Raw genomic sequence first — 144179 nt, forward strand, 5'->3', positions numbered from 1 at the left:
TATGTTCTTATGAACAAATAGTTCACAACTTTTATTTGGGTTAGAAAAGATGTCACCCCCACCATCTCAAAGAGACAAACACTAAAAATCAAGATATTTGGTATAAAAATCATGAATTGCTATCTTCTTGCAAAAAAAAATGCAATATAGTTTTACAGTTGATTTATAAACCAGTCATATGAAGCTACACCTAGTTCTATAGTTTACCTTTGGTCATAAAAGCAGAACCAGAGTGAACAGAGTGCTCAAATATCCTTTAAAGGCAATTACAGAGAGGTGTAAGAATTATAGAGTAGTTATAATGGGATACTTTGATTATCCGAATATAGACTGGGATAAGTCATAGTGCAAAGGGCAGAGAGAGACAAGAGACCCTAGAGTGTGTTCAGGAAAATTTTCTACAGTCATCAGTTTCCACTCCAATAAGACAGGAGGCACTGCTGGACTTGGTCCTTGAGAATCAGTTGGACCAAGTGGACCAAAGTGTCAGTAAGGGAAAATTTAGGAGACAATGATCATTGCATCATAAAGTTTGGAAACGATGAACAATCCAAAGTAAGAAAATTAACTAGGGAAAAGCCAACTTCAATGAGGGTGCAAATAGACCTGGCCCAGATCAATTAGAATCAAAGACTGGCAGGCAAAACGGTATCTAAGAGAAGAGAGAGTTCAGCACAGAACAGGTATATTCCCACGAAATGGAAAGGCAGGGGAGAAAAAAAAAGAGGTCGCTATTTGATGATAAAAGAGATAGAGATTCAGATGAAAAAGAGTGTGCTTATGACAGATGTCATGTGGACAATATAATTGACGACCAGGCTGAAAATAGAAAACAAAAATAAGAAGAGCTAAGAGAGTATGAAAAGGCATTAGCAGCTAACATAAAAGAGAATCCAAAAGTCATCAATAGGCATATAAGTATGGAAGGAGTATGATTAGGGCATGAAGGCAGGGGGCATTGAGGTACTAAAGAATATTTAACATCTGTCATCACCAAAGAGCAAGATGCTACCCAGAGACCATCGTGAAAGAGGAGGTATTTCAGACACTTAAGGGTTTGAAATTGGTAAGGAGGTATTAGATAGGCTATGTTTAAAGTTGACAAGGCACCAAGACCAGATGCAATACATCCAAGGATGCTGAGGGAAGTGAGATAAGTTGCAGAGGCACTGACCATAATTCTGAAATCTTCCTTAGACTCTGGGATGGTGCCAGAGGACTAGAGAATTGCAACCGTTACAAAGGGTGTTAAGATATGCCCAGCAACTACAGGCCAGTCAGTTTAACTTTGGTGGAGAAGCTTCTAGAAATGATAATTCAGAACAAAAGTTAATAGTTACTTGGGTTAATTAAGAAAAGCCAGCAAAAATTTGTTAAGGGAACATTATGTTTAACTAATCTGCTGGAGATTATTGATGATGTGGACTTCCAGAAGGCATTATATACAATAGACTTGTGGGCAAAGTTATAGCTCATAGAATAAAAACGACAATAGCAACATGGATACAAAATTGGCTGAATGACAGGAAACTGAAAGTAACGGTTAATGGATGCTTTCCAAACTGGAGAAAGGTCAGTGTCTCAATCCTTGTTTTTCCTGATATATATTGATGACCTAGACCTTGGTGTACTGGGCACAATTTCAAAATGTGTGAATGACATGAAACTTGGAAGTATTGTGAACTGAGGAGGATAGTGTGGAACTTCAAAAGGACTTTGACAGATTGGTGGAATGGGCAGACAGATGGCAGATGAAATTTAATGCAGAGATGATAAGTGATTCATTTTGGAAAAAAAATGGCAACAAGACAATGTAAAATGAAGAATATAATTCTAACGGGGGTGCATAAATAAAGGGTGTTGGTGTACATGTGCATTAATTATTGAAGGTGGTAGGACAGGTTGAGAGTAATTAATACAGCATACGGTAACCCAGGGTTTATTAATAGGATGATAAGTGATTCATTTTGGAAGAAAAAAATGGCAACAAGACAATGTAAAATAAAGAATATAATCCTAATGGGGGTGCATAAATAAAGGGTGTTGGTGTACATGTGCATTAATTATTGAAGGTGGTAGGACAGGTTGAGAGTGTAATTAATATAGCATACGGTAACCCAGGGTTTATTAATAGGGTAGAGTATAAAAGCAATGAGGTTAAACTCATATAGAGCATTGCTTCAGCCTCAACTGGAGTCCGGTTCTGGAAACCACACTTTAGGAAGGATGTGAAGGCATTAGAATGCAGAAAAGATTCACAAGAATGGTCCCAGGGATGATGAACTTCAGTTATATAGATTGGAGATGTTGAGACTCTTTTCCCTGGAGAAGAGAAGATCAATGTAGCCACAGGAAGCCAAGGTACAGATGTCACTATTATGAGAACTGCAAAAACGCCAAATATACAGGCACGTTTAGTTGCAGGTGGAGATCTGATTGACAGCATCAAGAATCAGGTCAAACTAAATCTCCAGTTCTATTGGATCTCCAGATTATGGCTCACTCATTTGAAATTGCCATCAATGGTGCTCCAGCTCCATGTTACACAATGTTCAGCTCCCCTAGCCAAGCTGTTCCAGTACAGCTACAACACTGGCATCCACCCGGCTATGTGGAAAATTGCCCCGGTATGACCTATACACAAAAAACAGGACAAATCCAACCTAGCCAATTACTGCCCATCAGTCTACTCTCGATCATCAGTAAAGTAATGGAAGGGGTCATCAACAGTGCTATCAAATGGCACTTGCTTAGCAATAACCTGCTCACTGATGCCCAGTTCGGGTTTCTCCAGGGCCACTCAGCTCCTGACCTCATCACAGCCTTGATTCAAACATGGACGAAAGAGCTGAACTCCCGAGGTGAGAGTGACTGCTCTTGACTTCAAGGCCACATTTGACCAAGTGTGGCATCAAGGTGTCCTAGCAAAACTGAAGTCACTGGGAATCGGGGGAAAACTCTCCATTGGTTGGAGTCATACCCAGCACAAAGAAAGATGATTGTGATTGTTGGAGATCAGTCATCTCAGCTCCGGGACATCACTGCAGGAGTTCCTCAAGGTAGTGTCCTCGACCCAACCACCTTCAGCTGCTTCATAAATCACCTTCCTTGCATCATAAAGTCAGAACTGGGGATGTTCGCTGATGATTGCACAATGTTCAGCACCATTCGTGACTCCTTAGATACTGAAGCAGTTCATGTCTAAATGCAGCAAGACCTGGACAATATCCAGGCTTGGGCGACAAGCGGCAAGTAACATTTCTTGCCACACAAGTGCCAGGCAATGACCATCTCCAACAAGAGAGAATCTAATCATCGCCCCTTGACGCTCAATAGTATTACCATCACTGAATTCCCCCACTATCAACATCCTGGAGGTTACCGTTGACCAGAAGCTGAACTGGACTAGCCATATAAATACTGTGACTACAAGAGCAGGTCAGAGGCTAGGAATCATGCGACGGGTAACTCATCTCTTAACTCCCCAAAGATTGCCCAAAGCAAGGCGCAAGTCAGGAGTGTGATGGAATATTCCCCACTTGCCTGGATGAGTGCAGCTCCCACAACACTCAACCATCCTGGACAAAGAGCCGCTTGACTGGCACCCCATCCACAAACATTCATTCCTCCGTCACCGACGCAGAGTGACAGTGTGTACTATCTGCAAGATGCATTGCAGGAATTCACCAAGGCTCCTTAGACAACCCATGAGCACTACCATCTAGGAGGACATGTGCAGCAGATGCATGGGAACACTACCACCTTGAAGTTACCCTCCAAGCCACTCACCAACCTGACTTGGAAATATATCGCTGTTCCTTCACTGTCGCTAGGTCAAAATCCTGGAACTCCCTCCCTAACAACACTGTGGGTGTACCTACACCACATGGACTACATTGGTTCAAGAAGGCAGTTCACCACCTCCACCTCAAGGGCAACTAAGAATGGGTAATAAATGCTGGCCCACATCCCATGAATTAATTTTTAAAATTCTAATGAAAGGCAAATAAGCAGATAGAAATAAAACTGGCACAACCATGCTCCATCAGTTAGTCATCCAGGCACAAATATTATTTTCCTTGTGTTTAGATTAATATTTTGATAGAAAAATCATATTCAATATTTTACCATTTTAAATGATAGAAGTGGAAATTAAATGAATTTCATCATAAATGATTATAAATCAGTCTAGCATAAAATTTGGTATACAATATATGCTTTCACTTAATGTGAATGTAACATGTGCTGTCATATTAGACATATTTTATGCAAAAGGGTGTAGGAATGCTGCAATTGTGTATACAATTAATGTGTCATGTGCCTTTAATATAGCAGTATACCTCTTCAAAAGTGATGTTATTATAGGAACCGGTCAAGCTGAGCGTAATATCAAAAATAGCCAGTGGCAGCTTTGGAGCTTCGAGCAGTTGCTCTGTGTAACCAAGTTGCTGATCAATAGACAGAGGGTCAGCAACCAAGTCCGACCAGCACCCCAAGCAAATGTCAGCAGCTATCAAAAGGAAAATGCTGGAAAATGTGGAGTGAGTCATTCTGGCTTGTTAGCATTTCAATTATTACCCAGAGTAAAGGTGCAGAGATCGCACTGGAGTCAGTGGATCTGCGAACATGTCCTGGGCCAACTATGCCTTGGACAGTATGTGCAAGACAGTCCCAGCCTGTGCTTGGGCCTCTGGCAGCCACTCATCCTACTACAGGTTACATTGAAACTCCAGCATCCGCAGTTTTTTTGTTTTTTACACTGAAACTCTGGCTGTCAGTAACAATGGGAGCCTGCACTAAACACCTGTAGCTGAGGCTTGGGCTAATACATCAAGTCTATATTTGCAAGCTTTGCATCCTGCGGTCACCTAACAATGGGAATTCAACGCCACAATCCACAAGGAATAGGAAATAGCAACTGACAAAAGATTCATTTGGAATGCCTGTGAAGGTCCCAATATTTCTGAGCCTTCTTGCAAGATCATGAGCAAGACTTACTTTTACTGAGAAATCGTACCTCCTGCAATAAAATTGGCATGTCTACAAATAATACTTTTTACCATGGGTACATTACACAAATGACATGTAACCAATTTCATAGTGTTTTGAATTCAGATGCCATTTTGGACCTAGAAATCTTCTAATCTAAAGCATTTGACAACATAAAATACCAGGAATGAACACATAAATGCTAGATTCCCAGGGCCTGAATTTAATATATAAAAACAAAATGAAAACCCTGAATAATTTAGCAATCAATTAACTATAGCAATGGGGGAAGTGGGAGTGCTCTTTCTGGTTGAATTGATTTAAAATGGTCAAATATCTTTTTAACGATATAAAAAGCTACGAATGTGGTGTAACTTGATTTACATCATCAAGGCTGTGTGCTGCTTGGCAAACAAATGAAAAAAAGTTTTTCACAAAAACACTTTAATTGGAACAAAGTGTTTTTCCTTAAGACAATGTGGAGATACCCTAAGGCCATCAAATGTCTCAGGTGCCAATGATCCCAATCTCCTGTGCTAATTGATGATTAAACAATTTCAATAGAGTGAGCAGACAGTACACACAATGAGCTACCTGATGTATTTTATTTAGGCAATAATGCAATCAGTATTCAAAAGAAATTAGATTTCCTGTGTCTGATAGAGACGATGGTTGATGAGAAGAAACCAGCTCCCAAGAAGGGAGGCAAGAAAGCCTTAAAGAAACCGGTAGCAAAGGGCAGCAAGAAGAGGCGAAAGTCGAGGAAGGAGAGTTACACCATCTACATATACGAAGTGATGAAGCAGGTTCACCCCGACACCGGCATCTCCTCCAAGACCATGAGCATCATGAACTCATTCGTGAGCGATATTTTCGAGCGCATCGCTGGTGAGGCTTCCCGCCTGGCCCATTACAACAAGCGCAGCACCATCAGCTCCCAGGAGATCCAGACCGCCGTGCGCCTGCTGCTGCCCGGGGAACTGGCCAAGCACGCCGTGTCGGAAGGGACAAAGGCAGTGACCAAGCACACCAGCTCCAAAAAAAACCCCCGAACTGACTGAAAAACACATTCAAAAGAAATTAGGCATCTCTGAAACAAAAAAGACCGCAGCCAAAATGTGAACCTTTCACTTGCACAGTAGCTAACTGACATGTTGAGTGCTCTCAGGTTTCTCTTTTTCTTAGTTCCAGCATTTGCAATTTTTTTTCTGCTTTTTATTAGTATCTTTGAAGTTAGGGTTGCCAAATGTAATTAAATGTATTCCTTAAGGTTTCATCATATGACTTGTCCCCACACTCACTATAAGTCATCTATTCTCATGATGCACTGTCTTCCTACGCCAGTTGGAAATCAAAGACTCATTATCCCATTGGATAGTGCTTGACCATCAGCCAAACAGGTTTTTTTTTCCAAAACAAAAATAAAAATACCTGGAAAAACACAGCAGGTCTGACAGCATCTGCAGAGAGGAATACTGTTAACGTTTTGAGTCCGTATGACTCTTCAACAGAACTTAGGAAAAATAGAGAGGTGAAATATAAGCTGGTTTAAGAGGGAGTGGGACAGGTACAGCTGGATAGAGGGCCAGTGATAGGTGGAGATTGCCAAAATATATCATGGACAAAAGGACAAAGAGATGTTGATGGTGGTGGTATTAACTAAGAAATGTGCTAATAGGTGACATTAAGGGTAGAAAGCAGGACGAGCAAGGTACAGATAGCCCTAGTAGGGATAGGGGGAAGGGATCGAAATAGGCTAAAAGGTGGAGATAAAACAATGGATGGAAATTCATTTAAAAATAATGGAAATAGCTGGGAAAAGAAAAATATGCATAAGTTATTGGAAGAAAGGGGGTTGAGATGGAGGAGAGAGTTCATGACATAAAATTGTTGAACTCAATATTCAGTCCAGAAGGCTGTAAAGTGCCTAGTCGGAAGATGAGGTATTCCTCCAGTTTGGGTTGAGCTTCACTGGAACATTGCAGCAGTCCAAGGACAGACATGTGGGCATGAGAGCAGTGTGTTGAGATGGCAAGCAACAGGGAGTTCTGGGTCATGCTTGTGGACAGACCAAAGGTGTTCCGCAAAGCGGGTTACCCAGTCTGCGTTTGGTCTCTCCAATATAGGGGAAACCACATTGAGAGCAGCAAATGCAGTAGACTAAGTTGAGGGAAGTGTAAGTGAAATGCTGCTTCACCTGAAAGGAGTGTTTGGGCCCTTGGATGGTGAGGGAGGAAGTAAAGGGGCAGGTGTTGCACCTTCTGCGGTTGCATGGGAAGGTGCCGTGGGAGGGGGTTGAGGTGTAGAGGGATGGAGGAGTGGACCAGGGTGTCCCAGAGGGAACGATCCCTGCGGAATGCCGCCCATGGCGGGTGAAGGGAAGATGTGTTTGGTGGTGGCATCATGTTGGATTTGGCGGAAATGGCGGAGGATGATCCTTTGAATGCGGAGGCTGGTGGGGTGATAAGTGAGGACAAGGGGGACCCTATCATGGTTCTGAGAGGGAGAGGAAGGTGTGAGGGCAGATGCATGGGAGATGGGCCAGACACGGTTGAGGTCCCTGTCAACCACCATGGGTGGAAAACCTTGGTTAAGGAAAAAGGAAGACATGTCAGAGGAACTGTTTTTGAAAGTGGCATCATCAGAACAGATGAGACGGAGGCGAAAGAACTGAAAGAGTGGGATGGAGTCCTTACAGGAAGCGGGGTGTGAGGAGCTGTAGTCAAGGTAGCTGTGGGAGTCAGTAGGCTTGTAATGGATATTGGTGGACAGTCTATCACTCGAAATTGAGACAGAGAGGTCAAGAAAGGGAAGGGGAAGTGTCAGAGATGGACCATGTGAAAATGATGGAGGGGTGGAAATTGGAAGCAAAATTAATAAATTTTTCCAGGTCCAGACGAGAGCATGAAGCAGCACCGAAGCAGTCATCGATGTACCGGAGAAAGAGTTGTGGGAGGGGGCCGGAGTAGGACTGGGAGAAGGAATGCTCCGCATACCCCATAAAGAGACAGGCATAACTGGGCCCATGCAGGTACCTATAGCCACACCTTTTATTTGGAGGAAGTGAGAGGAGTTTAAGGAGAAATTGTTCAGTAAGAGATGAAGTTCAGCCAGACAGAGGAGAGTAGTGATGGATGGGGATTGCTCGGGCCTCTGTTCGAGGAAGAAGCGGAGAGCCCTCAGACCATTCCGGTGGGGGATGGAGGTGTAGAGGGATTGGACGTCCAGGGTGAAGACGAGGCGATTGGGGCCAGGGAACTGGAAGTTGTTGATATGATGTAGAGTGTCAGAGGAATCACTGATGTAGGTGGGAAGGGACTGGACAAGGGGAGGGAGAATGCCTTTTTTTTCCATTTTCAATGTTTTTATATATAGTAAAGAGAAATGTTCAAAGAAATTGACCAAAAAAACCAATCTTTTTTAATAACTGATGATTTTTCTGATTGCACAGTCTCCTGGAGATTGGCCTTAAATTCCTGAAGATTCCAGGCCAATCCTGGAGGGTTGGCAACCCTAAACTGCATATGTGTTGGTGGCAATATCACTACAGGTTACTGCACTGTCACCACAGGCACTCACAAGCTTAGTAGTGGTGCCATATTGTAAATCGGGCAGCTGCAAATATCACCTGAAGGTGTTTTTTACCTTGACATTATCCCAGTTGCCAACCCTCCCTGATTGTCAGTCTATTGGGATGAGTCATGAATCTCCAGGACACTGTTGCTCCCCAAAGAATTTTGTTCTTTAAATTTTTACCACAGCAGATGTCCCTGCACTAAGTATCTCCTGGACTTTATTATGGGTAATTAGTGAAAGATTGCATCAACTGGTAAACAACTGAGAAACAAGGCAACAGAGCTAGAGAATTCTCACTGGAAGAAAAAAGGTTTTATTCTATGAAAGTGACTAGACCATGAGATGTTTCTATTGTGGCTATTGAAGCATAAACTCAAACATCATTTAAAAGGGAATGAAAAAGTGTAAAAAAAAGATGGTCTAAGGGAATGGGGTTACAGTGGAGGGCATCCTCCTGTGATGTAATTTCTATCATTCTATGAAAACCTTACTTTACTAAGTCTGAGTTCAGGGAATGATTTAGAAATGTTGGTGCTGAGCTGATACGTACTGTGAGAAGTGTCCTAAATACCAAGCCTGTTGACTTTTGTGCCATTGCTCGGTTTGGTTCAGGTCAGATGATGCTGCTGGGTTTCGATTTGTGAAATCCTAGTACAGATCAGCTCTGACTGAGGTTCACAGTTCAGAGTTGTTAACTGTATCCAGAGTCCCAGGAGATAGGAAGATCCATCCAGTCACTTAAAAGTGGTATTGACAGGGGAGTCAAATGTGTACGGTTGCTAAATTTGTTGATGACAAAGATAGGAGGAAATAGTCATTTGGTATTACAGAACTTGAGGATTGCTGAAAAATAGAGACATGTCTAAGCTTTTTATCTTGCACTCATCAGGGCACTTGCAAGAATACCAATATAAGGGAGAAAACAACAATTTATACTGTATGTGAAAAGAGTGCTAATTGGTTGGCAAGTGGCATTGCCATGGAGAATGCCACCACTGATGGCGATTGACAGTTAACTGCCAAGCATTGTTTGAAATTTAAACTAGGCTGCTTGACCCTGATTGGTCAAGGCATTGCCCTGAGGAATGAGTCAACAAGTGGCTGTCACTTATTTTGTTTATCCAAAGGAAGTGTGTATCCTGGTACATGAATCACAAAAAAAAGTTAGCCTGCAGGTACAGCAAGTGATTAGGAAGGCAGAAGGAAAGCTTGGACATGCCTCTTTTTTCAGTAATACATAGGTACGAAAATAAGTTGTGAAGAGGACATAATGAGCCTGCAAAGGGATATAGACAGGTTAAGTGAATGGACAAAAATTTGGCAGATGGAGTATAACGTGGGAAAATGAGAACTTGTCTACTTTGGCAGGATGAATAGAAAAGCAGCATATTATTTAAATGGAGAGAGATTGCAGGTCTCTGAGGTACCAAAGGTTTTGTGTGTCCTGGTACAAGAATCACAAAAAAGTTAGCCTTCAGGTACAGCAAGTGATTAGGAAGGCAAATGGAAAGTTGTTGTTTATCACAAGGGTAATGGAATATAAAAGTACATAAGTTTTACTGCAGCTGTACAAGGCATTGGTGAGCCCAAGCTGAAGGTCTATGTACAGTTTTTGTCTCCTTATTTAAGAAAGCAATGCAGAGAAGATTCACTTGATTGGTACCTGACATGTGGGGTGGGGGTTGGGTTATTTCATGAAGAAAGATTGGACAGGCTGCTTGTATCCATTGGAGTTTAGAAGAACGAGAGGTGATCTTATTAAAACATTTGGTAAGGGGCTGAAGTTCATATGGTCCTGGTTCATATGGTAAACCATACCATGTGCACTGCAAGGGGTTTCTGGCTATGGTCAGAGGGTGACCATCGTAGGTTATTGGATTACAAGTTAAAAGTATTATTTTCAATATATATAGACTCTCAGAGAGTTATTTTATTACTATTGGTTATGAAGGGAATACGAGTGTTAGCAGTACTACAACAGGTCGAATATCCTTTATCCATACATCAGAAACCCAAACACCCAAAAACCAGACTTTTTTTGACAGTTACTTTGTCTGGTAATAAAGCAATGTAGTATTATATTACAGGTGTAATAAGTATTAACAGTTAAGAATGAGGGTGTGTGAGGGTTGGCAAATGGAAAAAAAACAAAGTATTTGTAGACTATATCTAGCCTAGAATTAGGCTATTGTAATGTGGTTAGGGCTAGGCCTACTGTTTACATGGTAGATCCGAAAACCGAAAAAATCTGAATACCGAAACCGAATCGGCCCCAAGAGTTTTGGAATAAAGTGCCTTGGAATGTTTCACTAAGCTAAAAGTACTATATAAATGTCAGTATTTGTTGTTGTTGAATGAAGGGAGACCCGCCTGAGGGGAATACAAAGTTCAAGGGATGGATTTGTAGGGCTGGAGGGAGTTATAGGGATTGGGAAGGATGAGGCCATGAAAGGATTTAAACATGGAATGAGGATTTTAAATTGAAACTGTAGGTCAAAGGACAAGGTTGATGGGGGAGCAGGATTTGATGTAGGCAGCAGAGTTTTGGATGAGCTCAAGTTTACAGACCTTTCAGGATGGAAGGTTATCCAACAGAATGATAAGTAGGTGAGACTGGAGATGACATGTGTGGATAAGAATTTCAATGGCCTATGGGCTGAGATGTAGTGAGAGCAGGAATTCTTTGTGATGAAGAGGATATGGGGTCAGAAGCTCAGCTCAGGGTCAAATAGGCCAATTACATTTGTCAGCCATGTGTCGGTCTGAGACAATGGGTGGGTGAGGAGATCGAATCAGTGGCAAAGTTAAGGAGAATTGTGGTGGTGGCCAAAGATAATAATTTTTGTCTTCCCAATGCTTAAATGAAAGAATTTGCAAAAATATATATTTGACAAGTCTGACAGCACAGAGGCTAGAGATTGGTCACGGAAGGAGATGGAACAGAGTATTGTCAACACACATGTAGAAACTGACCCCATACCTTTGGGTGATGTCACCAAAGGGCAACACATATGAGGAAAAGGATAGGGAAAGGCTAAATTCTGAGGAACACCAGTGGTGAAAATGTGGGCACAGAAGAGAAGCTAATTCTTGGGTTGCCTTGACTACAATTTGATAGGTAAAAATGAAACTGAGCAAGGATAGTCCCACTGAGTTGGATAGTGATGAGAGTCATTGAAGGAGAATAGTGTGTCCCACTGCGTCAAAGACAAAAAGATTGAGGAGGGAAAATGGACCATGGTCACAGTCATAGAGCATGCCATTTGTGACTTTGATTAGAGCTATTTTCAGTGCTGTGATGAACAGAACTTAGATTTGAAGATTCAAGTATGGAGATGTGGAAAAGACAGGCATGGATGTGGGAGGAAAGAGCATGTTCATGGACTTTGGAGAGGAAAGGAAGATTGGAATAGACACAATAATTTGCAACAACAGTAGGCTCAAGAGTGGATATTTTCTTTAAAGAGAGCATGATGATGGAAGTTTTGATAGTAACAGAAGACAGTGAATCGTACGCAATATCTGTTCGCATTGGAGCCAGGAAGCAAAGTTAGGTACTGGAATGGGGTCAGGTGAACAGGAGGTGGGTCTCTTGGACAAGATCAGCTCAGGAAGAATATGAGGGAAGATGAGAAAGAAATTAGAGAAAGATACAGGATTAGGGCAAGGAGCAGTTTCATGAGAGGTTTGACCTTGTGGTCAAGAGGGAAAAGCAACAGAGGAAACTGAATGGATTGTCTTGATTTTAATGGTAAAGAAATACATCAGCTCTTTGCATTTGCTGGTAAGGGTAGAAGGGGCAAAGAAGAGTGATATTGGAGAAAATGGAGTTATGGTTACTCTTCATGATGATCCTTGGGTAGTGAATGATTTTGGCAGAGGTGAGTGGAACCCAATAATGCATGCTTATCTTACAGCCAGATATAGCACTGGTGATGAATGGATCAACAAGTTGTATGTCATCATTCCTTTTATTTTCTGCCTGAGCGTTATTTTCATTAAAGTTGATGGGGAAAAAAATCAGGATATACAACAGGCTACTGATACACGCTCACCTGTTTTACAATTTTTTAAATTCATTCATAGGATGTAGGCATAGCTGTCAAAACAAATATTTAATGCCCATTCCTAATTGAAAAAGTGGTGATGATGAACTGCCTTCGTGAATGTTGCAATCCGTGTAAAGCTGGTACATCCACAGGGAGTTCCAGGATTTTGACCCAGCGACATAGAGTGGGCAATATATTTCCAAGGCAAGATGGTGAGTGATGTGGAGGGGAACTTGGAGGTGGTGGTATTCCCATATATGCCTGCTGCCCTCGTTCTTTCAGGTGCTGAAAGTTGTGGGTTTGGAAGGTACTGTCGAAGAAAGCTTGGTGAGTTGCTGCATTGCATCTTGTAGGTGGTGCACGCTGCTGTGGCGGTGTGTTGGTAGTGGGGGTAGTGAATGTTAAGGTGGTGGATGAGGTGCCAATCAAGCAGCTGCACTGCCTTGGATAGTATCGAGCTTCTTGAGTATTGTTGGAGCTGCACTAATCAGGCAAGTGGAGAGTATGCCAACATACTCTGACTTGTGCCTTGTAGGTGTTGGACAGGCTTTAGGGAGCTGGGAAGTAAGTTACTTTCCGCAGAATACCCAGCATCTGACCTATGCTACAGCACAAAATAGAAGTTATAATATTTTTGAAATATAACATACATTGATATATACAGTTTATAATATAAATATAACATACAGTTAAATTTTGTTTGATAGCACTCCTATGAAGTGCCTTGTGATGTGTTACTATATTAAAGGCATAATATAAATTCAGGTTATGGGTTCAGGTTCCACTTCAGGGCTTGAGAGCACAAAATTCAAGGTAGACAACCAGTGCAGTATGAAGCAGTATGAAGCGAGTGCTGCACCATCAGAGGTGCAATCTTTCAGATGAGATGTTAAACCAAGGTGCCCTCTCAGGTGGACATTAAAGATCCCATAACACTATTTCAAAGAAAAGCAAGGAAGTTATTCCTGGTGTCCTGGCCAATATTTCTCTCTCAATCAACATCACAAAAACAGATTATCTGGTTATTATCACATTGCTGTTTGTGGGAGCTTTGTGTGCAAATTGGCTGCCACATTTCCTACATTACAATGGTGACTACAGTTCTCCATTAGCTGTAAAGTGCTTTGGATGTCCTGTATAACTAACTCAAGTCTTTCTGTCCAATTAATCCCACATCCCTGCAATTTCCCTATAGCCCCATAATTTTTTTCCCATCAAATATTTATCCAATACCCTTTGAAAGTTACAATTGAATCTGGTTTCCATCACCCTTACAGGCATTACATTCCAGATCACAACAACTCATTGTGTAAATTTACTTTTCCTCATGTCACCTCTGGTTTTTTTTGTCAATAACCTTAAATTTGTTTCTTCTGGTAACTGACCCTTCTGCCACTGGAAACAGTTTCTTGTAATAAGAACATAAGAACTAGGAGCAGGAGTAAGCAATTCAGCCCCTCGAGCCTGTCCTACCATTCATTACGATCATGGCTAATCTCATTTCGGCCTCAACTTCAATTTCCTGCCCTCTCCCCATAACCTTTCAACCCATTACTAATTAAAAATCTGTCTATCTCCTCCTTAAATTTATTCAGCGTCCTGGCATCCACTGCACCCTGAGGTAGTGAATTCCACAGATTCACGACCCTTTGAGAAAAGTAACTCCTCCCTATCTCTGATTTAAATCTACCACCCCTTAGCCTAAAACTATGGCCTGTCGTTCTAGAATGCCCCACAAGGGGAAACATCTGCTCCACATCTACTTTAGCTATCCCCTTTCGCATCTTATATACCTCAATTAGATCTCCTCTCATCCTTCTGAACTTGAGCGAGTATAGGCCTAAACTACTCAATCTCTCCTCATAAGACAAGCCACACATCTCTGGAATCGATCTAGTGAACGTCCTCTGAACCGCCTCCAAGGGCACCAAAACTGCACAGTACTCCAGGTGCGGTCTCACCAATGCCTTGTACAGTTGCAACAACACTTCCCTATTTTTATACTCTATTCCTTTGGCAATAAATGCCAAAATTCCATTTGCCTTCCTTATTATTGCTGTACCTGCATTCTAGCTTTCAGCAATTCATGCACTGAAGCATTTTGAAGTTTCTCTCCATTTAAATAATAAGTCGCCTTTTTGATCTTCCGACCAAAATGGATAACCTCACACTTATCCACATTAAACAACATCTGCCAAATTTTGGCCCATTCACCTAACCTGTCCGTATCCATTTGTAAATTTCTTATTTCTTCATTGCAACTTACTTTCCTACCTATTGTGGTGTCATTAGCTAAATTTAGCTATAGGATCTTCTATCCCTGAATCCAAGTCATTAATACAGATTGTAAATAGTTGGAGCCCAAGGACCGAACCCTGTGGCACCCCACTAGTTACACCTCGCCATCCAGAAAAAGACCCATTTAACACGACTCTCTGCTTTCTGTTGTTAGCCAATCCCCTATCCAAGCTAATATATTACCCCTAAGTCTGTGTGATCTTATCTTGTGTATTAATCTTTTGTGCAGCACTTTATCAAAAGCCTTCTGGAAGTCCAGATATACAACATCTACAGGATCCCCATTATCCATTTTGCTTGTCACATTTTCAAAGAACTCTAGCAAATTAGTCTTCATACTCAAATTTACTCTTCATAAAACCATGCTGATCTGATGGATTGCATTTTGACTTTCCAAATGCCCCATTACTATTTCCTTAATAATGGATTCCAAAAATTTCCCAACAACAGACTTTAAATTAACTGGTCTATAGTTTCCTACTTTCTGCCTCCCCCACTTTTTGAATAAGGGCATTATATTAGCATTTTCCCAATCCACTGGACTTTCCAAAGTCCAGGAAATTTTGGAATATTATAGCTAATGCATCCACTATCTCTGCTGCCAGTTGCTTTAAGCTCCTGGGATGTAGAACATCAGGTCCTGGGGACTTGTCACCCTTTAATCCCAATAGTTTGCTCAGTACTTTTTCTCTAGTGATGGTGATTGTTCTAAGTTCCTCCTTCTCTATACCCTCTGCACTACCTGTTACTATTGGGGTGGTACTAGGGTCCTCCATCGTGAAAACTGAGGCAAAATATTGATTAAGCATCCCTGCCATTTCTGCGTTCCCCACTATTAACTCCCCAGTCTCATCCTCCAAGGGACTAACATTCACTTTAGCTACTCTCTTTCCTTTTATATACTTGTAGAAGCTTTTGCTATCAGTTTTCACATTTTACGCCAGTTTTCTTTCATAATTTACCTTTGCTCTTTTTATTTTTTTTTTAGTAACCCTTTGTTGATCTTTAAAAGTTTCCCAATCTTCCAGCCGGCCACTGACTTTTGCAATTTGGTGTGCCTTAGATTTTGCCTTTGTTATTTTTAACTTCCTTGCTTGACCATTGATGCTTTTTCCTCCTCTTACCACCTTTCTTGCTCTTTGGAATATATTTTACTTGGGAGGAATTGAATATCTTCTTAAATATCTGCCACTGTTCATCAACTGTCCTACCCTTTAATCTTCCTGCCCGGTCCACTAGGGTCAAATCTGCCCTCACGCCTATGTAGTTACCTTTGTTTAACTTCAGAACACTAGCTTGGGACTCAAGTTTCTCGCTTTCAAACTGAACTTGAAATTCTAGCGTGCTATGATCACTCTTCCCTAGAGGATCCTTTACTATGAGATCATTAATTAATCCCATCTCATTACACAAAACCAAATCCAGAATAGCCTGCTCCCTGGTTGGTTCCATAACATATTGCTCCAAGAAACAATCTCTAATACACACTATGAACTCTCCCTGAAGGCAACCCTCGCCAATTTGATTAGTTCAGCATATTAAAATCACCCATGATTATTGCCGTGCTTTTCTCAAGTGCTCCCAGTATTTTCTGGTTTATACTGTGCCCTACTGCTGAACTACTGTTTGGGGACCTATATAGATTACTCCCACCAGGGACTTCTTTCCCTTGCTATTTCTTAGGCTGACTCTACGTCTTGCTCTCCAGTGCCTACATCATTCCTCACTACAGCACTGATCTCTTCCTTTACTAACAAAGCTACACCACCTCCTTTTCCATCCTGCCTATACTTCCGAAACAGTGAGTACCCTTGGATATTCAACTCCCAAACCTGTTCTCCCTGTAACCACGTCTCAGTAATCGCCACCAAATCATACCTATTTATCTCTATCTGCGCTGTTAACTCATTAGTTTTATTACGAATGCTATGCACGTTCAGATACAAAGCCTTTAAATTTGCCCTATTGTCAATTTTCCCTACTCTTGTATGATTCTTTGGTGCAATATGGTGTTCGTACATTGTCCCTTCCTTTTACTTTTTGGTAACAATCAGCCTTGTCACTAACCTGCACTCTTACCCTCTCCTTAAACTTTGATGTTTTATATTTCCATGCAACGGAACCCTACCCCCCACTATTTAGTTTCAAGCCCTATCTACAACCCTAGTTATGCGATTCGCCAGGACACTGGTCCCAGCATGATTCAAGCGGAGCCTGTCCGAACGGAATAGCTCCATCTTTCCCCAGTACTGGTGCCAATGTCCCATGAATTCAAACCCATTTCTCCCACATCAATCTTTGAGCCATGCGTTTACCTGTTTCATTTTATTGACCCTGTGCCAATTAGCTCATGGCTCAGATAGTAATCCGGAGATTATTACCTTTTTGGTCCTGCTTTTTAATTTAGCCCCGAGCTGCTCATTTTCCCCCAGCAGAACCTCTTTCCTCGTTCTACCTATATCATTGGTACCTACGTGAACCACGACAACTAGAGTTTTCCCCTCCCACTCCAAGTTCCTCTGCAGCCCAGATGAGATATCCTTAACTCTGGCACCAGGTAGGCAACACAGCCTTTGGGACTCTCGATCCTGGCTACAGAGAACAGTATCTATTCCCCTAACTATACTATCCCCAATTACAACTCCTGGCTATGGAGAACAGTATCTATTCCCCTAATTATACTATCCCCAATTACAGCTACATTTCTCTTTTCTCCTCCCACTTGAATGGCTCCCTGTACCACGCTGCTATGGTCAGTTTGCTCATCCTCCCTGCAGTCCCTGCTCTCATCCATACAGGGAGAAAGAATCTCAAACCTGTTAGATAAAGGCAAGGGCTGAGGCTCCTGCAGTGCTACTTCCTTGATCCCTCTACCTGCCTCACTCATAGTCACACCCTCCTGTCCCTGACCACTGGCCGAATTTAAGGTACTTAATCTAAGGGGCGTGACTGTCTCCTGAAACACAGCGTCCAGGTAACTCTCCCCCTCCCTGATGTGTCGCAGTGTCCGAAGCTCAGACTCCAGCTCATCAACTCTGAGCCGGAGTTCTTCGAGCAACCAACATTTGCTACAGATGTGGTCACCAGGAACCACAATGGGGTCCACCAGCTCCGATATCATGCAGCTACAACACATCGCCTGGCCCTGCATCTCTATTTTGTTTAATTAGTTTTTCAATTTGTTTTTAAATTCCCTACTGGTCTTTAGTTTATCAATCTGTAAAATATTTCTCCAATTTACCTTTAATCTGAAAGCAAGTTAGAATAGAGATTCCAAATACACTTTTTAAAATCAATTGGAACTCGCTCTCTCTCCAGAGTTGAAGCTGAAGTGTTAGGCCTCCAATCTTGGGCCCCAGTAGTCACCTTTAATCTGAAATCAACTTAGAATAGGTAGTTCAAACTAGCAGTTACTTACCAGCCAATGAACTTATGGTTTTCCTGTGATGTCACTTTTTTTTTCACTCGGCGACAGTAACTGCAGAGGACACTCTTCCCAAACTCTATTTACTTTCTTTACTCTTTCAAAATCATTTAGGGTTTCACACAGCTCTATCAAATCTCTTGTTAACCTTCTCTGCTATAAGCAGAACAACCTCAGCTTCTACAGTCTCTCTTCTTAACTGAACTGCTTCATCCCCAGTATCCCTCTAGTAAACTCAAGGTGAGGGGTAGGAGGTTTAGGGGGGATGTGAGGAAAAACCTTTTTACCCAGAGGATGGTGACAATCTAGAATGCACTGCCTGGGAAGGTGGTGGAGGTGGGTTGCCTCACATCCTTTAAAAAGTACTTGGATGAGCACTTGGCACGTCATAACATTCAAGGCTATGGGCCAAGTGCTGGTAAATGGGATTAGATAGGTTGGTCAGGTGTTTCTCATGTGTCAGTGCAGACTCTATGGGCTGAAGGACCTCTTCAGCACTGTGATTCTGTGTAAATCTCTTCTCTACTCTCTCTAAGGCCATAACACACCATCCAAAACATGGTGCTCAGAGTTGAACACATTCTAGTTGCAGCCTAACCAGTGATTTGTAAAGGTTTATCATAACTTCCCTGCTTCTGCACTCTTTGGGCTGGGTTTTTCAATGGAGGTGGAGGGGTGTTTGAGAAACGACCCCAACAACATAGGTAGTCGCATGGCGCACACGGATGCACAGAGGTGCTGGTTGCAGGGCAGGAGGGGCCAAAAGGTGATACCCAGAGAATTGTGTGTATCATCAGAAGATCAACTTCCTGAACATGGCAGAGCAGCAATGTTGCTGATGGTTTGACCTATTGAGGCAGATGGTGGTTGAGTTCTGCGCACTCCTGAAGGACAAACTTATGCAACAAGGCGCAGGGGGATACCCTGTGTGTCAAGCTGACAGTGACTGTGAACTTCCTAGTTTCAGGCTCTTTTCTGTGAGATCTTGCCATCAGCAGCCCAAGACTGTTTATCTCAGGTGATGGATACGTTTTCTCTGAGGGCATCTGACCTTTTGCCTTCAGCACAGACCGCCAGTCAGACATAGATGGCCACTGGGTTTGCTTCTATTGCAGGATTCCCTCAGATGTAGGGTGTGATATAACACTGCCATCTTAGTACATGGATCACCATTGAGCCAGCCAAAGGCCTCCTAAGCATGTGGTTCCAGTGCCTTGACTGATGAGCGCGCTCTTCAGTACACTCCCTCAAGGGTTTCCTGTATTATTATGGTCTGCTGCACTCTGCACAACATGGCCATCCAGAGAGGAGTGGAACTAGAGGAAGTCCATGGGGAAGGGTGTATCTCCTCATCAAAGGAAGAGAATCTCAAGAAGCACACAGGGCCAAACAGAGATTGGACTCATGCAACAAAACTGACCAGGATGGTAGGAAAAGTTGGGATATCCTGATCCAGGAACACTTCTCCTGAGTGTGGCAGATCCTGCAATGGAAGAATTTAATCAGAATTGCCAGTTCATCCATAGTGGTACCCAAAATACAAAAACAGATCCATTTCTCATGGGCTTTAGTACTCATGATGCAGCGAGTCTTAAGAACATAAGAAATAGAAGCAGGAACCCCTTGAGCCTGCTGCATCATTCAGTTTCATCATGGCTGATTTTCTACCACAACTCCACTTTCCTGCCTGCTCCCCATATCTCGTGATTCCTTGAAAGATCAAAAATCTAACTATCCCAGCCTTGAATCTATTCAATGATGAAACACCCACAACCCTCTGGGATAGATAATTTCAAAGATTTACAAGCCTCTGTGCGAAATAATTTGTCCTTATCTCATTCCTAAATGACTGACCACTTATCTTGTAGCTGTTCCCTTATGTTCTCAATTCCCCAGCCAGGGAATGCAACCTCTCAGTGTCTACTCTGTCAAGCCTCTTCAAATCTTGTATGTTTCAATGGAATTGCATCTCATTCTTCTTAACTCCAGAGAATTTAGGTCCAATTTACTCAGCTTCTCTTCATAGGACAAGCCTCTCATCCCAGGAAATCTTGTGAACCTTTACAGTGCCACAAGGAAAGACTTCAACTATTTTTCAATCTATATTAATGGCTTATAAGAAGAGATCAAAAAATTGTCTCTAAGTTTGCTGCCAATATAAAGTTGCAAGGAGGACACAAACAGGCTGCAAAGAGACATAGGGTGGAATTTTACGCCCTGTTGTGGCGGGGGCAGGGCCATAAATGCAGCAAACCATTTAAAAGTCCATTGACTTCGGCAGGACTGTAAAATCCTGCCCGTGTAAAGTTCTGCCCTTAGACTGGTTAAGTGAGTGAACAACAAGTATAATATGGAGGAGTGTGAGGATATTCACTTTGGTAGCAAGAATAGAAAAGCAGAATACTTTTTTAAAAAGTGTGAATCCTTTACCTGTTGATGTTCAGAGAGGCTTGGGTATACTCGGACAAGGAACACAGAAAGTTAGCAATAAAAACAGAAAGTGCTGGAAATACTCAGCAAGTCTGTCAGCATCTGTGGAGAGAGAAACAGAGTTAATGTTTCAAGTCAAATATGACTTCTTCAGAACAGAATGTTAGCATGTAGGTACAGCAAGCAATTAGGAAGGCAAATGGTATGGTGCTGTTTATTGCAAGGGGATAGAAGCACAAGAACAAGGAGTTCTAACTACAATGGCATCAGGCTTTGGTGTGATTACATCTGGAGTACTGTGCACAGTCTTGGTCTCCATATCTAAGGAAGGATATACTTGACTTGCCAACTTGAAAATGCCCTATTTATCCCTATGGAGTACTTTCTGTCTGTTAACCTTTTGTGTGGCACTTTTATGAATGAGTTTTGGAAGTATACTGTATCTACTGGTTCCCCATTTATCTAGCCTATTAATTACATTTTAAAAAATTTATCAAACACAATTTCCTTTCTGAGAGCGCATGGGCACTGGCTTTCTTCGACTTCACACACGATAAGACATAGTGACAAAATTGGAGTTTCCTGAAACAAATGGTATGATAAATGTAACTTTTTAACTCATTCTATTCACATTAAAGTACTTGCCTTGAACAACAGATTTATAATATGCACCCAGGTGAAATCCAGTGTGCTGCCTCTTGCGAGAGCTCCTATATGATGCTCTCCCACTGTTACTGGAGTAGATGTGGAAACAGACTGTTCGAGAAGGTGTCCCAGTCACTGAGATGCCCCTGTAACCCTTCCTCAGCATTGTGGTGTGCATGAGGATGCCATGAGAGGCTGCACCTGCATTTGGGCAGGGACAGCCTCTGTCATGATGACATGAAACTTATCGTGTGTCTGAATCATAGGGGATGAGCAGCTGCTTGCGTGCCATCAACATTATCCCTTCCTGCCTTAGCCCTTTCATGACCCAGCTGCACATCCACACTTACCTGGTGCAGGAAACCATTATGCTGGGTGTGCATGCTTCCATACATCATCACTGCAATTGAATGGCATCATACAATCTGGTCATCACTCTCTGGTGCTCCTGCATCCACTCAGTGGACTCCTACACTTGACTGTCCATGAGGGTGGCCACTCTTCCAATGGAGGAGCTGGTTCAGCATGATGGGAGCTGCCCTCTATCCTTCAATGGAGTCTGCCCTCAGCAGCCTCTGCCTCCATCATCTGCTCCTGCTCTCCTGATGTGATACTCATCTTTTGTCACATGTTCTACATGGAGGCTCCATCAAGGTGTGTTTATCTGCCCTAGTGGAGAATGCAATCGATGTGATGGTGGTTTCTCAGAGTACAAGAATGCAAGTCATCTTCAGAGAGAGCCGTGGCCTCCACAATCAGCTGCTGTTGATCCTCTGGCTTCAGCCCTGTGTAAGAGAAATAATAACAGCTACTTGCGCTCCTTTGTCTTAGCAGATACATCACCAGACACCTTTCAGCATATCAAGTGGCATCTACTGGAAATTACTTCACAGAATCAGAAGCTGCTCCAAGGCAAATTTATGGATCATTCAATAAACTTTCATCCTCTCTTTGTCTCACACCAGTCTTGCTGTTGCCGACTGCTGCCATCCTTCCGATGTCAAGTCCCCTGCTCCATGCCGGTCAATATTGCCAGAATAGCCACCCCCTGAATGCTTCCTCTCATGGGCACTGTGTGTTTGTTTCTCCTGCAGTGTGAGGGAGAAGCTCAGCTACAAGTAACCTTTTCATTTGCCCATCATACTGTATAATCAGAAACGAAGATCCTATCATTGCAGTGACCCAGGGCTTACATTGCCATCCTTCCAAGCTTACCTAGCTTTCATCCCTGCTTCCTCAAGTGTGGGTTGGCACTGGGACACATTTCCTCAGCGTACCCATATAATGCCTGCCTTGAGGCCCTCCTGCTCAGAGGTGTTCCATCTCTTTAAGAGATGGCTGACATGGCACACATGGCTGACAACATGGCTTTACTTCACACTAACACAAGAGCGCAGAAGGTCATTGCAGTGCTCCCTGCACTGGACCTAAGTCCTGCTAACCACATTGCAGCTGCTGCCCATTCTGATGACCTCTAGCCATGCATCCTTTGTTTAGGCCTCCTTCTGCTGCTCTCCAGAAACAAAATGTTCCTACTGGCTCGTATCACCAACAGGAATGTATCACTAAACCAAGGGGCTACCTTGCCCTTAACATACTGTTATGTTACTGAAAGCCTGTTCCCTCAGAGCTGACTCTCTTTGGCTGCTTGCACTTTGAATCCGGACAGGCGCCTTTCTAATGGGGCCCAACACTTCCATCTTCCACCTCCAGCTTGCCGCCTGCTCTCTGTAAATGGACAGATATCATGGAAGTCCACCCAGTAATTAGTTGCCTTCTGCAAAATGCTGACATTCAGTGCACTATAGTCCCCAGAGTCGGGATCCAAAATGCTCCTGATGTCAGTGCTGGCGAACTTTGGAAAATCCAGTCCTATACATTTATTTATAAAGTCAAGGATCCCATCTTTTTTTCAAACAGTTTTCTCAACTAGCGCTACCACCTTCAAAGTTTTGTGCATTGCCTTTAAAATTACCAATTAGTTTATGAGTAACATGTCATAGCACAAGGATGCAATCTCAAATGAACTGTCAATAAACATTAGCTCTTGAACTTTGTGTTTCAATCTTGGCATCAACAGTGCTGTTGCCAGTATCAGTAACTTGTTGCTGTGTATGGCTGTTTGATTGTGAAACAAGGTAGATGGCGAGGGGAAGGGATGGTGAAGAAATCCTTGAATCTTAAACTGTTCATGTGCTACTCCATACAGCTTTTAACTCTGCTCATTTGAACTTGAAAATTCTCAGAGTAGAAGAAACCACACAAGTGGCGAACAACAATTTGTTTGTTGATAAACACTGCACTGAGGCCAGATTGCTGTAAAATTTGAAGTGTAACAAACCCAATTAAATTTTCCATCCCTATCTCACTTCACCCTGCCCCAATAAACCGCCTACTCCCAGCCATTGAAACCCTTGTTCAAGTCTTTGTCATCTCTATGCTTTAATATCCCAACGCTTCTTAGTTCCACATAATATAAATTAACAATTTATGCATGCTGCCTATCCTACACATAGTCTCATTCATCTATCACCAGTGTCCTTACAAACTTCTAATTCCACCCCCCATTCCTTGGCGCATCTACTTTAAAATCTTACTCCTTGTCCACAAAACCCTCTATCTTCTTGGTCCACCCTATCTCTGAAACCTTTTCCAGCCTTTATTCCCATTTACACAATTTTAGCAGTTAGAACCATTTCTTCGAATGGAGGGTAGACATGGGCAGGATATTTCCGTGTTGTATTTCTATCAAAGCCTCCACTCATCTCGCCTCACAATCTGGAATTCTCTACCCAATCCCCTGGTTCTTTAAAACTTACCTCTTCAACAATGTTTCAGCTACTTACGTTAATTCCCTTCACACTACTGCTTAATTCTAACCCTGAACCGTGAAGCAACTTGACATATTTTGTCACATTAAACGTTCTCATTCTCTGCATACAATGGGTGTTGCATAATGCCCTTAACATAGCAAAATCTCTCAATGTGACGCACAAATGAGGGACAAAAGTGGAGAAAGGATATTCAACATTACTTCAGTAAACAACAACAACTTGCATTTACAATAGGACCTTTAATGGGACAAACATCTAGGCACTTCATAGGACTGATTGTTAAACAAGAGCCAAAAAGAGATGTTAGGACAGATTACTAAAAACTTGGTCAAAGAGATAGGTTTTAAGGAGCACCTTAAAACTTGGGCCGGGATTTTCCAGCCCCACCATGGCAGGACCCGCTGAGGGGGACGGGGCGGACCAGCCAAATGTCTACTGACTTTCAGCGGGACCAGAAGATCCCAGAGGTGGGTAGAGCTGGAAAATCCCAGCCATCAGAAGAAAGAGGCTTAGGGAGGGAATTCCAGAGCTTAAATGGGTAATTGAAGGCTCAGCCTCCAGTGGGTGGACTAATTAAAATCTGGAATGTATAAAAGGCCATAAATGAAGAATTGCAGAGATCTTGGAGCGTTGTAGAATTGAGGAGATTACGGAGATATGAAGGGGTGAGGCCACAGTCAAGGATTAGAATTTTAAAATGACATGCTTTTAATGCAACTTCTTTAAAAGAACTCTGGGCAAGTTGGACAAAAAGGTCAGCAAGCTCAGAATAAAGACGCATGATCCTAATTAGACTCACAAATTAAAAATGAAATAAAAATTACTTATATAAATCTTAGAGAAAAAAGGAGAAAGATTTACTGCTATGAATATAGAACCATGCAGTAACATGTAAAGGGTGCTCAGAGGTGCAAAGTGAAGCCTTCAAAAAAAAAACCACAGCTACAAATGCAAAACATAATAGTAAGAATTACTTCAATGTTACCATAAGAAAAGGGCTATCAGAGAAGTCAGGTATTAGAAAATGCAAACAGGATTGAAACTGAAGCTGAGCATGAAATTGTAAATATTCTGAATAATCCCTTCCACAAAGGAAGGACACCAACAATATGCCCTCCCCACAAAAAAAGCACCACAGCAAAATGCACAATTTTAACATACGGTAAGTGAAGTAGAAGTTGTAGTTTAGCTAATTCAAGAGTAAAATACTGCTGAAATTCTGAAATTAAAAACAGCAAAATGCTGGAAATACTCAGCAGATCTGGCAGCATCTGTGGAGACAGAAAAAGACTTAACCTTTCAAATCAATGCCCTTTGATGACCTGAAATGCTAGCTGTTTTTCACTCCACAGTTGTCAGACCTGCTGAGTATTCCCATCATAATAGTTAAGCTAAATGGGTTTAAAACCTATCATTTTGATGGGGGAGGGGAACCAGTACTGTATAATTTCCTAACATATTTGTTGAAATGGAAACACTGATTTTTTTTTATTCATTTACAGGATGTGAGTGTCACTGGCTAACCAAGCATTTATTGCCCATCCCTAATTGCCCTTGAGAAGGTGGTGGTGAGCTGCCTTCTTGAACCGTTGCAGTCCATGTGGTATAGGTACACCCACAGTGCTATTAGGGAGGGAGCTCCAGGATTTTGACCCAGCCACAGTGAAGGGGAACAGTGATATATTTCCAAGTCAGGATGGTGATTGGCTTGAGGGGAAACTTCCAGACGGTTGTGTTCACATGTGTCTGCTGCGCTTGTCTTTCTAGATGGTAGTGGTCATGGGTTTAGAAGCTGCTGTCTAAGGAGGTTTGGTGAGTTCCTGCAGTGCAGATCTGTGAGGAAAAGCTATCACGTTCACCTTGCCTCTACTGAGATAGTTCACCTTGACCACGGTGGGACTGGAGTAATTACAATTGGTCTCAACGTCTGCAGTCTAGAGAAGAAAAACAAACAGCTGGAATTCCTCCTTCAGATCATTTTCCAATGTCTCTTTCGGAAAGATGTAGATGTCTGGACAAGCTGAAGAAAGCAATGGATTAAGGTGTGATCTTCCCTATTGTGAGCAGCCTGTCAACACGAGAAGATTGGCCATTTGAGAAATGTACTTCGTGGTGGAAAAACACCCTGACATATATCATTATTTTCAGAAGATCACTCATTTGTTCATTTCTAATTCCCTCAAATATCTTACTTCCCTTCTGTCCAGTGCTGCAACAGATTATCTGACTGAGTTGAGGAACTTGCCCACAAGAAGAATTTTAGGCATATAAATCATCATTAACTAGGATTCAAATTTATATCCCCATATTCAATATGCAGTGCTTTAATGCATTGGGAATTTAACAAAAGCCTTGTTCTTTTTGAAGTTCCCTTTTGTTGAGCTGAAAGGCGCAAGCTGATTTCTAGATGAATATATAATTAACATATATACAATCTAGCTATACAGACCAGGTAGATCCCAAGTTCAATCTATGGTCAGTACAGAATTAGTAAGACTTAGCTGAGATACCAGTAGGGGCAAGAGAATGGTTTTCTGTACTTTGGGGCTTGTGGGGTGGTAAACTGTTATCGGGTGAGTCTGTGGTGTAAATGGGATCAGTTTAAGCTGTGATGATTTCCATAGGTAAATAGTTTGTGAGTCGTCTGCACAAACCCATGAACACTAGCCATATGAGTTTTTGCAGTAACGCCGGAACCTTCAATAAGATTCAGTATCTTCAGGACAGAAACAGAGAAAATTGGGTATGGACAGAGCTAGTAAATAAAACAACATGTTAAATTGAAACATCGCAAATCTAAATAAATTATATATAAAATATCATAAGATAACACTGAACATTGCAGTTTCTCTCCACCAATTTGTACCACATGATGTATCAAGATGTCTCTGAGAAAAAAATAACAACTACACCAGCTCAATTTAAACTGGAGAAAAAAGTGGCAGAATGGGTTAATGAGCATCAGCAAAATGGTCATATTATCATCCACGGAGCCATCGAATTCTATGCCCTCAGAGAAGTGAAGAAAGATGGTATTTCAGAATTCACAGACAGTGACAGGTGATGCACAAGGTTCATGAAAAGACAATTTAGTATTCCATCAGAAAATAAAAATTTCACAACGTCTGCCACCTGAACTTGGCAAAATCATCAAATTCCATTGTTTGGTTATCCGACATTGAGAAAAGAATGAGTATTGACTAGCCTGTGTATTGATAGGAAATAAGAATGAAACACTGATGAACTTTGACATGCCAGCAAGCAAGACCATTACAGGACTGGTGAAAAACCCATCCTTGTAAACACTATGAAAACATAGTTCCATCTTCTATGACAGACGGCACAAAATTAAAGCTGATGGTGATATTCAAGTGCAAAGCCTTCCCCAAAGAAAAACGTCATAAAGGCTTTGTCATTTCTGTTCATGAGAAAGGCCGAAGGCAGTCGCAAGAAATGGATCAAAGCGGTGTAGAATTTGAGACCAGGATGACTAAGCAAAGAAAAATTTTTGTTCATCTGCGACATGTTCAAATCCCATGTTATCAACAATTTGGACTGTGCTGTGAGATACCAAAGCAGTTCAGAGGAGGTTCACCCTACTCATTCCTGGGCTGATAGACTTATTTTATGAAAAAAGGCTGGACAGTTTGGGTCTATACCCATTGGAATTTAGAAGAATGAGAGGTGATCTTATTGAAACTCAGGGGACTTGTTGGGTAGATAACATGAGGATGTTTCCACTGTGGGAGAGACCAGGACCAGGGACACAGTTTAAGAGTAAGAGGTTTACTGTTTAAGATGGGTGATGAGGAGAATTTTTTTCTCTGAGGGTTGTCAGTATGTGAAATGTATGCATTTCATCCAACACAATATGCCGTACCTTCCACTATTTGAATTAACTACAACACTTCACATTGAAACCCTTCAAAATCACTCTGATCACCATCTGAATCACCAAATAATTCTTTAAAAGCCTGGGTGTATATCATCATCATACGGATCTTCCTCATCTTCATCGTCATCATTGGTAGTACTGGTAACTTAAGGAAAGTATGGTATATTGTGTTGGATGAAATGTATATATTTTGTAATGTTAGAAAATAAATAAATGTTAGAGAATTAATATGGATTCTTCAGTGTTGTCAGTTTTTACTTTATTCCATTGCAATAGTCGTTTTTTGGGTCCAAATCAAGTATGCATGTCCATCGCTCTAAAACATGACCTGTGTGAAAGTCAGCGCCTGACATTCAGCCTAAAAATTGGTCTGAAAAATTCAACTTTTACACGGGTATATATGATAATTTAGATTTATTTAGAATATTTAGAATATTGTGAGCAATTTTGGGCCCCATACCTCAGGAAGGATGTTCTGGCCCTGGAGAGGGTCCAGAGGAGGTTCACAAGAATGATCCCAGGAATGAAAGGCTTAACATATGAGGAATGTTTGAGGACTCTGGGTCTATACTCGATGGAGTTTAGAAGGATGAGGGGGGATCTGATTGAAACTTACAGAATACTGAAAGCCCTGGATAGAGTGGACATGGGGAAGAGGTTTCCATTAGTAGGAGAGACTAGGACCTGAGGGCACAGCCTCAGAGTAAAGGGAAGACTTTTTAGAACAGAGATGAGGAGAAACTTCTTTAGCCAGAGAGTGGTGAATCTATGGAATTCATTGCCACAGAAGGCTGTGAAGGCCAGGTCATTGAGTGTATTTAAGACCGAGATAGATAGGTTCTTGATTGGTAAGGGGATCAAAGGTTATGGGGTGAAGGCGGGAGAATGGGGTTGAGAAACTTATCAGCCATGACTGAATGTCGGAGCAGACCCGATGGGCCGAATGGCCTAATTTCTGCTCCTATGTCTTATGGTCTTATGGTCTTATAAATTTTTCTTTACTGTTATCACTGATAGAAACTGATTTTATCTGCCAGTTTAAGAATGAAACAACACAAAATATTGTGTAATGTTACTAAGTTGCTGCTTGTTCAATAGTCCTGTTAAGAAACTCATGAACAGTCTTTTCTTGGCAACATTTACAGTTATTTACTGCTGACTGAATTAGAAAGAAGCATGTGACGTATCAGCTGCAGTGCCAGCTCATATTAAGATCTTAGCCAAAACCATGGCTGAGTTTTTAAAAAAGCCTTTCCTTATCCTTGTTTAAATTTCAATTTCACTGTTTGAATTATAGCAGATACTATTTAGCTAATACAATCTTACATAATTTTCAGCCAATGTTATTTTGTCACAACTCACCATAACTTTGGCCAAAGAACTATATTAACTTTGGAAAAATGGTGTATCCAGGTTTCCATTGAACTTACAGTGGAAGAATAGGAGAATCTCTTTGGAAATTGATGCCCAAAATGCCAATCGTTCATACAAATGTATAGTTAAAAACAAGCACAGCAGACTTTGTTTTTAACTAAACTAAGCTATAAATAAAATTTTAAACATAATAAATGTCTAACTTAACATCTACAAAAGATGTCTTGGATATTACACACACTTTTAATATATCGTTATTTTGTGAGAATAAGACACACATTATTACTTGGTAAACATTACTAAATTGTGTTAGGTATTCTAGATAGTCTACAAGTCAGTTTGATCTCATCAAACCGCCTTTGGATTGTTTCATGTCACCACCTCACAGGATCACATATTTACAGATAAGGAAAGCCATTTGGCCTATCTTAATTCATCCATCCAGAATAACCCAATCTTCCACCGTTGCAACATTGAATGATTCCAGGGTGCTCTGCCTAGACGAACTTCCTAACATCAGATCTAGTTATCTTTGAATCAAGGTCTCCTTGACCTACTCTCACACTGGATTTATCTTTTCCTTATGATTTGCTATCTTATTTATGTACCTTATAAGATGAACACTCAGATGCCCCCTTTCCAGGTTGAATGCTCCTGGTTTCTCCAATCTTTCTTCATTAGACAGGACCCTGACACACAGGGTCAACCTCATGGCCCTTACTTGCACTGGTTCCAGTATTTGAACATCTTTCTTGTTTATCAGTGAATGGAACTGGATGCAGTATTCAAATTATTATCTGATCAAAGCCATCCAGAGTGGGGTGCCCTCCCCACCACCACCCACCAACCACCAACCTCGCCTGCCACCAATGGCTTTTCTGTCCATTCCCACTTCTTTACCTCAAGTTATCCTTGGCCCATTCTACATGCTGCCCCTTGGTGACATCATCTGTAAACACATCACTTTTGACATGTACACTGATGAGAACCCATATCCTCACCATCAACTCTCTTGAACCTTCCACTGTTTCAACCTCCATTTCTCACTGGGTGAAAGAATTATTCCTCAACTCCCCTTGTTCGAACCTAAGTAGGTCCTTCCTATCAACTCTATCTAGGCCCCTCATAACTAAATCTTCCCTCAGTCTCCTGTCTTCCAAAGGAGATTGCTCCAGCCTATCCAATAATTCCTCATAGCTAAAATTCTCCATTCCTGCTAAAGCCTCATAATACTTTTAGATACCCTCTCTAGTATGATCATATCCTTCTGCACTGCAATGACTCGAACTGTATACGGTATTCTAGCTGTTGTCCAACTAATATTTTATATTGTTCTAACATAGCCATCCCGCTCTTATAATCTAGGCCTTGGCCAATAAAGGAAAGTAACCCATATGCTTCCTTGAACACTTTATCTACCGGTCCTGATACCTTCAGCAATCTGCAGACATACATTCCAAGGTCCCACTACACTTCTTAGAATCCTACCATTTATTGTGTATTCCCATGTCTTGTTTTTCCTCCCCCAAATGCATTACCTCACATTTCTCCCAATTGAATTCTACTTGCTACTTTTCAACTAGTCCATTGATATCCTCCTGCAGTCTACAGCTTTCTTTTTCACCAAAAACTATCATGGGCAATTTTCATATCAACTGCAAACTTCTTAATTATACCCTTATAATTAAGTCTAACTCATTGATGTATACCATGAATTTTTTATTCATTTATGGGATGTGGGAGTCACTGGCTAGGCCAGGATTTATTGCCCATCCCTAACTGCCCTCGAGAAGGTGGTGGGGAGCTGTCTTCTTGAACTGCTGCAGTCCCTGTGGTATAGGTACAACCACAATGCTGTTAGGGAGGGAGTTCCAGGATATTGACCCAGCGACAGTGAAGGAATGGCGGTTTATCCCAAGTCAGGATGGTGAGTGGCTTGGAGGGGACCTTTCAAGTGGTGATGCTCCCATGTATCTGCTGCCCTTGTCCTTCTAGATGGTAGTGATTGTGGGTTTGGAAGGTGCTACCTAAGGAGCCTTGGTGGGTTTCTGCAGTGGGTTTAGTGGCCTTAAAAGTGGATAAATCCACAGGCCTGGATGAGATGTATCCCAGACTGTTGAGGGAGGAAAGGGAAGAAATATCAGTGGCCCTGGCAGTAATTCTCTCTGGCCACAGGGGAGGTGCCAGAGGACTGAAGGACTGTTATCATTGTCCCATTATTAAAAACGAGAGGAAGGGATAGACCAGGAAATTACAGGCCAGTCAGTCTAACCTCGGTTGTGGGGAAGTTACTAGAAAGAATTCAGGGACAGAGTATATTTGCACTTGGAGAGACACACAGATTTATCAGGGATAGGCAGCATGGATTTGTTAAGGGAAGGTTGTGTTTGACAAATTTGATCAAATTTTTTGAGGTAACCAGAGTGTTGATAAGGGTGATGCTTTTGATGTGGTCTATATGGACTTCAGCAAGGCTTTTGACAAGGTCTCTCATGGCAGACTGGTCAAAAAAGTAAGAGCCCATGGGATCCAAGGTAAAGTGGCACGTTGGATCCAAAATTCACTGAGAGGCAGGAAGCAGTGGGTGATGTTAGAGGGATGTTTCTGCGACTGGAAGTCTCTTTCCAGTGGGGTTCTACAGGGCTCAGTGCTGGGACCCTTGCTGTTTGCAGTGTACATAAATGATTTGGACTTAAATGTAGGGGATATGATAAAGAAATTCATGGATGACACAAAAATTGTTAGGGTGGTAAATAGTGAGAAGGATAGCTGTAAACTGCAGGAGGATATCGATGAACTGCTCAGGTACACAGAGCAATGGCAAATAGAATTCAACTCAGAAAAGTGTGAGGTAATGCACTTGGGGAGGGCTAATAAGGCAAGGATTACATTATGAATGGTAGGACCCTGGAAAGTACTAAAGGTCAGAGGGACCTTGGTGTGCATATATCCACAGATCCCTAAAGGTAGCAGGGAGATAGATAAGGTGGTTAAGAGGCATATGGTATACTTGCCTTTATTAGCAGAGGCATAGAATACAAGAGCAGGGAGGTTATGCTGGAACTTTCTAAAACACTGGTTAGGCCACAACTGGAGTACAGCGTGCAGTTCTGGTCACCACATTATAGGAAGGATGCGATTGCACTGGAGAGGGTGCAGAGGAGATTTACCAGGATGATGCTTGGGCTGGAGTGTCTGGGCTATGAGGAAGGATTGGATAGGCTGGGGTTGCTTTCCTTGGAGCAGCGAAGGTTGAGGGGGGACCTGATAGAGGTGTATATAGATAGGATGGATAGGAAGGCACAGTTTCCATTAGCAGAGGGGTCAATAACCAGGATTCATAGATTTACGGTAAGAGGTAGCAGGCTAGGAGTGGAGTTGAGGAGAAACTTTTTCACCCAGAGGGTATTGGGAGTCTGGAACTCACTGCTTGAAGGGTGGTTGAGTCAGAAGCTCTCGTAACATTTAAGAAGTAGTTAGATATTCACTTGCATTGTCAAAGTCTCTAGGGCAATGGGCCAAGTGTTGGAAAATGGGATTAGTGTAGTCAGATCTTTGTTGACCGGTACAGACACAATGGGCCAAATGGCCGCCTCCTGCACTGTAAGTGTCTATGAGTCTATGCTACCACTGTTCTTCGGTGGTGGAGGGAATGAATGTTTGTGGATGGGGTGCCAATCAAGCGGGTTGCTTCGTCCTGGATGGTGTCAAGCTTCGTGAGTGTTGTTGGAGGTGCACTCATCCAGGCAAGTGGAGAGTATTCCATCACACTCCTGACTTGTGCCTTGTGGATGGTGGACAGGCTTTGGGGAGTCAGGAGCTGAGTTAGTCACTGCAGGATTCCTAGCCTCTGACCTGCTCTTGTCACCACTGTATTTATATGGCTGGTCCCATTCAGTTTCTGGTCAATGGTAACCCCCAAGATGTTGATAGTGGGGGATTCAGTAATGGTAATGCCATTGAATGTCAAGGGGTGATGGTTAGGTTCTCTTTTGTTGGAGACGGTCATTGCCTGGCACCAGTGTGGCATGAATATTACTTGCTACTTGTCAGCCAAAGCCTGGATATTGTGGCCATGAGAGCAGGGTGGTGTGTTGAAATGGCAAGCAACACGGAGGTCTGGTCATGCTTGCGGACAGACCGTGAAAATGAAAGGTGTGGCTATGGGTACCTGCATGGGTCCCAGTTATGCCTGTCTTTCTTTATGGGGTATGTGGAACATTCCTTGTTCCAGTCCTACGCTGGCCCCCTCCCACCTCTCTTTCTCTGGTACATCAATGACCGTTTTGGTGCTGCTTCATGCTCTCATCTGGACCTGGAAAAATTTATTAATTTTGCTTCCAATTTCCACCCCTCTACCATTTTCACGTGGTCCATCACTGACACTTCCCTTCCCTTCCTTGATCTCTCTCTGTCTCAATTTCTGGTGATAGACTGTCCACCAATATTCATTACAAGCCTACTGACTCCCACAGCTACCTTGACTATAGATCTTCACACCCCACTTCCTGTAAGGGCTCCATCCCATTCTCTCAGTTCCTTTGCCTCCATCGCATCTGTTCTGAAGATGCCAGTTTCAAAAACAGTTCCTCTGACATGTCCTCCTTCTTCCTTAACCGAGGTTTTCCACCCACGGTCGTTGACAGGGCCCTCAACCGTGTCCGGCCCATCTCCCGCGCATCCGCCCTCACACCTTCCTCTCCCTCCCAGAAACATGATAGGGTCCCCCTTGTCCTCACTTATCACCCCATCATCCTCCGCCATTTCCGCCAACTCCAGCATCATGCCACCACCAAACACATCTTCCCTTCACCCCCCCCGGCGGCATTCCGCAGGGATCGTTCCCTCCGGGACACCCTGATCCACTCCTCCATCACCCCCTACACCTCAACCCCCTCCCACGGCACCTTCCCATGCAACCGCAGAAGGTGCAATGCCTGCCCCTTTACTTCCCCCCTCCTCTCCATCCAAGGGCCCAAACACTCCATTCAGATGAAGCAGCATTTCACTTCCACTTCCCTCAATTTAGTCTACTGCATTCGCTGCTCCCAGTGCAGTTTCCTCTCCATTGGAGAGACCAAATGCAGACTGGGTGACCGCTTTGCCGAACACCTTTGGTCTGTCTGCAAGCATGACCCAGAACTCCCTGTTGCTTGCCATTTCAACACTCCACCCTGCTCTCGTGCTCACAAGTCTGTCCTTGGCCTGCTGCAGTGTTCCAGTGAAACTCAACACAAACTGGAGGAACACCACATCTTCCAACTAGGCACTTTACAGCCTTCCGGACTGAATATTGAATTCAACAATTTTAGATCATGAACACTCTCTTCCATCCCCACCCCCTTTCCTCCAATAATTTATATAGATTTTTCTTTTCCTACCTATTTCCATTATTTTTAAATGTATTTCCATCCATTGTTTTATCTCTACCTTTTAGCCTATTTCGATCCCTTCCCCCCACCACATCCCACCCCCACTAGGGCTATCTGTACCTTGCTCGTCCTGCTTTCTACCCTTAATGTCACCTATTAGCACATTTTTTAGCTAACATCACCACCATCAACACCTCTTTTTCCTTTTGTCTATGACATCTTTTGGCAATTCCACCTATCACTGGCCCTCTATCCAGCTCTACCTGTCCCACTCCCTCTTAAACCAGCTTATATTTCACCTCTCTTCTACTTTTCCTTAGTTCTGTTGAAGAGTTATGCGGACTCGAAACGTTAACTGTATTCCCCTCAACAGATGCTGTCAGACCTGCTGAGTTTTTCCAGGTATTTTTGTTTTTGTTTTGGATTTCCAGCATCTGCAGTTTTTTGCTTTTAACAGAGGGGAAAAAAACAGGCTTTCTGTATCTGATTGCTGTCTAGTGAACTGTTGAAGAGTTTACGTGGTAACACAAGGACAGGAAAAAGTGGCTGTTTAAATTTCTCAGCAATGTTATCTGCTTTGCTCACGCATTGAACCACAGGCATGTTGCATGTTCCATACCCCTACATCCTAATCGGTAGGAAAGTGGAAAAAAAAAACAAAAAAGTGCATGGTTAAAACTATCTGAGTTACTAATTAATTGAATCTACGGTTTATGCTTAATCAGCAGACAGGCTTCATTCACACTGTTTCTCCACTTCGGAAGAACATCGCCCTATTAAAATAATCAGATCAGTATTGTCATGTGAACTCTGCGTCTCGTGACTGGGTGTGGTGTCACATGATCGCGTACACCAGCCAATCAGCATTGAAAATGTATCAGTGTGGAGGTGACGTACTCTATAAGAGGAGGGGTGTTCATGAGTAATTTAGAAGGTTGTCTTGGAACAGCGAAAATCTGGTGAGCAGATCGAGTACGAGAGGAAAAGACCCCTTCTTATCCTTAACCTGCTGCTCTACAATTGTCTTTACATTACTGTCTTCAAACGGCTTCCAAAGGAAGGTGAGAAAGTCTTTTTTTTATTGCATTGACATGAAATAGCTATTTATGGATATTTTAAAATCTGTTGTTTTTGAAGAGCTGAAATTGTTGGGCCACTGTTATGATAAAACTGTTGCCAAATAAAACGTTTTGCTAGAAATGTTTCGGTCTGTTCTTGAACGAATTTAATCGAGTGTTTTGCAGCCCCCTCCCTCGAAGTGCCCGTTCAGTAGCTATGGTAACACGCCTTGATTTGGTAATAGTCTGATCGATTGGATTTGGGACTGATTTCCAGCAATCCTAACGCAATGCTGCCGCCTTCAATTTCCTGGAATAGCTTCCATATGACGGGTTCTTGACTCATGGAATGTTTTCTTGTACAGTCCGGGATGAGAAGCCCTACCCGGCAACTAATTTACCTAGTTATAGTGAAAATTTAACCGATTGAATTCCCTGACTACAACGTGGCAGTTTTCTTTATTATCTACTGGATGAATAAATCTTCCCGGATTCTTATCGATCCATTAACCAATTTTAAATGCCTGCCTTTCTTTTTCAGCAGTGTATGGAGCTCGTATATTTTGACATCAAGTGCCATTGTAACGTAATGTGTTTTTAAAGTTCTGTATGGGAGAGGTGAAGGAGAGAAAAATGTAAATCTGTGAACTGATTACATCAGTCTAAATCATGGGTGAATTGAACTTTGTCCCTCATGTTCCATAGGATGAAGATTTTCAGTGTACAGGTAATTTCTTTCTGCCTGGTTGGAGCCTTTGCAGCCCCAGGATTAGATCCTGAATTGGATGAGCCCTGGAAGCAGTGGAAGAATTGGCATCGCAAGAGCTATGAGCAGGTAATGTGGTTATGATAAATTGTTGTCTCATTTCATACTTGTTTCCACCTGTCAGTCACAAATGACATCCTATGAGTGTGACAAAGGTAAACTATCTCTCCTTGTTGTTCTTTCTGTCTGCAGCCTTTGACATGGTTGTCTCCACCCCCCTCCCAGCACCTGTCTGTCTATTGCTGTCCAGTTGGATGGGACTGCTCTCGCCTTGTGCCATTCTTAGCTATCTAATTATAATCAGAGAATCATCTGTAATGATTTCTCTTCCTACTCAATCATTATCCCTGGTATTCCCCAAGGATCTATCCTTGATGGGATCATCAAAAAAACACAGCTAAGCGACTCAACAAATAACAGATCAGATCTAAGCTCTGCAGTCCAGCCACATCCAGTCGTGAAGTAAACAACTCGCTGGAGGACCAGGCTCCACGGATATCTCCATCCTCAGTGACGGAGGAGCCCAGCACATCAGTGCAAAAGATATGGCTGAAGCATTTGCAACACTTCAGCCAGAAGTGCTGAGTGGATTATCCAGCACTGTCTCCTCCAGAGGTCCCCAGCATCACAGATGCCAGTCTTCAGCAATTCGATTCACTCCACGTGATATTGAGAAACTGCTGAAGGCATTGGATACTGACAAGACTCTGGGTCCTGACAATATTCCAGCAATAATACTGAAGACTTGTGTTCCAGTACAGTTACAACACTGGCATTTAATGGCCATGTGGAAAATTGCCCAGATATGTCCTGTACACACAAAGCAGGACAAATCCAACCCAGCCAGTTAGCACTGCATCAATCTGCTTTCTATCATCAGCAAAGTGGTGGGGTCGTCAACAGTGCTATCAAGAGGCATTTGCTTAGCAATAACTTGCTCAGCTTGGATTCCGCCAGGGTCATTCCACTTCTGACCTCATTACAGCCTTGGTTCAAACAGGGACAAAAGAGCTGAACTCCCAAGGTGAGAGTGACTGCCCTTGACATCAAGGCAGCATTTAACGTGAGTGTGGCATCAAGGAGCCCTAGCAAGACTGGAGTCAGTAGAATTAGGGGAAAACTCCCCACTGGTTGGAATCATACCTAGCATAAAGGAAGATGGTTGTGGTTGTTAAAGGTCAATCATATCAGTTCCAGGCCATCACTGTGGTAGTTCTTCAAGGTAGTGTCCTCTGCCCAACCATCTTCAACTGCTTCATCATCAATGACCTTCCTTCCTTCATTAGGTCAAAAGTGGGAATGTTTGCTGATGGTTGTTCACCATTCGCAACTCCTCAGATACTGAAGCAGTCCATGTCCAAATGCAGCAAGATCTGGACAATATCCAGGCTTGGGCTGATAAGTGGCAAGTAACATTTGAGCCACACAAGTACCAAGCAATGACCATCTCCAAGAGAGAATCTAACTGTCACCCCTTGAATCCCTCACTATCAATATCCTCGAGGTTACCATTGACCAGAAACTGAACTTGGGGGCTACTCATATAAATACAGTGACTACAAGAGCAGGTCAGAGGCTAGGAATCCTGTGGTGAGTAATTGATCTTTTGACTTCCCAAAGTCTGTCCACCATCAACAAGGCACAAGTCAGGAGTATGATAGGATAATCTCCACTTGCTTGGATGAGTGCAGCTCCCACAACACTCCTTTGACACCATCCAGGACAAAGCAGCCACTTGATTAGCACCCAGTCTACAAACATTCACTTCCTCCACCACCGACAGTGACAGAAGTGTGTACCATGTACAAGATGCACTGCAGAAACTCACCAAGGTTCCTTAGCACCATCCAAACCCATGACCACTACCTAGAAGGACAAGCACAGGAAATACTTGAACTCCACCAACTAGAAGTTCCCCTCCAAGCCACTCACCATCCTGACTTGGAAATATATTGCTGTTCCTTCACTGTCACTGGGTCAAAATCCTGGAACTCCCTTCCTAACGGCAGTGTACCTACACCACAGAGACAACAGTGCTTCAAGAGGCAGCTCCCCATCACCTTCTCGAGGACAATTAGTGATGGGCAATAAATGCTTGCCTAGCCAGTCAAGCCCACATACTGTAAATGAACAAAAAAAAATCCTTTCCACATGTATGCTAAAGGATACACCATCATATGTTACCAGCAGCTGTCTCAACGTCTCACTGTTCCTATGTTGGCTGACTGCTTGTCCAACATCCAATAATGGATAAGCAGAAAGATCCTCTGATTAACTACTGTATGGGGAAACCTGAAGCCATTGTTTTCAGTCCCTGCTACAATCTCGGTTCCCTAACTGCTGACTCCATCCCTCTGCAACTATCTAAGGTTGAACCAGCCTGTGTTCGCCTCTGTGATCCCAAGATGAGCTTATGACTACGTCTGCACTGTCGCTAAGACTTTCTTCCACCTCTAACATCGGTCAATTCCACCCCTACTTCAGTTCATCTCTATTGTAATCTCATCTGTGCCTTTGTTACTTCTAGGCTTGACATTTTAACATTTGACCAATCTCCCATATTCTACCTTCCATAAATTTGTGATCATCCAAAATTCTGCTGCCTGTGGTCTTACTTGCACCTCCTGTTCTCCTATCCTATCCTACCTGTGTTTGATTATCTACATAGGCTCCTGATCAAGCAATCTTTCAACTCTTGTTTTCAAATCCCTCCATGGACTTGTGCCTCCCTATCTTTTTTAATCTTCCCCGACTCCACAATGCTTATATTTGCACTCATCTAATTCTAACCTCATGAGTGTCCTGATTTTAGTAACTCCATTGGCTGTGCCTTCAACTGCCTTTGTCTTAAGCTCTGGAACTCCCTCCTTGTATCTCTCTGTGCTGCTATCTCGCTTTCCTCCTTTAAGATACTTCTTTAAAACCTACTTTGACCAAAGTTTTGTCCATCTACCCTAATATTTCCTTATGTGACATGGTGTGAAACTTTGCTTTATTCCTGTGAAGCACCTTGTTATGCTTTATGATGATAAAGGCGCTAAATTTTAGTAAGGTTGTTTGTGGAAATTTGTTTTAAAATTGTCTTCCTTCAGAAAGAAGAAGTTTGGAGGCGAATGGTTTGGGAAAAGAACCTTCGAAAAATTGAACTTCACAACTTGGAGCACTCTCTTGGAAAGCACTCATTCAAAATGGGAATGAACCACTTTGGAGACATGGTGGGTAGTTAGATGTTCTGTTAGAAATGTTCACTTATGCATGTGAAAATAAACCGGATGGTTACAGCATAATAAAGCTTTAGCTTTATTAGAATTAACAAATTATTGTTACTTCTAACAGCATTTATTCTGTAACAATCTTTGAACTGGAAGCATTGCTGTGTGAGTTCAATGATTTGTAAAGATTTTAAGTCTTGGATCCATTTTTTTAAGTGGTGTCTCTTTAAAAAGTCTTAAATAAACCCACTTTAGGAACTAATGGTGCATGTGATACTTTTGCAAATAATACTGCTGACTTGTGTTCATGTGAAATTTCTTGAGCTAATTAACACATTTTGTATTTGTAGACAAATGAAGAATTTAGACAAGTTATGAATGGATATAAGTTGAAACGAACTGTGAAGAAAGCTCAAGGTTCTCTCTTTTTGGAGCCCAATTTTCTAGAGGTGCCCAGGAAGGTAGATTGGCGTGAACATGGATATGTCACACCAGTTAAAAACCAGGTACATAATAAGGAATAATGCAGCCAAATACAATTATTTCTACAAACTGAAAGCAATATAATAAATCAATTCTCTATTTTTACAGGGACAATGCGGCTCATGTTGGGCATTTAGTACCACTGGAGCCCTTGAAGGTCAGCACTTTAGAAAGACTGGCAAGCTGGTCTCACTCAGTGAGCAGAATCTTGTAGACTGTTCTAAACCTGAGGGAAATGAAGGATGTAATGGTGGACTGATGGATCAGGCATTCCAGTATGTGCAAGATAATGGCGGAATTGACTCTGAGGAAGCCTACCCTTATCTTGGAACGGTAATTTAAAACTTGCAATTCACCAATTTATCTCCAGATTCTGTTTTTACTATTTGCTGCATTTTTATCTTTGTTCTGCTCCTTGCCCCACTCCCTCATTACTACAACTAACTTGTATTTACAAAGCACCTTTTAACTTAATGAAACATCCCAGGGTCCTTCAAAGGAGCATTATGAACAAAGTATGATGACAAGCCACATCAAATATTGTCAGATACCAGAAGCTTGGTCAAACAGGTATGTTTTAAGGAGCCTTTTTATAGGAGTTAAAGAATAAACTCCCTAAATAGGGTCCTAAGCAAATGGAGGCATGGCCACCAATGGTGGAGCAGTTAAAATTGGGAATGCATTAGAGGCCAGAATTAGAATGCAGATAGTGCAGAAGGATGTGGGGCTGGAGGAGATTAGAGATAAGGAGGAGTGAGGCCCAAGAGGGATTTGAAAATAAGGATGAGGATTTTAAAATTAAGATTTTGCTTAACCTGTAGTCACTGTAGGTCAGGTTGAGATGGATGAGGGAAAGTTTTTAATTTTTGTCATTTTATAGGATGTCATTTTGAGTTTTGGCAGGGCTGGAAACCAGATTTTTGGAGGGGTTCAAACATGGATTGCAGGGGAAGATGGGTACAGATTTGGGAGGTGGCATGACATTTGTTTAACCATTTTGCACACATACAAAATGATTCTTGCCAAGTATGTTTTATTCCTTATCTGTTCTATTTTAATTAAGTAGCTAATGGGGGAATGCAAATTGAATTGCAATTACAGTATGATAAAAAGGATTGCAGTTGTGAATAACTCATTTGTCATATGCTTCCTTACAAAGTAGATGACTGCAGCGCAACAAAACATTTTAATAAGAACTTGATCTTCTCTAAACATGCCTTGCAATGCAGAACAAAAACAGATAATAAGCACCAGCACCCAATGAGGTGATTTCTAAACTAAAGTTCTCACCACATTCACTCCCTAAAAGTACTTTTTAAGTCCTTGAACCTGATAAGGCGACAATGACTCTGAAATATATCTAAAGGAATAAATCCAGACATTTGCAGTTGATTTATCTGTCCCCATGTTGAAACCTATCATTTGAAAAAGGATTTGTGGAAGCTGATTTTTTTTATTATCTTGCCGCTAAGTGTTTTCTTTTATCAGTTATTCATTTTAAGTGTGATCATAGAGTGGCCTCCTGTGTTGTAACCATTCAACCCATTGTCTCTGTGCCAGTTCTCTGCAAGTGTATTTGACTGTATTGAGTCTGTGAATATTGGGATGGTCACTTAACCAGGAAACTCTTTTAGTTTAAATGGTATTTTTTAATGCTCCTATAAAAGTGGAGAGATGTGGTGTTGGCTCTTGCTGAAATTCTTGTATACACCTTATAATAAAGGGTTCTTGTTTTAAAGCACTTGAACTGCTGCGGTATGCAAATCAGTGATTACCAAAAATGTAATCCTATTTTTCTTTCCCATTTCTCAGTGCTGGCACTTCATCATTTGAGAATGAATACAGATGTTGTTGTTTTGTGTTGTGGCTTTTTAATAGGGTACCTGCATAATTTTCAGTTATGGATAAGAGAGTCTATTTGTCACCTTCGTTACAAGATGCAGATTACAATTTCACCTCTATTCTGCAGAATTGGAGCTCAGTAGGCTTACTCCCTGGGAGTGCTTTTATGCCCATTACCAGAATTCATGTTTTGCTATTGTGAGCCCTCCTGATATTTTTTCTGTTGCTTATTCAGCAGGCCTTACTTTATATCTCTGAAGACCAGTTGTGCATCTACTTACTAACAACTTGACCTAGCAAAGTGTTGTAAATCAATGTACTAACTTTTCGGTTTTAGTAACCATGACCTATGGATAATTAGATCCCTACTCTGATTCAGTTGTGGCTGCCGAAGTGAACTTTTTTGGCACAGTTCCTTATCTGTGGTAAGGTATCCCAAGTGAATTCTAAAATCTCTTATTCCTTTCCCTGTTCCTGGTATCAACTCCACTATTGAACTGGTTCAGACCCATGCTCTTCCAGGCAGTACTGGAATGCTTGCTTGACTTCCCCTCTTATTTCTAATCTACAACTGAAGGTGTTGAGGCCTGCTCCCTAGCCAAATGTGGCTGGGGCCAACCCTATATCTTCTACAATTCAGACTAAGGTATGTGACAGCATGATGGCCAAGTAACAGTCCTTTTCTGTAGGAGATGGAGAACTTTTCCAAAGTAAGGGCTGGGTCCAGTGGGGTTTTTCCCCCTCATTGTAAACAATTGTCATTTGAATTACTGAATGATCTGTTTGTTTTTCTATTTCAGGATGATAATCCTTGTCACTATGACCCCATGTACAATTCTGCTAATGATACTGGGTTTGTAGATATCCCCAGTGGTAAAGAGAGAGCCATGATGAAAGCTATTGCTTCTGTTGGACCAGTTTCTGTGGCCATTGATGCTAGTCACCAGTCATTCCAATTCTATGACTCAGGTAAGAATCTATTGAATACTTGTCACTTGTAAATGATATGACTACTAGAAGACATATGCATCCAGGGTTTGTTACCTATCTTTAAAAAAAAACTGCAGATGCTGGAAATCTGAAATAAAAACAAAATGCTGGAAATACACAGGCCTGGCACATATATGGGGAATGCTTGGTCGCTCTTGCGTGTGTACGTGCACACATGGTCTGGCAGCATTTCTCTGTATTTCCAGTATTTTCTGTTTGTCTTTGCTACCAAATAGGCTGCATTTGAAGTTTTTGATCTCTCCCATTCTATGGGGTATAGTGTGAGAGTAAATTTTTTTAACTTTTTGCTGATTATTGTATTTGAACTACTGTTTCTGAAGGGGAATTTGTGATTCTTCTGACCTGGCTCCTGGTCAGTTCCCAAATGGGTAAAGATTGGTCTAGGATGGACACACCGATGGGAGAAGCTTACAAGTGTTTTGTTAGTTTGTCTACCTGTACTTTTGCTACGTATTCTTGATTTGGGGCTGGCATACTGTGGGGAGAAAGCATGCGTACTCTAGCAACAGATATTCTAAACTTTCTTTCCTTGGTTTGACGTGGATTCCAAACAGAAGATGGTGGATTTATGCCCCTGTTTCCCAACTGGCCAAAAAGAAAGTTGTTTATAATGCATGTTTTAGATGTTTGTTGCCTAAAGGTTTTGGGGAAGGAAGTAGATCAAATTCAAAGCTAAAAATAAAGCCCACCGGAGTTGATAAAATACCTTGGGCAGTTTTTGGTTGGGAGGGAGCAGGGCTTTTCTCAATGTGGAAATTATACCTACCTTGGTGACTTTCCAATGAGATGCTAAAAAAATGATTCTTGAATTTTGTTTTAAGACACATTCAGGATTGCAGTGATATGTAAACTTTCTACCCGACATCTTCATTTTTCTCATGTCTCCAATGCCAAATGCAGCTCCTGTGTTGCAACTTTTGGTTAACCACCCAATTGACCATTCTGTGGGACTGATGAATGATTGGGTGTATTGTCGTCAGGCTTGATACTGGGATAGTATCAAGATAAGGCACCTGCCACCTTCCTTGTCGGTCCAGGTGTTGCTGAGGCCACTTCGTGCCTGCAACTGCTGCACTGACAGTTTCTTAATAGACAATTGGGGCAGCTGGATTAACTTGTAAACAAACAGGGTTTTAGGCAAAGTAACCAGTGGGGATAGAAACTGATGCTAAACAAAAGCTGTATATATGGTCTTCCATGATAGTGATCAGTGATAGTTCAAGTCCAAATATTTGTTTTATTGAAAGGTATCTACTATGAAGCCGACTGTAGCTCCACAGATCTGGACCATGGTGTATTAGCAGTAGGATATGGCTTTGAAAAGGAAGATGTAGATGGAAAGAAATATTGGATCGTTAAAAACAGGTACACTTATTCAATAAGCTTCAAGTTTAACTTGTCTGTTGTGGGAATCATTTTTAATAATCCTTTTCCTTTTTCTTAGCTGGAGTGACCAGTGGGGTGATCAAGGATACGTGTTGATGGCCAGAGACAGACACAATAACTGTGGGATTGCCACAGCAGCCAGCTACCCTCTTGTATAAGTATTCAATTGCCTTATTCAAATTATAATTTGAAATGTATACCAAGACACTATGGCCTGCAAGCTGCCTCTGGACATGAAGATAGTGTTACTTCCCCACAGGACTTGAGTTTCTTATATTAGAAGCTGTTCTGGTATTGCTGTTGGGGCTCTGATATTAAATTAGCAAAACCACAATTGAAGTAAGACTGGTTTGAATGGTCAGTAGTTCTAACTAGATAGAGATGTTATTTTGTTCTAATCAACATCATAAATATTGTTAGCTATGAACTAGTATTTTAAACAATACATGTAACAATAGACTTTTTTAAATAAGCTGTTTTATGAAGTACTTGATGCCAATGATTTTTTTCTACAATAATAAATGGTTCCACTTACTGTGGGTTGTGCTTTACTGGTTTTAAACTGTGTAATTGCTGAGCAAAGTGCAATAAAATGTCATGTTCATTTTTTGTTATCACAAATACTTCTAAATCTTCACCTTTTTGAGTATCATTGTATCATTTCATGAATCAAATGTACTGTCCAATATTATGGAGAAATAAATATAACCAGTGGGATTTTTGATCTGCAACAAAACAGTTCCTGTGCATGAACAACTGTCAAAGGTTTGCAAATCTTTTGTTCTCCAAACCAATATTGTTGCTTTGTTGAATCTAGTCCAGGTCTTCTGTCTTGCATCTCGTGTAAATTGAGCTTCCAAACTGGTATAAAGATGGAATTCTGAGAATTGGTTAAGCGTTATTGAGTCCTGTAGATCTGGAAATGGAGCTTCAGGCCTCCCGCCTTGGAAAGGGGAGAAATCAGACAAGGGTACAACCCTTGACAGTTTGATCCCTGCTGGGATTGATGCCATGGAGTAGGCCATTGATCTAATGTGCTTTGTTGGCTCTGGTAGAGCTATCCAACTGATCCCACTCCCCTGCTGTTTTTCTCCATAGCTCTGTATTTTCTTCCCTTCAAGTATTTCTCCAGTTATCTTTTGAATGTTACTATTGAATCTGTTTCCATCTCAACTTTTTTTGAAGAAAAAGTTCATTGTATTTTTTAAATGGCTTCCTTAACTTGACTAGCCACTTGCAAAAAAAAGTTCATGTATTGCCTTATTCGGTCATATCATTTCTCACATTTTGGTAGAAAAATAATCACTTCACATGATGTGCTCCCATGGCCAAAAAGCCTTTCATTTAAGGAGTGTAACTTGAAGTGTTAAATGGGCTGCTGGCACTGTATGCTAATGCTTCTACTCGCTCCTAGCTCTAGAACTACATTGGCAACACAACTACTTTTGTGGAGAATCTTTATCTGGACTTGCACAGATTTATTTCTAATTTGATTTGTTCTAGAATTTCTTAGTTTGCATAGGAAGTTGTCTTCAATTCTTAGTCCTAACTTGCTAAAACTCTCAAGCCTTTTGAAAATCTAAGTGACTTCCATTTAATGTCTTCCATCTACTGCTGCAGTGTCTCTCAGCTTATTGGCCATGCCTGACCTTCCCCAAGGCTATGATTTCCTTCAATGAATTTGAAACCTTTCCATTTGTTCACTTGATCTGCCCCTACTAGTAGATTTTAGTGGTGCATTAATAGCTTTAGAATAGACAAATGTAATCATGAGAGCTCTTTTCTAGGCATGATAGGATACTTGACCAAAGTGACTATGGGAATACTGGCTTGGTAGTTAGCCATATACATAATATATACATTTGTAAACAGTAGCCTATTCATTGTTATACAGAAGATGAGAGGGAATGGAAGACCATACCAAAGGCTAAGGGTTGAGATAACAGGAACATCTGATGGAATAGTGTATGGTTACTTAAATTAATGAGAAACACTATAATGCAAAGTAGGAAGATGAGGACAATAAATATGTGCTGTAAGTCCTGTAGGTGGGAGAAAGGGTCCTTGACTGGCTGAGATGTTCTCTCCCATGCAAGTGCTTGAATCTCAGGTTCGAGAGCGCTCATTTTTTTACCACAACACCTTCCAGAAGGGTGAGTAACCTGAAGACACAGATGTATGATTGGCAAAATAACCAGAGGTGATGTTGGGAAACATTTTTACAAAACAACTTTTGTTCATTCATGGAATGTGGATTTCACTGGCTAGGCCAGCATTTATTGCCCATCCCTAGTTACCTTTGAAAAGGTGGTGGTGAGCTGCTGCCTTGAATTGCTGCAGTCTGTGGTGTAGGTACACCCACAATGCTGTCAGGAAGAGAGTTCCAGGTGTTTGACCCAGTGATAGTGAGGGAACGGTGATAAATTTCCAAGTCAGGATAGTGAGTGGTTTGGAGGGGCATTTCCAGGTGGTGGTGTTCCATTTGTTGCCCTTGTCCTCCTAGATGGCAATGGTCATGAGTTTGGAAGGTGCTGCCTAAGCAGCTTTGAGTACCTGCAGTGCATTTCGTAGATGATACACACTGCTGCCTCTAGTGTGGTGGTGGAGGAGGGAGTGAATGTTTGTGGATGGAGTGCTAATGAAGTGGGCTGCTTTGTGCTGGATGGTGTCAAGCGTCTTGTGTTGGACCTGCACTCATCCAGGCAAGTGGAGAGTATTCTATCAACGCTGCTGACTTGTAGATGATGGACAGGCTTTGGGAAGTTGGGAGGTGTTACTTTCTGCAGGATTCCTAGCCTCTGACCTGCACAGTATTTATGTGGCTAGTCTAATTCTGTTTCTGGTGAATGGTAAACCCCCCCCCCCCCCAGGATGTTGATATTGGGAGATTCAGCGATGGTAATGCCTTTGAATGTCAAGGGGTGATGGCTAAACTCACTTGTTGGAGATGTTCATTGCCTGGTACTTGTGTGGTGCAAATGTTACTTTCTTTTCCTTGGTTTATTTCTTCATCTGATTTGACTCTAAATTACTCTATCTTTAAATCTCATTTGGTTAGAGATACACTGTTGACCCTGTCATTCACCCAGGTTCCTGATGCTCACTGCCCACCACACACTTATCACCTTGCACTTCCAGTGCTTTACTGCACGAAATATTTTCAGCTGAATGATGTGGGAATAAATTTGCCACTTGTGTGGCACCAATGTTACTTCCCACTTGTCAGCCCAAGGTCTTGCTGCATTTGGATGTGGACTGTTTTAGTATCTGAGGAGTTGTGAATGGTGCTGAAGATTGTGCGAACATCCCCACTTCTGACCTTATGATGGAGGGAAGGTCATTGATGAAGCAGCTGAGAAGAGGGTTGTGTGTAGGACACAACCCTGAGGAACTCCTGCAGTGATGGCCCGGGACAGAGATGACTGATCTGCAATAACCACAACCATCTTTGTGTTAGGTATGATTCCAATCAACAGTTTTATTAGGGCTCCTTGCTGCCATATTCGGTCAAATGTGGCCTTGATGTCAAGGGCAGTCTGTCTCTGGAATGAACCATCAGAAAGGATAATAGAAGTTTCAGAAGAGATTTCATTGCTCTAAATTATTTTTCATGTAATCAATGGGGGGAAAAAACAGGTATTTAGGATTCATTGGATAGCTTTTCCAAAGAGCCAGCATAGGCTGAATGGCCTGTGTTGTATGAATCTTTGATTCCAGTATTATGAAATTAATAGAGGAGTAAATTGTCAAAACCAACAGTTCCATTGATGTGCTCTGTGTTTATGGGTTTACCGCAACCTGCACTTCAGTAAGTGGAGTAATGCTGATGTTTCAAGTGAGGTGACAAGTCCTACCTGAAGAAGTAGTTGCAATTGACCATACTAGCTGAATTTTGTTTTACTTGCTAACCCCATCCAAATCAACAATATTGATCATTTCTGATTGGTTTAGCCACTGGGGAATAGACAAATTGTGCTTTTTCAAGTGTCAAATTCTGCCTAATTACAATTAATGTAAAGCACCTTGGGATGTTTTACTACATTGTATAAGCACAAGTACATAAAAATGCAACTTGTTGACTGCCATTTGCTACCTTTCAGTTTGCTCATCTAAACAAACCTCCTCTCGGCCTCTAGCCTTTAACTCTGCCTAAAGGGCCTGAAGCAGCTGAAGTCACATCCGCCAATGGTGGAACAGTAAAAATCATGCATGGATGTCAGTTTTGGAGGAGCATAGAGATTTCAGAAGTTTGTAGAGCTAGAGGAGTTCACCTGGATAGGGAGTGGCAAAGCCTTGGAGAAATTTGAAAACAAGAATGAGAATTATAAAACTGAAGCTTTGTAGGAGCAGGAGTCAATGTAGATTAATGAGCTTAGAGGTGAAAGGGATTTGGTGCAAGTTAGGATGCAGGCAGCAGAGCTTTTGGGGAACTCAAGTTTACAGATGGGAAGCTGGCCTATATTGGAGCATTCAAGACTGGATTGGTAACAAAAACATGAATGAGGGTTTCAGAAGCATAAGAGCTGATGCTGGGGAGGAGATGGGCAATGTTATCAAGATGAAATTAGGTGATCTTGGTGATGAAGATGTTTGATTGGAAGTTCAGGTCACAGTTAATACAATGCCAAGTTTGGAAACAGTCTGGTTCAGCCTGAGAGTGCATGTGGAAAGTCAATGGCTAGGGAACAGAGTTTTATGGCAGGAATTGAAGGTATAATGGTTTTGGTCTTCTCAATGTTTAGCTGGAGAAAACTTCTACTCCTTGACTGGCATGCAGTATTGAATAAGCATGACAAATCCAAGGCAGTGGAGGGGTCAAGAGAGGTGGTTGTGTGGATGTGAATAGCATCAGCACACATACAGAGCTTGATGCTTTGTCGATGCTGCTGCTGACAAGTAGCATGTACGTGAGTAATAGGACAGGGGCCAAGGATAAATCCTTGGGAGACTCCAGAGGTGTAGAATGGTTTAAAAAAAAAAAGGTCATTGACGGTGATTCTCTGGCTATGGATAGATAAATGCACCAAGGTATTACCAAACTGATTCTATTTGCAATGGTTCTGGAACATAAAAGGAGCACAAAGCTTCACAATATTGTTTTGAAACCCTTCAATATTTTAGGTATTTGGAGGTTTGATTATGTGTGGTAAGGAAGGGAAGAAAGGGTTGTAACATCTTTTACAAAAGTCTATAACATCTTGTTTGGCACAAGTTTAGTGCAAGTATCCAACTATGAGACCCACCCAGCACAACAAACTAAACAGCAGAATGAATATACAGTTACGGTTTGATTTTGCTGTCGCGTGGTGGAAGTGTAATGTGGAGCATGCCCCCTAACTGAGCAGCCGACAATATCAGTAGCAAATGGTATAGTGTATTTCATCCAGATCATTACGTGTTCACAGATTAATTTCTTATTTACGTGCTTGCGAAGCATCCCTCCCCTTGGCAGTTCTGTGGGTAAGGTGGCTTGCTGCTTGGAGAAAATAACTGCATTATACAGAGATGTTACAGATCAGAAACAGGCCATGCGGTCCAATCACTTTTTCTTGATGCTTACTTTCTACAAGAACAAAAGGCCTAACCTCATTTACCCATTCTTATTTCCAAATCCCTTTATCCCAATTATTCACCTATCCAGTCTAATCTTCAATGTTGGCATAGATTCTGCCTCAACCTCTAAGCTTGAAAGTGAATTCTACACCCTCATAACAGTCTTAAGAACTTTCCCTTGTTTTCCCTTGTTCTAAGCACCTTAACCACTGGAAGCAACCAGTATCATATCAAACTGCAATCTTTATTCTAAACAAAAAGACCTGGTTTTATAAATTGATAAGTATAATTCTGAAGGTGACATACTAAAACACTGTTTGCTCAGTCAGAAGGCACAGCGTGTACTCTTGTCCGGTTTCGGTTACTGAAACACAAAGGAAAGTTTCAGGTCCTTTCATAGAAGAGACATGAGACTGATTCCTGGAGTCAGATGATTTAATTATGATAAAAGTTTGGAGAAAGCTGGGCCTTTCAACCTTGAAAACCTTAGAGTAATTCTTTGGGACATTCTGAGGGCTTGAAATGGTCAATATTGGACCCCATGAGTTCCTTTCCTACCTATTATCTTTTCATCCTTCCTTCCTTCCCATTCCACAAAAGCTCTGTTTTCAAAGTAGAATAGGGTTCACAAGCTCAAACTCCCTGCTAGTTGCAAAGGCCAAAACCTTAAAGCTGCTTTTAATTTGCTGTGAGGCTTCAGCACCGTAATGCTATAATGATCTCTATGTGCCACTTTCTCCTGTTTATTTTAATCCATTTACCACTGTACTCTGGAGTCAGGCAAGGCTGTCCTCTCTCCTCTGCCTTGTTCATGTGCGGTAACAAACCTTTGGCCAAGTCCATCCAGAAGGATGCGAGCACAAGATGGGTGATGAAACCAGGCAGTAGAGGCACTCAGGGTGTAGTCTCCTTGTCCATGGACAATGCCTCCATCTTCTTCTCTGATCCGCTGTTGTTTCATGGACTGATGAACATCTGTGACCAACTGGCCTTGGGAACCAAAGTAAATAGCAGCAAGAGCAAGGCCATGTTCTTTGGGAACTGAACTGACCTATCCTTTGTCCCTTTCGCAACAGGTCAGAATTACCTGAAGGTGTTGGGGACATGTCAAAAAACTGAAAGGAGCATAAATCCAAGGTCAAAAAGAAACTGAGCATGCCAGACTGACAGACCGTTTCCATTGTGAGTAAGAATCTGTTTATCAAATGCAAGGTGCTCTTGGCATTGCTCCATGTGGTGCAGGTCTGACCCATCCCCTATTCCTGCACCACTGTGGTCACCAAAGCCATCTTCCACTTAACTGGAGATCAAAAATGAACTATGTCCACAGGAGCACCGTGTACAAGTGCAGATAAAGGCAGAAAATGTATTCGATGTTACCCTCATCCTGATGGCTACCTTTGTGTGTGGCAGTATCAAGCTGTGCATGGACTCTGAATACACAAACACTGAGTATCACACCACATGCTGATTATCTATCTGTGCTGTGTTGCAAACAATGGGTCTGGCCACATTGCTGCAGAATGTTCCAGTCAGTTGGAAAGTGCTTTGCCACCTGTCCATCATGGTAAAGTTCATGCAGAAAAAACACCTTTGTTGTAGTCCAAACATAACCTCCTAGTGACCACACAAGGGCAGGAGATGGTGGATCCTGTCAGAGGTTTCCTGATCAGACTCTCAAAGTCTTTTGGATGAATGCCTCATCTCCAGAACTTTTAAACAAGCACCAAGATGTAGCTTAGCTGGTAGTGAGAAGGGCCCTCTCCGTCAGCAAAGGCTGAATGGGGAAGTGCCACAGTCTAATGTCCTTATATTATAGTATACTGAGGAGCTGAAATCCATGTAAAGCCCTCAGGCTATATGAACCAGAGAATATTTGATATAAGAATTTGACTTGTAAAGGTGGTGAGGCACCTCAGAATGTCACCTACTGTATTGAAAGAAAGTACTGCTCTTTAAGTAATGTTAAATTTGAACTGTTATGTGATGTTCCCAAATTTTATGAATAAAGTATGTTTAAAAATACTGTAGACTTACAGATTATTGATTGGAAATATGAAGGTCCAATTTCTGCACATGAACATGGTGTAATGATATAATTATGACATTCTGTTTCAACCTAAGTGTTTTTACTTGGTTAGCTTTATTGGTAGCAATTATGGCAGATACAGCTCTGCATGATCAGTTAGTGAATCTGCGGGCAGTTTATAAAACCCAGGAAAAAGATGGCCTTTTGCTGTCACTCAAAAACAGAACATTTGTATTTATAAGCGCAGCCGGTGGTAGGAAAACCAGATATTTGTCCTTTGGAGAAGCTGTACTGACATAAAGATGCCATAAAAATGGTTGGGTATTGAAGTATGCATTCTAGATGATAAGCTAAGATCAGAATTATGGACTTCCTTGTCCACCTAAGTCTTTTAATCTTGAAGCCAGTTATCAGCATTCTATTGATTTGACTAAATTTAGGTTGGTTACTTGTGAGGGGTTAGGTAGCCTTTGGCTAAGCTCACGATTATGCAAGAAAACTGTACACCGCTGCAGTAGTTTAAACAAAATGTATTGTGAAATTATTTATTTTGTCAACTATTCTAGGGGACAATTTCTTCATGCAATTCACTACATATTTGTATTTTAATGGATTGTGAGGAGAGACTTTTAAACTGCTCTATTAGTTGTAAAGGATTTGCATTTATTTTTCGAAATGGCATAATTCCAGCTTGAATAAGGGTGAAACTGGCGTTTGACAGAAGCACTAAGGAGATGATGGTGAACTGGCAGCTGGCTTTCCATCCTGCCTGATATTCTCCATCCAAATGAAATTGTTTTTGTTCCTTTTGCCTGACTGCTGGAGACCAATTTCAAGCCCCAATTTTTTAAACGCTTGTCACTAGTAAAAACGATATTAATGTAATTCTTAACTCATTTTACTGAAACATGTGTATGAGGAGATAGTGAAATAATCTTAGAAGCAAATACCTGATGATTCTCTAATTTTCTACTTTCATGAGTCACTAGAAAACTGAGAATTAAGGAAACAAAATGCAGAATCGAACCAAACAACAATGAAAATTTAATATGCTTTGCCATCTACTTCAAATGGAGTTTTCATACAGTTTACAACCTTGTGCTGAGCACAGTCTCTTCATTTAAATCCCATACACCTATCTGTTAATATTGTTTCTTGTACAGTCATTAGGTTTGCACATTATAGGGGTTTGAGAGGTCACGCACTAGCTTGATGTTTCTTTACAAGGGAAAGGAACTCATCAACATCATCAGGTGATCCCATAATGAGTGGAACACGCTGATGAATGTATTCTGGCTTCACATCAAGTACTGGCTGGGTTCCTGTAGTGGCTTTTCCACCAGCCTGTTCCATTATGAAGGCCATTGGGTTGCATTCATACAGAAGACGAAGCTGTGGTTAAAAAAAAATATTTTAAATAATTATTAAAATAGTTTCCAGAATAAAGACATCAATACTTGTGATAACTGGCAGCAAGCTGGTGGCACATCATTCAGGTTGACCAGTAGATAATATGAGGCACAGGTTACTCCTGATAAGTAGTAACATAGTCATGCTACCTGGGAACATAGGAACAGGACAGGCCATTCAGTCTATTAAGCCTGCTCTGCCATTCGATTAGAGTAAGTCAGATCTATACATCAATTTCATTTGCTCACCTCAGTTCAATATTCCTTGATACCATACCCAACAAAAGAACTATCTACATTTATACCACAGTACCCAAAATCAACAACAGCCTTGTTTTTCACAGTAGCACAATATTATTAATTCAAGCTTGTAGCTTCAGTAGCACAAACTGCCAGCTTGATGTGATTTTTCTTGCATTGCTTCCTCCACCGAAACCTCAGAAAAGCCACCTTCTCTAGCTGTTTTTGGCTTCCTTATGTAGAGTGCACAGCTCACTTATATTACAGCAGCATTGTCAGAGCTACTATCAGTGGCGGGCTGAACTGGCTCTGTAATAACATCAGCAACAACTGACAACCGACTGTTGCAATCACAATATTTCCTCCATCACTGCTTCCAGAAATAGTTCTCCATTTCTGGGGCAATGGTAGCAGCGGCACTGGTTTATAATATGGATCTGTCAACAAGGTCAGTGATGCAATTGGCGGTTTGGAATAAATTACTGTGTTGAGCAGTATAACAACAGTATAACAAAAGCATTAGCTGCTCCGTGGGTGAATGCACTATCTGGTGTGGTAAGGAACCACACAGACTGGTTCATGGTCTGTGCCGAGTTGGCTGAGGCAGCAGTAGGAATAGGGATTGGCCACAGTATCCTGGTCGTGGAAGGGAAATTTCAGCCAGGATTCCTGCTTCTGATAACTTACTTGACAATGATGATGCCCTGCTTAAGGTCAAATAACTCAGCACAGACCAGTAATTGAAACTATCTTCCTAATTCCTAGGCCTCAGTAACACACTGCATTTATCAATTGGAAGCCCTTCACCACACAAACAAACATGGAGAGGCAGATTTCTTCTTACTTATGATGCAATAACTACTAAGTTTTTACAAGTCAAATAAAGCACAGACATGAGAATGTGCAATTAGAACAGGTGAATACATACCTTTCCTTTTGGACTTTTTTTGTTGGCAGGATACATGAAGATTCCTCCATATTTCAATGTACGATGAACATCTGCCACCATAGATCCTACATATCTTGAACTGTATGGAGCAGAACCATCCTGCACAGAGAACAGATAATGTAGATTAATGCAGCTGGTTAAAAATGAAAAAAAATTAAAAAGTGAAATGCACTGTAAATTCCACTTAAGTAAGTTTCTATCCTGTAAATCCTCCCAATTTTCACCAAAAGGTGATAACTTTTCAGGAACCAATTTTGTAGGTGCTGAATCCTCTTCAGTACCTCATCCAAATTATGAACCTAAACATTGAGATCTGGAATTTCCTCAATGTGATTTATATTGGTCTTTTTAAAAGTGTAGCACCACTAATGGAGAGAGAGAGAGAGACAGAGAAATTTCCTTTGCATACCTATTGATCTAGGTATTGGTGTAAAACTGATGTAAAATCAATGTAAGTAGCTGAAACAGCAGGAAACTTTGCAGTCTCTTAGATGCAATGTTCAGCCTGTGTTGTTCAGTCAAAAACTGGGGGACAAGCAGATAACTCAGAAATAGTCCACTTCTCTCTAAAGTTCTTCACCTTATCAATAGCCTGCATTTTATTACAATTGAACAGAATTATGAGGGCAAAGAAATCTTCAGGTGGATTGAAAAAATATTCCTACACAACAAAAATAGTAAGCAAAACATGCAGACTCCTTGAAGCTCACAAATTTCTCACTTCTGCTTCATCTGTTGACACAGACAACTACTGCACCTCACATATTTGGATTTAACTTAACTGGAGCACAGTGGTGTTGGGGGCGGGTGGGGGTGTAATCTAGGAAACCCATATCTATAGTGCCTTTGTCCTAATGGTACACATATGGACAAATATGCTCTGGAAATTGATTTTTAGAATCATACAGTGTAGAAAGAGAGCATTTGGCCCATCATGCCTGTTCTGGCTTTTTGAAAGAGTTATGCAATCAGTCCAACGTTGTACTATTTCTCCATGGTCCTAGAGATTTTTCCTTTTCAATTATATATCCAAATCCCTTTTGAAATTTAGGTAGTGCATTCCATAATAACTGTATTAGACATCTAAACTGTGGAATGCAAACAACTACTGTTATGGCACAGCAGATGGTAAATGCTGCTCAAATCCCAGAGGGAAACTTGAAACAACTACCACAACTGTTTTTCGATTTGTATTTCGATTTCAGGATATGTGCCTTGAATTCAGTAGTAATGAGTCCACCAACTTAGAGGTCTTTATAAAACTAAATTAAACATTTATTAGTGATAGAAATAATTTTAAGCACATACGTAGGTCGACAAATTACTACTATGATAACTCCTAGCTTCCTTAATTAAACTGACTCCCAGTTACACCTCCGTTAAGGTAATAGTAAAAACAAAATAGATTTTAACAGACCTAGGCAAAGCACACAATACCCTGGACAGGGATAATCAGTTAATTCTCTTAGCTTCGGTTCCTACAGGCAGCAACTTGGTACATAGAGGCTGGAGGCTTTTCATACTTGTTAGATCTTAGAATTCCTTCCTTCCCTACACATAACCTTATCTCCTTTATACATGTTTCTCCCTTTTTAATGTAAATCCTATTGTTTCAATTTGTCTTTGGACTTTACCTTTCTAATACTAAAACTCTTTCATAGTACCAATTTTATCAGTAAGCTTTGGGAAAAATAAACATACTGTTTGTTTGGCTTATTCTGGCTAAGTGTCTCTCTTTGAAATTCATGACTACTCTGGTTTATCTCAAAATGCAAATTTTCCTTTTACACCTCACATTCTAAAACTGCAGCCATGTTTAATTATTTAACATCTCAAACCTAACTTTTCTTCTGGCACATCAAAGCCTTCAGACCAGCTGTTTTTTTTATTCAATTAAGTCCCAAACACACACACAGACACACACACACACTATCCAGACTCCACTATTTTCCAACTTTACAATAAATCCCAATAGCCTTATAAAATGATTAAATTTTCATGACACTACTTCAGCTTTATATGTGAGTGGACGATAATAGACAGGATATGTGACAGGCAACAGATTATCAACACCCTTTTGCAAGTAGCCCAACCACATGAAATACCAGCATTTTGTAATCGAGAGTGGAGAACAGATATTCAGTGAAAATGTTTGGCACTTTCTGTTTCTCTTTTTTATGAAAGCTTGGCAGAACAAATCTCCATTTTATGTCCACTTTCACTAGATTATGGATCATATTGCATAGGGACAATCAAGGATTCACTCATCTTCTGCAGTCTGCTCTTCCACAGATCAAATGGTACCAGCTTAGACTGTCATTTGCTATTATCATGCTGCACTTCCTTCTCAGTCATCACAGTCTCTACTCAATTATCCAGCTACCACCAATCTAACAAAACAAACCAAGCACTGAGCTGTAGGACTGGAACAAGACTTGGAGACATTTGAGAAGGGGTGGCAAGGACAAGACACATATCATAACTAAAGAAAGAAAGAGAAAGAAAAAACTATTATAATACATCCTTGAAATTTCAGAAAACCAGAACTCTGCCCTAAAAGAAGCGTTCAATATCTCTACTGAAACAGATGACAACAATTACAAATACATGAGACAGAATTGCCCTGTATAGTGGCACTGCACACATTAGTTTCAAAGAACAGGTCAACATTTAAAGACTTAGATACACAAGAATAGCCTACAGCAAAAGACCAGTGTCCTTGCGGGCCATTTTGCTAGTTCTGTTGGGGAGTATTTGGGATGGGATCCCAGGAGTAGGATCAGATAGGTCAGATTCAGGTCAGAAAAAGGGAGGTAGAACATTAGCTAGGGATGGTGTGATAGACATGGAGTTACAGGAGAAGCAAAGTTTACCAAGTGTCCAGCAAGGGAAATTGATGGGGTTAAACTGTTTATACTTCAATGCAAGGGGTATTACAAACAAGCAAATTAGTAGAATCAATCCTGAGAGATAGGATTAACTGTCATGTGGAAAGGCATGGACTAGTCAGAGATGATTAGCATGGATTTGTTAAAGGAAGGTCTTGCCTCACAAATTTGATTGAATTCTTTGAGGAAGTGACAAGAAGACAAAATGGATGTTGTGTACGTGGATTTTAGCAAGGCATTTGACAAGGTCCCACATAGCAGATTGGTCAGGAAAGTAATAGCCCATGGGATTCAGGGTAATGTGGCAAACTGGATAAAAGGTTGGCTTTGTAACAGGAAACAAAGGGTAACAGTCGATGGATGACCTTGCAAATGGAAAGTTGTCTCAAGTAGAGTTCCACAGGGCTCGGTGTTGGGACCCTTGCTGTTTGTGTTATATATTAATGATTTGGACGTGAACATGGGGGGCACAATTGGGAAATTTGCAGATGACACAAAGGTTGGCCGAGCAGTGAATAGTGTAGAGGAAAGCCATAATCTCCAAAACATTATAGATGGGTTGGCAGAGTGGGCGGTAAAGTGGCAGATGGATTTTAACATAGAGAAGTGTGCGGTCATACATTTAGGGAGGTCAAACAGTTACAGGGATTACACAATAAATGGGAATATACTAAGAGGGGTAGATGAAGGGAGAGATCTTGGCGTACAAGTACACAGGTCCCTGAAGGCAGCAGTTCAAGTAGACAAGGTTGTAAACAAGGCAGGTGGAATGCTCTACTTCATTGGCAGTGGTATAGAATATAAAAGTAAGGATACAATGTTGGAATTGTAAAATCAATGGTGAGGCCACAACTGGAGTATTGTGTGCAGTTCTGGTCACCACATTACAGGAAGGATGAAATAGCTCTGGAGAGAGTGCAGAGGAGGTTTATAAGAATGTTGCCAGGGTTAGAAAAGTGTAGCTACGAGGAGAGATTGGATAGGTTGGGGTTATTTTCCTGAGAACAAAGAAAGCTGAGAGGTGACTTGATTGAGGTGTACAAATTAATGAGGGGAATAGATAGAGTGGACAGGATAAAATTGTTTCCCTTGGTGGAGAATTTTAGAACCAGGGGACATAGATTCAAGATAAGTGGCAGAAGGTGTAGGGGGGACATGAGGAAGAACTTTTTTATGCAGAGGGCAGTGGGTGTCTGGAATTCGCTGCCTGAGTTGGTGGTAGAGGCAGAAACTCTAAACTCTTTTAAAAAGTACTTGGATCTGCACCTTAAGCATTGTAAGCTGCTGGGCTATGGGCCGGGTGCAGGAAGGTGGGATTAGAAAGGGCACCTGGGTGTCCTCGGGCTGGCATGGAGAAGATGAGCCGAATGGCCTCCTTCTGTGCTGTAACTTTTCTATGATTCTGTGGTTCTAACCACTTGGTACTGCCAATCAAACTGTGAACTTACAAGCCCCCCGCCAAGATGTGTGATGCTAATTACAAATGGAGATTTTTGGCAGTCAACAGAGCCTTTGAGCTTGCTCTGGCAGTGCATGACAATGTTGAGGGGAGCAATGGGATAGGAGTGAGGAAGTACTGAATCTGAAGTCTGCTCTTTATTTGCAACAGCTCATCACCTTGAGGGCTTCATGGTGTCTGAGCATTTTGAGTTCACAAGGGCCAGGACTAGCCATCAGGACACAATGTGTGCCTTAAAGACGAGCCACTTTAATATCTGGCACACATGTGCTTGAACATCGTCATCCTCAGATGTTCACATGCCTAGTAAGGTGAGGAAAAAAGCTTTCTCGCAATATTTTCTGCTCCCGCCCACCTGCCGTGAATGGGAGTGGAATATCCTGGCCACAGTTTTGAAAAAGGACTAACCAGTGGGACATGGTGAGGTGCTAACTAGTGACTGTTGCCATGGAGGGGAGTAGGGAGTAGGTAAGCAATGTGTCTGGCATTGAGTTAGTGTCAAGGCAGCTGCTAAAACAAATTTAGTGAAATATTACTGGTACTGCTATTTGCATATAGAACTGCATTTCAGAAGTTATTAAATGTACACAGGATTTTAATCTAATAAAAAAGATAAATACAAATAAGCTATTTTTAAATTTTGTTTTTAACCACTGTCCCCCAGACTATAGTGGAAAACAGCAAATTAGGTCATGTCAAAATAACTTCTAGATCAACAGTCTTGTAATTGTGTTCAACATTGTGATACTAGACTAAACCATAGGAAAGTGATAAGATCTCATTCTCATACATGAAAGAAGATATGACGAGCGGCAAGCCGTTTTACTTTAAATACACCTTTACTGGAAGCTGTTATCTTTGACTATAATCAACTTGGAGCCAATTTGATGAAATTGAACTGAGTTTTTTTTAGTGGTCCTTGTGATATTAATGGAATGAAGCCTTAAACCATACCATTTTTCTGAGAAACACCCCTTTTTTTTAGCTTGGGAGCAACGCTGAAAGCTGTGACAAAAATATTTTGTCTCTGATTTTTAAAATATTTTTCTATATTATGCTTCTTACTTCCAACAGGTTTCTAGAATGTCACACTGAAGATGGGGACAGCTCTTAGTTTGACAATAGTACTGAAAGCTGTTTTCACCAAAATGTTTTGTCTATCTTTTTTATATTTTTCTTTACTAGGGACTGGATTTTCCAGCTACCCTGGGACAGGCAGACAGGCTTTAAAATTGGGCACCATGACATGGACTCCATTCCCACCATCCCCCTGCTACCCCCACCACACTTTTACCAGCGAAGGGGTAGGCATCAGGGGGCCCCATGCCTTTGGGCCAATTGAGGCCCCTAATGGCCAATTGATGGTCATTTAAGGGCCAACTCCCACTGCCATGGGATTTAACATGTGGAGAGGAGCCATGCCTAGAGTGCAGCCCAGCAGCTTTCACTGCTTGGAGCTGCCTCCCTCTGCCCATTGGAAATCTCAAGTTTCCCCCAAGGTCTTCCCACCTATACATTTTCTCTCCCTTCACTCTGTGCCCTGTCCACACCAGCACTCCACCCCCTCACCGAAGCCTTCCAACAAGCCACCCCGCACCCTCCCCACCCCACTTACCATCATATCTGTCTCCATTGACAATCATAGGATACTGGATGCTGTCCCAGCAGTGGTCACTGCTCCCAATGGCGCTACTGGGCCTAGAGAGCTGCCTAGAGAGCCTTTTGATCAGTCGGCTGCCCAAGGAAGTGTTATTTCCTCCCCAGGTAAGTAAGTCCGACCTCAAATCAATAAAAGTTCCAACAGCAGTTAAATGGTAGTGGGGCGTGTCTGCCAGACTGAGGTGGGCTCGCCCCTGATTTTTATGCCAGGGACCATGCCTGGCCTCTGTTATATCCAGCCTTACATTTCCTAATTTCAAAAGTCTTCTAGCGTGCCTTACTGAAGATGGGGAACAAACATTCATTTTTTTAAAAATCTCATCTTATGCATGTTTAACTCTTATAGAATCATAGAATTATAGAGCACAAAAGAAGGCTATTCAATCTATCATGCCTATGCTGGCTCTTTGCTTTGAAAAATGTATCCAATTAGTCGAATTTCCCCTCGCTTTCTCTTTCCCCATAGCCCTGAAAATTTTTCCACTTCATGTATTTATTCAATTCTGTCTTGAAAGTTATTACTGAATCTGCCTTCACCACCCTTTTAGACAATGCGTTCCTGATCATAGCGTAAATGTTTCCTTATGTCACTTCTATACAGGTTGTATAATCTTCGTTTGCATTCTCTTGAGTTTAGAAGGTTAAGGAGTGATCTCATTTGAGGTGGTTAGAATGATGAATGGATTTGATGATGTCGATACAGATATGCTGTTCCCCTGGTGAGGGAATCCAGAACAAAGGGGAGCAATCTTAAAATTAGAGCTAAGCTCTTCATGCAGTGAGTGGTAAGAATGAGGCACTCGCTACCGCAGGAATTGGTTGAAGCAACTAGTTTAGATACATTTAAAAGGGAAACTAGAGAAAGGTGTGAGGAAAAATGGAATAGATGGCTATGATAGCAGGTTTAGATCAGAAGAGGTGGGAGGAGGCTTGAGTAGAGCATAAACACTGGCATGGGCTGGTTGAGCCATATTTCCTATGTAATTCTTCGTATTTCTTTTGCCAATAAATCTGTGTTGTTGGTTACCACCCAGTCACTGGAAACATTTATCGACTCAATTAAAACCGTTCATGAATCTGAACATCTCTATCACATCTGCCTTAATCTTTCCTGCTCTATAGAGGGAGCCCCCAGTTTCTCTAGCCTGTCCATGTAACTGAAGCTTTTTTATCTCTGATTCCAGCAAACCTCCTTTGCACCCTTTCCAAGACCATGACATCTTACCTCAAGTGACTTGAAGGGAAATTTGCAAATGGTAGTGTTCCCATGCATTTGCTGTCCTTGCCATTCTAGGTGATAGAGGCCACAATTTTGGAAGGTACTGTCAAAGGAGCCTTATTGAGTTGCTGCAGTGCATCTTGTAAATGGACTGCAGAGGATGTGAATGTTAAGTAGGGGTACAAATTGGGTACAAATCAAGGGGGCAGCTTTGTCCTGGATGGTGTCGAGCTTCTTGAGTGTTTTGGGACATGCACTCATCTAGGCAAGTGCGGAGTATTCCATCACACTCCTGACTTGTACCTTGTAGATGATGGACAGGCTTCGGGGAGTCAGGAGGTGAGTTGCTCACCGCAGAATTCCTAACCTCTGACTTGCTCTTGCAGACACTGTATTTACAAGATTAGTCCAGCTCAGTTTCTGGTCAATAGTAACCCCCAGGATGTTGATAATGGGGGATTCAACAATGGTAATGTCATTAGATGTCAAGGGGAGGTGGTTAGATTGTCTCTTGTTAGAGATGGTCATTGCCTGGCACTTGTGTGATGCAAATGTTAATTGTCACTTAGCAGCCCAAGCCTGGATACTGTCCAGGTTTTGTTGTATATGGACGTGGACTACTTCAGTAGCTGAGGAGTCATGAATGGTGCTGAACATTGTGCAATCATCAGCGAACATCCCCACTTCTGACCTTATGATGGAAGGAAGATCATTGATGAAGCATCTGAAGACGGTTGGGCCCAGGATACTTCCCTGAGAAACTCCTGCAGCAATGCCCTGGGACCACAACCATCCTTCTTTGTGCTAGGTATGACTCCAACCAGCGGAGAGTTTTCCTTCTGATTCCCATTGACTCCAGTTTTGCGAGGGGTCCTTGATGTCAGACTCGGCCAAATGCTGCCTTGAGTCAAGGGTAGTCACTCTCACCTCACCTCTGGAGTTCAGCTCTTTTGCCTATGTTTGAACCAAGGCTGTAATGAGGTCAGGAGCTGAGTAACCCAGGCAGAACCCAAACTGAGCATCAGTAAGCAGGTTATTGCTAAGCAGGTGCCTCTGGATAGCACTGTTGATGACACCTTCTATCACTTTGCTGATGATCGAGATTAGAATGATGGGGCAGTAATTGGTTAGGTTGGATTTGTCCTGCTTTTTGTGCACAGGACATATCTGGGCAATTTTCCACATTGCTGGGTAGATATCAGTGTTGCAGTTGTACTGAAACAACTTGGCTAGGGGTGCAGCAAGCACTAGTCTTCAGTATTGTTGCCACAATATTTCATTTGAGGGCCTCACCAGTATTTCATAGAGGTTCAGGCCAGTAATTTCCTCAGAGCTGCTCCAGTTCTGTTACTGACACTTCACCAGAAGTGCGGTGGAAACTGCTTTTAAGTTGGATTTCCATTGTGCTTCAGGCGAACTTATGACGGTGATGTAGGAGCAGCTGTAATGAATTTAATCACCTGACCACAGTGTTCTATTAATGGAATGATTTCAACATTACTACTTGTTTATGACAATAATTCTGTTCATGAATAAACCTGTTCAGTTGTTTGGTCATTATAAATGTGTAAAAATGCTTAGCATTATCCATCTTCTGAAGTGACCTGAGATGTGTTGGAATTTTCATGTAATACCTGAGATTAAAAACCGTGTTATTTCTTTACATGAAATTTTGCCAAATGCTTTAGAACCACAGTACTAAAAAAGCTCTTATCAAAGCCACAAATGGGATCCGACATGACTGTGACAATAATATATCCTTCCTCGCCTTTCTCGATTTGTCTATAGCTTTCGACACAGTTGACTACACCATGCTCCTCCAATATCCCTCCACCAACATCCAGCTCAGTGGAACTGCACTCAGCTGATTCCATTCTTATATCTCTAAAGGCAGCCAGACAACCATTTGCAATGGCTTCCTTTTTCTTTTTCCACTCCTGCACCATTTCCTTTGGTGTCCCTGGTTTTTTTAAATTCACTTACAGGATGTGGGGGTCACTGGCTAAGCCAGCATTTATTGACCATCCCTAATTACTCTAGAGAAGGTAGTAATGAGCTGCCTTCTTGAACCGCTGCAGGCCCTTTGGTGTAGGTACACCCACAGTGCCGTTAGGGAGGGAGCTCCAGGATTTTGATCCAGTGACAGTGAAGGAACGGCAATATATTTCCAAATCAGGATGGTGAGTGGCTTGGAGGGGAACTTCCAGGTGGTGGTGTTCTCATGGTGTGCCCATGCCCTTGTCCTTCTAGATGGTAACAGTCATGGGTTTGGAAGGTGCTGCCTAAGGAGCAATAGATCTATCCTTGGCTCCCTCCTATTTCGCATCCACATCCTGCCACTTGGCAACATCACCTGAAGACAGTATGACAATTTCTACATGTATGCCGACAGCATCCACCAACTCCCTTGAGCTCTCCGCTGTTTCTAAATTATTACTGTTTATCCAACATCCAATGCTGGATGAGCAGAAATTTCCTCCAACCAAATATTGAACTCCATCCCCTAGCCATCGATTTTGTCTCACTCCCCGGCAACTGTCTGTGAGGTTGAATCAGGCTGCTTGCAATCTTGGTGTCATACTTGACCCCAATATGAGCTTCCAACCATATGTCCGTGCCATCTCTAAGACTGCTTTTTCAACTCACGTAACATTCCACCCTTGTCTCAGCTCACCTGCTGCAAAAACTCTTATTCAATGCACTCCTGGGTGGTCTCTCACATTTTGCCCTCAGTAAACCTGAGCTCAACTTTGCTGCCAGTGTCCTAACTCATACCAATCCAGTTCACCTATCACCCCTATGCTTGCTGACTTACATTAGTTCCCAGTTAAGCAAGATTTCAAGTTTTAAATTCTCACCATTGTTTTCAATCCCTCCACGGCCTTCAACATTCCCAATTTTAATTTCTCCAGCATTGGCAGCTGTGCCTTCAGCAGCCAGGCCCTAATCTCTGGAATTCCCTCAGTAAATATTCTCTTTTCTCCTTTCAGACTCCCCTTAAAAACTTACCTCTTTGGCCAATTTTGATCACCTACCCTAATACCTTCTTGTGTGGCTCAGAGTCTAATTTTCTATTATAATACACTCGGGAAGCCCTTTGGCACATTTCACTGTGATAAATGTGGGATATCGATGCAAGTTGCTGTTCCTGTTAATGAGAGTGGGATGAGGAGCGGGTGGCAAATTCACTCGCGGGAAACAAGTTGGTCAATTTAATATTATAATGAGGCTACCTGCTTTCATTTTACAGTCATTCTATTTTTAATTTATTTTGGTCAAGTTTTCCAGGCACTGGGAATTGCAAAAGTCTAAAGGAGGCAAGAACAGCTGAATCTATGTGATAAGTGCCTTTACAGCACTGTTTGTGGGTGAGGAAAAGCAGTGGTGTTTCTTCAGCATTAACAAGCTACCCAGTAACACTCCATCTGTCCCGCCCCCATTATTAGGCCAATCCCCATCAACCATAATTGGACAGCCGCTCCCCAACCAGTGTTCCTTCTAAGCTGGACAGTCGCACAACAGAATGATCCCCTGCAGGCCAAGCACAAGTTGACCCTTTTAAGTTACCACACATGCATGGCCATGCAAAAAAATGAAAGGACTTGTTCACTTAAACAAATTGGCTGTGTACTACAAAAAAAATGAGGGTGCATTGCTCCTGACCACCACCTGCTCCCCACCCTGACATCTTCCATCCCTGACCACTATTGGAAACATCTAATCTGGATCCCTTTTCTACAATTTGGAACACCACTCGATTGGTCCATGGCCTCATGATTGGAGGTCCACTCCTGGGATTGGGGTCCCTCCTTCGATTGGGAATTCCCCTCCACCCCCAATGATCTCTCACTAATTGGCTCTCATAGACTGTGGCCTTGTGAGCTTCTCACCCAAAAGACCACCAACCTGTCAACCAAGTTCCCTGAAAAAAATTTACAAGAACCCACAATGAAAAACTGCACAGCATTTGTACATCCCATTCTTCTGGGTTTCCCAAACCCCACCTCCCCTTGATGTACTCCCCCACATGGAGCTCACTTCCAGGTTAAGTTCCAGGCCTAAGACCCTCTCTTCAATCTGTTATCATTCAAAAATATCGAAGAAGTGATCTGAATCACTGATGCTTTCTCTCCCTCTCCTCGTCCTATATAATGATCTCTGCCTGGCTCTCTTGCATTCCTCATGACAAGGCAGCAGGATGATTTTTGTCACATGTAGGTGCTATGAATGTTGCTGATGAGGAAATATTTCTTATGTGTACTGGCTGGCCCTCCCGTGCAGTACTGAGAATGGGATTGTGTTCTTAGAGCTGTCACCTGCATCATGAGATATTAAATGGAAATACCTGTGCAATGGATGGTCAAGATTTCAGGACATTATAAGAGCAAGGGCAGGGAGATTTTCTAATGTTCTGGCCAATACATCTCCCCAACAAACAACACCAAAAGAAAGCAGATCCTTTATATTTGTGGACATTGTACAGGCAGAATGACTGGATAACAAGAGTTATTACATGTCTAAAGTTACTTACACCTGTAATGTGAAGTTAACACAGAGACCACCTCAGGAATTTCCCCTTGTGGCCAGCACTCAGCAAGTTGTCACCTGCAGCAATCAACAAGTTGTCACCTGCATAGAGCTTTTAATAAGTTTTTAAGGGTTCAGTTGTACATGAATTGACATGCTTTCTCAGTTCAAAGTACAATACATAATTATGCAGTTCTTACACATACAGATATGTAAAAGAACATAATACAGTTCCTCACATTTTGGTGGAATTACCAGTTAGTAGAGCAGGAAACCTGTGAGGTTTCTCTGGTCACCTCAACAACTCTGACTGTGTATTGCGATAATATGGCGCCAACCCCATCATACATTCATCACTTCACCCTCAAGCAATGAAATTATTTTAAGTTAAATTTGATAGGGCAAAAGTTGAAGCAAATGAGGGATAGTAAATTATAGCAGTAATAGTGGTCATGCGGTTTCTAACTCCATTTGAGCTCTTCATTGCAGAGGTCAGTTGCTGCCCTTGTCCCACAGTTGCCCGGAAACAACTCCCACAGGCATGATTTTCACTCTGGGGGGTGGGGGCAGGGGCGTGATCGCATTGAGCTTGCCATCTCCGGAGGCAGTTCAGAGGTGCCCACAGAGGCGGGCGAGGGTCAAGACAGGCTGTTTGGAAGATCTGCCTCAGTTCACTGAGACTTCAGCCCAATTTTATAAAACACTGTTAGGCCCTCTAGCCCTCACCCCCACGCCACCTCATACTTGCATACCACTTGCATGCCACCTCAAACCACCCAAGTCACCTCTATAGCCACTCACTCAGTATCCACTATGGGAATACCTCAGAAGCCATATAGAAATGAAAAAATATATAAACTTTTAACAATCTAAGAGAGCTCTCACTAAATACTGAAAACAAAACTCTCATTCATAAAACCCATTCAAAGATTTTAAATCTCCACAAGTAGTCGATCTGTTATAAAAACAATAAACTATTCATTAAGTACATCAGGGATGGATAATATTTTAATACCTCTTAAAATGTCAATCAAAATATAGTTTTGGAGCTTGAAACTCAGTCAAGCGTTCATAACGGGCTCAGCTATACTAACAGCCCTTGGGAGATGTCAACAATAAAGTCTATTGAAACTGCAGTAACAGACGATAATGTTTTTTTCTAAGCTACATCAGATAACCTGTCAAACAATGCACTCCAACAGCAGGCGTTTGTTTCTTTTCTCTAACTGACAGGTGCAAGTTTGTTTTTCATGCTTATAGGGCTGGGATTTAAATACCTTCAGATCGTGACACATAAACAGACCTTACCGCCTTCAAGAGGGTTTACATCTCCTCCATCAATTCATGACTCACTCACTATGGGTTTGGTTAAGGTCCTTGGAACAGTGAAAATGCATCTAATTCAACTCAGCACTAATTTCAAATGGTCCTGCTGAGTTCAGGTTTCCTGCCTGAGTGATTCATGCCCTGCCCCCTCACTCCTGCCCACAAGAATGGAATCTGCCAGACATGGGGCATGGGACTTCTGCATCCTGGCCCCGCCCACCATTTTTAAAGGCCTCTAGAGTTGGCCCAACTCCATGAAAATCCAGTCCTGGGCTTCGGCCTCTGCTACCTGGGTTCAAATTCAATTAAAAGAATGTCCTCTCTAGTAGGTTGCAAGGTCCCATATAAAAAGGCATGGACTGCATTGTGTAAAGGACATATTATTTTATTTTCTGTTGGACTGTGGCTTAAAGTTACAATGCCTGCAGTTTGAAGGACATGTCTGCCAGAACAGAATGAGATATATATATACAATGTTGCAGTCCTGTAACACAGTGTGTCATGAAAGACAGGATGGTGCTGGAATGGAGTACTGGACCAAGGGAGCTGCCTGGCTACAATGTTTTAATTGGTGTCTGACCAGGTGACCAGGGTTTGTGTGAGAGTAGTGCTCCAGAATAGCTCCTAGTCTGAAAGGAAAAAGACCTAAAACCTCTCTCTCCTTTGTGTGTAAGATTCCAGTAATCCTACAGTATTGGTTGGTGGGTTTTTCCCTCCTCATATCTCTATAACTTGCTCTCTCTCTCTGAAAACCCCCCATCGAAAGGCAAAGAGGAAAATCACTGTTAAAGACATTGAAAGGCAAGTGCTCAACCAGTGAACTAAATACTGAAAGTGCTGGAAGACCACCTCGGCTTGTCGTGGGTCGGGGAAGAGTGGGGCTCGATATCACAGTGCGCTATCCCCAGTGAGTTGTGACAAAGTTTGGGGCCTCATCTGGGATATTTTGGAACAAAAGATGATGATGATTTGGGAGTAGATTTAGTAAGTAATAAAAGCTGAAAGGAAACACCAAGTTTGTACTGTCAAAAATTAGATGGCACTGGAAACTGCTAAAGCTTTCCTGCAAATGGAATAGATATCCCTGACGATTTTACAAGGTATCCCAAAAGCCAGGTTAATTGATTTGGCAAATAAATTACGAGTAGGATCGCCTGTCAAAGCTGGGAAGGCAGAGATAATCAAAGAGATGACACGGCATTTGAAATTGATAGTAATATCCGAGAGACTGAGTTCTCCCAGGAGTGGTTCATTGGAGTGGGCTCAAATTCAGTTGCAAATTTTAAAAAATGCAGCAGAAAATAAAAGTGCAGAGAAGGAAAAAGAAAAGGAAAGAGAAAGGACATCTCAAAGGGAGTTAGAAATGGCAAAGTTAGGAAAGGAGGAAAGAGACAGAATTCTAGCTTAAAATGTTGACAGTTAAAAAAGAGACACCAGTAAATGAAGCAGGACTTCTTTCCAGATCAGAACCCAGTGGGGAGATGTTTAAATTTGTGCAAACTCTTCCAAAATTTGAGGAAAGGGATGCTGAAGCATTCTTATTTCATTTGAGAAGGTAGCTAAACAGATTAACTGGCCAAAGGAAAACTAGACATTGCCCATACAGAGCAAATTGACAGGTAAAGCACAGGAAATTTATGCTTCACTATCAGAGGTGGTTTCTAGGGATTATGATGTGGTGAAAAAGGCCATCTTGAGAGCATATGAGTTGGTGCCTGAGGTATACAGACAAAAGTTTTGAAATTTAAGGAAACAGCCTGGGCAAACTTACATTGAATTTGAAAGGATTAAGCAAAGTGGTTTTGACAGGTGGATATGAGCATTAGGAGTTGAAACTACCTATGAAGTTCTCAGAGGGACCATTCTCTAGGATGAATTTACAACTGCCTACCTTCTGTAAAAGAACCCATGTTGAAGACCAAAGTGTTGCAACTGCTAGGCAGACAGCACTAATGGCTGACGATTATGAGCTGATCCATAAAACTAAATCTTTTTTCCATCACCCCCATGAATTTGAAAAGGATAGAAAGTGGGAGTGAAAGAAAGGCAAGTAGCCAGGGTAAAGAATGGATAGCTGGGAATACCTTGAGATCTCCTCCCTGGATCAGGAAGGAAGGTACTGAGGGTGGAGGTGAAACTCGAAGGCCTAAGTGTTTTCATTGTAATAGAGTGGGACACATTTGTTCAGAATGCTGGAAGTTGCGAGGGAAGCCCTGGGGACTTATTGGAGTTCATAAGAGTGAGTTCAAAAAGGGAACTCGAAAACAAAATGCCACGGATCAAATTGTAGCTTTTACTACAAATGAAGGTCTGGATGTAAACATTGGTGTGAATGCAGGTGAAGTGAATAGGGTAAATGAGAGATATAAAGGGTTTTTATCTAAAGGAAAGATAAGCCCTTTTTCATCAAATGATGCAGCTAAACCCATAACTATATTAAGGGACACAGGAGCTACTCAAACTCTCTTGCTGGAGAAGGACCTAGTTTTCCCTCCAAAGGGTTCGATGAAAGCTTCAATATTGGTAAACAAGATAAGTCAAGACTATATCCTGGTTCCATTGTACAAAGTGCAGCTGGAGTGTGATTTGTTGTCTGGAATAGTGGTTGTAGGAGTGGTAAGAAATTATCCATGGATGGAGTTGATTTACTCCAGGGGAATCATTTGGCAGGAGTGAAGGTTATAGCTTCACCCATAATTACGGGGAAAGTCTGAGAGGCTAAATAGGCAGAGCAGTTACAAGAACAAGTTCCTGGTATTTTTCCATTGTGTGTGGTGACCAGAGCAATGGCTAAACAAAGTCCATCACCAGAGATCAAAGTAATACCACGAGTAGATGTTAGAGTAGCTGAAGCTTTCTTTACGTATGAGGATAATTCAATGGAAGTGTTTGGCATGTCTTCATTAATTGAGGCTTAGAAAGCAGATCCAGAGTTAAACAAGTTAGCACAGTCAGCTCACACTGAAGCTGAGGCTGAAGGAGTTCTGGAATGCTATTACCTTAAAAATGGAGGTCTAATAAGGAAGTGGAGACAGCCTCACAGACCTGAGGGTGAGGAATGGACGGTTGTTCATCAGATAGTCATACCGCCCAAATATCATAAGGCAATATTGCAGGTGGCACATGAAATCCTTATGGCAGGACATGTAGGAATATGGAAAGCCCAAGTATCGATAAACAGACATTTTACCTGGCCAAGAATTCATATAAGGATGTAGTGCAATTTTGTAAAACGTGTCATACATGTCAGATAGTAGGTAAACCTCAACATGTAATCAAACCAACATCTTTAATACCCATGCCAGCTTTTGAAGAACTATTCAATCGGGTATTAGTAGCTTGTATAGGACCATTGCCCAAAACGAAAGCAGGACATCAGTATATCCTTACAATCATGGATATGACAACCCAATTTCCAGAAACTATTCCTTTAAGGACAATTACAGCTAAGGTGCTCATGGAAAAGTTAACTCAATTTTTCACTAATAATAGCCTACCATCTGACTTAATAGCTGACCATACAATCTAACAAAGGTTCTAAATTCATGTCTAAAATTTCCAGAGAAGATGATAAAATAGAGCAAGTGTGCCAGGTGGTAGGAGTAGTGGAGGATGACAGGGACAATAAGGGCAAGGTAGAAGGAGAAGTAGTCAGTCAGTGCCCAAAGTGAATCTCCTACAATCCGTCTAGCCAATATGACAATACTGGGACTGTGTTTTCATATTTAGGAGAAGGACCAAGGGAAGATCTAACGGGGTTACCTAGGAAGTATAAGGGACTTTGTAGAGATACACCTGGATGTACTATGTTAGCTAAGCATGATATGGACGTAGGAATCTCAGTGCCAATAAAACAAAATTATAACCAGAATAACAAGCTCAGTTAGAAACAGTGGTCCAATATATGCTGGACAATCAATTGACTGGGTCTAGCCAAAGTGGCTGGAGTTCACCAGTGGCATTGGTTCATAAGCTGGATGGATCTTCTAGATTTTGTATAGACTACAGGAAAATGAATGTAGTAACGTGGACAGATTTGTGCCCAATTCCTCCGTTAGAAGATTGTATTGGTAGGGTTGGCAGTGCCTCATTTTTTTTCTAAAATTGATCTATTGAAGGGGTACTGGCAAGTGCCATTAACATCAAGGGCTAGAGAAATATTCACCTCTGTTACACCAAGTGGATTGTATCATTGTCTAGTCATGCCTTTTGGGTTTAAAAACCCTCCAACTACATTCCAGAGACTTATGAATCAGGTCATAGTTGAAGTGCCTAACTGTGTGGTTAATCTAGACGATGTCTAACATATAGTAACACAAAGGAAGAACATGTAAAGCAATTAGAGGACTTGTTTAAGCAATTGCAGTTGGCTGGCTTAGTCATAAGCCTGGCCAAAAGCAAATTTGCAAAAGCAAGAGTAACTTTCCTAGGTCACATCATAGGACAAGGACAAGTATTGCCAAGAACAGCAAATGTGGACACTCTAATAGAACTTCCCATTCCTAAAACTAAATGAGAAATCCTGAGATTTTTGGGAATGTGTGGGTTTAATAGGAAGTTTGTGCCTAACTTCAACACAATAGCTGTACCTCTCACCAATTTGTTAAGAAAATGGAAAAAAGTGGTATGGTCAGCAGAATGTCAAGCAGCCTTTGTTAAGCTGAAGGCAATCTTAATAAATGTATCAGTGTTGGCCATCACTGACTTTACCAAACCTTTTAAAATGGCAATTGATGCTAGTGACTTGGGGGTAGGTGCACTCCTGTGACAAGGCAATAAATTAGGGCTAGAGAAATCGGTGGGAAACTAAATCAATATCAGAGGAAGTACTCTACAGTAGAAAAAGAAACTGTAGCATTGTTGTTGTCTCTTCAACATTTGAAGTTTATGTCTGACACAATAACAAAGAAACATTAATCTATATTGACCACAATCCACTGGCGTTCATTGAGAAGTTTAAAAACTCGAAATGCGAGACAGTTTAGATGGAGTCTATCGTTTCGACCATTCAGTGTAAAGATTGTTCATATTGCCAGCGAAGATAATGGGCAGAATATTGCCCTTGACGGGCGGGCGGGCCCCACCGGCTTGGAGGTGGGCTGGCAGCCAGTCGCTGCCGCCGAAACGGGCCCCACCACCATTTGGAGTGGGCAGGCCGCCGATGGGAAGCGCTATGCACTTCCTGTGCGGCGGGGGGAGGGATTCCCCAACTGTCAGAGTGCGCTCTTTCGTATGCATGCGCGCGAAAGATCGCACATCTCCCTGAGACTAAGTGCTGCCTCAGGGAGAGTGCTGACAGCGTTTGAAATTTGAAAAATAGAACAATAAAAAAATTATTAACATATTCCCCTCACGTGACAATGTCACATGAGATGGGACATGTTAATAAATATCACATAAACTTTATTAAAGTTTTTTAAAACAGACATGAAACCTCATCCTGCAGGTGGATGAGGTTTCATGTTTTTTCAGAAGCCCGCTGGGGCTCCTGGCCTGCCCGCCAGCCTTAAGGTTGGACAGGCAGGGCCTTTAAATGGCTTAATTATCCTGTCAATGGCCTCAATTGGCCATTGACAGGTCGGTGAGCAGACTGCTGATTTCACTATCTGCCTTCCTGAATATTTAAATGGGGCAGGGTGATGTCAGGGGTTCCCCCCAATGTCATCCCACGTCATTTTGGCGTCAGCAAGCAGGCCCCACCCCCAGCTCACCGACGGAAAAATTCTGCCCAATGTAATCACAGAGTCGTTGTCCCGGGTGGAAAACATTAAAATAAATTAAAGAAATAAGGTAAGAAATGCTGAAGATTGTATAAGACTGTATAAGGTGGAGGAAGGATGAATGGAAGTAAGTCTCATGTTTTGTTGTCTATGTGTCACATACCTTGTGATGGAATACATTTTTGAAATGGCGTTTCATCCTTTTTAAGGCTGGAGGCATGTAAAGAACACATGTTTTTATTTCTGTTGCACTGTTGTAAAGAAAATATCTTTTTATTTTCCATTAGATTGTGGATTAAAATTACAATGGCTGCAGTTTGAAGGACATGTCCACTGGAATAGGTTGAGCGATATATACAATGTTGCAGTCTTGGAACAGAGTGTGCCATGAAAGACAGGATGGTGGTGGAAAGGAGTACTGGACCAATGGGAGCTGCCTGGCTACAATGTTTTAATTGGCATCTGACCAGGTGACCAGGGTTTCTGTGAGAGCAGTGCAGCAGAATAGCTCCTAGATTGAAAGGAAAAAGACCTAAAACCTCTCTCTCCTTTGTGTGTAAGATTCCAGTAATCCTACAATAATAGCTAGCTGGGTTTTTCCTCTAAAAACCCCCTGTGAAGAGGCAAAGGGGAAAATCACTGTTAGAGACATTGAAAGGCAAGTGCTCAACCAGTGAACTAAATACTGAAAGTGCTGGAAGACCATCTTGTGTCATCAACAAGAACAGAGAGAAATTTGGAAGACATCGATCGAAATCAACCCATCGAATCATCTACTCTGACATTGGTGCTATTGAACTGTTTTATCCCACCCTTAAAATCCATGTTTTTGTGTGTCTTATGTGCCTTGTGTATGTGTGTATAGGGATTTCAGAAGAGGTAGACCTTAGGTTATAGAGTTAGAAATTAGCAGTTCATATTTCTTTCTTTTACCATTGGTTAACCACAGTTTGTACAATAAACAGTTATTTACTTATTAAGTTTACAAACCTGGTGCTCATATTCTGTTAACCTAAATTAAATAGTGAGGCAGAATTGGGGCAATCTGATGATTTGGTCCAACTTTTCACATTTGTTGCAGCTCAGGAGCAGTGAGGCTTGAGATTACAGTGCACTATCCCCAGTGAGTTCTGACAATTGTATATTAATGCCCTCGATTTGGCACCCGGGAGATCATTTTTCCCCTTAGCTTTCCCAACACAGAGCTTTGTACACTGGCAGCACATACTGGGATTTATCATTGATGACAGAAAATTGTGGGGTGCATACCCATGTTCCCAATATGCACACCTGACATGCCAAGCTATATGTTGAGAGTACTAAAGGTGAAAGTCAACCTTATAGTATTTTTCCTTTCAGAGTAAAGGGAATCTCTGAATCTAACCATGATATACCTGACTCGCATAGAGTTGTTTTCAAGCTTACATGACACATCCTGAGGGCTCTGAGACACTGAGGGGATGTGGTGGCATATGGTATTGTCACTGGTCCTGAAAACCCAGGGGTAATACTGTAGGGACCCAGGTTCAAATCACACTATGGCAGATGGTGGAATTTGAATCTAATAAAAATCTGGAATTAAAAGTCTAATGATGACTATGAAACCATTGCTGATTGTCATAAAAACCCATCTGGTTCACTAATGACCTGAGATCTGTCATTCTTTCCTGGTCTGGCCTACATGTGACTCCAAGCTCACAGCAATGTGGTTAATTCTTAAATGCTTATGGGCAATAAATGCTGGCTGAGCCAGTGATGCCTGCATCCCATGAATTAATTTTTTTTAAAAATCCTTTGCCCAGGGCAGTGACTGTTGATGCAAATCACTGCCCAGCTTTGCATTTTGAGAAAATTACTGAAATTTTGTTATAATAAAATATCATGTAATAAAAAGTTCATACCTCAGGGAATTTTTTCTTTTGGATATATTCTGTGAGTGCAGGATCGAAGTGTTTGGCATAACCCTCATTCAGACTGTATATACTTCCCTTCTTCTTTATTTTCACATTCCTTTCCACAAGAATAAATTCACCTAAAGCCTAAATAAAGGAAGAGAATCATAACAGTGGTCAAGCAATATAAATTTAGATTATTAGAACGTTAGTCCTTGAGCTAGTGGTATTTGCTATGATTAAGGTTTCTGTTGTTAATTTGGGATTAATTAACTGTAATTAATCTGAAAAGCACTTCATTTTACAGTTTAGAGAACTAATAATTGTCACAAGAAACTCAACAAATTCTAATTACTTTAAATAATTTATATATTTTAGTAGCTATTATTTCTAGGATTCAGTTTGAAAAGATTATGCAATATCAAGAATAAGAGATGATAATGAAGGTGTAGTGTCAGAATGCTGAAAAAGAAAACCACATATTTACAGAGTGTGAAGTATTTATTAAAATTTAATACTCTTTATCTCACTTATTTTCCCATTTCTTTCCCAGATGTGTTGACTTCTTATTGTGATACCACTTCTTGGGCACCTGCATTGTCTGGTGCCTTGTCAAATGCTCACTGTTCCATGTTTGAGCCTTTCACAATGAGTTTTGGCTATTTGCCCAAGGATATACTGGGTGTGGGAAGTGTGGGGCAGGGGGATATGTAAGGGGGAAATTTAACTCAAAAACAGACGCTTTTGGATTGGATGGAAGATCCAAAATCCCAACATAAACCCAACCACTTCTTAACAGAGACTGGTTGGGGTTTGGTGAATGGGCAGGCAGCTAACCCATTCCCAGGAAGCAGGTCGGCAATTTAAATATTATAATGAGACTGCATGCCTCACATTTATGTATGATTATAAATTTAACTCTAAGCTGAGTTTTAAGGGCGACTCCTTGGCGAGGAACCAACATTGATGTCAGACTCACAAAACACCACAGCTTTCAAGGAAACCTTGATTTCAGGATTTTCCACATGATACCAGGCACCCTTTCCCCACCATTCCCAACAAGTCAAAAATTTTAAATCTCAATGCAGTCTATTTCAATAAGAAGTATGCTGTAAGTAGTTTAGAAATAATGGCAAATGAATACTCAGTGAGGGTTTTGGTCCACCCTAATAAACATAAGAAACACAGAAAAGGAGGCATAGTGCCTTAACAGAATAACGTAATGCCAGTGTATCCCACAACAAGCACTCTAATGTGTTCCCAATCTCAATCAATTATCTGGGGAGGCGATAGTTTGCATCCAGTCACATGCTCAACTCCACCCATACAGAAGAAAGAAAATCAGCTGGAGGTTTCCTAGTACCTTCTTATACGCCTGCTGATGGCCAGGCAATAGCAATGCAGGCTGTACTTTTGGCAGCAGAAAGTGCATGGTAGGGGAATCAGCAGGGGAAGCATGTTAGAGTCCACAGAATCACAAAATTGTTAAAGTGGAGAAGGCGGTCATTCAGCCCATCATGTCTACACCGGTTCTCTGAAGGAGCAAATCACTTAGTGGCATTCTCCCGCCTTCTTCCCATAATGCTGAACATTCTTCCTTTTCAGATTACAATCTAATTCCCTTCTGAATGCTTCAATTGAACCTGCCTCCACCACAATATCAGGCAGTGCATTCCAGACCTTAACCTCTTGCTTTTCTCATATCGCATTTGCTTCTTTAAAAGGGAATGAAACAGAAAAAAGAAATCCTGGTTTAACCAAGAATGCCTTATTTTGTTGGTACTGTTTCAGTTAACGGTTGTATGGATGATTTAATGTCCAAGTGTTATTTTATGCTTCTTGTGGCCCCATACCACCAGTATCCTCCCCCACCTCACAAAAAGGCTATATTCTTTCATTAAATTTGTTCTGTTACGACCTAAGCTGAAGTCTTAATCACACAAATAACTTGTATTCATATATACTCTCATAACCATGGATCCTATCCCCAAATTACTTATGGACATATTGAACTTTTAAGTAAGGTGTGCTTTTTTAAAAAAGACCTACAAGCAAAAGTCAGCTGAGACTATAAAGTAGCCACTTGCTGGAAAATTCCTATGTGGATTGCTTGACCAACTAGTCCAGAGACCGGAATGTCACAACTAAAAAGGTGTGACAAGGTCTACTTCTGACAGAGGTACTTCAAAGGGAAAAATACAATGCAAATTGAGCTGTAATCTCCTGTGGTTGTGGAGATAATGGAAAAGGATTACTAGCTCAGTTGAAACCACTTCCTGTTGAAGACAAAAGCAAAAAACTGCGGATGCTGGAAATCCAAAACAAAAACAAAAATACCTGGAAAAACTCAGCAGGTCTGGCAGCATCTGCAGAGAGGAACACAGTTAACATTTCGAGTCTGAATGACCCTTCAACAGAACTAAGTAAAAATAGAAGAGAGGTGAAATATAAACTGGTTTAAGGAGGGGTGGGACAAGTAGAGCCAGTGATAGGTGGAGATAACCAAAAGATGTCACAGACAAAAGGACAAAGAGGTGTTGAAGTTGGTGATATTATCTGAGGAATGTGCTAATTAAGGGTAGAAAGCAGGACAAACAAGGTACAGTTCAAGTTCTGTCGAAGGGTCATGAGGACTCGAAACGTCAACTCTTTTCTTCTCCGCCGATGCTGCCAGACCTGCTGAGTTTTTCCAGGTAATTCTGTTTTTGTTAAGGTACAGATAGCCCTAGTGGGGTTGGGGTGGGGTGAAGGAATTGAAAAAGGCTAAAAGGTAGAGATAAAACAATGGATGGAAATACATTTAAAAACAATGGAAATATGTGGGAAAAGAAAAATCTATATAAATTATTGGAAAAAAAGGGGGGGGAATCGGAAAGGGGGTGGGGATGGAGGAGAGAGTTCATTATCTAAAATTGTTGAACTCAATATTCAGTCCAGAAGGCTGTAAGGTGCCTAGTCGGAAGATGAGGTGCTGTTCCTCCAGTTTGCATTGAGCTTCACTGGAACAATGCAGCAAGCCAAGGACGGACATGTGGGCATGAGAGCAAGGTGGTGTGTTGAAATGGCAAGCAACAGGGAGGTCTGGGTCATGCTTGCGGACAGACCGAAGGTGTTCTGCAAAGCGGTCACCCAGTCTGTGTTTGGTCTCTCCAATGTGGAGGAAACCGCATTGGGAGCAACGAATGCAGTAGACTAAATTGAGGGAAATGCAAGTGAAATGCTGCTTTACTTGAAAGGAGTGTTTGGGCCCTTGGACGGTGAGGAGAGGGGAAGTGAAGGGGCAGGTGTTGAAGACAGCCTGGTTAAATTGGCTCCTTTTAAAACATAAATACATTTGGACTGGGAAAAGTCATCCATGAGAGAAGGGATCTTTTTTTAAATTAACCTTGCTGTGGCCAACCGAGGGGGCTGAATAAAGAAAGGGAACCAGTTCATCCCTCCTCACTCAGAAGCATAACAATTTGGGGTACCTCATCCAGGGTCATAAGAAATTGGGGGAACCTCGCCCAGGGGCTGGTCGTGACAATACTTACCCTAAACCCCATTCTCAGAATGATGCAAACACAATTATGGTGCAATATTTCATTTTGGATCATTGCACTGGCACAAGTACTTGCAGGTAGTGCATCAGATCAGAAATGGCAATAATTCTATGGGTAATATCAGCTACTTACTGGGTCCAACATGAAGAAATTGACACCATGTCCCGTGGAGAGCGCTACTAGAGTAGCGCTGCCATAGAGTGCATAGCCAGCAGCTACCAAGTCTCTCCCTGGTCGAAGAGCAAGATTTTCAGAAGGCGGCTCGGCAGCATCCTGTCAAAGGCAAAACAACGGTCAGTTACAATGTAAGCTATTGATTCTACAAGTGATCATTTTCCAGAAAACCAATTAACTAAGGATGAGGTGCAGTGACTGAGTAATCATGATTAATAATACTTACACCGGATCATTTGCCTTTCTGTGTCATTTTTGTATTAACAATGCTAACAATGTCCAACTACTGTATTAAAAAGAGAGATTCTGAAGTATATCCTGAATTTCTGGCCTTAACTTTCCCTCTGGTCAGCAGATGGGATATTCATCCATTCACATGTTGGTCCTTAACCCAGTCACGCTGTCAGGGATCAGGGCTATTTAAATATTTCAGACAACTGTCTGTATCATTCAGGGTGTGGCAGGAACATCAAACTCAGATGCGAGTAGAATGCTTACTGGCTCTTTCCCATAGTGCAAGTGGATACATTGTCCAGCTGAGGATTTTTATGAAGTGTCTTATTTTTTAATAGACCAGGATCCATTGTGCAATTACTTACTTTACAATCAACTGCTGGAGGAAATAAAACCTTCAAAATTTTAATATCCTTATCCCCAAGGCCCTGAGCAACTATGGAAACCATGGACAAATAAACAGCTGTTTCCCCAGCGTTGTTTGGGAGGTTGATGTATTTTCTTTATCTGCATATTGTTATCCTATCCTACTCCCCATAATAAATAGAAATTTTGATAGGTGAGAAGGAGCAGGGACCCAGAATAATTTGGATCACTCCAACTTCAGTCCCTGCCCACCCAGTTTGTTGTGTTTCCATGTTGCCTTAACAGAGGAAATTTGTGCCAGTTCTCCAAACTTCCTCAGAGATTCTCTGAATTTTGTCATTTGAAGTTCCATGCATGTACTGAAAGAGTTGAAACAATTGCCCATTCTGGTCGATTCCTTTCTCCTTTTTTCCTCCTCCTCCTCCGGGTACCATGCCCTGAACATGGACTTCTGTTAGGTTGGTCCATGATTATGCTTGGCGAAGTACTGCAGTGGCTTGCCATTGCCTTCTGCAGTATGGCAACAGCTGCCACAAAGACGCAATGGGGAAAGGTCGCTGTCTAAGACCTTTCCGCCATAGTGCACCGGGGGCTGGGAATTGTATAGACCCCTTGGGCTGTACGGCTCACAATGATTGTATGCAGTGAATACTAATTGTATTATAATTGTATTGAAGCACCTCAGAGTGCAACATGATGTATATTGATAACTCCAATACCATTGCACTGTCTGACTGTCTGTAATGACCATATTGAAATGATTGTAATATTCATTGATTGTATTGAAGCACCTCGTGATCCATGTGTAAAAGTTGAATCTGATTGTACATTTTGTGATGGCCATTTAGAAATGTTTTATAATGTTCTTCCAGATGTTTTATGAATAAAGTATATTTTTCAAAAAAATGTATACCACTATATCAGGTGTATTGGAAGGGTTTACAGGTGATAATCAACCTGTCTTGCCACATTATAAACACACCTTCCATGGCCATCATGCCATTAGTTCCTGGAGTGGGATTCAAACCCAGAGGTAGGGAAGCTACCACTGTGCCACAAGACTTCCCTTCTCCTGTTTAAGGGTTTTAAAGGAAAGTTGCACAAGGCAAGGACTCAGGGAATGTTTATTTCACCCACTGCGGTGAACCACTTTTAAGGAATTAAGGAGCTGAGGTAAAACAACTGTTTAACAGATTCTGGTTCCACACAGTGGAATTTTCTGGCTTGGTAAATGATGAATACTTCTTATTTTTGCTTGCTGAAATGACAACAGCAAGTTACTTCACAGGAGTATTAGAAAACAAAGTATGACACTTAGCCTCATAAGGAGATATTAGGTCAGATGACTGGAAACTTAGTCAAGGAGGTAAGTTTTAAGGAGTGTATTAAAGGAGGAGAGTGAGGTAAAGGGGTGTATGGAGGGAATTCCAGGACTTGGGGCCTAGGCAGCTGAAGGCATGGCCACCAATTCTGGAGAAATTAAAATTGGGGATGCACAAAAGACCAGATTTAGAGGAACGCAGATATCTTAGAGGTTAATGAGGCTGGAGGAGATGTCAGAGATCAGGATGGGTGAGGCCATGGAGGATTTTGAAGACAAAGAATTTTAAAATCAAAAGGTTGCATGACTGGGAGCATCTGGAGGTCAGCAAGCACAAGGGTGACAGGGGAATGGGACACAGGCAGCAGAGTTTTGGATAAGCTCAAGTTTACAGAGGGTAGAAGGTGGGAAACCAGTCAGGTGTACATTGGAATAGTCAAGTCTAGAAGTAATGAAGACAGGAGTGAGGGTTTCAGCAGCAGATGAGCTGAGATGGGGGCAAAGTCAGGGATGTTATGAAGATCGAAATAGATAGTCATAGTGATGGCACAATTATGAGGTCAGAGGCTCATCTTGGGATCAAATGTGACACCAAGGTTGCAAACAGACTGTCTTAATTTCAAACTATTGCCAGGGAGAGGGATAATAAAGTTGGTAGCTAGGGAACAGAGTTTGGAGTGGATCTAAAAACAATGGCTTCAGTCTTACCCATATTTAATTGGAGGGAATTTTAGTTCATCCAGTACTGGAGTCAGATAAGTAGTCTGATGATTTAGCAACAGTGGAGGAGTCATGAGCAGTGATATTGAAGTACAGATGGGTGTGCTCTGTGTACATGTGAAAACTGATGTTGTGTCTTTAGTTAATGTCGCCAAAGGGCAGCAATAGATGAGAAATAGGAGGCAGCCAAGGATCGATCCTTAGAGGGCACCAAAGATAACAGTGAGAGAGCAGGAAGAGAAGGTATTGCAAGTGATTCTCTCGTTACAATTGGTGAGAGCAGCCCCACCAAGCTGGACGACAGTGGAGAGCTGCTGGAGGAGGATGGTGTGATCAACCCTATCAAAGGCTGCAAACAGGTCCAGAGGTGCAAGGAAGTTAAGTTTACCCTTGTCACAGTTACATAGTCATCTTTGACCACCAGGAAGATATAATAATTCTCATAACATTATTGGAATTTATTGTAAAATAGTAGTATCTGTGCCTATATGTGTCTCTGTGTATGTGTGTGAGCCTTAATTGGATTAAAGGCAGCTGGTTTGAAGACTTTGATGTAAACATGGTAGACAGGGGGTAACTTTAGAAAGTAAGGTGTAAAAGGACGTTTGCATTTTTAAATAAACTAGACTAAATTGATTTCAAAGGAGGTGGTGATGTTTAGAAACATTGGGCAGGATTTTGCTGTCGGCGAGCAGGGGGCAGGGCCTGCTCACTGACACGTAAAATGACGTGGGATGATGTCATCCCGCCCCTTTTAAATTTTCAGGAAGGTGGGGGCGCAGCAAAATCAGCTGCGAGCCCGCCGACCTGTCAATGGCCAATTGAGGCCATTGACGGGATCATTTATACAATTAAAGGACCTGCCCGTCCAACCTTAAGACTGGCGGCAGGCCAGGAGCCCCGGTGGGAAATCGAAAAAACATGAAACCTCATCCAGCGGTGGGACGAGGTTTCATACAGGGTTTCAAAAATTTTAATAAAGTTATGTAAATTATGAACATGTCACATGAGGGGGACATTTTAGGGATTTTTTTTCCTATTTTTAATATTTTTCAACGTGGAAACAATCTCCCTGAGGCAGCACTTAGCCTCAGGGAGATGTGCCTCTTTCGTGCGCATGTGCGAAAGAGCACATTCTCGTTTTTGGGGAATCCCCCCGCCTGCACAGGAAGCGCATAGCACATAGCGCTTCCCGCTGGGTGGGTTTAATTGTTCCACCTACTTAAAATGGCGGTGTGGCCCGCTTCTCCAGTGGGTATCGGCTCACTGCCCGCCGGAGATTGGGTTGGGCCCGCCCGCCCATGGTGTTTATTTTTCCTAAAGATTACTGGTAAAACTTAGGGCTAGGAGAGAATTTTATTATCAGAAAGTCCAAAAACATAATGAAACAATGGGAATTTGCATTCAAAGGGGAAAATATGTATAAAGGAGCGAAGACTGTATGTAAGGATAGGCATTTTTAAGATCTAACAAGTGTGAAAAGCCTTCAGCATCTATGCCGCAAGCTACTCTCTGCAAAGAACTAAAGTTAAGAAAACTTACTTTGAATTCGACTGGTTCAGGGTATTGTGTGTCACCTTGCTTGGGTCTTTTAAAATCTGTGGCCAGGATTTTTCATGCTGGCGTGTAAAATAACGTATGATGACATTGGGCATGTGTCCCAATGTCATCGCACTGTGTCGTGATGTTTCATTCAGCGGGCGCGCGCCAGAGATGGCTGCGCACCCACCGATAATTGATAGTCCTATTAAGGCCGTTAACGAAGTAATTAATGTAAAGTTTACGCTGCCCATCCAACCTTATGGTCGGCAGACAGGCAAAAAGGCCAAGCTGCCTTTATGTTTTTTTGGAAACCTCATCACGAGTGGGATGAGGTTTCCTAAAGCTTTTGCTACTTAAATAAAAAGTTTAGATGAAAAATAAGAACATGTCTGGTCTCATGTGACATAGTCACACGAGGGAACATGTTTCATTAAATTTTTAATGTTTGTAAAAAAAAAACTTTAAATCACTTTGTGCCTCAGGGAGATTGAAGCGCTTTCTCGCGCGCATGCGCACTGACCCCGGCTCTCCCTCCTCCCCCCGCCTGCACAGGTAGCGCCGAGCGTTACCGCTTGCGTATTATGCTGGGCGGACCTTAATTGGCCCGCCCGCATAAAATGGCAGTGCAGAGCCAATCGTAGGCGGCATTTGGCTCAGCGACCGCCCACTCCCGCTGAGCCCACCCAACACAGGAGAAATTCAGGCCAATGTATCTTACTGTCGCTTTAATGAAAATGTAACTGGGAGTCAGATTAAGTAGGGGATTTACAAGTTATTACAACAGTAATTTGTAGACATATCCTCTTAATGTTCCTAACAATAATTTTTATTGTTGATAAATGTTTAATCTAATTTTGTAAAAACCTATAAGAATTTGTGGTCTTATTACAACTGAATTCGAGACACACATCTCAAAATTTATACAAATTGCAAAACAAGTTGTTTCAAGTTTCCCTTTGGGATTTAACCAACTCAGCATTTACCATAACATAGAGGTAAAAACAAAAAAACTGCGGATGCTGGAAATCCAAAACAAAAACAAAAACAGAATTACCTGGAAAAACTCAGCAGGTCTGGCAGCATCGGCGGAGAAGAAAAGAGTTGACTTTTCGAGTCCTCATGACCCTTCGACAGAACTTGAGTTCGAGCCCAAGAAAGAGTTGAAATTTCAATTCTTTCTTGGACTCGAACTCAAGTTCTGTCGAAGGGTCATGAGGACTCGAAAAGTCAACTCTTTTCTTCTCCTCCGATGCTGCCAGACCTGCTGAGTTTTTCCAGGTAATTCTGTTTTTGTTTTTGATTTACCATAACATGGTGTGCCATAACAGTGACTTTGACAAGAGCTGTTTCGGTGCTGTAGCAGGGGAGAAAGCTGACTGGAGGGATCATAACATAGATCTGCACATGGATTACATTGAATGAACTGTAAATTCATTTACTTTATCATGTATTATTATTTTAAATAACTATTGGAAATGGACTTCTGTTCACTCGGCTAAATCCGAGATTTAATTCTTAGTCCTTGCTCTTTACTCAATCTTACATTTTTGCTGATTTCCGCAGTCTTCCATGTTTGCAGATCTTTGCTGCCCTCATTATATGCTTGCTGATTTTAAAGCAAGTCTGTTCATTAGGGTCTGCTGTTTTTACTTATTGTTGTGTTCGCATTGAACCAACCTTATGATGTCCTGTACAGTTCCACATCCCTGTCAGAACCCAAAACTATTTCACTGAGTGTCACTACAGGACAGTCTTTTCCATGAGGCCCTATTTGGGGGAAAGGCACTAACTTCAGGAGTCCACTGATAAATTCTTCTGGATTTTATAATTATATACCATTTCTTTAAGCTTTTTATCTGTTTAGGATTTGCCATTTGGAACAAAGGGCAGAATTTTACACCACGCGACCCGATCAGACATTAAATCACGCAAGAAGATGACAGGGGAGCATCCCGTGCCATCCATGTGCACTCGTGCAATATTTCGCTCGGCCAGCGTGCAAAAAAGTCAGAAATGCGCCCACTGACAATTAAGAGGCCAATCAAGCTCATTAATGGTTCAACTGTCTCCGATTTTGTGGCCTGTCCAACCTTACGGTTGGCGGACAGGCGAATTGGCCAATTTTTTTAATCAAATCTCATCCGAGGGTGGAATAAAATTTCCGTTATGAAATAAAATAAAAATAAATATCTGTGGGCAGCCTCTTTATCAGCCATATTTTCAGGTGATTGATTGTGATGCATGGACACTTTTGTTCAGCTTTTAAAACTTTTATTTGGGCATTTTCAGGTCTGCAGCTCCCTGAGGCAGCTGTCTGTCTTCAGGGAGCTTTCTTGCAGCACTCACCCGTGCCCACAATGACGTCGTCACCCTCCCTTTTCCTGCCCCCACCCCGGCAGAGCTGAGCATTTCAGTGCACGTTTCACGCTAGCTGCCGTTAATTGGCCAGCTAGCATGAAATTGCAGCCTGGGGTTGATCGCGGTCGGTGGTATGTTTCCCGACTGCTCCCAGGCCTACCAATCTTCGCGCCCGCCAAAGGTAAAATTCAGGCTACAGCTTCTCCCGTGATGAGAAGACAGAAGCAAACCAGCTTTCAGGCTTCTGCTATTGCCATTCTTCAATCAGTTGGTAAGGGACTTGCAGAAGTGGCATAAGGCAACATTGATCCTACCATACTCTCTCATCTACTGTGCCTAACTTCTGCAGGCTTCCTCCCTCTAATGGCACAGCTTACATCAGCCCTCATATGATTATAAAGCAATAGAAATGTTCGGCCAAAGTGCACAGCTGATTGTCCATGTTGAAGTCATCCAGTTGTTCTGACCTTGACTGCTGCTTCCTGTCATTAGCTTGTGCTGATTCAGATCTTTTTCCTCATCATTTTTTCTCCTCCTGTCATGTGTTTACCACTCCCTGAAGACAATGGCTTGCTGGATTACTGTTCTGTAAACACCACCCTCTGGTGCCTCACCAAATGGGGCTGTTATCTTCTTGCCAGTAGACTATTTGGGGAAATGAGGGGCTTTACAAGCCAATCCAATTCCCACCAAAATTCACAGAAATGCATTCTAAAGCAGAGTTTCTGATCATTGTTGACAGGAACCCTGGATGATTTCTTCCCCTCATGAAACAAGAGGTGCTGAGGCCAAATAATAGTTGGATCAGCCAACTCTACAGAGCTCTAGGATTTAACCAAATTCCTTTCCAGCTTTTAATGTTTAGCCACTCACCAGATAAAATTGATGAGCTGCTATGGTTTGCTTGTTGCAAACATGTGATTTGGCAAACATTGAACTAGGTTTTGAGGTCAGCCGTGAAACAATAGCACTCACTGTCGAAGTTCTCATCAGTTCAGTATTCCCTAATTGATTGCAGTCTGGGGGGAGGGGGTACTTCAACAGCTCTCCCTCTGGAGAAGCGTGGAATCACTGACAATAACATCTCAATCTCTGTGTTTAACTGTGCACGTGCGGCTTCCAGAAGTTGCTGTCAGTTTCATTGGAGGAATGACAATTTTGCCATCAATATTAACAAAATCTGGGCTTTTTTATGAAAACTTATCCAACTGCTGGACTTATCCAACTTGCCTGGATGAGTGCAGCTCCAACAACACTCAAGAAGCTCAACATCATCTAGGACAAAACAGCCGATTTGATTGGCACCCTCCACCACCTTAAACATTCACTCCCTCCACCACCAATGCACAGTGGCAGCAGTGTGTACCAGCTACAAGAAGCACTGCAGCAACTCATTAAGGTACCTTCGACAACACCTTCCAAACTAGCAAACTCTACCACCTAGAAGGACAAGGGCAGCAGATGAATGGAAACACCACCACCTGAAAGCTCCCCTACATGCACATCCTGACTTGAGACTCTGGGCAGAATTTTGCCCTTGGTGGGCGTGCGGGCTCCACCGGTGGGTGGACAGCTGACCCCTGCCGCCAAAACGGGTCCCGCGGCCATTTTGAGTTGGCCTGCCCAGCAGCCTACCTGACAGGAAGTGCTATGCTCTTCCTGTGCGGGGGGTGGGGGGTGGGGGTAGGGAATCCCCAGCTGTCAAAGTGCGCTCTGCTCCCTGAGACTAAGTGCTGTCTCAGGGAGATTACTGACAGTGCACAAAAGTTAAAACATAGAAAAATAAAAATATTATTAACACGTCCCCCTCATGTGACAATGTCACACGAGATGGGACATGTTAATAAAAACGACATAAACTTTATTACACTTTTTAAAAATGGACATGAAACCTCATCCCGCCAGTGGATGAGGTTTTATGTATTATCAGGAGCCCACTGGGGCTCCTGGCCTGCCCACCAGCCTTAAGGTTGGACGGACAGGTCTTTAATGATCTTAATTAGCCTGTAAATGGCCTCAATTGGCCAATGACAGGTCGGAGGGCAGACAGCTGATTTCACTGTCCACCTGCCTTCCTAAAAATTTAAAGGGACTGGGATGATGTTGGGGGTTCCTCCCGATGTCATCCTGTGTCATTTTCCTGTTGGCGAGCAGGCCCCACCCCCCAAATTGCCGACGGGAAAATTCTATCCTATATCGCTGCTCCTTTACTGTCACTGGGTCAAAGTCCTGGCATTCCCTCCCTAACAGCACTGTGGGTGCAGTGCACCACATACATTGCTGCGGTTCAAGGTGGCAGCTCACCACCGCCTTCTCAAGTGCAATTAGGGATGGGCAGTAGATGTTGGTCTAGCCAGCAAAGTTCATATCCCATGAACAAATAAATTTAAAAAAGCAACTTTGGGAAGAGGCTACAGTCAAGCTCTTAGTTAGGTTGGGTATGAATCAAGGGAAATCTTGCATAAGGAAAAGCTATCATGTGGAAAATAGTAAGGAAAGAAATAAAATTAAAATCTAGCCAAGCGAACATTGCCCAGCTGAAAACATCATCATGGGTAACTGAACAATGTAATTCCATTACTCCCTCAAACAAAAGGCCGCAGTTATGTTTTCACCTCATTTAAGTTTTGGACTAGATTGGTTTATTTTTGGTTTATGCAGGCATTACTTGGTTTATTTCTGTCACCCATGGAATTACTACAGCAGATGAGTAATGTCGGAATAAGTTTGTTTTCCTTTTAGCTTCTGGATGATACTGTCTGGAAAATATTCATCAATAGATGAAGCTGTTTGAACATTGTGATCTCCCTTCACATCACTGCATGTGCATATATGAGTGAATGAAATGTAGATCCATTTGCGTGACAAAACAGAAGTTCTAAACATTTGAATTAAGTTAGCAGTAAAACACATTGCCTAAACCTTGAGGCTTTAAACATGGCTCTGAAATGTCTATTAAAGTGTAAATATTACATATTGCAGGACAAAACTGTTAGGAGGTACATGGCACCAAGTAAAATGGTCACAGTGTCAAACACAAGCTAAGAATCAAAATGAGTTTCAGAAGTCCAGTCTCATTCATATGTTTATATTCCAATTAGTTTATTAATCTGAACTTGGGCTTTGGTTTTATGTATAAATTTGAGAACACCTAATCTTCTATAAACTAAACTAATCCTGGTGAGTTCACAACTCTGAACTAACCAAGACCCAACGCACTCCGAGAGGTCCATAGGGACCATCTTCCTCATGTAAGAAGAAAGTTGTAATAAAAGCACAATTCTGCAGATGCCAGAAACCTGAAATAAAAACAGAAAGTGCTGGAAAATGCAGCCTGTCTGGCAGCATCTGTGGAGAGAGAAACAGAGTTAACGTTTTGAGTCCAATATGATTCTTCAGTTCCGAAAAAGAATCATACTTCACTCAAAATGTTAACTCTGTTTTTCTCTCTACAAATGCTGCCAGGCCAGCTACAAAGGCAAAACTCAAAATCCACTGCTTATCAAAATGATTGTTACCAATCCATTCCAATATTTTTCACTTCCCTGCAGCTGTTTACTCCATAATTACCTTGATTAATGTGTAGGGCTGACAGAAAAAAATCACAAGAAATCAGAATTGAGGAAAATATATTGTGGCCCCAGCACATTATCTGGAAACTTGATCTTGTTTGAGTGCATGAGACCGTGGTATGAACCTCACGTACTCCCCACACAGTTGCCTCAGGCAGAGGGAGTTCACAGGAGCAGCTCCGCCTGCGGGACTGCTGCCCTCAGTTAAAGGGGAGGTGTCCTGTGGAACAGCATTCATCCATTGAGCAATGCAGGGACAGAATGCTGCCCCATTTGAAGATTCTTAGGAGTTGCAGCAAAAGAGGTCAAAGCGGAGGGGTTTCCCCTTGTCAGGGTCAGTCTCTGGAATGTCTGGATTGCAGTGGTGGAACAAGTGAGTGCAATTTCCCATGCCCATCAGAGCATAAAAGGAAAAGGCTTTCAGGTCTTGGGAAGATTGCCAAAGCAAAACTTTAATGTGCTGGGGCCACAATATATTTTCCTCACTTCTGATTTCTTGTGATTTTTTTCTGTCAGCCCTACACATTAATCAAGGTAATTATGGAGTAAACAGCTGCAGGAAAGTGAAAAATATTGGAATGGATTGGTAACAATCATTTTGATAAGCAGTGGATTTTGGGTTTTCCCTTTGTAGCTGGCCTGGCAGCATTTGTAGAGAGAAAAACAGAGTTAACATTTTGAGTGAAGTATGATTCTTTTTCGGAACTGAAGAGTCATATTGGACTCAAAACGCTAACTCTGTTTCTCTCTCCACAGATGCTGCCAGACAGGCTGCATTTTCCAGCACTTTCTGTTTTAATAGAATTTGCCTACCCAGAAGTGTATGGCTCGGGATGCATGCCCCAGTGAGATTGCTCTCAAACTCAATTCGCTGAGGCCAGCAGCTAGGACGGTCGAGCTCAAAAAAAGTTTATCTTTGGATTGCCACCAAGTACATAAGACCCATGTTTTTTTGAAATGATGGCACCAACAAAACAGTGCAGCAATATAAAAATAACTGAACTCAGCGCACACTGTAGACCCTCCTGGCCTACATAGATAGTTGCTCACCTAATGATGCATTTATAATGGGAAAAGAGAGGAAAGCAGGACACTGAGAAAGGCTTGTCTGACTAAACAGATTTTCTACTTATATAAAAAGAACTACAGCACTTTTCTTAAAACTAATTATAAAGAGCAGACCTGACTTTTGTTCAGATACTAAGTGGCCCAGAACACAAGAGGGCTTTATTTAACAGATCAAGAGAAACAAAAATATGTGAAAAATAAATCTTTTGCAATGAATTTCTTTTAAGTAATTTAATAATGTCTCAGTTTGGCTTATTGTGAGTGAGTTTTGCTGACATTATCTTTTCTGTGGGGGTATTCAAAATAAACATGCAAAGGGACACTGAGCTCACTGGAGTTTTGCATAGAATATTCAGAACAAATCCCAATGATCAAATCAAAACCCAAATCTCTCCAATGTGGGTTAGCGAATAAAATCATGCCCCAGTGTAATATCAGAAAGTCTCAGGTCTGATCCCCAATTTGTCAGGTGATCTCAGCTAGGCTGTCAGAAGTTGAACAACATCTGGTCTCAGCATCACTGGGCCTAGAAGGGAAAATCAGGCAGCGATTTTGCTGATCAATTCTGATTAAAGATCATCGACCTGAAACATTAACTCCTATTTTCTCTCCACAACTGCTGCCTGATCTCCTGAGTGTTTCCAATATTTTCTGTTCTTGTATTTTATACCTGTTTCTTAGGGATTTCATTCCTGATTTCTATTCAATGTCCTCATCTGGAAAATCCATAGGCTGGATTTTATAGGGTACTGTGGTGCCCAACCCCTGGCTAAAAAGTTATGTGGACCCCACGATCCTAATGGCTGCCCTGCAGCAATTGAACACTGGGAGCAATGTTCGTTGCTTTAAAACGGGACTTCCACTCCTATCTTGGAAGTTCCGCCCTAGAAAGCTGCTGGACAATCAGGTGGCCAACAGCTCTGTTGCCCCTGCTGCACTAGATAGACGTGGTGGCCACTGCTGGGTTTATGGACAGTCCCATCATGCAGAGTAAGTCCAGGGTCGGGGATCTCGATGAGGGAGTTGAGGGAGGTGGGGGGCTGGGTTCAAGAGGCTAGGGAGGGAGGGTTAATGGGGTCAATAACCTGATCAAGCAAAGGAAGTCATACCCATGCCTGCGCAGCTAAAGCTGCTAGGCTTCCTGCAAGGCATGGGCCTCCCCACTGCTGCAAATAAAATACCAGTGGTGGTTGCCACTTATAAGGTCTCCATGGGCCCACAGGTGGGCAGGACGCCTGACACCTCCCCCAACCCTGTAAAATTTCAGACAGGTCAAGGCTGGGTGGGTAGGCAATAGCCAGGTTGCCTGCTGGGTTTTTTTGAGCTCTCACCCCACTATCAAAGCCACCGATGGAGGAGTGGAAAATCCAGCCCATGTGTGTGGATAACAGACCAGGCCAAGAGCGGGCTCATCTGCGATGAACTTTCATCCAAACAGATTATTGTCGTTGATCAAGGCCCTGCCTACCTCCTTAAATCAATGTAAAAGAGCCCATGGCACTGTTTCTAAGAAGAGCAAGGGAAATCACCCCAGTGTCCTGGCCAATATTTATCCCTCATCCAATACCCAAAAGCTGATCTGGTCATTATTATGTTGCTATTTGTGGGAGCTTGCTGTGTGCAGATTGGCTGCCACATTTCCTACTTTATAACAGTGAATACATTACAAAAGCACTCAGCTGGATGCAGAGAGATTTTCAATGTCCTGAGGCAGTGAAAGAACTGCAAGCTCGTCTTCATTCTTTTTTTAAACTAGCCAAAAATGCTCACTGTCTCAATTCACACATTAGGCATTGTCATTTGCACAAGATAGTGGAGGGTTAACTGTACCTAACATTTGTCGATTGCTTAAAAAAGGCAGAGGAAAAAACTGGAAATCTGTTGTGTAAAAGAACAGTTGGAGCAGGGAAATTTACAGTTTACTTAGCTGGTTAGAACTCAAGCATGGGAATGCTCGTTTTTAGATAAACAATGTTATACATTTATTTATAGCAGTTATGGGTGGAGTTTCATTTCTACTTTTGCTACCATTACAATTTCTTAGATTGAATTTTAGTGCCTTATTATTCCTGCTTAGAGTAATGAAACACGGGATGCAGTTCACTGCTTTTAAATCAATAATTAATATTATTGTGCTTAGGTTCTTATGAAATGATGTTTCATTTTGGCATTATAATCCTTTGTTCAGTGACGAATAACTTTACAAATGTATTGAGTCTCAAGCAATCATAATATTGTGCAATTATACACAAATTCTTGCAGTTATAAATGCATTTACCTTCACACCCATCAGAGAGCTCCACAGCAATGCTTAAAACTGCACTGATAAAATGAATGATTATTTCTTGGGACATCTCGGTTCTACCATTTAAGCACCATAAGAGTCACTTCTGTTCCTGTTTTATCATGCGCCAAAATCAAATCAATCAGTTTCTCTATATCTTACTCAAATAGCCACCACAGTGCCAAAAACTCCATTTAAAATGGAATAATTTTTTCAAATATACACAACACAAAAATGGCATGGGTAATCTTATAATGGATGTTGGATGTACATTCAGATTTTGATGTGAGCTCCCAGTAAACAAGGCTCTATGCCAGGAGCACAGTTTCAGAGTATTTACTCCTAATTTATCTGAAAAGCAACTGTTATTTTAATAAGGCTTTAAAGAACCAACTTGTGGTCACTCATAAACATCATCTAATAGTTCGTTCTTTCCAGCAGATTTTCCCTTTTGTAACTCAGGAGCAATGAGGTCAAATTTGACATCGCTATCACTTAAGTTAAATTTAACTTAATAACAACATCTTTGTACAAAATTCCTTCTATCAAATTGTCAAACTTCCCAAATCATGATAGGCCTGTGTGTGATTACTTTATTTTAAAATATGTCTTCAGAAAAATAATCTGCTTGTTCCTCCATTGCTTGGGAAGTAGTTTCTCTATTTTACATGGGCTGCACAAAAACTATTTCCACCCTGATATCTCTTGAGATATTTTTCAGTGACAAAATTCTATCCCATACACATGAACAAATATCAGTGGCCTTGCAGCAATTAGAAACTTAGGGCAGAATTTCACCAGTGTCAGACAGGCTTGGCTGACCACCGCCCGCGATCGGGGCCGGAAGGCAATTTCACACTGGTGGGTCAATTAAGGCCCGCCCAGTGTGATTCGCAAGTGATAGCGCTCAGCACTGCCTGTGTGGGGATGGTGTGGGGGAGGGGAGGGTGGTGCGGTGTGGGGGGGGGTGGAGTGTGTGCTGGGTGAGAGTGATCTTTGTGCATGCGCACGAGTGCGTGCTTCATAATCTCTCTGAGGTACAGAGCTGCCTCAGGGAGATGGAGTATTATATAAAAAGAAAGAAAATAAAAACGTAATGAAACATGTCCCCTCATGTTACTCTGTCACATGAGCAGGGACATGTTATTAGTTAAGTTTTAAAATTTTTATTTAAGTTTTATTTGCTTTAGGAAATCTCATCTTGCCCGTAGATGAGGTTTCCTAAAAGGTCCAAAGGCTGCTTTGCCTTTTCGCCTGCCCGCCAACCATAAGGTAGAACGGGCAGTGAAAGGTTCAACTTGATTGATCATTTAATGGCCTTAACAGGCCTTTTAATTGTCGGCGGGCACGCTACCGACTCCAGCATTCGCCCGCCAAACGAAATATCGCACGACTGCGCTTGATGTCGGGATGCTCGCCCAACGTCAACGCGTGTCATTTTACACTCGAGCGGGTTGGGCATGCGCCCGTTTGCTGAGCTAAAAATTTTACCCTTAGTGACATTTGTGCTGATGCCACGATGGTCGAAACATTTTTTGGGACCACTGATATTCATGAATGACATGAAGCATAGCTTCATGCAGCTTAATATAATAAATGGATCAAGCACAAAACAAGAGCACAAACTCTTTGCTAAACCATGGGTTGAGCTCCATGCCAGAAAATATGCAGTGACTTAAGCAAAACAGTGTATGGTGAAAGTCTAACTGCAAAAGTTGAAATAACTGTCAAGCCTTGAAAGAAATAAGTGCCTGATAGAATATTTGCTCATAAAATGTATTCGTATTGAGTGCCACACTACATGTACTGCACTCTAAGTTTCAATTGGCTAGTCATTTCAGAGCCATTTTTTAAAAAAAGATCCTTGTAACATGGGTATAAACTACACTTAATATATTGTACCATGTAGTATTTATTTCCAAAATGAAATCTATTCTCGAAACTGTGGCCTGCGAACTAGACCAAAGTTCAGAAGAATACAACCAGGAATTAAATCTGCAACTTTCTGGTCTGTCTTTATACAAACATACATACGAACATATGAATTAGGAACAGGAGTAGCCCACTCTGCCCCTCCAGCCTGCTCCGCCATTGAAGACAACCATGGTTGATCTGATTCCAACCTCAACCCCATATTCCTGCCGACCCTCGATCACCAGTTATCCCCTTGTTAATCAAGAATCTATCTAGCTCTGCTTTAAAAATACTCAAAGACTCCACTTTCACCGCCTTTTGAGGAAGAGAGTTCCAAAGACTCACTACCCTCTGGGGAAAAAAATTTCTCCTTATCTCTGCCTTAAATGAGCGACTCCTTATTTTTAAACAGTGACCCCTAGTGTTTGATTCTCCCACAAGAGGAAACATCCTCTCCACATCCACCCTGGCAAGTTCTCTCAGGATCTCAAAGGTTTCAATCAAGTCATCTCTTACTCTTCTAAACTCCAGTGGATACAAGCCTAACCTGTCCAACCTTTCCTTATAAGACAACCCAACCATTCCTGGTATTAGTCTAGTAAATTTTCTCTGAACAATCTTGAGCCATCAGAGGAGTTTGTATTCAAGCTTCATTGGTTAGTATGTGCAGACTTAGCAATGCATTTGTAAATCTGGTGATTATATGATTGGGGGTCAGATCTAATCCTCTCCTGTTCAATCAGGGCAGAATCATCCAAAAATCAGCAAAGTCTGATATCAGGTAGGGAAAGTGGTGTTTGACCTGTTGACGGCAATGACGGCTTTTTCCTTTGTATTGTGCTGCACTTTGTTTCAAAAAAGCAGAGGCACAGGTTTCACATCGGATCGATGGTGGGACAGCCTCTGATTTGCCCGCCCCACTGTCATACAGGCTTTCAGTAAACTGGGTGCCATATTTAAAGGGCACCCCTACACAGAGCCAGCACTCTCTAAGGGAACAAAAGCTGCTGCAAAGTCATGGTTGCCAAAGAGAGAAAATGTGCTGCTCCCAAATTTAGCGACATCTCCCTTGAATGCCTACTGGATGCAGTGGAGGCCCGCTGCAAAGTCCTCTACCCTCCTTGAGCGAAGACGAGCAAGCAAGGTCACCAGTCCAGCATAGGAGGCGCTGGCAGTGGTGCTCAGCGCCAATATCCTGCAAAAGAGGACAGCCACCCAGTGCCAAAAGAGGATGAATGATCTCCTCCGTTCCACCAGGGTAAGTCACTCTTCTCATCACTCTCAATTCACACACTCAAAAACCCATCAAACATCCACAGGGCCCTCACTCACTGCCAGTTCAATGGACATCACCATTCACTCTCTCACATGCACCTTGATCTGCCCCATGGATAGTGCCCTCATTCCATCCGTGGCACCACTCACCACCCACACATACCAGACATCCTTATCATCAGGCCTGGCAGGCGTCCTGCTTATACTTTCTCCATCCTTATTCATGCAAGACAAGATGGCACACAACAAAAGGGAGATGTCACAGACTGATGGAGGAATGCCCAACATCGAGGTCCTCACAGACATTAAAAACAGAACCATCCAGCTGACTGACGACAATCTGGACCATTCCTGTGGTGACAGTGAGATCAGCGGCACTCTACCAATTGAAGATCCAGCAGTGCAACATCCATCAGACAACCAAGCTGTGAGTCACTTCCCCTGTTCTGCAATCCCCTGTCATGTACTAATTATCTCTCCCTGCTTTCACAGGCACATCTGGGAAGCAGCTGAGGGTGTCCATGTGCCAGAACCTCGATTCAAGCCTCCAAGAAACCTCGGAAGAGGAATCTAATGACGTCCTAATTGAAGACCTGTCACAGTGCTCACCCACACCCTCCACCAGCGCAGAGACACACACCTCGGTGGGATTTGGTTCTAGAGTAGGCTCGGGATCACAATCTGGTGAGCACATCGCACTGTCTGATCCACAGCAGGCGGAGGCAGGGGCTTCCCAGGTTTCTGGCACTTGGAGGACTGCTGGAGGCCAGAAATTTGCTGAGTCCCAGTCAGATGAGGAGCCTTTATGCTCGGTCATACATCAGTTGCTGGAGCTGCAAAGACAAGCTCAGGAACATCAGGAAAGGATGTCCACTGTGCTCCTCATACTGCAAGGCACAATGGAGGAGTCCATGAAGTAATAGCACCGGCATGCCAAAGCATCGAGGTCAACACTTGTAGGATTGCTGCTGCCATGGAGACTTTGGTCCATGACATTGGCCCTGCACTGCTCCAGGAGCTGCATTCCATTGCTGAGACACTTGCAGGCATCATCAGTGTCAGTGCAAGGGGCAGAGGGGTGCGGGGAGGCAAGGCAACTAGAGCTCACTCCAGCTGCCCCTTCCTCTCAAGGAGACAGCCAGGTTCTCTCAGGTACCCATAGGGAGGAGGATCAGCAGGTGCACACCCCGATGCCATCCATCCAGGTGACTCCAGGAGTGTCCAGTCCATCTGAAACCCCTCTTCCTGTGACCCCAGCAGCTCCAGATCCACAGGCAGAGGAGGGTGCCACTGCCACACAGCAGGACACTGGAAGCAGGCTGGGGCCCTCCAGGTCTCTGCCCTCCAGAGGACGCCTGTCAGGGTCATCACAGACAACCAGATGTAGCAGTCAGCAGGCCACCTCCTCCTTCACTGTGGATGTCGGAGGGGCACCAGGAGTATGCCGCAGGGTTAGAAAGGTCAAGAAAATTTAGTAGCACAATGTAGGCACAGGCATTAATCACTTGTACTTAGTGTTGACCATTGTAAATACACTCCCAAGACTGTCTCCTTGTCCATGGCTCCTTGTTATGTTGAGCAGTGTTTGTGTCAATCAGGTGTGAAATCTTGTCTCCCGCACAAAACAAAGGTTACTGTTGCTGACAGGGCCTTTCCCCTGTGCAATGTGTTACTTTCTTAGCACAGTGATTGTCCGGCTTCAAAGTCACTGTCCAAGTTAGTGTTGCGTGCACATCCATGTGGCTTGTGTTTGCTGCACAAATCTCATATCCAAGTGTCACTGGGTTCCGTGATGTTCTCTGTGTGCTCTCAGCACCTTAGAGGTGAGGCTGCTCCCCACCTCAACACCATTCCTGACAGGTGAAGGTGTGGTGCTGAAGGGAACATGTGATGAAGCCTGCCAAAGAACCAAGTTGTCTTGAAGTCCATGTAGCCACTGTATCTCAGCAGTGTCTTGATGATATGAGCCTCTTCACAGAGCGTATGTGCACTGCCCTCAACCAGACAGGCGTCAGACATTCCCAGATGCAATGGGAAGATCTCAGAAATTTCCTCAGTGCATCTCGTCATCATCCTCCTGGAATTTTGTGGCAATTAAGGCCTCATGACAATGCCTGCCTTGTCTGGCCAGTGCAATGGCCTCATCGCCTGCACCCTCGCCTTCCAGGAGCTCATCACCCTCAATCCCTTTGACTTTCTCCTCATCGGAGGAGAGATGCAACTCTTGCATCTCCTCATCATCCAGCTCCTTCCCCACTTTGCATACCAGGTTGTGTATCACGCAGCAAGCCACTACGCTTATGCCACCCTCTGGGGAGTGTACTACAGAGCTCCACCAGACCGGAGCAGGCACCAGAACTTAATTTTCAGGATGCCAATGGTGTGCTCAACCAAATTCTGGGTTGCGCCATAAGCCCTTGACCCTGAGGAGCCAACTCTGCATCCTGTATGCTTCCTAGAAGACGTCAGGGATTTGAGACCTGCTGAGGATGTACAAGTCGTAGACGATTCTGGGGTATCTTGCACACATTTGCATGATCCGTTTGCTATGGTCACAGAACAGCTGAACATTGAGAGAGTGGAAGCCTTTGTGGTTCACATACTGGACTGCTTGTTACCATGGAGATTTAATAGCCATATGGGTGCAGTCGATGACACCCTACACCTCCGTAAGTCTGAGCAAATCCCAGCACTCTCGCTTCCTCGCTTGCCTGATCCCTGTCAAAATTGACAAACGTGTGGGCCTTGGCAAAAAGGGTGCCTGTGACCTCCTGGATACACTTGTGGATGGAGGCTTGTGAGATCCCGCAAAAGTCCCCAGTGGAGCCCTGGAAGGAACCACTGCCGCAGAAATTGGGTGCAGTGGTAACTTTAACTGCCATGGCGCCAAATCCCTCAGAAGGTGACATATGCGTGTGACCAGTTCCCTTGACATGCACAGGCATTGGCTCTCGCTCATCTGCAGGTAGCACATCCGCCGCCGTCTGTAGACCCTGATCTAGTGATGCACCTACAAACAACGGCTCTGTGGGGTTCATCCTCTGTGTGCAGAGGAGGCCATGTCGCCCTTCAATTTCAGGGGCAGGATTTTCAGGTTGTCAGGCGGGTGGGCCCAGAAACAGCCGGGAAACGGTCCGCTGTCCGCGATTGGCCCCATGACCGCGATTTCACGCTGGCTGGCCAATTAACAGCCAGCTAGAGTGAAAGGTGCGCTGAGAAGCTCAGCGCTGCTGGGGTGGGGGGTGGGAGGAGTGCGAGCGCAAAAGTCTGTGCATGTGTGGGGGAGCGCACACTGAAAGCTCCCTGAAGGCAGAGAGCTGCCTCAGGGGGATGAAGAATTTTAACATCAAAAGTAAATAGTTTTAAAATCTGAAAAAACTGTCCCCACTTGGGACTCACTAGCAATTACATGAACAGAATAAAAATTCTGCCCAAAAATGTATATTTATTTTTTAATTAAATGCGGAAACCTCATCCTGACCATGGATCAGGTTTGCTAAAAAATCAAAAGGCCGCCTGGCCAATTCAGCTGCCTGCAAAGTGTGAGGTTAGATGGGCAGCGAAAAATATGTTTAAATTGATTGACTAAGGGCCTTAATAGGCTTCTTAATTGTCGGCGGACACGCTACCAACTCTCACGCACTCCCGGCGACCTAAATATCACGCAAGTGTGCAATAACTTCGGGATGCTCGCACAATGTCATTGGGCACTATTTAATACCCGATCGGTTCGGACAAGCGCCCACCCATGGAACATAAAATCCTGCCCCAGGCCTCTGCTCCTCCCTTTGGCGAGCCAGGCATCTCCATCACATTCTTCTCCTCCTTCTCTCCTGCCCATATGCAATCAGGCAAACAGTGAGATCACCAGACTCCATGCTCCTGCTGGTCTCCTCACTGCAGTATCAAAGAGAGAGACACAAGGTTCAGCAATAAGTCTTCTAAGGACCACCCTTGGTCCAGTCATCGCCTGTGACTGCCTCTCAAGGTTCCTTAATGCATGCCGGAGAGTCCAGGCCACAACATGGATGCCCAGTGTTTAATGCGCCTGATGGTTCACCATGCCCACACCCAGCACCACCCTACACCACATGACCAAGTGACGCAGCTTCATCCACTCGATTGCATCCTGAACTCTCGTCACAGGCGCAGGCATTTTCCTAACCTGGACTCCATGGTTTGCTTGTACTATGAGGATAACTTTTCAATGTCAACTAAAACATAATGCAAGGGACTAGGAGTCCTCCCTCAGTGTTCGATGGCCACCTTTCCCAACTGGATCCTCAGGCTTGCCCAGTCGCGCAATGTTTCTGCAGCACCACAGCGCTTATTCAAGTTTGAAGTGTGCATACAAGAGGTTAACAGTAGAGGAGCAACCATTGGCACTGTGAGGAATTAATGCTGCTCGAGGAGGCACAATTGCTTGATTAGGCTGATTCCAAGCATATCAATTGAGCTCAAAGCTAAACACTCTCAGCTGCAATGGAGTGCTCATCTTTGATATGTTCTGTCATTAGCCCAGCCGTTTGCTACTCCCATCCCACCCTTTCATGTTTTTGTGCTCAAACTTCTGTCCGTGCTGCTGTGACCACTCCCCCAACATTGTCGCCCTTACCCCGAGTTTGCATTCTCCCCCTTCTCCCTTTACACTGTCACCCTTGCCCCAGCACCACAAGCCAGCCATGAAGAAGCCACCAAGGAATCTTGCCTGTGCCCCTCCCATGAAACAGTGGAGCTGCTGGGATTATCACAAGTGCTGCGCAAAGTTGTGTGCACTCACCTCAAAAGTTGAGGCCAGGTTCAGGCCTTTTAAAGGCAGTTCTAAACCACTCTGTTGCGAGATCATGCCGATGTGGGATTTAAGTTTGACATGGGGGGGGGGATGGTTCTGGTGTGTGTGGCTATAATAATTAGATGCAAATTTATTATAATTAAGTTCCCAACATTTGACGGCAGGAAACACAGCCTGCTTTGACAGGGGCAGGGGACAATCATGCTCTGGTTTTATGTCGCTGGGAAATGTGACCTTCTTGCGAGATTTTCCGATCCTGCTACGAATGGGGGCGAAAAATCCAGGCCTCAGCTTCAGGTCAGTCAATAAACTCTGAAATTATATTTCAGCTTTTGAAAGAGAATGGATAAGGGGAGACGAAAATGGAGGAAATTCTTCTTGGGGCAACTCAGTAAAGGGCACTAGCATATGAACATATTTCATCTTACAGTGGCCAGATAAAAGTCTCACTAGTAATTTATTTCCTAAGTGTTAGAAATCTGAACTAATTACAGTAGGGAGGTGCTGTTAGATAGGGGATGGGGGTTAAGAGAAGAGAATCAGTACAGACCACTCCCATGTTAGAGAGTGGCATTGGTGGAGGTTGAGAACGAGAACACTAATCCAAAAGGGAAAGAGAAGATATTTACCCTCTAGTTGTTTTTAAAAAAGTGAAACAATTATAATTAAATCACAATCTTGATCTGTTCCAGCTGCATGTCACTAAATGAACCGGATTTAATTCCCTATAATAAAGAGGAACACTTACATTCCTGAAAATGCCAAAAATAGTTCCGATAGATACCAAGCAGTCGATGTTAGAAGAACCGTCCAATGGATCAAAACAAACCACATATTTACCCTGAAAAGAAACACATATAAATTAAACTGGCTAATATCCTTTTAAAAAGCCATTGAAAATCCTTCTTTTCAACCATGCCTTTGGCTTTCCCCTCCCTACTCCTCTCCATTGTTGACCTTCCAGCTAAATGGTGTCTGTTGTTTTACTCTTCTAATGTTAAGCACTTTGAAAGACATTACAGCCCATGCAGAAGGTGTAAATTACTGCTGGATTGTAATGTTCTATTTCCCCTCACACTCGTGACAGATGAAACTAATGATTAATTAACGACAGCCTAAATATTTATGGGGAATTTTCCTTCTTCTTCGCTATGCGTATAAAAATTAAAAATATATATATGAAGGGCCAGATTTTCCATTCCACCAGCCCCAAACGCAACAGGGCCGCAACAGAATCGGAAGTTCTGGGCAGCTGACTTACACTGGAAACCCAAATTTCAGATTGGCCAGAAATGTCTCTGTGGGAGTGCATACTGATAGTCCCGCCGAAACCTCTCTGCGGGTAATCTTCGGATGTTTACCCAGAACTTATCTACTCTGATTTAAAGGCCCAAATCTTCTGGGCTCCATATAAACGTATACCCCAAGATGCGCTATGGGACCCGTCGAAAGTCTCAACATACTGACTCTGTGGGAATTGCCCGGGAAGTTTGAACATCCAATGGGCTATTCCCCTGCTCCCTGGAAAACTCCAAAAATGTTTCTAACTCTGAGTTAGAGCCGGTTACAACTGACTTACCTGGATAGCTACCCAGGAAACGCTAGACAGAAAAACCCTAGCCTAACTCCTGGGTAACTACATAACTGTTCCACCCCACACCCTCCCCTCAACCACGACTACTCCAGTGACCCCCAACTCCACTGAACCGACCTCACCACCTGACTCACCCCCTCGAACCCTGACTATACCCCCGACCTCTGACCCCCCTGACTCACTCTTGACTCCCACTCTGCCCCCCGACTGCACCCCTTAACCCCTGACTCCCTCTCACCCGACCTTACCACCTGATACCTCCCAGTTCCCCAACTCACAGTTGATGCCCCCTATTCCCTCTGACCCCACTCTCCCCTGGCCTCCTGACTCCCCGCTGTCCTGACCTGACCCAACCTCACCACCCTACCCAGCTGCCAGCCTTACCCCTCACCCACCCTACCCCCGTACCCACTTTATCTCCCTACCCTCTTACTTTCTCTCCAAAGCTCTTCAAAGAAGCTTTGGGACATTTAAACTCTTTACTTAGCAGAATATGTTAGCTAGCTCTGCAAAAAAGGGACTTGGCTTCAGCACAGATTCCCCTTACTGATGTCGCCGAGATTCCCTGCGCTGAGTTAGTTTGGAAGGATCCTCCATTGGAAAATTGGCCAAAAGGATCAGAGGTAGGTAAGTGGATTTTTTTTTCTAATCTTTGTCAAAAATAGGGATTCTGATCCTGATAAGATTGAGGCCATTCGCACTGATCCTAGCAAGTGTAAAGCCTGCTCCAGGAGCATAGCCTGTTAAATCAGGAGGAGGGTCTTCACACTCCTGCCACCCTCAGTACTGTTAAACAACAGCCACCAGGTGCAACCTCACCGTCCCTCCCCATCGTCATTCCTGACTCACCCCTCCCCCACCCATACAATCCATGCAATAAATCTGCTGCATCCTGAATTTGTCTTTTTAGAGAAATTGCCTCACAAATAGAGCTTTACAAATATAATGTGTGTTTTAATCAGGGGTTATACCCAAAATGTTGATTCAACTAAATTATTTTACAGATGCTGATTTGTGTTTGTCCAGCATTTCATGCTCCTAGACATTGTAGGGTTATGTTTTCACCTTTGCATTACTGGCAAGGCACCTCAGCCACTAACACTAACCCCATAATTCATAATTTATGTTTATAAGTAATCATCATCATCACGGATATTGACAGAGCCAGCAGAGGCCCACAGGGAGTGCATTATGGAGCCACCCATGGGTCACGTTTGTTACACACTCACAGTTTTCTCAGGCTCCACAATTACAGCATCTTTATTCTCCTCCGTCACTAGCACAGAAGTGCTGTAGGATGATTTTAACAGATTAATCATGAGGTCATTAGACAGGACATCCAATTTCTTGACTTCATCTCCAGTCACATTCACAGTGCCTGCAATTCCATACCTGAAAAAAAAACATCTGAGCATTTATCAAAAAATAATCCACTTAAATACATAACATAACACTAGATGTTAACCATTGAGTTAGGAGCTATTTTGTAGTTGGACCACACAGCCCTTTTAAATGGCCATGATTTATGAATCAAACTCTCCTCCAAAATTTTTCTTTACAGTGATAGTTCTTACTTCTCCCTCTTCTGCAGAGCTTTTAAGTTATTTACAATGATACAGAGGGTCTGCTGCTTTACGTGACAAAAATGCATGATTATTAGATTTTGAATGTATTATTAAAAAATAGAAAACTTGCTACAACTCACTAATTCCCTCTTGTTCAGTAATTGGTGAGAAGTTTAGAAGCTGGGAGCCTTCCACTAGTCTCCTCAGTGACTGAACTTATTGATCGTGCAGATTTGAATGGCTGGTATAAAGTTATCCTTCATTGTTTAATGAGGATTTGGCTGCTTGGATTCCACATTTATTTGGAAATAACCTTTGTGAACAGCAACCAAAGATTTATAACAAAATCTTTACATTAAAATGTTAAATTTGTTGTGGTAAATAAATATGGTTTTAGTCAGAGAGATTTCATTGTTAGGAGGGATTTGGAGACAGTAGTGTGATAGCTCAAAAGTACTGAGCAAGTGGGAGTTAGTGAATTAAAGAAAGTGTTCTATATCTATATTAAATTAAAAGTCTTGTAGTCTTGCAGCTTTTGTCATTATATTGCATTTTCTTTGTTACCTGTGTTCTCATTCCTTTTATTTGTCTCCCTATTTAAAAATATGAGAATAGCTTAAGAACTAATATTCTAACTCATTAATTTGTAGGTGAATTTCATTAAAGAGGATGTCATTCTGCTGAATTGCCCTAAAATTAATATGTTAAAATTGAAGTCTGTACGCATAACTTCTGTCTGCTTTATCACTTAGAGTGAGGCTTATTCAATTCAGTTTTAAAATGTGATCTGCTCTAAAGTATCACATTTTGAAACATCACCAATTAAAAATGCTTGCAGCCAGCTTTATAAGTATCACTCATAACATTTCCCAATAATCAAAGCTTTGTTATTACATCATTTTATGCTTCAAAACTGTTGGTCAGGGATCACCTTGGAAGAGTGGTTTCCCCCAGAACGCTGATGAGATAATCAGCTGAAAGTAACCTCTTGCTGCCCCTTAATTGGCTGGGTCCAAATTCACCTCAGCTCAAGGTCTAGGACAGGAAAACGTATTCCCCACCAATTTTATCCCCATTTCTCCTGTAATTAATGCTGCACCTGGCTCCATGGGCTCAAGAAACTAGCTGATTGCCTACCCAAATGTTATTCTTGATATGTGGGTATTACAGTGAGTGAGCTTTGGTAAGTTGTGTGACAGTTGGGCCTTACAGTTAATCCCTGACGGTGCATGGATTTAACATCAGGAGGAGGAAAGGTGGGTGATTTTCTTCCCTCCCTAGCTGAGGTTGCTGTGACCAATTGTAGCACTTTTACCCTGGCTGAAATCCACTCGGTCAACAGGAACTACAGTTTTATTCCTGGGAGGCATATGGTTATCTCACCATTGGAAGCATAATAGTCAAACCTGATTCTATCCTCAGCCCACCACCACAGACAAATGTTTCCTGACAGGTGATTCTCATCACACTCAGCAATCCTGGCTGATTCCCAGACCAGACAACTGAAGTCAGTTTCTGCAATCCCACCACTGAGAGCCACTATTCAACAGAAGTAAGTTATTGAACCCCCGGGGCCTTCCTAGTTTGTATAACACAACATCACATTGGGCAATGCATGAAGAAAACTTATTCCACTTTCTCCAACCACAACTTTTATCTCTATAGTGCCTTTAATGTAAAGAAAAGTCCCAAGGTGGTTCACAAGAGCATTATGAAGCAAAGCATGGCACCAAGCCGCACAAGGAGATAGGTCAGATGACCAAAAGCTTGGCCAAAGAGAAAGGTTTTAAGGAGTGTCTTAAAGGAAGAAAGCAAAGTAGAGAAGCGGAGAGAGGGTAGGGAGGGGATTCCAAAGCTTAGGCCAAAGCAACTGAAGGCATGACCACTAATGGTGTAGCAATTATAATTGGGAATGCAGATGAGGCCAAAATTAGGGCAATGTGGATATCTTGAAGGTTTGTGTAGCAGGAGGAGATTACAGAGATAGGGAGGGGCAAGAGCAGTTGGTCTTTCTCTGGAGTAAAACAGATTTCAAACTTCAGTAATTTAGTTACCCCCTACACCTCAACCCCCTCCCACGGCATCTTCCCATGCAACCGCAGAAGGTGCAACACCTGCCCCTTTACTTACACCCTCCTCACTGTCCAAGGGCCCAAACACATCTTTCAAGTAAAGCAGCATTTCACTCGCACTTCCCTCAATTTAATCTATTGCATTCGCTGCTCCCAAAGCGGTCTCCTCTACATTGGAGAGACCAAACGCAGATTGGGTGATCGCTTTGCGGAACACCTTCGGTCTGTCCGCAAGCATTACCCAGACATCCCTGTCGCTTGCCATTTCAACACTCCACCCTGCTCTCATGCCCACATGTCCGTCCTTGGCCTGCTGCATTGTTCCAGTGAAGCTCAATGCAAACTGGAGGAACAGCACCCCATCTTCCGACTAGGCACTTCACAGCCTTCCAGACTGAATATTGAATAACTTTAGATCATGAACTCTCTCCTCCATCCCCACCCCCTTTCCGATCCCTCTTTTTCCAATAATTTATATAGATTTTTCTTTTCCCATCTATTTCCATTATTTTTAAATGTATTTCCATCCATTGTTTTATCTCCACCTTTTAGCCTATTTCGATCCCTTCCCCCCCACCCCACCCCTACTAGGGCTATCTGTATCTTGCTTGTTCTGCTTGCTACCCTTAATGTCACCTATTAGTACATTCCTTAGATAATATCACCACCGTCAACACCTCTTTGTCCTTTTGTCTATGATATCTTTTGGCAATCTCCACCTGGCCCTCTATCCAGCTCTACCTGTCCCAACCCCCCTAAACCAGCTTATATTTCACCCCTTTTCTATTTTTCCTTAGTTCTGTTGAAGACTCATATGGACTCGAAACCTTAACTGTATTCCTCTCCACTGATGCTGTCAGACCTGCTGAGATTTTCCAGGTATTTTTGTTCTTGTTTCAGTAATTTAATTGCGCATTGCTGCCATCTGCTGGATGGCTAAGCAAATTTTCTGAGTGACACTTTTTCCTGCTCATTTATCTTTTATTGTCGATCACTTTTCAGATCATTTCTGCTATCCATTTCGTTTGTGTTTTGTTGTTTTTTTCTTTATTACTTTTTTTTTTAATGCTCTTTTTGCTATTAGCTTTCTCTATATGTGCATTAACATGCACATGGCGAAGTGTAAATTTGCATTTTTTCCGCAAATAGAACCAACTGTGAGAAACAACTGCCAGAGTGGAAGGTATTTGGATCGAGGGTAGGAAGGAACGGAGCCTCACTGACAAAGAGCAGGAATTAGAAAGACAACAGGTGGAATCATCCCAGATTTGCATTAATTGCAGTAATGAGTGGGTAAAATGAGGTTATACCTGCCGACAATGATAGCAGCTTTTCACGCCGTATCATCCTGAACCTGCCACATTATTTATGCATTCCTGGGAAATGTGTCAGTCTGATGGTGGGTGGGCTCTCACTTGCCCGCCTACCATCACCTTGCCACTTCATCATGCCTGGCACCATGTTTAAAGTCCAGTCATGCTTACATATCTCAGTGCTTCCAGCCCACGACTACTGCAGGGAAGACGTCCACGAAAGACAAAAAGATTGCAGTCCCCAGGTTTATGGATGCATCACTGGAATGCCATTTGGATGCCGTGGAGGCCTACTGCAATGTCCTCTACCCCCACTCTGGCCACAGAACAGGCAGTGGCATCACCACCCAGCATGGCAGATGATGGCAGTGGTGGTCAGGGCCAATGCTGCACAAAAGAGGTTGGCCATCCGGTGCAGAAAGATGATGAATGATCTCATCCATGCAGCCAGGGTATGGCAACCATCTCATCACTCTAAACTCACACAGTCAAGCCCATCACACATTCACTGGCATCGCACTCACTGCCAGCTCAAGGGACAGCACCACCCATTCTCATACACATACCCTCACATGTCCATCTGGCCTCATCTCCTCTGGAGACTTCCTCCTCAGCTTTCACCATCTTGAGACCACTTGCACAGATTAACATGTGCTCCCACACACACACCCTGGGATACCCTCCTTCCCCAGTACAGCCCTCATCCTGCAGCCTCTTCCCTCGCCTGAAGCCATTTCTCCCCCTTCCCCTGCAGCCATTGAAAAGCCATCCACATATGGCTGATCTGGTAAGTAGAGACCTACCTGTGAGCCCTCTAAAAGTGATGTGAAGCCTGGCACTGATGACTGCGAGTGCTGACCGAAGCAAGGTAGGCAAACAAACCTTGAAGTCCCGAGCGAAATGCAGCCCATCATGTGCACGTCGCTTATGTGCTGCTGTGAAACACGTCGGTGTGTTTTCCTGCTGATGCTGGCGGACAATCCAGCATCAATCCAGGTGGGGATGAGTCTGGCGGGCTGGCTTTATAATGATATGCTGATGTATTACAATGAGGTTCCCAATGCCCAATGGTGGGAAATGCGGCCTGCTATCGACGGGCTGAGTGGACGATCGCAAATTGGTTTAAAGCCATTGTGAAACCAATCGCGCCATATTGTCTGCTCACGCCACCGAACGCACCGGACACTGGCAGGCACGGAAAATCCCAGCCAACATCTTAGCAGTCAGATAAATTAATGTGTCATCTATGCTGAGCAGCAAGCAGGATGCCAATAAGCAAGCTTTGGCAGGATGCAGCTTGCTTGGAATAATGGACCCGTACTTTAAGTGTGTCAAGGTAATATTGTACTTTTCCATGCCTGGTGCTTCATATGCACGCATCACAAATGCACTCTGTACCATGTTACCACAAACATTTTGATAGTTTCTGTGTCCCAGGGTTGAGGGATGAATTAATTAAATTCCACCATGGGCCCTAATCCCTGACAAAAAAATACTCTAAATTCTTGACAGTTATTAAAGGTCCCACAGGTACGAGACCCTCCAAACAAGGTTCAGAGGAGCTGAGTAAATTCAAAACAAGGTCAACACCAAGATTTCCAAAAACTTAATAAGCTTAGCTAAACTTGGCAGAACAACTCAGTAAAACGCCTGTAAATTACTAATCATAGTGCAGCCAAGATATACTTCACTTTCTGCGATTAATATGTAGTTGATACAGAACTAGCTAAGATGACAAATCACAGTGATGGTGCCTTAAAATGGAAAATTCACTTTTGCTACCTTACATTACAATAGCAATTCAAACTAAAACCGAAAGTAAATTTGCATTTTTTTTCTGCTAATAGGACCAACTGTGAGATACAACTACCAGAGCAGAAGGTATTCTGTGCTCACATCAACAACTTACATTTCTATAGCATTCTCTGGAGGGAAAGAAAACCCCAAAGTACTTAAAGATGAAGACTAAGCAAGATAAAGAAGGGGGAAAGTGGGGAAAGTCCAATGACACCATCAAATAGAACGGTTGAGATTAAGTTAATGAAAGCATGGAGTGGGTAGTGATGCTTAGTGACTGTGAGAGGCTTCCAGAGGACAGGGACATAACAACTGAAAGATAAATCACTGATGGTGGAGCATAATTTGGTCTGTTGTACAATGCTAGTGTGGAGGTATTAACAAACAGGATAATTGAAGTACAGTTGAGCAAAGTGGCAATAGGTTTGAAATAAGCAAGACAAAGATCTTGGTTCAAATTACGAGAGTACATGGAGCCAGTGGAGTTGAAAAAGGAGGTGATGGGCATGTGAAATGGGAGCGGTGGCCACTGCCAGTACTGCAGGAGATCCTGGTTGCAGGACCATCCCTGGAGTGAAGATGGGTGATGGAGGCTCGCCGAGGCCAGTCACAGAAGCCCTAGGGAGCGAGGGAGGGGTGTCAATATTTAGGGCAGGTGGAGGTTGCCCTTGCTGTTGACAGGTCTCTTCGTTGGGCACGGGCTGTCCAAGTAGGAAGGATACCCCCACCCCCACCAGGCTGCATGTATGCAGGCAGGCTGTCCACATTCTGTGACCCCCATCCACTGCTAGTTGAATAACAACAGCAGCAGGATGAGACCCTTAAGTGGCCTTTAAGCGTTCACATAAAGTATTTAGAAACATAGAAAACAGGAGCAGGAGCAGGTCATTTGGCCCTTCGAACCTGCTCCACCATTCAATATGATCATGGCTGATCCTCTATCTCAACACCATACTCCTGCTCTCTCCCCATACTCCTTGACGCCTTTAGAGATCTGAAATCTGTCTATTTCCTTCTTAAATATATTCAGTGGCTTGGATAGATTGGCTTCCGGCCATGAAGGCCATCCTCAACCCTTCCCACCCCACACTTAATCGGGGGTGGGGTGGTCAGGAAGGTGATGGGGTTTCCACCCTGTACCTTCCTGCCCAATGATACATGCCTCCCCCCAAACACCTCCCAACCCTCTTCCAAGGGGAAGCATTAAAATTCCATCCAGTTTGTTGAGGGCTAAAGGGAGAAGCTGCAGAACAAAAGTAAAGGAGAGGCCAGTTGAGGTGGTTCCAGCAGTACAAATGACTTCAACCTTAAATAGAATAACGTGCAGGAGATCTTTGCCTTTATTATCTAAGGAATGGGTGGAAGGCACGTGGGCAAGCGGCCAGGGCAAAAAGTTTGTGTTGGTGAAGAGAGCACGTTTGTTCAAAGCATATTCAAAGTTTCGATTTTTAATAGGACTACTATAGGTCAGTAGAAACCTACATATTATCAATATACCCTCTAATATATTTTGGCGTGCCCAAGCAATTTGCTTAAGTATGCATTCCCTTTAAACTTTTCTGCATGGATGCACAAGCCCAGTAACTTAAATGAGCCAACTTTTTGTGGGGGGCCTGCATGGAAAATTTCAGGTTGATGCACAACACATTACACAGTAGAAATTTGTGGTTAAGATTTTTAATTCAAAAAACTTCAAAGAGAATTTCAAATAAACTCAAATGTCGTGAATAATAAAGAAATGCTAGAAAGCTTGTTAAAATAAATTTTATCCATGTGTAAAGCAAAACCCACTCTCCAATCTTGCATAAAACAAATTGCATGCAATTGCTTACTTTGCGGCACACAGCATTTGTGAAGCTAATAAAGGTCATGGACTCACAAATGGGCCAGGCCTGCTTTTCTCACTGCGCAGGAGATAGCCTTGATTGCAGTTAACAGGGAATTTAGGAGCTGAGTGAATTCCCCCGTCCCTTTGGCTTTCCTTCCTTGTTCCATGACAAATCGAGTCATTGTTTGGACATCGGTATCGAAAGGCGACTGGTCCGACATTGTGGCTGAATTTCTTTCTCTTTCACGGTAGAGTTGGTGAAGTTATGAGTGGACGCAGCCTGACCAGACTATTTAAAGTACAGGTTGGTGAGCCAAATAAATCGAACAGCTGCGTGGACTATGTGACTAACTTTGAATTCTATGACAGGTCAGAGCATGCATATTATTTAAGAAGACATGACTACCACAACATCCTGAGTGACTGGTAAAAAAAGCAAAGATGTAGACGTTTTGTCAAATCTGACTTTGATTCAGGATCTTTGATTTAAATTCATTTGTTACTGCCCAGTAGGCAGATTTTAAGCATGCAAGCTGTAACTCACAAAATTGCACTTCATCATGGCACAGAAGGAGTTAACGTGAGCCTACTTGTACATCAGCTACTTTGGGCTTAAAAACGAAAGCTGTGAAAAAATATAAATTTCCAGAGGTGTAGCAATGTCATGTTGTTTTGAAAGGTCATGGGTGCAATAGAAAACTGTGGCATATAAAAGGAATTGCCCCTGTCTGAAATGCCAGAGTTCTTTGGTGACAGACTGTAATTAAATCTGGGGATAGCATTTAGGTGAGTGATAGGCACCATGTGCAAGGAAACATTACCAGGGGCAACTAAGTGATACGCAAAGGAAAGCCTGAGATTACTTGATCTTCCATTTCTATTTCCGATACAGCCGCGGAGGAAATCTTCTAGGTAAGTGTCACTTAAGCATGACCCTTTATTTAAATTTATTTCTCTACACCGAGGGAAAAACACACAAATATCAGAGCTGTCAACATTGAACAAACCTGAGGTGCAGACTTTCAGATATTAGACTGAAGCTAGTGCTTTTGTGGTTAAAAAGTAGCTGCTGTATCCATCACATACGCAGGCTGCAGGGGAGATTCAACTGATTAACGGTCATTTCTCTCCTGCAAAGTTTTTAACCTTTCCTTTGCTCTTTTATACTTTTCTTTGTCTTTCTCTTTATTATTCCCTTTGTTCATGGCCTTCCTGGTAGCAAGATTTATCAATGGTTTGCTCACGTTATGGGTGTACAGCTATCCCAGCATCTGATGCCAAATGAAAGTACATTATTAAAACAGTAAGTCCACATAGTTTTATCAGGGAACTTGTAGAATGTGTGATAGATTACTGCTGAAGGGTTTTCTTCCATTCTATTCTCCTAGTAAGAGAGGTGGTAAGAAATACTGGCACAGTTTTTACACAATGTTCGTATGATCCTGAAGTGAAACCAAAGATCATCAGCTTGTGTGCAAATCCCCATCAAATACAAGGGCTAGTATATCTGCTACATATGCCACTGCATGGAATACAACAACTATTCCTAACGTGAATTATTTACTTTGTTATGCAACATCTTCAGATGTCTAAACAAGACTTTTTTTCTCTCCTCCTCATCTTCTGAAGTAATTGATTTCTGATGGGACAGTACTGCATGAACAGGAGCTCTTGTTGGTATCTTTTCCAAGCATCTGTTCATCCCACGAAGCAGTAATTCATGGAAGGCTGGGGTTCCCTGGCCATCCAAATTTTTCATCTTGGTGGCCATATTCTTTTTAAAAAAAGAAAGGTTCCCCAAATGTTTTCACTACTCATCTGAGGCTCTAAATGATATTAGGCTACAGCTCCATAGTAACTGCCAGCTTTGTTGTATCTTAACCAAGCGGACATTCCTCATTCATAGACCTAAAGTGAGTGTGCTCAGGTTATTTGAGCATTGGAACATTATAACCAATCTTGAGTCTGTCCTCCCCAAATATTCCCATGTCTACTTCTTTCCAACCAGGATCACTGCATTGCAATCAGGGGCAGAAGATCAATTCCAACAACCCCAACTCCACCCCCAATCACCCTCTCCTTGTTTTCTTTAGACCAGGGCATGCATATATTGTTTATTTTGTCCTGACTGAATTAGTGAACCCTGAACCTTCTGGTGTATGTCATGCTATGCAGGACATTCATTTACTGAGCCATTGGGAGCTACAAATATGAATCTAAATACAGTGTGTGATAGGATATTCAACTGTAAAGCATGCCACATATACTCTACAAATCAATCAGTTGTTGTAAGACATTATTCAGTGAGCAGTTAGGAGACAGCTATATATCCTAGGTTTGATGCCCATTGTAATTGGATCGCTGAGAGGTCAGCCACTGCTGCTGATGTTCCAGGTTCCAATCAGCAGAATTACCATTCAGTGAGGCACATCATTCATGCTATAGTCAGTAGAATGATGACGTTGCAACCACACATCTATGATGAGCCGTGTTGCTTGTAAGAGTTTCATAGCACTTGCTTACCACCGAGTAACAGTCTTAACATGTACTGTTGGTACAAATGAGCTACCCTCTGAGGGACAAGTTAGGCAAGATCTCTTTGCAGCCAAGGTGACTCTAAGTTAACACAGGTGGCACAGGTCCACTTTCCTGGCTTATAGGATTCCAACTAAATTTCAGGTGCATTTATCCAGGTTCACTGAAGGATTCATTGGCTGGAATCTTCTGTACTTGGTAAAGTTTTGAACGCCAGGACTACTTCTAAGTCCCCACCCCATTTGGTGCAGCAATGTGTCTGCTGGCATAATCTTAAATTTGCCACCTGATTAGGGACAACTGGCAGATTCCAGATGCATGGGTTTAGACCATAAGACATAGGAGCAGAAATTAGGTCATTCGGCCCATCGAGTCTGCTCCGCCATTCAATCATGGCTGATAAGTTTCTCAACACCATTCTCCCATCTTCTCCCTGTAACCTTTGATCCCCTTCCCAGTCAAGAACCTATCTATCTCGGTCTTAAATACGCTCAATGACCTGGCCTCCACATCCTTCTGTGGCAATGAATTCCATAGATTCACCACTCTCTGGTTAAAGTTTCTCCTCATCTCTGTTCTAAAAGGTCTTCCCTTTACTCTGAGGCTGTGCCCTTGGGTCCTAGTTTCTCCTACTAATGAAAACATCTTCTCCACGTCCACTCTATCCAGGCCTTTCAGTATTCTGTAAGCTTCAATCAGATCCCCCCTCATCCTTCTAAACTCTTATCGAGTATAGATCCAGAGTCCTCAAACATTCCTCATATGTTAAGCCTTTCACTCCTGGGATCATTCTAGTGAACCTCCTCTGGACCCTCTCCAGAGCCAGCACATCCTTCCTGAGATATGGGGCCCAAAATTGCTCACAATATTCTAAATGTGGTCTGACCAGAGCCTTATAAAACCTCAGCAGCACATCCCTGCTTTTATATTCTAGTCGTCTCGAAATAAATGCCAACTTTGCATTTGTCCTCCTAACTACCGACTCAACCTGCAAGTTAACCTTAAGAGAATCCTGGACTAGGACTCCTAAGTCCCTTTGCACTCCAGGTTTCTGAATTCTCTCCTCATTTGGAAAATAGTCTATGCCTCTATTCTTCCTACCAAAGTACATGACCTCACACTTGACCACGTTGTATTCCATCTGCCACTTTTTTGCCCATTCTCCTAAACTGTCCAAATCCTTCTGCAGCCTCCCTGCCTCCTCAATACTACCTGTCCCTCCACGTATCTTTGTATCATCTGCAAACTTAGCCAGGATGCCCTCAGTTCCTTCATTTAGATCATTAATGTATAAAGTGAAATGTTGTGGCCCAACACTTACCCTTGCGGAACTCTACTAGTCACAGGCTGCCATCCCCAGAAGGACCTCCTTATCCACACTCTCTGCCTCCTGCCAGACAGCCAATCTTCTATCAATGCTAGTATCTTGCCTCTAACACCATGGGCTCTTATCTTACTGAGCAGCCTCCTGTGCAGCACCTTGTCAAAGGCCTTCTGGAAGCCCAAGTAGATAACATCCATTGGCTCTCCTTTGTCTAATCTGCTCATTACCTCCTCAAATAATTCTGACAGATCTGTCAGGCATGACCTCCCCTTGATGAAACCATGCTGACTTTGCCCGATTTTACCATGCACTTCCAAGTATTCTGAAATCTCATCCTTAATAGTGGACTCTAAAATCTTACCAACGACCGAGGTCAGGGTACTCGGCCTGTAATCTCTCGTCTTTTGCCTCACTCCCTTCTTAAACAGGGGGGTTACATTAGCGATTTTCCAGTCCTCTGGGACCCTCCCTGACTCCAGTGATTCCTGAAAGATCACCACTAACGCCTTCACTATCTCTTCAGCTATCTCCTTCAGAACTCTGGGGTGTAATCCATCTGGTCCAGGTGATTTATCTACCTTCAGACCTTTAAGTTTTCCTAGCACCTTCTCCTTGATAATGGCCACCATACTCTCCTCTGTCCCCCGACTCTCTTGAACTTTGGGGATGTTACTCATGTCTTCCACTGTGAAGACTGATGCAAAATACCTATTTAGTTCCTCCGCTTTTTCTTTGTTCCCCACTACTACTACTCCAGCGTCATTTTCCAGCGGCCCAATGTCCACTTTTGCCTCCCTCTTACCCTTTATATATCAAAAAACTCTTGCAATCTTCTTTTATGTTACTGGCTAGTTTACCCTCATATTTAACCTTCTCCCTCCTTATTTCTTTTTTAGTTGTCCTCTGTTGGTCTTTGTAGGCTTCCCAATCCCCTGGTTTCCCACTGCTCTTTGCCACATTGTATGCTTTCTCTTTCGCTGTTATACTGTCCCTGACTTCCCTTGTCAGCCATAGTTGCCTCGTCCTCCCTTTAGTATGCTTCTTCCTAGGAATGAATTTTTGCTGCGTCTCCCAAATTACTCCCAGAAACCCCTGCCATTGCTGTTCCACTGTCTTTCCTGCTAGGCTTAACTCCCAGTCAATTCTGGCCAGCTCTTCCCTCATGTCTCTGTAGTTGCCTTTATTCAACTGTAATACTGTTACATCTGATTCCAGCTTTTTCTTCTCAAATTGCAGGGTAAATTCTATCATATTATGGTCGCTTCCTCCTAAGGGTTCCTTCACCTTAAGCTCCCTTAACAAATCTGTCTCATTACACATCACTAATACAAGGTCCATTTCTTGTGTAACCGGCAGCCTTCACTACTTCTTCAATGAGAGTGCTGCTGAGACCCAAGTGGCAGGCAATAGAGGTACCACCTTTACCAGGGGAGCAGCTGCCACAACATCAGCACTTGAACTGTCAGGAGACATCAGGCATTTTTCCTGATTTTCCTGTCATCCCCATCTCCAAAGGCTAGGAAAATTCTGCCTATTGCTTGTATCCCAAAAGTTAACATGTATCCTTCTATATTATATCAACATTGCAGCTAAATCCTGTTACTAACTGTTAATTATTTTGTAAATAACTTCTACTTTTTAAAAAAGACAAAATACATATTTTCACCAAAGCAAACACTGCGTGGAACAAAGTCACAAAGTAAACAGATGAACTGGAAGAATAGCTGATCCAAGTATTTATTTGGACTCCTTCATGAATATATGTTGTACAGATTTTGTGTACAGATAGTTACATAAAGACAAACAAAAAATTAATGCCGATCCCAGACACATCTCATCAAGAGCTTTAGTAATCAAATTATATTATGACTGATATGATTTGGATTATTAAGTTGGACTGTTACTTTGCACTGAAAAAATAACAATGTTTGGTCCAGGTATTTGGTCACAGTTTGTTATTGATATTCCATCATTGCATGGCTCTAGTTACTTGCATTTGTATTTATTTACAACGTCAAGGTATTCTTGAACATCATCTGTGGATCCCATTACAATTGGTGCCCGCTGGTGAATGGATTCCGGTTTAATATCCAGCACTGCCTCCGTACCTGTTGTGGCCATGCCTCCTGCTTGTTCTATAATGTATGCCATGGGATTGCATTCATACAAAAGTCGAAGCTATAAAGAGAACACTCAGAAGGTTAGTTTGACATGTAAAAGCTTCTAATATATGGTTGCTCAGTTTATTCTCCTTGCGTCATCAGGAATCCCATCCGAGCAACTACTTTTCCATCAATGAACACAGAAGGCATTGGTGATCACACAGTGAGCATACAAACTTATTTCCAATAGAGGTCACTGTTGAGTGGTGATCCAAAATCTCCAGCTGATTTGTCTCCTCCCTCGCCCTGTGTCTCATCACTGCCAGATCTTAGATCAGTTAATACAGCAGAGCCCAGAAAAGGAGAAGACTGACCCTCGCTAGTTCCTCACTACATCATAAGGAAAGTGAACTCTAAACGTACAGAAGAAAGAAAGATTGGATTGAGAGAAAAGACAAAAAGCAAAACAATTTAAAAAAATCTCCAACAATTGCAAGCTGAAAAACGAGAGATGCCATATGTAAAAGCTAACTTTTAGTTCCAGATAAGTTGTTTGGCAGTAATAAAGACTTATCATGCTGTTAAAAACAGTAGTTAGACTGAATTGGATTATCACTCAGATTGTGGCGACTTTGCATCATACCTATCACCCAAGTTCCAGAATTTTATGTTGTTGAATGTGATGCAGGACAAGAGGCCAATTTAAGAAGCTAACAGCTGGTTGTTACAAGTTGGATAGCAACCTCCGAATTTTCTCACTTAACTTTATATCTGCTTTCTCCTGAAGTTTCTGCATAAATAATTGGGAGAATCATTAGCCTCACTGTTGTTTTGACAGTAAATTCAGGTCCATATAAATTTCACTAGAATGAAGGTATTCAAATCTTCCCTCAGCTTTTCGTCAAATATTTATTGAATTTTTTTTTTTGCACAGAAACTACTAAGATGCAGGTATTGCTGGCAAGGTCAATATTTATTACCCATCCCTAATTGCTATTGAGAAGGTGATGGTGAACTGACTATTTAAACAACTAAGTGGCTTACTTCAGAGGACAGTTAAAAGTCAACCACATTTCTGAGAGTCTTGAATCACATACAGGCCAGACATGGTAAGGCTGGCAGTTTTCCTTCCCTGAAGGACAGTGAACCGGATCGGTTTTTAAAGTCAATCCAGTAGTCACACAGTCACCATACTAGCTTCTAGATTTAGTTAATTAACTAATTTTAACTCTCCAGTTGACATGGTAGGATTTGCACTCATGGCTACAGTTCATTTGTTCAGGCCTCTGAATTACTATTCCAATAACATAAGAACTCTACTGCAGCCCTCAGCATTCCAAATCTGACATTTAGAACATTAAGCCCAGATTCTTCCCATATTCGCTCCTAGGCATTCACATTTGTAATGCATGTAATCTCATTCAGCTTTGGCTCAGCAAGAAGACTCCATGAATGCAAACTGCCATTGATCATCCACACCATACAGCATATGAAAATATTTGTATCACAAAGGTTTCATGATTGGTTTCTAAAGAAATAATCCTAAATTACCAGGAAAATCAACACCCAATGATATTATAAAGCCTTATATCTGTGTATGTTTATTAGTGTTTGGCACCACTGTTGGCAACTAATAACCCTACAAAAAAACATTGCAAACACAATTTTGAATTATAAGTATACATCTACATCAAGATTCCACTAAGTGAATCACTGAGATATAGCCAACAAACATGCCTTTAAATGCCTACAATTAATTCTTTAGATGGCCAACAGACTTGTGCAGAAGATGGTAGTGATCCAGCATTTGCAAGTGGGCATTTAGCATTCTGTAGGATAATTTTGCAGAGCTAGAATTTGGATGATTTCTTTCATACCTTTCCTTTGGGACTTTTTGAATTCGCTGGGTACAGGAAGATTCCTCCATACATCAGAGTCCTGTGCACATCTGCAACCATAGACCCAATATATCTTGCACCGTAGGGAGAGCTGCCATCCTGCAGGTTAAAAGATAGGTAAAGTGACTTCCAGAACAATGAGGCTGTTCACTCTCTAAATAAAGGTGATATTCTTTGCCATACCTCAGGATATTTCTTCTTCTTTAGAAACTCTGTGACTGCAGAATCAAAATACTTTGCATAGCCTTCATTAATGCTGTAAATATTCCCCTTCTTCTTCATGGTTACATTCTGGTTCACCAATACAAATTCCCCGATGGCCTAATTACACAAATTAATAAATTCAGTGCAAGTGATAAACGCACAGTTCAAAGCTAAGGATGTTACTGACATCTGAACATTTTATAACACAATTGCAAAGCATTTAAACTACACACTACCAGTAAAATAGACTGCACTTCAGCCGCATTTTAATTTGGACAGCTGATGATGACTGATGGCAGAGTTGGATCCATAAATTTTATTCACAGGGTTTGTGTAGTCATGTCCTGTCGTTTTCAAGGTAGCCTAAACCTAAACAATTAGCTTGCCTGCACATCAGGAGGCAGATGCACTGTGTAGGCCTAAATTTTTGGTCCGGAGTTGGATTTGGGAAATTTCCCTGCTTTCCGCTTTGAATGGTGGATCTTTTGGGCTGGGATAGAGACCCCCAGGACACATATGGGAAGCGGCCATAGGGGCTGCTGAGTGCCGAGGCAGACTGTTTAAAAGTCACACCTCATTCCTCTGGGAGTTTGTCCCAGTTGTTTCCTTAAGCATTAGACCCTCTAGCTCTCACCCCTCACAACCTGTTACACCACCACCGCTCCCCCAATCACACACCATGCCCATGCATACCAACCCATGGTTCCCCACCTACTACCCTTTACCATTCCACCCTTCATGCCAACTCACCCAGTATCCACCATGGGTCGACCTAAGGAGCCATGTTAAGATCAAATAAAATAAAGTTCTAAATATCTATTATTGCCTTTACTGTATAAAAAAAACTCCATTTCATGAAAGCCCATTTGAAACATTTAAATCCCCTTAAGTACTTAATCTCTTAGAAAAACAAGCAGTTGTATTCATAACCCCACATCAAAGACAGCTAATCCTTTAATATCTTATTTGAGCTGTCAATCAAACTGTAATCTTAGGACCCCCCCCTTCCGTGATAATGATAGGTTGTGGAAAGCAGCTAAGCATGAATAATGCTATAATGATAGCACTTAGTGTTAAGTCAACAAACAGCTATTGAAATTGCTAGAACAGTTTTTATTTCCAACCATCACTGACACAGGCTGGCAGATTTTTCCAATTTTTAAAGGGATGGACATTTAAATAACTTCACTGCTTGATAGTTTTATTGACCATATCTGTACTTCAAGAACATTTAAGACTCCACTCAAGATTGGTAACTCTTACACTGTAGGGTAAGACCCTTGCTGCAGTGAAACAGGGGCTTGTTTGAACTCAGCAGTGAGTTTGGGTTTCCCTCATGTGTGAGTCATGTACTTCCCCCTTTCTCCTATTGTGAAAACTGGATCTGTCAGAAATGGGGGTGGAACTTCTGGTCCAAGAGTGTCCACCATTTTGTAAGGTCCTTGGAGTCTCCACGACTCTGCAAAAATCTGGGTCCTACAGTTCATCCAAATGCTACTGGAGGAACAGCTACACAGTTATCATCAGCTATAGTGAATTTCTTGTTGGTAAATATTGGCCTTAATTGTACTTGTAAAGATAGCATATTTGTAAATGAGAATGTGATTGTTTAAAATGCAGGCAATTTTTTTTTTTCAAATTAAACTTTGCATTTATAATCACATGCATATAGCCTCGACTGGAAACCAGTTTTATAACACGTATAAAGTGCAGAGAGCCGTAAGGTGGTTTCTCTTACTCAGATTTGCCACTGGACACATGACACTACCACCAGTAAACCTCAATGGCTGCCTCCAACAACATCAACACTGGCTTGTGATTTTCTAGCTGCAGGCAGACTGTGCACTCAGCAATCAATGATCTTTGTGGATCTTCCCCAATTATTGATATGAAAATTAGAGATACCTTTCTTAGTACTGATTTATGATTCTGTAAAACCTCAGGGGAATGCCAATTGGTCAGTGATTACATATCAATTTTTGTCCATGTTGGAATATGAAAACATAATGATTATATGTGATTGAATGGAATAGAGGGTGAAAACGCTATTGAGCACTGAGTTTACTAGTTTACAAATCATGAGCAGATTTGACTGAAATTTGACAGTCACAATTAAAGTGCATTTATGACACTGACTTTTGACAAACAAAATGAACATTACAAGATCTTACTGGATCCAGCATGAAGCAGTTCACTCCATTTCCTGAGGATAATACCAGCATGGTGGCACTGCCATACAAAGCATAGCCAGCTGCTACGATGTCACGGCCTGACTGCAAAGCATCTTTTTCACTTGGCTGGCCATCAGATTTCTTAATAAAAAAGAGAATGGTGTTATCAGATTGAACTATTACAAAGGTAAACAAAGATGCTACAAGTTACAGTATAAACAATGCATGGATGAAAATTAACATTGACTTGGAATTTGCATGTTTTTGACTGCAAGCTTGTCAGCAGATATTAGGAAGCTGTGGTCTGTCATTTACTGCCCTGCCACAGGCTGCACTGTGGACCCCATCCCCCAGAGGCAGCAATCAGCTAAATCAATTGATCTGGAGAGAACTCCTTTTCTGTTCTCTCATCACAGTTTAAAAACCTCATAAAAAGTTAAGCGTTGTTTAATGAGGTGTAATTGGGCTTTTAAACAGCGACCTGAGTAACAACTGTTGCTGGTCAAACAAACTGGCTCTGAAAATATAATTTTATACTTGAGTGTTGCTAAATGTATCAATGATGACTAATTAATGGGCCTTTAAAAAGTTTTTAAATGATATTTCAGCTTCTACCTTAATCCATTTGAATGTCTTGATCTTTATTTTGCTCTCTAAAATTCTTTTAGAAGCGATTTGGCTGCTGGTGTTTTCATTTTCCGGCTGAATCTCTCTGAGAATTCTTTAATGTGATGACAGCTCGGACAGCCTGATGATGCCATTGCAGCTGACACTGGGAAACCCCATTAAAGAATGCTGCAACCCACTTCAAGGTTGAGGTAAAGTTCTTACCACAGAAACTGTGAGGTCATTAAGCACAGCTTTTTTTGAGGTCAGCAGTGAGTGTCCTTGCTTCATCACTAACCACAAGAATCTCCATCCTTGAATTACTCTTGACAATCATGTAGCATTAATGTTTTTCTCCCCTTCTTCCATCTGTTTGCCTCCATAGTACAGACACTGGCAGGTGGAATTCCACAGCCTTCCAGTATCTCACTCAAATGGCCATTCTTAATGCGTGAGGTTGAAGAGTCAGTGTCAGCAGCCCACTGGACAGCAGAAGGCAAATAAGCTCAACCTGAAAATGTTGGAAACATTCAGTAGATAAGGCAGAGAGAAACTGGGTTAACGTTTCAGGTTGATGACTTTTCATTAGAATCTCATGTAAGGTCATTAGACCTAAAACATTAACTCCGTTTCTCTCTACAAATGCTAACTGACCCACTGAGTCTTTCCAGCATTTTCTGTTTGTAATATTCAGATTTCCAGCACCTGCAGTATTTTGCTTTTGCATGTTGTAGCTGAACCTGACCCTGTCTTCACCTGAAGTCCACAAGTGCTTTCCAATCAGCCACTGGCTAGCAAACAAGGAATGACTTATTCCCCCCTCCCTCTTTTGTGCTCAAGTACTGGTCCAGGAGCAGCGTCTACCGTTGTGTCTGAACTGATGCCCTAACTGAGAGTGTCAAACTTAGCAATGGGAATTTATCCTGGAACTCAACATCTAGCAATGTCTACACCCACTAGTTCATCAGAAGAACAAGCAATGATTTTTGAATATTACAGAACTAGTCTCTCGAATAGCTGATGATTGGCAAACTGAAAAGTTAAATATACCATTCTCAAGAGATAAGAAAATAAAAAAGGGCCCTGGTCATGGTCATTAGAATATAAACAATGGAAGGGAATAGGACAATGATTGAAGAATATTTCTTGATAATTTACATTTCCTGCAATATATTAATGGGCAATAAGATACTGAATAGGATCAATTGTTAAAGAAGCTAAAGGATTGGATAAGTAACAGAACATGGAGTAAGTCCCAATTTCAAAATCTTTTGAGCCAATGAGAGCAACTGAGCCAAACTGACCCTCATATTGATAGTTTGGTAGAAAAGTCACGTAATTCCAATCAGCAAAGTCCATGTTCAAACATTGGTGCACTTGTATTGCATTCCTCTGAGTGTTTTCACCTGTTCACTTAAATTTTATTAATCAGAATTTTTACCCTTAAGAATAGTAGCAGGTAACTAAAGTAGGTAACAAATTGCATAGTTGGTCAGAAAGGCTTAGCTGATCTGGCAAATGAAGACAAAAATCGAATGAAGTACAAACAAATGGCAAGGCAAAGAAGAAAACATACATAAAATTTTACAGCTTATTTCCTCAACTACTATAATCAAACTACTTTATTACTCAGATTTTATTTTTAATATTAATATTTTATTATGGCTTGGCAAAATTTATCATTGCTATTAGTTTTACACGGTCATTTCTATCAAATGTAATATGTGTGTATTAAGTACTTTTACTCCTGAATTTCATAGTTATCTTATTCTGCTCCTACCTCTATTCCTGTTCATTAATGATAAATTTAAACTACGAAAAAGTGAGTAAAACTGAATATAGCATTCTTACAATCTGATGCATCATAGCCAAAAATCTCCCATCTAATGAATGGATTATGACATGATGAAATCACTAATATAGCTGCTCCCATTTACCATGAAAACCTTTACTTTTGTTGTTTATCCAAGATGCAGATAAATCTGGTCAACAATTACATTTGATGTTGTGCACCCAGTTGATCAAGTGTTTTCCTTGGGTTAGCACAACTCTGGGTTGGCCATTCTGAAGGTGTGAACCCCCCATAACCCGCCCACGGCAATAAATGAAGCCACTCTAGAGGAAAAGAAGTTTAACCTTTCAAAAATAAAACAGAATTTCCAGTTAAACTTTTCTCATTTGATTTTTTTTTAAAAGAATCAAATGTAAAGAATTCTACAGTAATTAAAATTTTACCTTTTTATAAATGGCAAAAATTGTTCCTATGGAAACAAGACAGTCAATATTGGAAGAGCCATCAAGTGGATCAAAGCAGACAATATATTTCCCCTGAAAATTAAAAACAGAATTGTCAATACAGCAGAATTGATTCATATTCCATCCAACATTGCTTGCATTGGAAGGAGATTGATTATTAAAGAATTCTGCAACAGTTCAGATTTTTGTGTTGGCAAACTAAGATTGTTTACTTTTTACATCTCACATATGAATGTACATATGTAGCTTCTAGCAAATGTAGGTGAGCTACATTGCTAACCTGACTGATATTCTTAAATTGGTTGTCAGCGTAATTGTTAGCACACTCAGGATTGTTCAGCAAATGCAGGTCAAACACAGAATCACATCTAACGTTAGACATAATGTTCTGAGTTTTACATGCACAGGCTGGTTGAGTATAGTCAGTACACTGCCTGTGGGGAACAGCCGAAAGGACGTGCTATTTGGCATGATCCACCAGTTATTGGGACATTGTAAAACATATATTTACCCGCAGGGACCAGTCCTCTGCAGGGAGAAGGAATATGTCCAGACATTGCACCTTTTTTTGAAATAAACAGAAGCATGAGGGATAGTAGCTCCCTGGTGTATTCACTATGGTAATGTATTGGCCAATCAGAACTGCCTTTCCAACCAATCAGCACCCCTTTTCTCATGCAGTATAAATTGTTGTTCCCTTTGAAGTTTGGCATTCTTTCATCTGTCTTGATACATGCAAGACAAAAAGCTTCAACAGCATGTCTCTTTTTTCAGCAATATACAGGCTATAGCAAGATGGTATAATTTGCAAAGCATTTAATGGATTAATTAATCATGTGTAATATATTACAGTAGTACTTACCCAAAAATGTGAATTCTAATTTTAAGGTAAAATGTTGCCTTTTACAATAGGCAAGGTAGCCTAGTAACTGACCTGTTGGTTGGCATCCACAATGATGGCATTATTTTCTTCTTCAGACACAAGGACACATGTACTGAAGGAGGATTTTAACATGTTGACTACCATCTCATTGGCAAGTACATCGAGCTTCTTCACCTCATCCCCCGTCACGTTGACTCTGCTTCCAGAAAGCCCGTAACTAGAAAATAATTTGAATGTTAGCATAATTATTCAAGTAGAGTATGTACAAAGTAATATATTTCTATAAAATTGCATACCAGAGTATATGTTACACTCAGTAATATTGTTCTTTGTAACATTTTATTAAAGTTGCAACTCCAATACGGATATTTGCCCTCCTTTCCATCAATAGTCCTATTTATGCCCTCAAGCCTTGGAGTGATATATATTATTGGAGTAAAAGCAAAAAACTGCGGATGCTGGAAATCCAAAACAAAAATAAAAAGTACCTGGAAAAATTCTGGCAGCATCTGCGGAGAGGAACACAGTTAACATTTCGAGTCCGAATGACTCCTCAATAGAAGTTGAAGTGATTGGAGTGATCTATATTATTAGTTTTAAAAAGAGAGTCTTCAGGATTGATCAACATTAATGAACAGAAAGAAGGGAGAAGAGCCTTTGTAGTTGGAGATAATTTTTGTTGTGATTATATTGTGCATTAGTGGGCGATGACACAATGACTTGCTTACAGTTTGTCTTTGTCTGAATTGCAGACAAATGAAAATTGTCATTAAGACTTGAGTACTTAGTGCATCTCAAAAAAGTTGCTTTAAGAAGGATAATGTCACACTGTAATTTGTTTTATTATTTAGTTTAATTACATTTTAGGTGCAGAAGGAGACTGCAGAGCTGTCAGATGGAATGACTGGGAATCATCATACCACAAATGCAACTGCAAAACCAACGAGATTTGTGTATAAAAGATGTATCTGTATTTTCTTTATGTTAGTTGCATTCTCCATCCTAACTTTTCTTTTCCCAATATATTAATTTCATGCTGAATTTCATTTCAACAGTTACCCCTTAGTGCCCTGGCCCAAATGGTCATTCTTCATATGCAAGCCTCAAGAATGGCACTTGTCAGGGTTATAGCTGCAATGATGGGTTACTCTGATCTCCTTTGGCATCCAGATGTATATGATTTTTGCAGGGGTTAGTGCATAACAATCAGAGGTATAAACATGAATAAACTCCCCTCTCCCTATTTCAGAGACACTGACTGCAATTTCAGCAAATTCGGCACAGACAGAACTGAATGCATGATCTTCCCGACAGGTTTATTGACCACTACCTGAACCATCGAGGGAGCCACCAAACGCTATTAATAGTATATTAAAGTTGGTAGTCATGTTGTTGCATATTCCATTTTATATATAGGTAAACATCTGATATGGGATTTTCCCTATATTGTGACAGTTCAAAAAGAACTTTGTGGTTGTAAAAGGCTTGGGGCATCCTGAGTTTGTGGATGATGTCTACAGTACTGTTACCCAAGTCTGAAATCTCACTCCAGAGACTTCAGGAAATAATCCAGACATTCCAATGTTGTTCTGACGGATTGCTGCACTGCCAGAGGTACCAACCTTGAGACGAGGCATTAAACCAAAGATCCATCTGCCTTGTAACATAGATGCAAAAGATCCAACGACAATTATATCCCTCTCCCTCCCAGGCAGAACCCCCACTTCCAACCATCCTGACCACTCCAAGTTGGTTTGAACTTTGTGCCTCACTGCTACTCAGTGCCTACTCTCCATAAGGTGATGTGAGGGAGGTGAACTCAAGTGAATGGTGGTAAACTTTTGATGAATCTGGTTTGGATAAATTAACTACCAAAACCCTCTGTCAAGTATCACATGTGAGGAATGCTCACTGAATGAGGTAGGCAAATGGTTTCTGTGGAACTGCATTCCAGCATAAATTAAAACTTCAGATAGGGGGAAAACAGTGTCACATCCTGCAAAGCACACACAAAAAAATTTCTCTTCTATATACAATTTCACCTGCGCTTCAAAATTACAAATCTTAATGGTATAAATACACAGACACTGAGGCCATATCAAAGTTAATTGCTGAAGGAACATTGATGTTTATTGGTGTCAGTATATCTCAGATACTGCCCAGGTTACAAGGTGAGGGGACACAAGCAAAATTAGTCACTTTCTTTTGTATTTTCGAAGATGCGGCTTCTTCATAACTACTAAGTTGGTTACTGATTTCTTAAAATGTTGAACCAATTAAGTACAAAAGTGGCACCAATATTGAATGCGTAACGTTTGTGTGATGGATGTGCTAAACACCAGACACAGACAGACAGAAATTTTACTTTTGGCCACAATGGACACAAATTCAGCAGAGCATTTGCTCCACCGGTTGTCCGAAGGCCAAACCAATTTGGTTTTCAACCTCATTTTAATGGTGCAGGCAAGCTGTGCAAACAAAATGAACCCAGTAAATGTTTTAAATATACTGACTTTCTGTTGCTAGTGCAATATAGTCATATCTAACACAAAGGAAGGTGGATGTGGTTATTGGAGGTCAGTCATGTCAGCTCCAGGAGACCACTGCAGGAGTTCCTCAGGCTAGTGTCCTAGGCCCAACCATCTTCAGTTGCTTCGTCAGTAACCTTCCTTCTGTCATGAGGTCGGAAATGGGGATTTTCACTGATCCTTGCAGAATGTTCAGTACCATTCACGACTCCTCAGATACTGAGTCCTTGTCCAAATGCAGCAAGATCTGGATAATATCCAGACTTGGGCTGACAATTAGCAAGTAACATTCACACCATACAAGTGCCAGGCAATGACCTTAGCCAACAAGAGAGAATCTAACCATTGCCCCTTGACATTCAAAAGGTATTACCATCACTGAATTCTCCACTATCAACATCCTGGGGGTTACCATTGACCAGAAACTGAACTGGAACTAGCCATATAAATGCTGTGGCTACAAGAACAGGTCAGAAGCTAGGAATCCTGCAGCAAGTAACTCACCTCCTGACTCCCCAAAGCCTGTCCATCTTCTACAAGCATGAGTCAGGAGTGTGATGGAATACTCTCCACTCACCTGAATGAGTGCAGCTCCAACAACACTCAATGCTCAACACCACCCAGTTTAAAGCAACCCACTTGATTGGCACCACATCCACAAACATTCACACCTTCCACCACTGATGAACAGTGGCAGCAGCATATACCAGCTACAAGATGCGCTGCAGGAATTCACCAAGACTCCTTAGGCAGCACCTTCCTAACCCATGACCACTACCATCTAGAAGAAAAATGGCAGCAGCAGCATGGGAACACCACCTGGAAGTTCCCTTCCAAGCCACTCACCATCCTGACTTGGAAACATGTTGCCTTTCCTTCACTGTCACTGGGTCAAAATCCTGGAACTCCCTCTCTAACAGCACTGTGGGCGTACACACACCACTAGGAATGCATCCACTCAAGGCAACTCACCACCACCTTCTCAAGAGCAGTTAGGGATGGGCAATAAATGCTGGCCTAGCCAGCGACACCCACATCCCATTGAATAATAAACAAGAAAAAGCATTGTTCTTTCAACTCTGGTACATTTTGCAATTTAGAAGATAGTCCAATATGTCAGCAAAGAAAGAATTCCTTAGACTTAACAGCTACAAGTTGATTTTTGATTCCTGTTGGCGTTCGTTTTGTGTTACTTTGCCCCCAGGAAATTAGACATTTGTCATGTCTGTATCAGTCTATTATAATTTTCACAAACAGCTCGCTTCCAACATCATATGGATTTTAAAAAGTACTAGAAGAAAGTATTATATCAATAAAAGGAACAAGCCACACTAACAATGAGACATTTCACAGTAGGTTCTGCTATGATTTTATTTCAGACAAACCTGACACTTTTAGGTCTTGCATTCTTATCTACCACATGCCTTGCAGAAGTCGGCAAGATGAGGGGGAAAAGAGAGAGAGAGAGAATTACTGAAGAAAGATATGTTCAATCCCTTCACTTTCTACTGTTCTTTATAGCAGTCAAATGAATATTGCTTCTCCACATTTTATGCGGAACATGAAATTCTTGCAAATGTCCAAAATGGCACAGAGTGCATTGCATAACTGAAATGTGAAACAATGAGTCTCTTTGTTCAAAATATTAAACTATATTTTGTTAATGTTCTATAAAAGTAGTAGCTTTCAGAGGCATAATCTGTTGAGACTTTGGAATAAGCTAATAATTAATTGCTGGGCAAATATTTTCTATCCTCATTGCAACAGTTTAAAAAGTCCTGCTGATACAGAATGCAACTTTTGACCAAGCTAAACAAAAAACACTCCAACATGAAACATGATTTCAGAAATAAACTTTGCAAGCTATCAGGAAAGTCGCCACACCAGCATACATACTACATGTTGCCACAGCCCAGGTCTCATTAGTTATCCAAGACAGGGCAGTACACATAACTCAATTAAAATTCTGTCTCTCCAAAGAAAGGATAGCTGCACACTAATCACACTAAGCATAGATTGAAAGCCACCCATTAAATCCACATTTTGAAATTTGAAGTCTGTAGGTTCTGGTTTGCAGAAAAATAAAATCTAACTCTCTTTCGGAAATGATCTATCCCTTTGATTCACAATGGTGAAACTAGTCAATACAGCACTCCCAGATACACAAACTGGATTTTACAATTATTAAGCAATCTTATTAAAAAGGTACTATAAACTTTAATGTATGAGTTACCAATTAAATCTGAATCAGGAGGAAATGGGATATGTGTGCTACATGAGTGTATTTGCAAAGCCATTTCCTCCTCATATTTGGGGTCTGAATAAAGTACCTGCTCAATGCAAGTGCTTTCCTGGGCATTGAACTGCTTGGGGGAGCACCTGAACGTGGAACACAGTTGACCAGAATTTAAAGGGGCTCTGCATCTATTTAAATGGCTTCATCATTGTCAACAAGACAAGAGTAGGGGCTAGAACTCTCAAATTCCTAGAACATGGAGGGAAGCCACCCAGGTCATTCTTCCAGTCACCCATTACTTTTAAAGATGCCCAGTATCGATGATTGCCTTAATATGAAAGTATTGTGATTGTTGCCTGGTATATAGGCATTAGCCTGCACAACACATTGTTGGAAGTCACTGAACATGTTGGAAAAAAGTTCCTTCTGTTCAGGTCAGCCACTGTATTTGCATAGATGCTCAGATGGCCTTATGGGTACCAAAGATGGCTAATACTTTTGGAAATCTAGCAATGCTGGCTTGCTGAGGTGAAAGTGTTCATCCTGCTTAATAATGTATCTGTTACCCATTTGATACATATGCAGGTGGCTAATTTGCACATACAGCAAATGTTTCCTGGAAGGAATCAGAGGCATAAACATCGAGGCCACAGGCACCTTGGCTGTTACTGGAAGTGCCCTCCCTATGGAGGAGATTTAGCTTTAGATCTCCTAGATGCAGATGACACAGCACTGTAACTGCTTCCCTGCCTAACCTGAACCTGTACACTGTAGATATCTTTGGTCAGACAATAGCAGATGCAGCCAGTCCACCTCTAATGTCTCATAGCTTTGTTATTTTTCAGGCTTTTCCATTAAATCTAATGAGACGTAGAAATCCCTTAGTATGAACATTAATAGAAGAAAAATTATTACAATTTTAAGGGATCCATTCCTGACAGGCAAGAACCTGACTGATCGTCATTCCTCCGTTTGAAATGGAGGGGTTTAACCTCATATGTGCTGTGCAGTCATTTATTAAAGTGTTACCCATTAACACATGGCTTGCAATGGATTAGATTTTACAATGCATATCCTGTACATGATGTGTGTCAAGGCACACTGAGTATAGTCAAACAGATCAGGAAATGTAGCAAAACAGAACTGCAGAAAGGGGAAAAAAAGTAATTTCATGGACCCTTTTCAAATAATTCTGAATGGAATTTCTGGGTTTTTGATCTTTTAGTTGCCCTGTGAATGGTAACTGCTAATACTGACTGTCAGAGCTGTTTTAGTATTGTTCAATTGTTGAAGAATTACATTGAAAAAGAGGTCAGTGGGCATAACAAAGCTCACAGACAGAAATGCTAACCCTGTTTTTCACTCCAAACATGCTGCCAGACCTGCTGAGTACTTCCAACATTTTCTGTTGTTATGTCAGTGGGGATAGTTCAGTTTTGAAAGTTAAGATTCTTTTGTGAACAGGATGTTTTTTGGAAAGCATTCAAAAATGTTTCAATGAAACTTTATCAGATCGTATTAAAATAACCACACCTTTTTAAATTGATGGTGGAATTTCAATATTAAATAGATGGTACATTCAAGAGTGACACTGGAAATGTAAGCTCACAATGGGAGCTGTTATTAGTGGTGTACAGTGATAAAGGACAAAATTGTAAAATTTAAACCACAGAGACACTTGCCAGATCAGAAATTACATCATTTACAGAGATCTTTAAATTAGTGAGTTGGTGATGTTAAACAGAGGGTGGGTAGGTATTGTTTGGATATAATAGGTAAAAGGATCTTCTATCGAGGCAGTGTAAGCACGAGGCAGCACTTCCTATTGTATAAACTGTGCTCTCCGATTGGGAGATCCGCAGGACACACCTCCCAACTTTTCAAAACACTCAAAGGACTGAATGTAACTCCAAATCAACTAGTGTTTTTTAAAAAAAGACACTTGCATTGCACTAAAGATATTTAGAAAGTGCATGAAAATGTTGCCACCTGGCACGTCAAAAATACATCAGTCAGTATTGAGCCATAAGCTATCACGGATCAACATCTGACGTGGTTTAGTGGGGTTTGGATGCATGTGTTGCAATATTCTAACTACGTTTTGGGAAACTTAAAATTTTATGGCCCATTTAATTCCTGCAAGAGTAGCTGCTCCAAAGCTTTGCACATCTGTTTCTTAAGCTTTAGGTCAAAATCAGGCTACAACCCATTAAAAACCGAAGAACACAATCTAGCTGTAGGGCGGATGAGCAAAACAAAGTGAAAACACGCTACAAGCTTTCCAAAACTGTGCAACACCATTCCAAGTACAGAAAATGGCTGCATTAAGGAGTTGAATAATAATTCGACCTGTGAGATATTTCACAAGGCTCCCTTGCGGTTAAGGTTTGCAGGATGGGGTTATTTCCAGACAGGATACCTACAGGTTCGCGATACCAGCCTTCCTGACGGCCGATGAGATGGCTTTGACAGCGGTGTAAATAGCGCTGAGAAGTTGATTCAATTCTCCGGTGCCTTTCGCCTTTCTTCCCTCCTCTAGCATGAAGCGGGTCACCGTGACAAGGTTGGTATCGAAAGTAGCGCGGTCTGACATGCTGCTTCCCAGCTACTCGCTTAAACCCTTCAACTAAGAAATACACAGTGAGACAGGGAAAGAAAGAGAATCACGGAGTTGAAGGAAGCAACTTAAAAAGCCACACCATCTGGAGGGAGGCACCTTTCATGTCAGTATTTTTAACCAATCCTGCCAAGGTCCAGCCTACGAAAGAGGAAGGACTCCTTCAGACAGCAAATCAAATCAAGCTGAGTGGAAACACTCTCATTGAATTTGGGTAAAGTTCACGTAGAAATGGCAATAAAGAAGTGGAACTGCATCTGGTATATTCATGTTGCTTTTTGAAATATATTTTTGTTGCAATGCTTATTTGCATATTTAAAACACAGCTGTCCATTCCTATAATGGATTACTGTAATGATGTATACTATATTCTAGTATACTGTATCCTTTTGTGATAAGCATTCAATACCACCCGTGTCATTATATTTGAATCGTAAAGTTAACAGCCAGTTTACCGAACGTGTTGGAGCCTGGAACTGCTGTCAGTTTATTTTAAAGCTCAGGGAATCGCCTAACACGTGCCCAATCCAACTGTGAGATGATCTTATCAGACGGTGAGATCTTAATGCTTCTGTGGCATCTTACAGTTCTTGAAAGTCTTTTTTCAAAAATTGACTGGAATCCCCACTTTTTTGTTCCCTTCTCCCAAGGACAAATGTATCATCTTGAAATGAAATTTAAAACTTTTTATGCAATGTGAGGAGTGTAGAACTGTAAATTTGATTGAATATTTTGCTTAAGTGAACTTATCCCTGAGACATAGAAAATATGTTAGAAGTGCTCAATCCCCCCCCCCCCCCCACATTGATCTTGTACGCTATGGGGATTAATTTTAACCTGCCATGGTATGTGGCTATCTATGCAGGCAGCAGGTTAAAAGGGTTGGGTCGGTGGGGGGGTAGGGGGAGAGCCAACCTGTGAGCAAGCTGGCAGGAACTCACTGACTGCCAAATTTAACTGAAGTGCTTTCATGAGCATACGGGAAACTCCTGTGGGACAGGCAGGTGTGACATCTGAATATGTTAAGAGGCTGTTAAATGGAGTTCTAAGCCCCAGATTCTATCTTTAACACTCAGTTCTTAGCCAGAATTTTCCAGCCCCATTGGCGTCGAGCGTCATAGCGGGTGTGAGCAGATAATATGGCGAGAAGGCCAAAAATCAGTTTTACGCTGTTGTGAAACTAGTTTGTGACTGTCTGCTCCACCCCTCCATGGTGGGTTGCGTTGCCTGCTGCCGATGTTGAGAACAACATTTTAATACATTTGCATCTAATTATAAGCCCTACTCGCCGGAATCATCACCTCCACGTCAAATTCACTGCCCACGGCAGCGTGAATTCAGAACAGCGTGCTTCATGACTGCCTTTAAAAAGCTTACGCCTGGTGATCTGAATGTCGAGGAGAGCTCAGAGGTGAGTACACACAGCCTTGCTCAGCGCTCGCGAGCATCACCCACAGGACATCGAGGATGAGGCGCAGGGCATTCAAGGGGGGCACAGGCAAGCCACTTTTTCCCAGCTGGCTTTCAAGGCAGTGCGTCAGTGTGAGTCAGACTGAGGTGAGGGAGAGGGGGCGGTGGTGGGGGGTGCGGGCAAGGCAGCACAGACAGACTAAAAGAAATACTCAAGCACATGACGGGGGTTGAGGGGAGGTGGGGAGGGGGGTTGGTGAGGGAAGCAGCCAAGCACTTGGAAAAACTTCTGCAGCTGAGACCATTGACATGCTTGGAGTGGGGCCTCTGAAGCTGTTCTGCCCACTCAAGCAACGCAAAAGCATGAAAGTGCCACCAAATTCTGCAGAACCTTTCACCCCTCAGGCGCAGACTGCAAATTAACGTGTGTTTTATGGGGCAGCAGTGCAACTGGCCGACTGAGCAAGTTGTACAATCCCCTTGTGAAAGGTGGCCATGGCGCAGTCACTGGTGGAGGTGCTCGCAGCCCCTTGCAATGTCTTTATTAAGATCTGGACTAGTAACCATCATGGTTTGAGCAAACAGTGCAGCCTTGCAGTGTGGGTTAGGAGAATGCCTGCGCCTGAGCTGAGAGCACAGCATGCAGTCCAGTGGGTGAAGCTGCCGCCAATATATCAAGTGGAGTGGGGCAGAGGTGGGTGGGGTTTCGGGCAGCCAATAAGCGAACTACACACTGGCAATCCAAGTGGTGGCCAGCACTCTCCTGCATGCATGAAGGGACCTTCAGACTTAACCAAGGAACATCAGGATCATGGAGCCTGGTGATTTAGCGGTATGCCTCATGACTTACAGGGAGCAGTGAAGAAGAAGAAGAGAGCAGCTGAGGCACCTGGCTCAGCGAAGGGAGGAGCACCTCCCTCAAGATGAATGGGCAGCAGGGCCTGCTACACGCGCAGCTGAGGATCCACAGAGAGCTGTCGCTCGCAGGCGCTTTGCTAGGGCCAGGGTCTATAGAAGGCGCCTGTCATTCCTGTAGATGACTGAGAACGAGTGTCACCAAAGACTGCACATGTTTAGGGAACTGGTTGGTCACAAATGTCACCTGCTGCAGGATTTGATGCCATGGGGACATGGAGGGCATCTACTGCCAGTGTACGTGGAAGTGACCACGATACTCAATTTTTATGTCAGTGGTTCCTTCCAGGGCTCCACAGGTGAGCTGTGCGGGATCTTGCAACCTCCATGCACAAATATATCCAGGAGGTCATGGACGCCATTCTTCGCGAAGGCACAGAACTTTGTGCATTTTGCCTGGAATCAGGTAGGCCACTGGGATTTGCGTAGATCTCTGCTTTTCCACAGGTGCAGGGGTGCCATCAATTGCACTCAGTTGGCGCTCAGATCTCTGTGGCAACAAGCAATCAACTATGTCAACTGCAAGGGCTTCCACTCACTGAATGTTCAGCCGTAGTGAGATCACCACAAACACATCCTGCAGGTCTGCGCACAATTCCCAGGGAGCTTGTACGATTCCTAAATTCTCATTCGGTCTCAGATCCCTGACATCTTTCAAGGTCCACAGAGGCTGCAGGGATGGACCTCAGGACAAGGGCTACCCACAGAGGACATGGCTGATGAAACCTTTGCGGCAGCTTCAGATTGCAGAAGAGCCAAGGTATAATGAGGCTTGCTGCACCCTTTACAACCTGGTGCTGCAACAGGGAGAGGAGCTGGCTGAATAGGAGATGGAGGAGCTGGATGCCTCCTCCGAAGAGGAGGACGTTGACATGGATGGGGGTGAGGGGGTCCAGGAAGGCAACGATGCTGGGGATGAGGCCATCGCACTGGCCAGACGAGGCTGGCGCGCTTGGGAGGCCCTCATAGCTGCTAGATTAGTGGAGGATGATAACGACATCTGTGAACATTTGGCTCCAGTCTGGTTGATGGCAGCATACATACCCTCTGTGATAAGGCTCATGTCAGGGAGACATAGCAGACATAGCAGATGCCCTAATAGTTGCTCGATTCCAAGAGGATGATGACGACATGCAGAGACGACACTCCATAGATCTTCACATAGCCTCTGTGAGTGTCTGACTCCTGCCTGTCTGAGGGGTCCTGCTGTGTGGCAGTGGCACCCTCCTTGGCCTGTGGAGCTGGAGCTGCTGGTGTCACAGAAAGAGGGGATTCAGTTGGGCCAGACACGCCCAGAGTCACCTAGGTAGATGACCCCAGGGTGTGCACCATTTTTTATTCATTCATGGGATGTTGGTGTCACTGGCTGGGCCAGCATTTATTGCCCATCCCTATTTGACCTTGTTCAGAGCTGATCCTCCTCCCTATGGGTGCTGGAGGACCCCTGGGTTATCTGAAGTGAGATCAAGTTGACCCACATCCCTCTCACGTACACACAGTTGGAGGCCAACTATGCCATCAGTGATGGAGTTCTGCTTGCTCAGCAGTGCAAGACCAATATCCTAGGCCAAGGTCTCCATGGCGGCCGCCATCCTATCAGTGTTGACGTCAGTGTGTTGGCATGCCGGCGCTATCGCCTCAGCCAGAAGCATTTGCAGCTCCAGAAATGGAGACATTATCGAGTCTAGAGACATGTCCTCTGACTCAGACTCAACAGATATCTGGCCTCCAGCAGTCCTCTGAGTGCCGGAGGCCTGGGACGTCCCTGCTGCCACCTGCTGCGGATCAGACAGTGCGATGTGCTCACCAAATTGTGATCCTGAGGCTACTCTAAAGCTAGGTCCCACCAAGGTGTGTGCCTCTGCGCTGTTGGAGAGTGTAGGTGAGCGCTGTGATGGGTCTTCAATGAAGGTGCCTTCAGATTCCCCTTCAAAGGTTTCTTTGGGGTTTGATTGGAAACCCTGGGTTGTAGACTCCATGGGCTGTTTCCCAGATGTGCCTGCGAAAGTAAGGAGAGATAATCAGTTCATGGCAGTGGCCTACGAAACAGGACACATTGGTTTCAGCATGGCTGTCTGATGAACGTTGAACTGCTGGATCCTCACTTGGTAGAACACAGCTGACCTCACCGTCAGTACAGGAGCAGTCGAGATGCTCGCTGGCCAGTTGGATGACTCTATTTTCAAAGTCCGTGAGGATGTGATTTCAGGCATTCCTCCACCAGTCTGCAACCTCTCCCTTATGTCCTGTTCCAGTTTGTCCTGCATGAATACAGATGGAGAAAGTGTAAGCAGGAAGCCTTCCAGGCCAAATGATTAGTATGCCTGGCATGTGTGGGTGGTGAGTGGTCCCATGGACAGGATGAGGACAATGAAGGTTGTGTGAGGGAATGAATGGTTATGTCCCTTGAACTGGCAGTTAGTAGATGTGCTATGGGTTTGTGAGTGTGTAAGTTGAGAGGGATGAGAAGAGTGACTTACCCTAGCAGAATGGAGGAGATCTTTCATTCTTTTTCGATACTGGGTGGCTGTCCTCTTTTGAAGGGCTTTGGCGCTGACCACCACTGCCACTGTCTCCCATGCTGGATTAGTGATGTTGCTGCCCATCCTGTGGCCAGAGCAGGGGTAGCGGACATCACGGTGAGCTTCCACTGCATCCAAAAGGCGCTTGAGGGATGCATCATTAAAGCGGGGGGGTACTGCAGTCTTCTTGCCTTTCAGCGCCATGTCTTCTTTGCAGCAGCCCTGGGCTGGAAGCACTGAGAAGTTTTCACGTGGCTGCATTTTAATAATGGCAGCCAGCATGATGAGGTGGCAAGGTGATGGCATGGTGGGCGAATGAACACCCACCTGCCATTGAAATGGCGTGTTTCCCAGGAATGCATGATTAATGAGGTGGGATTGGGATGATCCGGTGTAAAAAGCTGCCATTGCAGCCAGCAGGTAAAATGTCCTTTTTTCCACCCACTGCCACACTTAGTGCAAATCTGGGACAATTCTGCCAAAAGTGATTAACACTCGGGTCCAGACTGTGCAACTACATCTTCTTAACCCTGATTGTTTGTCCCACTTCCGCGGCTAGGTTCGCAGCCGAGTGTCCTTGGAGAGGGAGCACGCGGTGTCTGCCGGCACTCTCGAGGCCTTCCGTGCTCGGTGGGCGCCGCGGGGACTGGGGTGTTTTATTGACCCCTTTAATCACATTTTGGTTTAAAGTTTGTAAGTTTCCTTTAAACTTTGTCCTTAGTTTTACAGCTGACCTGACTTAGGGACTGTGCTTGTTTTATCACTTATTTTGTTAATTTAGTTTAATTGTTTTAACTCCAAAAGAGTTACATCTTCTTAACGGCTATATCCCCTTTTTAGTTTCTTGAAAAATCTTTTACCGTTGTTTTGTTTGCACTTCAGCCCCGCACTCCTGATCTACGGAAAGCCGGTGCAGAGAGTGTCTGGGGGGGAGGAAGACTTCCTCGTGAACCTGCTCCTGGGCTTGGCCAAATTAGCCATTAACAGGTCCAGGCAGCGGGCGACCGAGGGGGTTGTTTGGCCCTCTTCCGCGGCTACGTTCACGGCCGGGTGTCCCTGAAGAGGAAGCATGTGGTGTCTGCCAGCAGTGTTGAGGTTTCCATGCTCGGTGGGTACCCCGGAGACTGGGGTGTATCATTGACCCTGTTAATCACATTTTGGTTTAATGTTTGCAAGTTTCCTTTAAATTTTGTCTTTTTTTTTGCAGTTTCCCTGTTTACTTTGTCCCTGATTTTGTTGATTTAGTTTATTTGGTTGACTCAAAAGAGTTACATCTTCTTAATGGCTGCACCCACTTTTTAGTTACTTGAAGAACCTTTTACTTTTGTTTGCACTTCAGTCCCACGCTCCTGATCTATGGGCACCCGGTGGCAGAGGGGGAGGAGAACCTCCTTGTGAACCTGGGGTGCTTTATAGATCCTTGTAATCACATTTTGATTTAACGTTGGTAAATTTACTTTAAACTTTGTCTTTTGTTTTTTGCAGTTTCCCTTTAAGGGGCTTCTGTTTAATTTGTCCCTTTATTTGTTAATTTAGTTTATTTATTTTGACTCGAAAGAGTTACATCTTCTTAATCTTCCTAGTCCTGCTGCTACATCTTAGTGCTCCCCTGACATCCACAGTGAGGTGCAGGCAGCCTGCTGACTGCTACGCCCTGTCTATGGTGATATTGATGGGTATCCTCTGGAGGGCTCCGGCTTGCTTTTGGAGTACTGCTGTGTAGCAGTGGCATCCTCCTCGGCCTGTGGAGCTGGAGCTGCTGGGGTGACAGGAAGAGGGGACTCGGATGGGCCAGACACTCCTGGAGTTACCTGGGCGGATGGCCCTGGGGTGTGCACCTGCTGATCCTCCTCCCTATGGGTGACCGAGATTCCGTGGCTGACTTCTTAAGGAGAAGGGGAGGCTGGAATGAGATTGAGCTGCCCCACACCTCTCTTGTGTTGACACTGTTGGAGGCCAACTATGGCATCAGCGATTGAGTTGAGCCTGCGCAGCAGTGCAGGACCGATGTCCTAGACCAAGGTCTCCATGGTAGGCCCCCACCCTACCAGTATTGACCTCGGTGCATTGGCATACCGGCGCTATAACCTCAGCCTAAAGCCAGATGGACTCTTCCATCGTGCCTTGCAATCTGAGGAATGCAGCGGAGATCTCCGCTTCCTGATGTTCCCGAGCTTGCCTTTGCAGCTGCAGAAACTGAGGTATGACTGAGTCCAGAGGCTCGCCATCTGACTCAGACTTAGCAGATTTCTGGCCTCCAGCAGTCCTCCAAGTGCCAGAAACCTGGGAAGTCTCTGCTGCTGCCTGCTGTGGATCAGACAGTGCGATGTACTCACCAGATTGTGACCCTGAGGCTACGCTGGAACTAAGTCCCACCGAGGTATGTGTCTCTGCACTGATGGAGGGTATGGGTGGGCACTGTGATGGTCTTCAATGAGGGTGTCATCAGATTCATCTCCTGAGGTGCCTTTGGGGCTTGAATCAAGGACATGGATCATGGACCCACTCGGCTGCTTCCTAGATGTGCCTGTGAAAGCAGGGAGAGGTGATTTGTGCATGGCTGGGGACTGCAGAACTGACTCACAGCATGGTTGGCTGATGGATGCTGCACTGATGGATCCTCACTTGGTTGAACACTGCCAATCTCACCGTCAGCACAGGAATGGTCAGATCCTCGCTGGGCAGCAGGTTGACTCTATTTTCAAAGTCTGTGAGGACCTTGATGCCAGGCATTCCTCTACCAGCCTGTGACCTTTCCCTTTTGTTGTGTGCCAGCTTGTCCTGCATGTGTGTCGGTGCAGACTCGATGGGCCAAAGGGCCTCTTCTGCACTGTGTGATTCTGTCAATACAGATGGAGAGAGTGTAAGAGCCAGATGATAAGGATGCCTGGCATGTGTGGGTGTTGAGTGGTCCCATAGATGGGATGAGGACAATGAAGGTGTGTGTGAAAGAATGAATGGTGATGTCCCTTGAACTGGCAGTGACTGAGATCCCTGTGGATGTGTTATTGGTTTGTGAGAGTGATGAGCAGAGTGACTTACCCTGGCTGAATGGAGAAGATCATTCATCCTTTTGGATGGCTGTCCTCTTTTGCACAGCATTGGCGCTGACCACTGCCGCCACTGCCTCCCATGCTGGATTGGTGACTTTGCTTTCTGGTCTTCACCCAGAGTAGGACTAGGGGACTTCACAGTGGGCCGACACAGCATCCAGTATGTGCCTAAGGGAGGCATTGCTAAACTTGGGGGCAGCATATTTCCTTCCTTTGGCAGCAATGAGTTTCCAGCAACGTCCGATGCCTTAGAGAGAGCTAGCTCTGTGCAGGCACACTCGGATTACTGAAGGCCTGAGGTGACAGCAGGGCGGGCGAATCAGAGGCCGCCCCACCAGGGATCCGGCATGTTTCCCGTGAATACATTATTAGTGAAGCGGGGATGTGTCGGGAATGGGACGATACAATGCGAAAAGCTACCTTAGCGACCAACAGAATAAAACATCCTTTTTCCCATCTGCTACTGCATTTTGTGCAAATCTGGGACAATTCTGCCCCTTGGGTTTTCTGGAAACAAGGCAAGAGGATTGAGGGGATTAATGAAGCTCAACAATTGGCAGTTTAAAAAGTCTTTAAATACTGAGGTATAACAGATGCTTCTATGCCTCAGTTAAAAGTTTTTGTTCTCAGGACTTTTCTGAGGGCGAGCTTTTAACACTTTGGAGATTATTTCCAAGACTTGGATCATTTCTACTACCTAGGAGTTTTTTTTGCCTTTGATCTGAACTTCCCAGCTGTCAACCTTCTCAGCCTTATTTCGGAACTCTGATGAGGAACAAGAGGAGCCGAACTTGGAGCAGCAGCAGCAGCTGCAGCAGCCTTCTCCTCAACCACCTATCACTCCACAGGGCTCCAGTTTTCAGGAGTCAATTAACCCCCAACATAGGATATAGAGGCGGAGGATTGGGTTTCTGGACATGACTGAGAACCAGTGTCTGAGGAGGCTCAGACTCTCCCATCAGGAGGATGTTGACACTTAACACTTACAGAAATAAGATCTCCTGCCGAATGGACTGGTTTGGCAAATATTGCCAGCGGTGGTCAAGGTCACAACGCCCCTGAATTTCTTTGCCTCTGCTTCCTTCAGGGCTTCTGCTGGTGACATCTCACAATCTGCTGTGTACACCATCTTTGTGATGATGTCATGTTTGCCAGGGCTGCTACATAAGTCCACTTTATTACTGATGTGTCCTGTCAAAATGAGAGAGCTTTCAGATTTGCTGCTCTGGGTGGATTCCCACATGCCCAGGGAGTCATTGACTTCACACATGTGGCCATCAAGGTACCCCAGAATACCCAGGAGTATCTGTCAATGAAAAGGGATTCTACTCCAATAATGTTCAACTGATATGTGACCACTGAAAGATCATTATGCAGGTCTGTGCAAGATACCCAGGAAGGTGCCATGATTTCTTCATCCTGCGCCAGTCAAGTCTCCCACACATCTTCACACCTCCAGGTAGAATGAGTGGATGCCTCCACTGTTGTTGCCTGCGAGAAGCCCTAGCACTGGTGCACAGGAGAAGTACAACCGAAGCTACATGAGCCCAAGATAGTCATTGATCAAACCATTGGAATGCAGAAATGGGATTCAGGTGCCAGGACAGGTCTTCAGTAAGCACCAGCAAGGGCATGCAGAATGTTAGTTGTCTGCATGTGGTACAGCACATGGTGCAGCCGAGAGGACTGGAGCTGCAGGAAAAGGAAGAAGAAGATAGTTTTGCATCTTCAGAGACGAAGAAGGGGCAGGAAGTGGAGGGCGAGACTGATGTGGTGAGGGTACCTGTAGCAACTCAATTAGCTGCCAGGCATTCCCAGGATAGACTCATTCAGCCACAGTTCAGCTAACCTGAGGTAGTACAGCCACCTGGCACATCAATTCTGAAGCTGAAATAGGAAATGAAAGGATATGTCCACAATGAAAGGATATGCCCACTTAAAGACAACGGTCTATATGGAACCAAAATTGTTATCAAAGGCTGCAAATATCTGAAAAGTATTGTTGAGCCTTTCTGCAAGTTATATTGGGAGAAAGGATAAAAATAAGTGAAGGTGTAGCAAACGTAAGGTTAAGAAATAAAGCCTGGGCAAATGAAGCACAAAAGTAGCATCAGCATGTCTGAGGCCAGCATAGAAATTCTGGGTATGCTACCTGTTCCTCCGGCCTGGGCATTCTGCTGCTGGGAGACAACTTCACCATCTTCAAAGTTGAGGAGATGGTGGGTGGTTATCTCCTCATAGCAGACAAAATATACAAAAATGCTCTGCTCTGGTTAATCAAGGTGTATACCTCAGCCCAAAACAGAGACTGTTGACTGCTAGCAACAGTGGAAGCTGCTGGAAGACAATGACTTAGTCTATCATTCTAGATGGTGACTTCAACAGCATTATCAATGCAGCTGGATGATCTGGCAGGGCTGAAATAAAACTGGATGCCATGTCCAGACTCCTGATGGAAACCAAGCTGTGCAATGTCTTCAGCAACCCTGCAAATGGAGTGCCACATAGATGTGTCTGTCCATTCCAGGATAGACTTCTTGTTTGTATGCTGGTCAGATCCGCCAACATCAAGCCAGTGTTCTCCCCTGACCACTGGCTCCAAGTGTCATTTACAGGAAAATCATTTGGTTGGCAGGGGACATGGAAGCTGACCACAGAACTACTGACCATAGAAAACAGAACCGTGAAACCCCTCTTTGAGTCCCTGACGCACTGGTGGGATGCAATCAAGGCAAACATCAAGAGGTTATTCATCCTCAAAGGTGTTCAGAAGGTGAGAGAGTAAGAGGACTCCAGAAGAGCATGCAGAATTTGCTCATGCTGAAGTCGCTGGGGGTCATATTAAGGGTGACTTCCAAGATCATCTTGCTGTTCCATGTCCGCTCCATGGAGCAGGGTAAGACATGATCACGTTTCTTCTTCCAAAAGGTACAGAGCTAGAGCTTTGTGATCAGCAGCCTGAAGGAAGAATACAGCTCGGTAACATCATCATGGCCTGACATATTAAAGGTCAACAAATCCTTTTATGCCACGCTGTAAAACATGAAGCCTGCAGAGAGCAAAGCCTCCCAGTCCTTGCTGGAGTCTATCACAGAGGTCTTAGATGACAGTATTAGTAGAATCTGGACAAACCACTAACTCTAGACAAACTGGCAAAGGCCACCTGGTCCTGCAAGATGAGTAAAACTCCTGGAAGTGACAGTTTAATGGTCAAGTTGTATTTGAATCTGTGGGACTCGATCGACCTGGGTCTGCTGGAAGTATACGAGATTGTTTCTGGCTGGCAGCATGTCAGAATCCACGATGAAAGGCATCATCACCTAAAAGTGGAAGGAGGAGATGGAAGAAATCAGAAATTGGCAGCTCGTCTGACCGCTTAATGTGGTCTATGAAATTCTGTCCAAGATCATAGCCAATCTGGTCAATCCTAAACCTTCCTGTATGCTCGGAGGCTCAACACCTCCACATGCCACCATTGAGGCAGTTGTGGTGGAGGAGACTGTCACCCACCTCCTTCCGGTATGTGCCTTTGTAAAGCAAATCTGGAAAGAGATGCAGTAATTTTTGTCCTGCAGGATTCAGTGATCTATGGGCTGTTCACAGGGGCACACACCAAGATAAACATCAGTTGCTGCTGGAAGACCATCCATTCGGTGAAAGACATTCTTTGCTCTGCCTGAAACCTGCTGGTCGTCCAGTGCAAAGAATTGTCAATGATTGAGTGTTGCTGACTGCCGCATTTTGAGGTCTGAGACTATGTGCTGAGGGAGGCACTGATGTTTGAGCAGCCATCGCAAGGCATCAATACAGAATGGCCACTGTGTAAGGCCCTCCAACCAGTATAGCCAAGGATGAGAACGCATGTTAAAACCCCTTTGCTGCAAACACCAGGTAATGTTTGACATAAAGTAAATATTGTAAATATAGCGTGTAGTGGCAAGTGCAGTGAGGCATATCATGTTCTGTAGTGAAAGAAACTGATCTGCATTGCACATTAGGGCAGAATCATCCTAGAGTCGCACAGTGTGGTAGCAGGTGGGAAAAACAATGCTTTACCCGCCGGCCACAATGGTG

At 42.6% G+C, this 144179-nt stretch overlaps 3 protein-coding genes across 4 annotated transcripts; 1 reads left to right on the top strand and 2 right to left on the bottom strand.

Moving 5' to 3' along the window:
* The first annotated feature begins 35779 nt into the window (after nucleotides 1-35779).
* ctsla (cathepsin La) lies at nucleotides 35780-45366 on the top strand. Its single transcript, XM_041186220.1, has 8 exons — nucleotides 35780-35947; nucleotides 36650-36779; nucleotides 39803-39925; nucleotides 40273-40428; nucleotides 40514-40738; nucleotides 43048-43216; nucleotides 44506-44623; nucleotides 44703-45366. The coding sequence occupies exons 2-8, from the start codon at nucleotides 36651-36653 to the stop codon at nucleotides 44800-44802; spliced, it is 1020 nt and encodes a 339-aa protein (XP_041042154.1). The 5' UTR covers nucleotides 35780-35947; nucleotide 36650; the 3' UTR covers nucleotides 44803-45366.
* A 7881-nt stretch (nucleotides 45367-53247) lies between these two features.
* On the bottom strand, nucleotides 53248-111086 carry LOC121277111 (fructose-1,6-bisphosphatase isozyme 2-like). The gene is made up of 7 exons (XM_041186133.1): nucleotides 110897-111086; nucleotides 103500-103662; nucleotides 101425-101517; nucleotides 79189-79329; nucleotides 75524-75661; nucleotides 54804-54923; nucleotides 53248-53618 (listed from the first exon to the last, which is right to left on the bottom strand). The coding sequence occupies exons 1-7, from the start codon at nucleotides 111064-111066 to the stop codon at nucleotides 53424-53426; spliced, it is 1020 nt and encodes a 339-aa protein (XP_041042067.1). The 5' UTR covers nucleotides 111067-111086; the 3' UTR covers nucleotides 53248-53423.
* A 5328-nt stretch (nucleotides 111087-116414) lies between these two features.
* On the bottom strand, nucleotides 116415-132333 carry LOC121277302 (fructose-1,6-bisphosphatase 1-like). Of its 2 annotated transcripts, none has more exons than XM_041186587.1 (7): nucleotides 132012-132333; nucleotides 124876-125041; nucleotides 123921-124013; nucleotides 121080-121220; nucleotides 118888-119025; nucleotides 118684-118803; nucleotides 116415-116882 (listed from the first exon to the last, which is right to left on the bottom strand). In XM_041186587.1, exons 1-7 carry the CDS (start codon nucleotides 132179-132181, stop codon nucleotides 116691-116693), a joined length of 1020 nt encoding a protein of 339 aa, XP_041042521.1. In that variant the 5' UTR covers nucleotides 132182-132333; the 3' UTR covers nucleotides 116415-116690. The 2 variants fall into 2 exon arrangements, with proteins under 2 accessions (XP_041042521.1, XP_041042522.1); XM_041186588.1 differs by having other exon boundaries at nucleotides 116716-117219.
* Between the last annotated feature and the right edge of the window lie 11846 nt (nucleotides 132334-144179).

This window comes from Carcharodon carcharias, chromosome 4, assembly GCF_017639515.1.
Source record: "Carcharodon carcharias isolate sCarCar2 chromosome 4, sCarCar2.pri, whole genome shotgun sequence".
Taxonomy (NCBI): Eukaryota; Metazoa; Chordata; class Chondrichthyes; order Lamniformes; family Lamnidae; genus Carcharodon; species Carcharodon carcharias.

Excerpts from the sequence above, each read along its gene's own strand:
- ctsla (XM_041186220.1), top strand. The coding sequence starts at position 36,651 with ATGAAGATTTTCAGTGTACAGGTAATTTCTTTCTGCCTGGTTGGAGCC. Across the intron at positions 36,780-39,802 it reads ATCGCAAGAGCTATGAGCAG|AAAGAAGAAGTTTGGAGGCG; the intron begins GTAATGTGGTTA and ends GTCTTCCTTCAG. Across the intron at positions 40,429-40,513 it reads TCACACCAGTTAAAAACCAG|GGACAATGCGGCTCATGTTG; the intron begins GTACATAATAAG and ends CTATTTTTACAG.
- LOC121277111 (XM_041186133.1), bottom strand. The coding sequence starts at position 111,066 with ATGTCGGACCAGTCGCCTTTCGATACCGATGTCCAAACAATGACTCGA. Across the intron at positions 75,662-79,188 it reads ATTTCTTCATGTTGGACCCA|GCTTTAGGTGAATTTATTCT; the intron begins GTAAGTAGCTGA and ends TCCTTTATTTAG. Across the intron at positions 53,619-54,803 it reads AAAAAAGTCCAAAAGGAAAG|CTTCGTCTTCTGTATGAATG; the intron begins GTATGTATTCAC and ends TTTTAACCACAG.
- LOC121277302 (XM_041186587.1), bottom strand. The coding sequence starts at position 132,181 with ATGTCAGACCGCGCTACTTTCGATACCAACCTTGTCACGGTGACCCGC. Across the intron at positions 118,804-118,887 it reads AGAAGAAGAAATATCCTGAG|GATGGCAGCTCTCCCTACGG; the intron begins GTATGGCAAAGA and ends TTTAACCTGCAG. Across the intron at positions 116,883-118,683 it reads CAAAAAGTCCCAAAGGAAAG|CTTCGACTTTTGTATGAATG; the intron begins GTATGAAAGAAA and ends TTCTCTTTATAG.